Raw genomic sequence first — 121,896 nt, forward strand, 5'->3', positions numbered from 1 at the left:
GTCAAAAAGTAGCCTAAAATCTTCTATTTTATAGATGTCATAAAGCCAAGTATGCTACGTAGGAACGCCGACTACAATCATCAATCTTTTCTACAATATTTAATTATCAATACTGTTTACGTAATACGCTTTTCTACATATTGGAGTACCCATTGCTACAATGTTTTACTATGATATTGTGGTTAGGAGAACCTTAATTTTTTCCGTGATATATATTGAAAGTTATCTGAAACTTGCGAAAAATTTATACGCGCATTTTTAGAATCATTGCGATAATTAAATATAATGATAATTTGATGATATTGACAATGTATGCGAGTGCGTGCATTTTTTATACATACGCATGTTTACAAAATTTGTACACACACACACGAAATATGTGTACGTATATTAAATGCAGACATACAGACAGATAGAAAGCTTGAAAAAATTAATTTTCAGTTACATTTTTTATTGAATCATGATCAATTAATTTATTACTTACATTGATATTATCATTTTTATTTGACATTAATATCAAGATTTTTTTATTTAAATTTCACTACAATAAGTATACTTAAGAATATATACATTTTTCTATTAGATATTTATTTTTTTCGTGCATTAAAATTAATCATGCATTTAAATTTCCCGGGTATCTGGGAAGGCGTTCCGATTCGTCATGGCGGAGAGGGGCCGAACACATCATTTGATAGCATTCTTAAATTGAGGCTGGTATTTATAGCCAGTTTTTACGTCGTAATATTACTTTACACATGTTAGTTAGCATGGGTGAATAGAATTAAGTTGTAAGATCTGACTATGAATATTAGACAGGCCTAGATAAGACTTTAATTAAATAATTTGTTAAAATTATTATTCGGAAATATACATTTTTTTTCTCCAGTTACTATGCCTACATGCAATGATTTCAGATGAACTATTTCACATTTGGAACATTCTCATAGCAATTTATATTATCATTAGTAGTGAATTTGGTTTATTAGTTGAGTCATGGCAAATAATCTTTATTTCTAGTAGATAAAAAATGTATATTCGTAAGTGTAAAATAAATTGAAACATTGTACGACGAAGTTGGTAGCATTGGAAAAGGTTGACGGAAATATTGATCGACGCAATTACGTCGCAAAACTAACCACAAATGCAGACGACTCATTAATAACAGATTGAAAATGCGAGGATATTATTCATAAGAAGAGTATTTTATTTGCTCATGATAATCGTACGTGGGTTATGGAGTTCGTTTTTAGGATAACAGTAATTTTTTAGAAAGATGATTCATTTAAATAATGCATTATGTTATTATAAGATATTTTGTCAAACATGAGGTGGCACCTTAATTTATTTGTTGTTAGATATAATTCAAATACATAAGTTTAGTACAAAGTATCGTATATCAATAAAGGTTAATGATATTGGTAATATTTCAGTACTTAGAATAAAACATGAATTGTTTTTTACGTATGAAAAATTTGGTGGCCCTGAAAAGGGCCGTTTGGTTTAATAAATTGCTGGGTCGAGTAATAAAATTAGCCTCCAAAACCGTAAAGAGTACGGCCTTGACGTTTCAGAGCGTAGACGACATCCATGGCCGTGACAGTCTTACGTTTAGCGTGCTCGGTGTAGGTGACTGCGTCACGGATGACGTTTTCAAGGAAGACCTTTAGAACTCCACGAGTTTCTTCGTAGATCAGACCAGAGATACGTTTGACTCCACCACGACGAGCCAGACGACGGATAGCTGGTTTAGTGATACCTTGGATGTTATCACGAAGAACCTTACGATGCCGCTTGGCTCCTCCTTTTCCCAATCCTTTTCCTCCCTTACCACGACCAGTCATGATTGCAAGTTAGAAACTTTTAATGAAATAAACACTGACACACTTTGACTGAGAATGCTCCAGGACCGATTTTGAGCCTCATTATAAAGACATTCTTAGATTTACTCCCACCGCTCGAATTGGACGAATCAGAGTGGCGGTGCATTTTTCTCCCACTCTCAGAAATAAACCAATCGAAGTTATGCTAAATTACCCCTTCCACCCGAAAAACAAACGAATTACGCCCCAGCTGCTTTGTGAGTTGACAAAAAGGCGATTTTCGGCTTCGACAAGTCATTCTGCTCTAAGTTTCTGAACGTATTACTACGTTTATTCGGAGATTAACTAGCTTACTATGGCTCGTACTAAGCAAACTGCTCGTAAGTCAACTGGTGGAAAGGCTCCACGTAAACAACTGGCTACCAAGGCCGCCCGTAAGAGCGCGCCAGCCACTGGCGGAGTCAAGAAGCCACATCGTTACCGTCCCGGAACAGTCGCTCTTCGTGAGATTCGTCGTTACCAAAAAAGCACTGAACTTCTCATCCGTAAATTACCATTCCAACGTCTGGTTCGTGAAATCGCTCAGGACTTCAAGACTGACCTGAGATTCCAGAGCTCTGCTGTGATGGCTCTCCAGGAAGCCAGCGAAGCCTACCTCGTTGGACTGTTTGAAGACACCAACCTCTGTGCCATTCACGCCAAACGTGTTACCATCATGCCCAAGGACATCCAATTGGCTCGTCGTATTCGAGGAGAACGTGCTTGAGTTATTTCAACATCCAACATTAACAAACCAAACGGCCCTTTTCAGGGCCATTAAATTTTTCATACTAAGAAAATTTCTTAAGTTCATGTTCTTGAACTTCATTGGATCAATTACACAAATTATTTTCCTCGCTCACCTAAATCATTAATAATTACACTTTCCAGTCCTGTCTTCATACACAAATCCTCTATTTTATCCGTATTAATTTTCAGCTCCATCTTTTATAATATACAAGAAATTTATCCAGTCTCTCCTGGATAAGTTTGATGTTTTTTGCATCTCTATATAGGTCATACAATGAGAATAGCAACAACCCTAGGATTGAGCCCTGTAGTCCAAGCTGTTATATTTTATCTTTGCGAAGGGAAATCATCAGTAATTGCTTGGAAAATTCTATTAGATAGCTAGTGTTGAATCCCTGCTTAAAAAATCCGATGGATTCTTATAACTATATGTATAAGACCTTATACTTAACTATATCGCTTCTCATACAAATCATTCATTCTTATAAAATCTCTGGGAATTTATGAGAATCTATTGGATTCTATGAGATTTTCTAAACAGGGATTAGTTTGCTTTGATGTTAAAACAAGTTGAGCTTATATAGTTTATAAAATAGCCTCTCATAACAAACGGTACCGAAGGCTTCTTCGGTATCTATAAGTACCACCTGTGTAGATATGTTTGTTGAAGTTATTTGAAATGTATGTTATTTATACTAATTGGTGGGCGTGCTATATTTTTCCCTACAGCTGAATGTATCGCTATCAGGTAAATTAGTCTGTTTTTCAAAATTTTTTATATTATTTAAAATTATGATTCTTTTTAAAATTTTATTTATTTTATAAAATACAAGGTCTTTGAAGTGTAACTTCTTTAGTAACCTATCTGTTTGTAAACGAAAGTTGAAATTTAAGGAAAAATTAAGTTGCACTAGGATACAGGGGAGGGAGGGCCTTAAAGTTTTGAGTGCTTCGAATGATTTTAGGCGAAATGGGTCCCCCAAATTTAAGGGGCCCATTTTGCGCCCCCCCTCTTCTCCGATGTTGGCACATGTGCAGTCTTCAACTGTATTATGAAAATAGAAAGTCCTTTACCCTCCATAAGTTGTATTTAACAAATATATATATATATATATATATATATATATATATATATATATATATATATATATATTTTTTTTTTATGTTTACCTGGGAAAAATGAAATATTTATGGCCATTCATGATTGCTCCATACACGGCCATAGATGAAAATTAGCAATATATAGGCATATATATACAATACTGGCCAATAATTCTTGAGGGGTAGCGTAGAATCGGGAAAAAAAAATGTCTCAAAATAAAAATGTATATGACTACTTTCATACAAATGTAAAAATATAAAAATAAAAAGTTGTAAAAAAAAAATTCAATAATTAAAAATATATATACAAATAAGAAAATGTAAAATTATAAATCTGTATTGTAAAATAAGTAAATAAAAAAAAATCCCTATAAAAAATGTCTCTATATTTGAAAACCACTAATAAAAATATGGTCACTATTTAAAAATTACTAAATAATTTTAATGCATATATAAAATTATGAATAATTAAAAAAAACTAAATTAAAAAGTCACTAAAAAAAAAATTACTATAAAAATAAAAAATCCTACAAACCAACATTTGCATAACCAAACACGTATATAAAAAAATTATGTGAAAATAAACATCTCTAAAAATAATATGTCTATAAATAATCGACTGTTTTTGAATATCTCTAAAAAATATAATGTCTATAATAAAATATCTGAATAAACTATAACCTACAAATTGAAGAATTTCACCATGTGCTCATAATAGTGACTAAGTAAATATTATAAAATATAAGTATTAATAATTATGATAAAATAACAATAATAATAATAAAAATCATAGTTATTATTATGGAAAAATATTAAGGAAAACGCAGCTTAAATACATTTTATAATAATAATAAACGCTGCTTAAATAAATTTTATAATAATAATAAATGCAGCTTAAATACTTATCATTAAAAGGCATTAAATGTTTATCATTTTATATTATAGTTATTATATAATTTTTATATGCCGTTCAGCACAATGGGCAATTCTTCCTTCTGTGGACCCAGTAATCATCAAGATAGCAATTGTAACAGCCAATAAAATGTTTACATTTTAAAACTGGGGCACTTGCCTTGGCTGACTGACAATGCATGCATAGCAGCGTTTGTTATTATTATAAAATGTATTTAAGCTGCATTTATTTTTACTATTAAATATTTATCCATACAACTTTAAACAATTCAATCTTATAAGTTAGATTTATTATACATTAAATCAATAGTGTCATTAAATCAATTAAATCAAATTTTTTTTTTTTTTTTTTTTTGTAAATATAGAATACTTTATTATTATTATTATTATTTATTTTCCTTAACTGTACAACATTATGTTTTTTACAGATTATATCTTATGTATATATTATATATTTACAATATAGATTACTTTTTTAACATTAATTTTAAACATTTAAAAAAAAAAGAAAATAATAAAAACTTGAAGAATAAACAAAGTTCTTTTATAATCTTGCATTTTTTTATTTATTTACTATTTTAACTCTACATCATAATAACGAATGTAATTTCTATAATTATTATTTTTAATTTACTATTATTATTATATCAGCATCACTGTGATAATGAGAAATTACTGATTGGTTTTATTTTTTTATTTTTTCATAAATCAAACAGTACTCTGTACTTCAACTATACACTTAAATTAATTAATATGATTAAATAATCATAATTTAATCACTTCTTTACATAATTATATAATTAATATAATATTTAATTAAATTATTAATTTATTTAATTAAAATTATGTAAATTATTACAAGCTCAGTGCTTTGGAGTAATCAGATTTTGATTTTTCACATTTACTCCAGGTCTCTTATTATAAGTTTAAAATTATTTATTTATTTATTGTTTTCCTTAATATTTTTCCATAATAATAACTATAATTTTTATTATTATTATTGTTGTTTTATCATAATTATTAATACTTATATTTTATAATATTTACTTAGTCACTATTATGAGCACATGGTGAAATTCTTCAATTTGTAGGTTATAGTTTATTCAGATATTTTATTATAGACATTATATTTTTTAGAGATATTCAAAAACAGTCGATTATTTATAGACATATTATTTTTAGAGATGTTTATTTTCACATAATTTTTTTATATACGTGTTTGGTTATGCAAATGTTGGTTTGTAGGATTTTTTATTTTTATAGTAATTTTTTTTTTAGTGACTTTTTAATTTAGTTTTTTTTAATTATTCATAATTTTATATATGCACTAAAATTATTTAGTAATTTTTAAATATTGACCATATTTTTATTAGTGGTTTTCAAATATAGAGACATTTTTTATAGGGATTTTTTTTTATTTACTTATTTTACAATACAGATTTATAATTTTACATTTTCTTATTTGTATATATATTTTTAATTATTGAATTTTTTTTTTACAACTTTTTATTTTTATATTTTTACATTTGTATGAAAGTAGTCATATACATTTTTATTTTGAGACATTTTTTTTTCCCGATTCTACGCTACCTCTCAAGAATTATTGGCCAGTATTGTAGCTAGTAATGGTTAAAGAAATGAACCCAGGAATAAAAATTTGGATACTCGAAGTCTCCATTTGCTTTTTGTTTCTTCTATTACCAGTCCTTGTTAAGTAATATTCTCCTGAAAATCACTAAAAAATCGAGTGTTTTTTTTTCATATTCTTTAATTTTTATGATCAGTGTATAATTTAATTATTGTGTATAAAATTTATCACATCAATTTATGTATAAAACTATGCTAATTTTATTTTGTATTAGATAACTTATGATTAATTTTAAAACTGGAGTTAAATACGTTTTGAAAAATTTGGTGGCCCTGAAAAGGGCCGTTTGGTTTTATTTGAAGTTATGTTTAATTTAAGAGCTGCTTTTTTCGGTTTTCTTGGGCAATAAGACAGCTTGGATGTTGGGCAAGACTCCACCTTGAGCGATGGTAACTCCAGAAAGAAGTTTGTTCAATTCTTCATCGTTACGGATGGCTAATTGGAGATGACGTGGGATGATACGAGTCTTCTTGTTGTCACGAGCAGCGTTACCTGCCAACTCGAGTACTTCAGCAGCAAGGTATTCCATAACAGCTGCTAAGTACACTGGAGCACCAGCACCAACACGTTCAGCGTAGTTGCCTTTGCGCAACATACGATGAATACGACCGACTGGGAACTGAAGTCCAGCACGACTTGAACGGGTCTTTGACTTTCCCTTTACTTTACCACCTTTACCGCGACCAGACATTATTATAAGTGAGTGAACGGAACGCGTAATTTACTTAAGAGCGTCAGAGACGAAATATGTTTTTGGCAGCAAAAGTCACTGTATTTCACAACTTTACGTCGGTTACTGCGAGCCACTCACAGTGAAGGAATTGTCCCCTCCATTGATATTCTTTTTTAATTCGATCGCAGGTCCCGATGCGATTCACATTGTTATTATTTTTTATCGGTTACTGCGAGCCACTCATAATCTGAGAAATAACCCCCTTTATAAATGTGACGATTTCATTGGATCGCAGATTTGGGAAGGGTTACTATTGTTATTATTTCTGTTCAGTACCTGCGATCCAATAATATTACGTGTATCCCCTCTACTCGATAGAACGCGATATCATTGGTTCTATCATACCGATACGGTAGCTGTTAAAAAAGAAACGAAAAGTTGGCGAATTCGTATTTTAACTCCACTCTTGTACTAGTGTTGAATCAGTTATTGTCATGCCTCCTAAAACGAGCGGTAAAGCTGTGAAAAAGTCGGGCAAAGCCCAGAAGAACATTACTAAGTCCGACAAAAAAGGACGCAAGAAGAAGCGTAAGGAAAGTTACGCCATCTACATCTACAAAGTGTTGAAACAAGTTCATCCTGATACTGGTGTTTCCAGTAAAGCCATGAGCATCATGAACAGTTTCGTCAACGACATCTTTGAACGTATCGCAGCTGAGGCATCCAGACTTGCGCACTACAATAAACGTTCCACCATCACTTCCCGGGAAATTCAAACTGCAGTGCGTCTTCTATTACCCGGTGAATTGGCCAAGCACGCCGTCAGTGAAGGAACCAAAGCCGTTACCAAGTACACCAGCTCTAAATAAATTTCCTTATCTGTAAATAAACCAAACGGCCCTTTTCAGGGCCACCAAATTTTTCAAAGCGTATTAATGCTCGTCAAGTTTTTTAAATACTTAAAAGAATTATGTATTTCAAATGGTTGCAAGTTACTAATGAATGAGGCCGTAAAGTTGAAACTTGCGATATATAACTTGATTTTTCATATAATAGGTAATATACATATTAAGAATATCAACTTCTAGGGCCTTCTTAGTTATCGATGACGTAATCATAACTTGCTAGGAATTTTTATATAAATATTAACTCTTATAGGTCTCATTTTATACAAATTATGATTAAATCATCATTTATAAAATTTGAACTGTATTTGAATATTACTAAGTAATTGATTAATTTGAAAGTAAATGAAAAATATTTCACTAGACTGATAAGTAATTTTATATTCATTTTCATTGACGTTCAATAAATAGCTTTTTTTTTTTTAGACGACCGTTTACAGTAAATCCATTCGCATTGAAAGTTCTGCCGTGCTTAGGAAGAAGGCAGTAACTTCATCTTACTGCCTTTCTATCTTCTTCATGTTAATTTAACATTGGAAAGATAGAAAGGCAGTAAGTGAAAATTTCCTGAATAAATTTCAGTAAAATCTTCATATAAATTTTAAAATTCGAATTTTCAAGTTTTGTAGGCTAAAATTTATTCAATAAATTTCGTCTAACTCCTAATTGGTAACTGTAAGTAGTTTTTTAAAATTCTATATCTAAACGAAATCACGACTACGTTGTTCTTTTTCAATTAAGGTGTGAATTTTTTTTTAATTAATTAAAAAAATTTTAATACAGTTATGACAGTTGAGTCATGTTGACATTGCATATTTTAAAAAAATGGAGGGCATGGTCTGAAAATACCCTTAAAAATGATTTATTATTTGTCAGATTAGATGATTTCAAGTCTAAATAAATTATAATTATTAATTGAAAAAGAAATTAAATATTTATAAGGTAAATGTCCCAATACCGGAACGACGAAGCGTATATGATTGATTTTTATCGTTTTAAAAATATTCAAATAAATTATAAACCTAAATAATTTATTACATCATATAGAATAGACATTTACCAATTCGAAAATAATCAAATTAGTTCATTTTTCTTAAATTTAATATAAAAAAAAAAATTTTTTCTATGACACCCAAAAGACCCAATACCGGAACGCTGAAATAGCCGTGTCCCAATACCGGAACAGTAAATAAAATAAGTTATTTTTTGCATTTATTCATGGTGAAAATATTAATAATTATTAAATAATATTAATGTAAAACGAGTATGAATGTAGCAGGCGTCAGAGAACTTTAAAATTATAAATAAATTAGATAAATAATTAAAAATATAATATTTACAAAAAAAGCACTATTAATTTCAAAATTTTTTGAATTTGCATTTTTTAAAATTTTATATTATTAATTATTTACTCGATTTATTAATAATTTTGAATTTGTCTGATGTCTGCTATATCACACCCATAATGTAAAATGTATTTAAAATTTTAAAATGATTGAATATTTAATGAAAATAAATATTTTGAACTAAAGAATAGAAACAAAATAAATCATTTGAGGTTATACTAGAAAAATAATTGAAAAAAAAAAAACTAAAAACAAAAATTAATTTTTGTATAATATGAGTTAAATTAGAGTTTATCTATACTTAATATATTTCGTATAACAATTATACATACTGCATTAAATATTAGGGCTCCAGTAATAATTAATGTTGTACTTGATTTAGCCAGTCAATAAAACTCACTGTTAATGTCTATCGATAACATTAATATGATTGGCTGTTCCGGTACTGGGCACGGGTTCATTTTGGTGTACCAATAGACGAACAGTAAAATTAATATAATAATACTATTTTTTTCATATTTTTAATATGTTTTCTTGAATTTTATGTCATTCAAGATGCATATACAAAAAAAAAATTATTGAAAAGTAATTCTATGCATTTTCTATAAGCTTAAGACCATTGACTGATTTCTTAGCAAAACCATTAAGAGACATGAAAAAGTCATGAATCCGAGACTATTGCTCTAATTTACATTTTTTTTTTTTTATATTTTAATTATTTTCTAAAATCTATTTTATATCTTATTTTTTAACTGAAAGATTAAGGTTTTAAATAAAGAAAGTTTTATTTAGTTTCATCGCGTACGAGTTGAAATATAATATAATGATTATCAAATCGTTCCGGTATTGGGTCTTGTTCCGGTATAGGGACATTTACCTTACGAGTCCAATTTTCTCGATCTGTTGATTCAAGCGCTGTCCGATGATAAAAGCAATATACGCTTTGTAGTCACTTTGATCTTAGTAATTGCCCTTTTTGGATAACATAAATATAATGACTCTAATCAACTCAGCTTGTGTTTCATCGGTTATCGAACAAAATCTGTATGTGGGCAAGAAGTATGAGTTCTTTGATATTACTAGGAACGTTGTTTAATTAAGGAAGTGTGATATGAGCAAAATTGTGAAATAAAGGTTAACTGAGTTCAAAACTTACTTCTAAAAACGAAATTTGGACTTATTTTTTGACAGGGAAGTTGGCTTGGATGTTGCGGTTCGAAAGCTATTTCATTTCATTAAAATCTGACGTAAGAGTATAAGAATAATCATTTTTCTTGTTTCGAAGAATAGATCGCTATTTATAATTAAATTGAGTTTTTCTTTTTAAAAATTATTAAGCTGAGCTACATTTTTTCACGTGAAAATCATATTGATATTACAAAATTGAGTTTAAAATTCGCTATTCATGCCTTCATACGTCCAAAGACACACATATACACACAATAAATTTGTATGCAAACACATATGTTTTAATCTAAATATGAATTCTCTGCTCACACAAACATATACGAGCTCATTCACGCTTATTGGAATTCAAATAAATTTTTATTAGCAATTCATTTGTTAATTGGTATTGTTGAATGTCAATAGACTTTAAAACCATTTTTCGCAAATTTATTATGTTCGCATCTTGAATGTCTTCCTTACATTATACATCACAATCGTTTCTATTTATCCGATTTAATGTTTTTATGAACCATTATTATATTCTTGTCAAGATAAGTTATGCAGTTATCTTGCAGCCAAGATGAGTTACATTCAGTACCTCACAACAAGTCGTAACTTTGCTGAGGGTTGATACTAAAAAAAGAAAGTAAATTAATTTTTTAAAAGTACATAATTTTCTACACGGAAAGAAAATTTCACTAAAATCTACGATGTTAACATCGTAATCGTGGACTAGACTTTTATTGGCGTCAATTTTTAAATGTCTTATTTCAAAATTTAATATAGTCTTTGTTAAAATTACGATGTTAAATAGTAAAGAATAAAATCTACATCAGAATTTTAATAAAGACTATAGTAAATTTTGAAATACGACATTTAAAAATTTACGCCAATGAAAGTCTAGTCCACGATTACGATGTTAATTTCGTAAATTTTAGTGGAATTTTCTTTCCGTGTACACGGAGAGAAAATTATAGTAACAGTTACAATATATTATGGGAATGGTTCCCATACTGCATGGTAACTGGTTTTTTTGAAATGTTGATTATAGGAACGGCACCCATATATATTATGGTAACCATTCCTATAATTATGGATATAATTCCCATATGGTATCAGAATAGTTCCTATGCAATTATGGTAATAGTTACTATGTACGTATGGTAATGGTTACTATAATATTATGGGAATGGTTACCATAATATTATGGGAATGGTTACCATAATATTATGGGAATAGTTACCATAATATTATGGGAATGGTTACCATAATATTATGGGAATAGTTACCATAATATTAAGGGAATGGTTACCATAATATTATGGGTATGGTTACCATAATATTTAGAAATTATAATAATTTTTGTTTGTAATAAGCATTTTTTTTGTATATTTAATCTTTTTGTGAAACTATATTACAATAAAATGGTAACCATTCCCGTAATATTATGGTAATAATTCCCATAATATTATAGTAACCATTCCCATAATATTATGGTAACTGTTCCTATAATATTATGGTAACCATTCCCATAATATTATGGTAACTGTTCCTATAATATTATGGTAACCATTCCCATAATATTATGGTAACCATTCCCATAATATTATGGTAATAATTCCCATACATTATGGGAATGATTACCATAATATTATGGGAATGATTACCATAATATTATGGGAATGGTTACCATAATATTATAGGAACTGTTACAATGTGGTTATAGGATTGGTTCCTATTTGCTTATGGGAACTATTCCTATGAGTATGGTAATCATTACCATGATTCTTTCATATGCGATATGGGAACTGTTACCATAATGATAGGAATTGTTACCATATTTATGGAAACCTTCCCAAAAAGTATGGGTCTATATCCCATAATCCCTAGTAATCATTACCATAACGGTATGGGATGATATTTCATAAACGTACTAGGAACAGTTCCTTTAATTTTTTCTCCGTGTAGTAGGAATTCTCTTAGTATTTCCGTAAAATAAGTACTCAATTTTTTCAACTTCTTGCTATGATATATCTATACTATAGTCGATGATCCTTGAAAAATTTTGGAATTTTTACGCCGATTAGCGAAAATCGACTTTCCATCAGTTGTCGACGTTTCGAGGTCATATAGGCAGCTATTTTGGGTATTTTTCGAATGATATCCGAGTGGTTGTATGGGTGTCTGTGTGTGTGTGTGTAAATTTTCTATACCTTTTTAGTCAATCGATCGATTTAGATTGTTCTTGCCACAATCGAAAGAGCTTATCAGCCGTTGAATTTACTGTTGATTTGTGATTATTCGATAGAATGGACCGAAGAAGAGAGGGATTTAATTCGCTGTTGACTGCAGTATCACTATTGATATTTTAACAATATTTTGTAAATATTTCACTTATTTTTATTAAAAAAATAAAAAATTATAGCGGTCTATGTACATCTATTGTTATTTTTTTTTAAACCTTAACAGTTTATTTCTATCCGTTTCTTAATACAATTTATTAACTGAAGGATTGTTCTATAGTAGATTTCACGTTCTCATGTAAGTTGAATTAAATTGAAATGTAAAAAAAAAATCGGTCTGTCGGTTGACCCTGCGGGCCAGCCCCAAAACTTCCCGCCTATTTCGAGCTCCTTGAGTTCAGAAAAATGTTGTAGATACATTTTCTCTTCGAGCTCGAAAATACTTTTGTATGCCTTTGTTTTCGAAAGAAAACGTTTTTTACGATTTTTTTTCAAACGATATCTCTCGAACGAATAAACCGATTAAGACGTTCAAGGCGACAATCGACATGTTTTATTGAGTTCTATAACTGATAAGATTTTTGAATTGATTCATCAAGTTGTTTTTGAAATACTTTCAAAATACTAAAAAAAAAAATTTGGAATTAATCGGGTCAGTCATTTCAAAAATATTTGGAAAAAACCATTGTCCACCATTTCTTTCTCCCGCGATATCTCTCGAACAAATTAACCGATTGAGATGTTTGAGGTGGCAATCGACGCGTTTTATTGAGTACTAGAGCTGATTAGATTTTGAAGTAGATCGTATAAGTCGTTTTTGAGAAATCAATAAAAAACTAACAAAAAAATTTTTTTTTTTTCGTAATTCGCAAATATTTTCGAGTCTATTCGATCAAATAATCTGAAATTTTCAGGAAAGTTGATGGCCAACAAGCTCTTTCGATTGCCACCTCAATCATCCAAATCGATTCATTAGTTAAAAAGTTACAAAGAGTTTACATACACACACACACACACACACACACACACACACACACACACTCGGACATCATTCTGAAAATAGTCAGAATAGCTTCCTAGGACCTCAAAACGTCGACATCTGATAAAAACTCGATTTTTGAAAATCGGGGTGAAAACAATAACTTCCCGAAATTTTTGAAAATCGTCGATTTTCTTAGCGGGAAGTTAAAAAGCCATTTTCATGGAATTTTATCAGCCCATTTGTCATACAAAATATTATAAAATCGTTTTCTCACGAAATGGATTTTCATAAACGTTTTAATGCTAACTTTGTTACCAATTATTCATTATAGACGCCAGACAAGTAAAGTACTCAAGTTATTTATAAGGGTGCTGTGTATAAGTATACATGTATTTTGGTCAATAGGTAATATCGTATAAACAATGTATCAAATATTTAATGCTTTAAAAATGTCATTACTCGAAATATTCTATACCCGTACCTAAATAAAATGTATTTTTTCCTAGAGAAAGCAGCAGACATACACAGGTATAATTATGTCGCCGGATATTCCCTTACCTTATCTGCACAAATCCTTAGGATTAATATTAAAATAAGTCTAAATGGGAAAGTAATGAACGATGTAAAGTAGCCATTGACCTTTACCATAAAGATCTAATTACTGATGTTACGGTGCAAATGTCCCATTGGATCCAAAATCCCCTCCCTGAAATATTGCAGTGCATTTAAACGTCGGTCCTTAAAATTTCAACATCATTGAGTTTCAAACTCTAGCCAAGTTGTCTCTGGGTATAACTGAAATTTCAAACTCCAAATTTTCATAATTGAATCATCATGAGTGATGTGAAGTGCTTAGTGTCGTCAAGTCCACAATCTGCAACTGGATTCAAACGGTGCGCCGATATTTTTGATGTTGAGCATGATGCTCAATACAAAAAACCTAAAACTGAAGAATTCAGCGAAGTGACTCCATCCAACACTTCTTTGCCAACATGTGGACTGGACGGTAATTTAAACTTTCGTCCAGTGAACGTTCAACGAGTTAAAACGACCATTAGCGTCAACATAAAGACAAAAATGGTGCCCAAGAAGAAGATGGTTCGGATGCCTCAACCAGTCGTTGTCGAGAAGGAAGTAGAACTGATCACTGTTCCCAAGCAAGTGAAGCCAGATCTTCAGCGGAGACATTTGCGAGTGATGCAGCCAGTTTCCAAAAGCCACGAGATGTCTGGGCTTTGTTCCATCATGTGAAGAAACGACGTGCACAGATATCGTGTTAATTTGTAAATATCTTTTTTTACATATATAATTTTTTCACGTGTGTGCGTGTGTTCGGGTGTGTGTGTGTACGTGTGTGCAAATATGTGCGTACATGTGTTTAGATGTTCGTGAGTGTGTGTGCGAATGTGTGAGTATGTGTCCATGTGTTCGCCTATGAGCTGAACAGTAACGTAATACGCGAGTTTTTACTTCGATTTAATTTAGTTGTTTTTTTTTTTTTTTTTTTTAATAGTGAAGGAACCAAAGCCGTTACCAAGTACACCAGCTCTAAATAAATTTCCTTATCTGTAAATAAACCAAACGGCCCTTTTCAGGGCCACCAAATTTTTCAAAACGTATTAATGCTCGTCAAGTTTTTTAAATACTTAAAAGAATTATGTATTTCAAATGGTTGCAAGTTACTAATGAATGAGGCCGTAAAGTTGAAACTTGCGATATATAACTTGATTTTTCATATAATAGGTAATATACATATTAAGAATATCAACTTCTAGGGCCTTCTTAGTTATCGATGACGTAATCATAACTTGCTAGGAATTTTTATATAAATATTAACTCTTATAGGTCTCATTTTATACAAATTATGATTAAATCATCATTTATAAAATTTGAACTGTATTTAAATATTACTAAGTAATTGATTAATTTGAAAGTAAATGAAAAATATTTCACTAGACTGATAAATAATTTTATATTCATTTTCATTGACGTTCAATAAATAGCTTTTTTTTTTTTTAGACGACCGTTTACAGTAAATCCATTCGCATTGAAAGTTCTGCCGTGCTTAGGAAGAAGGCAGTAACTTCATCTTACTGCCTTTCTATCTTCTCCATGTTAATTTAACATTGGGAAGATAGAAAGGCAGTAAGTGAAAATTTCCTGAATAAATTTCAGTAAAATCTTCATATAAATTTTAAAATTCGAATTTTCAAGTTTTGTAGGCTAAAATTTATTCAATAAATTTCGTCTAACTCCTAATTGGTAACTGTAAGTAGTTTTTTAAAATTCTATATCTAAACGAAATCACGACTACGTTGTTCTTTTTCAATTAAGGTTTTAACTTTTTTTTAATTAATTAAAAAAAATTTTAATACAGTTATGACAGTTGAGTCATGTTGACATTGCATATTTTAAAAATATGGAGGGCATGGTCTGAAAATACCCTTGAAAATGATTTATTATTTGTCAGATTAGATGATTTCAAGTCTAAATAAATTATAATTATTAATTGAAAAAGAAATTAAATATTTATAAGGTAAATGTCCCAATACCGGAACGACGATGGGTATATGACTGATTTTTATCGTTTTAAAAATATTCAAATAAATTATAAACCAAAATAATTTATTACATCATATAGAATAGACATTTACCAATTCAAAAATAATCAAATTAGTTCATTTTTCTTAAATTTAATATAAAAAAAAAAATTTTTTCTATGACACCCAAAAGACCCAATACCGGAACGCTGAAATAGCCGTGTCCCAATACCGGAACAGTAAATAAAATAAGTTATTTTTTGCATTTATTCATGGTGAAAATATTAATAATTATTAAATAATATTAATGTAAAACGAGTATGAATGTAGCAGGCGTCAGAGAACTTTAAAATTATAAATAAATTAGATAAATAATTAAAAATATAATATTTACAAAAAAAGCACTATTAATTTCAAAATTTTTTGAATTTGCATTTTTTAAAATTTTATATTATTAATTATTTACTCGATTTATTAATAATTTTGAATTTGTCTGATGTCTGCTATATCACACCCATAATGTAACATGTATTTAAAATTTTAAAATGATTGAATATTTAATGAAAATAAATATTTTGAACTAAAGAATAGAAACAAAATAAATCATTTGAGGTTATACTAGAAAAATAATTGAAAAAAAAAAAACTAAAAACAAAAATTAATTTTTGTATAATATGAGTTAAATTAGAGTTTATCTATACTTAATATATTTCGTATAACAATTATACATACTGCATTAAATATTAGGGCTCCAGTAATAATTAATGTTGTACTTGATTTAGCCAGTCAATAAAACTCACTGTTAATGTCTATCGATAACATTAATATGATTGGCTGTTCCGGTACTGGGCACGGGTTCATTTTGGTGTACCAATAGACGAACAGTAAAATTAATATAATAATACTATTTTTTTCATATTTTTAATATGTTTTCTTGAATTTTATGTCATTCAAGATGCATATACAAAAAAAAAATTATTGAAAAGTAATTCTATGCATTTTCTATAAGCTTAAGACCATTGACTGATTTCTTAGCAAAACCATTAAGAGACATGAAAAAGTCATGAATCCGAGACTATCTCTCTAATTTACATTTTTTTTTTTTTATATTTTAATTATTTTCTAAAATCTATTTTATATCTTATTTTTTAACTGAAAGATTAAGGTTTTAAATAAAGAAAGTTTTATTTAGTTTCATCGCGTACGAGTTGAAATATAATATAATGATTATCAAATCGTTCCGGTATTGGGTCTTGTTCCGGTATAGGGACATTTACCTTACGAGTCCAATTTTCTCGATCTGTTGATTCAAGCGCTGTCCGATGATAAAAGCAATATACGCTTTGTAGTCACTTTGATCTTAGTAATTGCCCTTTTTGGATAACATAAATATAATGACTCTAATCAACTCAGCTTGTGTTTCATCGGTTATCGAACAAAATCTGTATGTGGGCAAGAAGTATGAGTTCTTTGATATTACTAGGAACGTTGTTTAATTAAGGAAGTGTGATATGAGCAAAATTGTGAAATAAAGGTTAACTGAGTTCAAAACTTACTTCTAAAAACGAAATTTGGACTTATTTTTTGACAGGGAAGTTGGCTTGGATGTTGCGGTTCGAAAGCTATTTCATTTCATTAAAATCTGACGTAAGAGTATAAGAATAATCATTTTTCTTGTTTCGAAGAATAGATCGCTATTTATAATTAAATTGAGTTTTTCTTTTTAAAAATTATTAAGCTGAGCTACATTTTTTCACGTGAAAATCATATTGATATTACAAAATTGAGTTTAAAATTCGCTATTCATGCCTTCATACGTCCAAAGACACACATATACACACAATAAATTTGTATGCAAACACATATGTTTTAATCTAAATATGAATTCTCTGCTCACACAAACATATACGAGCTCATTCACGCTTATTGGAATTCAAATAAATTTTTATTAGCAATTCATTTGTTAATTGGTATTGTTGAATGTCAATAGACTTTAAAACCATTTTTCGCAAATTTATTATGTTCGCATCTTGAATGTCTTCCTTACATTATACATCACAATCGTTTCTATTTATCCGATTTAATGTTTTTATGAACCATTATTATATTCTTGTCAAGATAAGTTATGCAGTTATCTTGCAGCCAAGATGAGTTACATTCAGTACCTCACAACAAGTCGTAACTTTGCTGAGGGTTGATACTAAAAAAAGAAAGTAAATTAATTTTTTAAAAGTACATAATTTTCTACACGGAAAGAAAATTTCACTAAAATCTACGATGTTAACATCGTAATCGTGGACTAGACTTTTATTGGCGTCAATTTTTAAATGTCTTATTTCAAAATTTAATATAGTCTTTGTTAAAATTACGATGTTAAATAGTAAAGAATAAAATCTACATCAGAATTTTAATAAAGACTATAGTAAATTTTGAAATACGACATTTAAAAATTTACGCCAATGAAAGTCTAGTCCACGATTACGATGTTAATTTCGTAAATTTTAGTGGAATTTTCTTTCCGTGTACACGGAGAGAAAATTATAGTAACAGTTACAATATATTATGGGAATGGTTCCCATACTGCATGGTAACTGGTTTTTTTGAAATGTTGATTATAGGAACGGCACCCATATATGTTATGGTAACCATTCCTATAATTATGGATATAATTCCCATATGGTATCAGAATAGTTCCTATGCAATTATGGTAATAGTTACTATGTACGTATGGTAATGGTTACTATAATATTATGGGAATGGTTACCATAATATTATGGGAATGGTTACCATAATATTATGGGAATAGTTACCATAATATTATGGGAATGGTTACCATAATATTATGGGAATAGTTACCATAATATTAAGGGAATGGTTACCATAATATTATGGGTATGGTTACCATAATATTTAGAAATTATAATAATTTTTGTTTGTAATAAGCATTTTTTTTGTATATTTAATCTTTTTGTGAAACTATATTACAATAAAATGGTAACCATTCCCGTAATATTATGGTAATAATTCCTATAATATTATAGTAACCATTCCCATAATATTATGGTAACTGTTCCTATAATATTATGGTAACCATTCCCATAATATTATGGTAACTGTTCCTATAATATTATGGTAACCATTCCCATAATATTATGGTAACCATTCCCATAATATTATGGTAATAATTCCCATACATTATGGGAATGATTACCATAATATTATGGGAATGATTACCATAATATTATGGGAATGGTTACCATAATATTATAGGAACTGTTACAATGTGGTTATAGGATTGGTTCCTATTTGCTTATGGGAACTATTCCTATGAGTATGGTAATCATTACCATGATTCTTTCATATGCGATATGGGAACTGTTACCATAATGATAGGAATTGTTACCATATTTATGGAAACCTTCCCAAAAAGTATGGGTCTATATCCCATAATCCCTAGTAATCATTACCATAACGGTATGGGATGATATTTCATAAACGTACTAGGAACAGTTCCTTTAATTTTTTCTCCGTGTAGTAGGAATTCTCTTAGTATTTCCGTAAAATAAGTACTCAATTTTTTCAACTTCTTGCTATGATATATCTATACTATAGTCGATGATCCTTGAAAAATTTTGGAATTTTTACGCCGATTAGCGAAAATCGACTTTCCATCAGTTGTCGACGTTTCGAGGTCATATAGGCAGCTATTTTGGGTATTTTTCGAATGATATCCGAGTGGTTGTATGGGTGTCTGTGTGTGTGTGTGTAAATTTTCTATACCTTTTTAGTCAATCGATCGATTTAGATTGTTCTTGCCACAATCGAAAGAGCTTATCAGCCGTTGAATTTACTGTTGATTTGTGATTATTCGATAGAATGGACCGAAGAAGAGAGGGATTTAATTCGCTGTTGACTGCAGTATCACTATTGATATTTTAACAATATTTTGTAAATATTTCACTTATTTTTATTAAAAAAATAAAAAATTATAGCGGTCTATGTACATCTATTGTTATTTTTTTTTAAACCTTAACAGTTTATTTCTATCCGTTTCTTAATACAATTTATTAACTGAAGGATTGTTCTATAGTAGATTTCACGTTCTCATGTAAGTTGAATTAAATTGAAATGTAAAAAAAAAATCGGTCTGTCGGTTGACCCTGCGGGCCAGCCCCAAAACTTCCCGCCTATTTCGAGCTCCTTGAGTTCAGAAAAATGTTGTAGATACATTTTCTCTTCGAGCTCGAAAATACTTTTGTATGCCTTTGTTTTCGAAAGAAAACGTTTTTTACGATTTTTTTTCAAACGATATCTCTCGAACGAATAAACCGATTAAGACGTTCAAGGCGACAATCGACATGTTTTATTGAGTTCTATAACTGATAAGATTTTTGAATTGATTCATCAAGTTGTTTTTGAAATACTTTCAAAATACTAAAAAAAAAAATTTGGAATTAATCGGGTCAGTCATTTCAAAAATATTTGGAAAAAACCATTGTCCACCATTTCTTTCTCCCGCGATATCTCTCGAACAAATTAACCGATTGAGATGTTTGAGGTGGCAATCGACGCGTTTTATTGAGTACTAGAGCTGATTAGATTTTGAAGTAGATCGTATAAGTCGTTTTTGAGAAATCAATAAAAAACTAACAAAAAAATTTTTTTTTTTTCGTAATTCGCAAATATTTTCGAGTCTATTCGATCAAATAATCTGAAATTTTCAGGAAAGTTGATGGCCAACAAGCTCTTTCGATTGCCACCTCAATCATCCAAATCGATTCATTAGTTAAAAAGTTACAAAGAGTTTACATACACACACACACACTCGGACATCATTCTGAAAATAGTCAGAATAGCTTCCTAGGACCTCAAAACGTCGACATCTGATAAAAACTCGATTTTTGAAAATCGGGGTGAAAACAATAACTTCCCGAAATTTTTGAAAATCGTCGATTTTCTTAGCGGGAAGTTAAAAAGCCATTTTCATGGAATTTTATCAGCCCATTTGTCATACAAAATATTATAAAATCGTTTTCTCACGAAATGGATTTTCATAAACGTTTTAATGCTAACTTTGTTACCAATTATTCATTATAGACGCCAGACAAGTAAAGTACTCAAGTTATTTATAAGGGTGCTGTGTATAAGTATACATGTATTTTGGTCAATAGGTAATATCGTATAAACAATGTATCAAATATTTAATGCTTTAAAAATGTCATTACTCGAAATATTCTATACCCGTACCTAAATAAAATGTATTTTTTCCTAGAGAAAGCAGCAGACATACACAGGTATAATTATGTCGCCGGATATTCCCTTACCTTATCTGCACAAATCCTTAGGATTAATATTAAAATAAGTCTAAATGGGAAAGTAATGAACGATGTAAAGTAGCCATTGACCTTTACCATAAAGATCTAATTACTGATGTTACGGTGCAAATGTCCCATTGGATCCAAAATCCCCTCCCTGAAATATTGCAGTGCATTTAAACGTCGGTCCTTAAAATTTCAACATCATTGAGTTTCAAACTCTAGCCAAGTTGTCTCTGGGTATAACTGAAATTTCAAACTCCAAATTTTCATAATTGAATCATCATGAGTGATGTGAAGTGCTTAGTGTCGTCAAGTCCACAATCTGCAACTGGATTCAAACGGTGCGCCGATATTTTTGATGTTGAGCATGATGCTCAATACAAAAAACCTAAAACTGAAGAATTCAGCGAAGTGACTCCATCCAACACTTCTTTGCCAACATGTGGACTGGACGGTAATTTAAACTTTCGTCCAGTGAACGTTCAACGAGTTAAAACGACCATTAGCGTCAACATAAAGACAAAAATGGTGCCCAAGAAGAAGATGGTTCGGATGCCTCAACCAGTCGTTGTCGAGAAGGAAGTAGAACTGATCACTGTTCCCAAGCAAGTGAAGCCAGATCTTCAGCGGAGACATTTGCGAGTGATGCAGCCAGTTTCCAAAAGCCACGAGATGTCTGGGCTTTGTTCCATCATGTGAAGAAACGACGTGCACAGATATCGTGTTAATTTGTAAATATCTTTTTTTACATATATAATTTTTTCACGTGTGTGCGTGTGTTCGGGTGTGTGTGTGTGTACGTGTGTGCAAATATGTGCGTACATGTGTTTAGATGTTCGTGAGTGTGTGTGCGAATGTGTGAGTATGTGTCCATGTGTTCGCCTATGAGCTGAACAGTAACGTAATACGCGAGTTTTTACTTCGATTTAATTTAGTTGTTTTTTTTTTTTTTTTTTTTAATAGTGAAGGAACCAAAGCCGTTACCAAGTACACCAGCTCTAAATAAATTTCCTTATCTGTAAATAAACCAAACGGCCCTTTTCAGGGCCACCAAATTTTTCAAAACGTATTAATGCTCGTCAAGTTTTTTAAATACTTAAAAGAATTATGTATTTCAAATGGTTGCAAGTTACTAATGAATGAGGCCGTAAAGTTGAAACTTGCGATATATAACTTGATTTTTCATATAATAGGTAATATACATATTAAGAATATCAACTTCTAGGGCCTTCTTAGTTATCGATGACGTAATCATAACTTGCTAGGAATTTTTATATAAATATTAACTCTTATAGGTCTCATTTTATACAAATTATGATTAAATCATCATTTATAAAATTTGAACTGTATTTAAATATTACTAAGTAATTGATTAATTTGAAAGTAAATGAAAAATATTTCACTAGACTGATAAATAATTTTATATTCATTTTCATTGACGTTCAATAAATAGCTTTTTTTTTTTTTAGACGACCGTTTACAGTAAATCCATTCGCATTGAAAGTTCTGCCGTGCTTAGGAAGAAGGCAGTAACTTCATCTTACTGCCTTTCTATCTTCTCCATGTTAATTTAACATTGGGAAGATAGAAAGGCAGTAAGTGAAAATTTCCTGAATAAATTTCAGTAAAATCTTCATATAAATTTTAAAATTCGAATTTTCAAGTTTTGTAGGCTAAAATTTATTCAATAAATTTCGTCTAACTCCTAATTGGTAACTGTAAGTAGTTTTTTAAAATTCTATATCTAAACGAAATCACGACTACGTTGTTCTTTTTCAATTAAGGTTTTAACTTTTTTTTAATTAATTAAAAAAAATTTTAATACAGTTATGACAGTTGAGTCATGTTGACATTGCATATTTTAAAAATATGGAGGGCATGGTCTGAAAATACCCTTGAAAATGATTTATTATTTGTCAGATTAGATGATTTCAAGTCTAAATAAATTATAATTATTAATTGAAAAAGAAATTAAATATTTATAAGGTAAATGTCCCAATACCGGAACGACGATGGGTATATGACTGATTTTTATCGTTTTAAAAATATTCAAATAAATTATAAACCAAAATAATTTATTACATCATATAGAATAGACATTTACCAATTCAAAAATAATCAAATTAGTTCATTTTTCTTAAATTTAATATAAAAAAAAAAATTTTTTCTATGACACCCAAAAGACCCAATACCGGAACGCTGAAATAGCCGTGTCCCAATACCGGAACAGTAAATAAAATAAGTTATTTTTTGCATTTATTCATGGTGAAAATATTAATAATTATTAAATAATATTAATGTAAAACGAGTATGAATGTAGCAGGCGTCAGAGAACTTTAAAATTATAAATAAATTAGATAAATAATTAAAAATATAATATTTACAAAAAAAGCACTATTAATTTCAAAATTTTTTGAATTTGCATTTTTTAAAATTTTATATTATTAATTATTTACTCGATTTATTAATAATTTTGAATTTGTCTGATGTCTGCTATATCACACCCATAATGTAAAATGTATTTAAAATTTTAAAATGATTGAATATTTAATGAAAATAAATATTTTGAACTAAAGAATAGAAACAAAATAAATCATTTGAGGTTATACTAGAAAAATAATTGAAAAAAAAAAAACTAAAAACAAAAATTAATTTTTGTATAATATGATTTAAATTAGAGTTTATCTATACTTAATATATTTCGTATAACAATTATACATACTGCATTAAATATTAGGGCTCCAGTAATAATTAATGTTGTACTTGATTTAGCCAGTCAATAAAACTCACTGTTAATGTCTATCGATAACATTAATATGATTGGCTGTTCCGGTACTGGGCACGGGTTCATTTTGGTGTACCAATAGACGAACAGTAAAATTAATATAATAATACTATTTTTTTCATATTTTTAATATGTTTTCTTGAATTTTATGTCATTCAAGATGCATATACAAAAAAAAAATTATTGAAAAGTAATTCTATGCATTTTCTATAAGCTTAAGACCATTGACTGATTTCTTAGCAAAACCATTAAGAGACATGAAAAAGTCATGAATCCGAGACTATCTCTCTAATTTACATTTTTTTTTTTTTATATTTTAATTATTTTCTAAAATCTATTTTATATCTTATTTTTTAACTGAAAGATTAAGGTTTTAAATAAAGAAAGTTTTATTTAGTTTCATCGCGTACGAGTTGAAATATAATATAATGATTATCAAATCGTTCCGGTATTGGGTCTTGTTCCGGTATAGGGACATTTACCTTACGAGTCCAATTTTCTCGATCTGTTGATTCAAGCGCTGTCCGATGATAAAAGCAATATACGCTTTGTAGTCACTTTGATCTTAGTAATTGCCCTTTTTGGATAACATAAATATAATGACTCTAATCAACTCAGCTTGTGTTTCATCGGTTATCGAACAAAATCTGTATGTGGGCAAGAAGTATGAGTTCTTTGATATTACTAGGAACGTTGTTTAATTAAGGAAGTGTGATATGAGCAAAATTGTGAAATAAAGGTTAACTGAGTTCAAAACTTACTTCTAAAAACGAAATTTGGACTTATTTTTTGACAGGGAAGTTGGCTTGGATGTTGCGGTTCGAAAGCTATTTCATTTCATTAAAATCTGACGTAAGAGTATAAGAATAATCATTTTTCTTGTTTCGAAGAATAGATCGCTATTTATAATTAAATTGAGTTTTTCTTTTTAAAAATTATTAAGCTGAGCTACATTTTTTCACGTGAAAATCATATTGATATTACAAAATTGAGTTTAAAATTCGCTATTCATGCCTTCATACGTCCAAAGACACACATATACACACAATAAATTTGTATGCAAACACATATGTTTTAATCTAAATATGAATTCTCTGCTCACACAAACATATACGAGCTCATTCACGCTTATTGGAATTCAAATAAATTTTTATTAGCAATTCATTTGTTAATTGGTATTGTTGAATGTCAATAGACTTTAAAACCATTTTTCGCAAATTTATTATGTTCGCATCTTGAATGTCTTCCTTACATTATACATCACAATCGTTTCTATTTATCCGATTTAATGTTTTTATGAACCATTATTATATTCTTGTCAAGATAAGTTATGCAGTTATCTTGCAGCCAAGATGAGTTACATTCAGTACCTCACAACAAGTCGTAACTTTGCTGAGGGTTGATACTAAAAAAAGAAAGTAAATTAATTTTTTAAAAGTACATAATTTTCTACACGGAAAGAAAATTTCACTAAAATCTACGATGTTAACATCGTAATCGTGGACTAGACTTTTATTGGCGTCAATTTTTAAATGTCTTATTTCAAAATTTAATATAGTCTTTGTTAAAATTACGATGTTAAATAGTAAAGAATAAAATCTACATCAGAATTTTAATAAAGACTATAGTAAATTTTGAAATACGACATTTAAAAATTTACGCCAATGAAAGTCTAGTCCACGATTACGATGTTAATTTCGTAAATTTTAGTGGAATTTTCTTTCCGTGTACACGGAGAGAAAATTATAGTAACAGTTACAATATATTATGGGAATGGTTCCCATACTGCATGGTAACTGGTTTTTTTGAAATGTTGATTATAGGAACGGCACCCATATATGTTATGGTAACCATTCCTATAATTATGGATATAATTCCCATATGGTATCAGAATAGTTCCTATGCAATTATGGTAATAGTTACTATGTACGTATGGTAATGGTTACTATAATATTATGGGAATGGTTACCATAATATTATGGGAATGGTTACCATAATATTATGGGAATAGTTACCATAATATTATGGGAATGGTTACCATAATATTATGGGAATAGTTACCATAATATTAAAGGAATGGTTACCATAATATTATGGGTATGGTTACCATAATATTTAGAAATTATAATAATTTTTGTTTGTAATAAGCATTTTTTTTGTATATTTAATCTTTTTGTGAAACTATATTACAATAAAATGGTAACCATTCCCGTAATATTATGGTAATAATTCCTATAATATTATAGTAACCATTCCCATAATATTATGGTAACTGTTCCTATAATATTATGGTAACCATTCCCATAATATTATGGTAACTGTTCCTATAATATTATGGTAACCATTCCCATAATATTATGGTAACCATTCCCATAATATTATGGTAATAATTCCCATACATTATGGGAATGATTACCATAATATTATGGGAATGATTACCATAATATTATGGGAATGGTTACCATAATATTATAGGAACTGTTACAATGTGGTTATAGGATTGGTTCCTATTTGCTTATGGGAACTATTCCTATGAGTATGGTAATCATTACCATGATTCTTTCATATGCGATATGGGAACTGTTACCATAATGATAGGAATTGTTACCATATTTATGGAAACCTTCCCAAAAAGTATGGGTCTATATCCCATAATCCCTAGTAATCATTACCATAACGGTATGGGATGATATTTCATAAACGTACTAGGAACAGTTCCTTTAATTTTTTCTCCGTGTAGTAGGAATTCTCTTAGTATTTCCGTAAAATAAGTACTCAATTTTTTCAACTTCTTGCTATGATATATCTATACTATAGTCGATGATCCTTGAAAAATTTTGGAATTTTTACGCCGATTAGCGAAAATCGACTTTCCATCAGTTGTCGACGTTTCGAGGTCATATAGGCAGCTATTTTGGGTATTTTTCGAATGATATCCGAGTGGTTGTATGGGTGTCTGTGTGTGTGTGTGTAAATTTTCTATACCTTTTTAGTCAATCGATCGATTTAGATTGTTCTTGCCACAATCGAAAGAGCTTATCAGCCGTTGAATTTACTGTTGATTTGTGATTATTCGATAGAATGGACCGAAGAAGAGAGGGATTTAATTCGCTGTTGACTGCAGTATCACTATTGATATTTTAACAATATTTTGTAAATATTTCACTTATTTTTATTAAAAAAATAAAAAATTATAGCGGTCTATGTACATCTATTGTTATTTTTTTTTAAACCTTAACAGTTTATTTCTATCCGTTTCTTAATACAATTTATTAACTGAAGGATTGTTCTATAGTAGATTTCACGTTCTCATGTAAGTTGAATTAAATTGAAATGTAAAAAAAAAATCGGTCTGTCGGTTGACCCTGCGGGCCAGCCCCAAAACTTCCCGCCTATTTCGAGCTCCTTGAGTTCAGAAAAATGTTGTAGATACATTTTCTCTTCGAGCTCGAAAATACTTTTGTATGCCTTTGTTTTCGAAAGAAAACGTTTTTTACGATTTTTTTTCAAACGATATCTCTCGAACGAATAAACCGATTAAGACGTTCAAGGCGACAATCGACATGTTTTATTGAGTTCTATAACTGATAAGATTTTTGAATTGATTCATCAAGTTGTTTTTGAAATACTTTCAAAATACTAAAAAAAAAAATTTGGAATTAATCGGGTCAGTCATTTCAAAAATATTTGGAAAAAACCATTGTCCACCATTTCTTTCTCCCGCGATATCTCTCGAACAAATTAACCGATTGAGATGTTTGAGGTGGCAATCGACGCGTTTTATTGAGTACTAGAGCTGATTAGATTTTGAAGTAGATCGTATAAGTCGTTTTTGAGAAATCAATAAAAAACTAACAAAAAAATTTTTTTTTTTTCGTAATTCGCAAATATTTTCGAGTCTATTCGATCAAATAATCTGAAATTTTCAGGAAAGTTGATGGCCAACAAGCTCTTTCGATTGCCACCTCAATCATCCAAATCGATTCATTAGTTAAAAAGTTACAAAGAGTTTACATACACACACACACACTCGGACATCATTCTGAAAATAGTCAGAATAGCTTCCTAGGACCTCAAAACGTCGACATCTGATAAAAACTCGATTTTTGAAAATCGGGGTGAAAACAATAACTTCCCGAAATTTTTGAAAATCGTTGATTTTCTTAGCGGGAAGTTAAAAAGCCATTTTCATGGAATTTTATCAGCCCATTTGTCATACAAAATATTATAAAATCGTTTTCTCACGAAATGGATTTTCATAAACGTTTTAATGCTAACTTTGTTACCAATTATTCATTATAGACGCCAGACAAGTAAAGTACTCAAGTTATTTATAAGGGTGCTGTGTATAAGTATACATGTATTTTGGTCAATAGGTAATATCGTATAAACAATGTATCAAATATTTAATGCTTTAAAAATGTCATTACTCGAAATATTCTATACCCGTACCTAAATAAAATGTATTTTTTCCTAGAGAAAGCAGCAGACATACACAGGTATAATTATGTCGCCGGATATTCCCTTACCTTATCTGCACAAATCCTTAGGATTAATATTAAAATAAGTCTAAATGGGAAAGTAATGAACGATGTAAAGTAGCCATTGACCTTTACCATAAAGATCTAATTACTGATGTTACGGTGCAAATGTCCCATTGGATCCAAAATCCCCTCCCTGAAATATTGCAGTGCATTTAAACGTCGGTCCTTAAAATTTCAACATCATTGAGTTTCAAACTCTAGCCAAGTTGTCTCTGGGTATAACTGAAATTTCAAACTCCAAATTTTCATAATTGAATCATCATGAGTGATGTGAAGTGCTTAGTGTCGTCAAGTCCACAATCTGCAACTGGATTCAAACGGTGCGCCGATATTTTTGATGTTGAGCATGATGCTCAATACAAAAAACCTAAAACTGAAGAATTCAGCGAAGTGACTCCATCCAACACTTCTTTGCCAACATGTGGACTGGACGGTAATTTAAACTTTCGTCCAGTGAACGTTCAACGAGTTAAAACGACCATTAGCGTCAACATAAAGACAAAAATGGTGCCCAAGAAGAAGATGGTTCGGATGCCTCAACCAGTCGTTGTCGAGAAGGAAGTAGAACTGATCACTGTTCCCAAGCAAGTGAAGCCAGATCTTCAGCGGAGACATTTGCGAGTGATGCAGCCAGTTTCCAAAAGCCACGAGATGTCTGGGCTTTGTTCCATCATGTGAAGAAACGACGTGCACAGATATCGTGTTAATTTGTAAATATCTTTTTTTACATATATAATTTTTTCACGTGTGTGCGTGTGTTCGGGTGTGTGTGTGTGTACGTGTGTGCAAATATGTGCGTACATGTGTTTAGATGTTCGTGAGTGTGTGTGCGAATGTGTGAGTATGTGTCCATGTGTTCGCCTATGAGCTGAACAGTAACGTAATACGCGAGTTTTTACTTCGATTTAATTTAGTTGTTTTTTTTTTAATAGTGAAGGAACCAAAGCCGTTACCAAGTACACCAGCTCTAAATAAATTTCCTTATCTGTAAATAAACCAAACGGCCCTTTTCAGGGCCACCAAATTTTTCAAAACGTATTAATGCTCGTCAAGTTTTTTAAATACTTAAAAGAATTATGTATTTCAAATGGTTGCAAGTTACTAATGAATGAGGCCGTAAAGTTGAAACTTGCGATATATAACTTGATTTTTCATATAATAGGTAATATACATATTAAGAATATCAACTTCTAGGGCCTTCTTAGTTATCGATGACGTAATCATAACTTGCTAGGAATTTTTATATAAATATTAACTCTTATAGGTCTCATTTTATACAAATTATGATTAAATCATCATTTATAAAATTTGAACTGTATTTAAATATTACTAAGTAATTGATTAATTTGAAAGTAAATGAAAAATATTTCACTAGACTGATAAGTAATTTTATATTCATTTTCATTGACGTTCAATAAATAGCTTTTTTTTTTTTAGACGACCGTTTACAGTAAATCCATTCGCATTGAAAGTTCTGCCGTGCTTAGGAAGAAGGCAGTAACTTCATCTTACTGCCTTTCTATCTTCTCCATGTTAATTTAACATTGGGAAGATAGAAAGGCAGTAAGTGAAAATTTCCTGAATAAATTTTAGTAAAATCTTCATATAAATTTTAAAATTCGAATTTTCAAGTTTTGTAGGCTAAAATTTATTCAATAAATTTCGTCTAACTCCTAATTGGTAACTGTAAGTAGTTTTTTAAAATTCTATATCTAAACGAAATCACGACTACGTTGTTCTTTTTCAATTAAGGTTTTAACTTTTTTTTAATTAATTAAAAAAAATTTTAATACAGTTATGACAGTTGAGTCATGTTGACATTGCATATTTTAAAAATATGGAGGGCATGGTCTGAAAATACCCTTGAAAATGATTTATTATTTGTCAGATTAGATGATTTCAAGTCTAAATAAATTATAATTATTAATTGAAAAAGAAATTAAATATTTATAAGGTAAATGTCCCAATACCGGAACGACGATGGGTATATGACTGATTTTTATCGTTTTAAAAATATTCAAATAAATTATAAACCAAAATAATTTATTACATCATATAGAATAGACATTTACCAATTCAAAAATAATCAAATTAGTTCATTTTTCTTAAATTTAATATAAAAAAAAAAATTTTTTCTATGACACCCAAAAGACCCAATACCGGAACGCTGAAATAGCCGTGTCCCAATACCGGAACAGTAAATAAAATAAGTTATTTTTTGCATTTATTCATGGTGAAAATATTAATAATTATTAAATAATATTAATGTAAAACGAGTATGAATGTAGCAGGCGTCAGAGAACTTTAAAATTATAAATAAATTAGATAAATAATTAAAAATATAATATTTACAAAAAAAGCACTATTAATTTCAAAATTTTTTGAATTTGCATTTTTTAAAATTTTATATTATTAATTATTTACTCGATTTATTAATAATTTTGAATTTGTCTGATGTCTGCTATATCACACCCATAATGTAAAATGTATTTAAAATTTTAAAATGATTGAATATTTAATGAAAATAAATATTTTGAACTAAAGAATAGAAACAAAATAAATCATTTGAGGTTATACTAGAAAAATAATTGAAAAAAAAAAAACTAAAAACAAAAATTAATTTTTGTATAATATGATTTAAATTAGAGTTTATCTATACTTAATATATTTCGTATAACAATTATACATACTGCATTAAATATTAGGGCTCCAGTAATAATTAATGTTGTACTTGATTTAGCCAGTCAATAAAACTCACTGTTAATGTCTATCGATAACATTAATATGATTGGCTGTTCCGGTACTGGGCACGGGTTCATTTTGGTGTACCAATAGACGAACAGTAAAATTAATATAATAATACTATTTTTTTCATATTTTTAATATGTTTTCTTGAATTTTATGTCATTCAAGATGCATATACAAAAAAAAAATTATTGAAAAGTAATTCTATGCATTTTCTATAAGCTTAAGACCATTGACTGATTTCTTAGCAAAACCATTAAGAGACATGAAAAAGTCATGAATCCGAGACTATTGCTCTAATTTACATTTTTTTTTTTTTATATTTTAATTATTTTCTAAAATCTATTTTATATCTTATTTTTTAACTGAAAGATTAAGGTTTTAAATAAAGAAAGTTTTATTTAGTTTCATCGCGTACGAGTTGAAATATAATATAATGATTATCAAATCGTTCCGGTATTGGGTCTTGTTCCGGTATAGGGACATTTACCTTACGAGTCCAATTTTCTCGATCTGTTGATTCAAGCGCTGTCCGATGATAAAAGCAATATACGCTTTGTAGTCACTTTGATCTTAGTAATTGCCCTTTTTGGATAACATAAATATAATGACTCTAATCAACTCAGCTTGTGTTTCATCGGTTATCGAACAAAATCTGTATGTGGGCAAGAAGTATGAGTTCTTTGATATTACTAGGAACGTTGTTTAATTAAGGAAGTGTGATATGAGCAAAATTGTGAAATAAAGGTTAACTGAGTTCAAAACTTACTTCTAAAAACGAAATTTGGACTTATTTTTTGACAGGGAAGTTGGCTTGGATGTTGCGGTTCGAAAGCTATTTCATTTCATTAAAATCTGACGTAAGAGTATAAGAATAATCATTTTTCTTGTTTCGAAGAATAGATCGCTATTTATAATTAAATTGAGTTTTTCTTTTTAAAAAAAATTAAGCTGAGCTACATTTTTTCACGTGAAAATCATATTGATATTACAAAATTGAGTTTAAAATTCGCTGTTCATGCCTTCATACGTCCAAAGACACACATATACACACAATAAATTTGTATGCAAACACATATGTTTTAATCTAAATATGAATTCTCTGCTCACACAAACATATACGAGCTCATTCACGCTTATTGGAATTCAAATAAATTTTTATTAGCAATTCATTTGTTAATTTGTATTGTTGAATGTCAATAGACTTTAAAACCATTTTTCGCAAATTTATTATGTTCGCATCTTGAATGTCTTCCTTACATTATACATCACAATCGTTTCTATTTATCCGATTTAATGTTTTTATGAACCATTATTATATTCTTGTCAAGATAAGTTATGCAGTTATCTTGCAGCCAAGATGAGTTACATTCAGTACCTCACAACAAGTCGTAACTTTGCTGAGGGTTGATACTAAAAAAAGAAAGTAAATTAATTTTTTAAAAGTACATAATTTTCTACACGGAAAGAAAATTTCACTAAAATCTACGATGTTAACATCGTAATCGTGGACTAGACTTTTATTGGCGTCAATTTTTAAATGTCTTATTTCAAAATTTAATATAGTCTTTGTTAAAATTACGATGTTAAATAGTAAAGAATAAAATCTACATCAGAATTTTAATAAAGACTATAGTAAATTTTGAAATACGACATTTAAAAATTTACGCCAATGAAAGTCTAGTCCACGATTACGATGTTAATTTCATAAATTTTAGTGGAATTTTCTTTCCGTGTACACGGAGAGAAAATTATAGTAACAGTTACAATATATTATGGGAATGGTTCCCATACTGCATGGTAACTGGTTTTTTTGAAATGTTGATTATAGGAACGGCACCCATATATATTATGGTAACCATTCCTATAATTATGGATATAATTCCCATATGGTATCGGAATAGTTCCTATGCAATTATGGTAATAGTTACTATGTACGTATGGTAATGGTTACTATAATATTATGGGAATGGTTACCATAATATTATGGGAATGGTTACCATAATATTATGGGAATAGTTACCATAATATTATGGGAATAGTTACCATAATATTATGGGAATGGTTACCATAATATTATGAGAATAGTTACCATAATATTATGGGAATGGTTACCATAATATTATGGGTATGGTTACCATAATATTTAGAAATTATAATAATTTTTGTTTGTAATAAGCATTTTTTTTGTATATTTAATCTTTTTGTGAAACTATATTACAATAAAATGGTAACCATTCCCGTAATATTATGGTAATAATTCCCATAATATTATGGTAACTGTTCCTATAATATTATGGTAACCATTCCCATAATATTATGGTAATAATTCCCATACATTATGAGAATGATTACCATAATATTATGGGAATGATTACCATAATATTATAGGAACTGTTACAATGTGGTTATAGGATTGGTTCTTATTTGCTTATGGGAACTGTTACCATAATGATAGGAATTGTTACCATATTTATGGAAACCTTCCCAAAAAGTATGGGTCTATATCCCATAATCCCTAGTAATCATTACCATAACGGTATGGGATGATATTTCATAAACGTACTAGGAACAGTTCCTTTAATTTTTTCTCCGTGTAGTAGGAATTCTCTTAGTATTTCCGTAAAATAAGTACTCAATTTTTTCAACTTCTTGCTATGATATATCTATACTATAGTCGATGATCCTTGAAAAATTTTGGAATTTTTACGCCGATTAGCGAAAATCGACTTTCCATCAGTTGTCGACGTTTCGAGGTCATATAGGCAGCTATTTTGGGTATTTTTCGAATGATATCCGAGTGGTTGTATGGGTGTCTGTGTGTGTGTGTGTAAATTTTCTATACCTTTTTAGTCAATCGATCGATTTAGATTGTTCTTGCCACAATCGAACCATTATCAGCCGTTGAATTTACTGTTGATTTGTGATTATTCGATAGAATGGACCGAAGAAGAGAGGGATTTAATTCGCTGTTGACTGCAGTATCACTATTGATATTTTAACAATATTTTGTAAATATTTCACTTATTTTTATTAAAAAAATAAAAAATTATAGCGGTCTATGTACATCTATTGTTATTTTTTTTTAAACCTTAACAGTTTATTTCTATCCGTTTCTTAATACAATTTATTAACTGAAGGATTGTTCTATAGTAGATTTCACGTTCTCATGTAAGTTGAATTAAATTGAAATGTAAAAAAAAAATCGGTCTGTCGGTTGACCCTGCGGGCCAGCCCCAAAACTTCCCGCCTATTTCGAGCTCCTTGAGTTCAGAAAAATGTTGTAGATACATTTTCTCTTCGAGCTCGAAAATACTTTTGTATGCCTTTGTTTTCGAAAGAAAACGTTTTTTACGATTTTTTTTCAAACGATATCTCTCGAACGAATAAACCGATTAAGACGTTCAAGGCGACAATCGACATGTTTTATTGAGTTCTATAACTGATAAGATTTTTGAATTGATTCATCAAGTTGTTTTTGAAATACTTTCAAAATACTAAAAAAAAAAATTCGGAATTAATCGGGTCAGTCATTTCAAAAATATTTGGAAAAAACCATTGTCCACCATTTATTTCTCCCGCGATATCTCTCGAACAAATTAACCGATTGAGATGTTTGAGGTGGCAATCGACGCGTTTTGTTGAGTACTAGAGCTGATTAGATTTTGAAGTAGATCGTATAAGTCGTTTTTGAGAAATCAATAAAAAACTAACAAAAAAATTTTTTTTTTTTCGTAATTCGCAAATATTTTCGAGTCTATTCGATCAAATAATCTGAAATTTTCAGGAAAGTTGATGGCCAACAAGCTCTTTCGATTGCCACCTCAATCATCCAAATCGATTCATTAGTTAAAAAGTTACAAAGAGTTTACATACACACACACACACACACACACACTCGGACATCATTCTGAAAATAGTCAGAATAGCTTCCTAGGACCTCAAAACGTCGACATCTGATAAAAACTCGATTTTTGAAAATCGGGGTGAAAACAATAAATTCCCGAAATTTTTGAAAATCGTCGATTTTCTTAGCGGGAAGTTAAAAAGCCATTTTCATGGAATTTTATCAGCCCATTTGTCATACAAAATATTATAAAATCGTTTTCTCACGAAATGGATTTTCATAAACGTTTTAATGCTAACTTTGTTACCAATTATTCATTATAGACGCCAGACAAGTAAAGTACTCAAGTTATTTATAAGGGTGCTGTGTATAAGTATACATGTATTTTGGTCAATAGGTAATATCGTATAAACAATGTATCAAATATTTAATGCTTTAAAAATGTCATTACTCGAAATATTCTATACCCGTACCTAAATAAAATGTATTTTTTCCTAGAGAAAGCAGCAGACATACACAGGTATAATTATGTCGCCGGATATTCCCTTACCTTATCTGCACAAATCCTTAGGATTAATATTAAAATAAGTCTAAATGGGAAAGTAATGAACGATGTAAAGTAGCCATTGACCTTTACCATAAAGATCTAATTACTGATGTTACGGTGCAAATGTCCCATTGGATCCAAAATCCCCTCCCTGAAATATTGCAGTGCATTTAAACGTCGGTCCTTAAAATTTCAACATCATTGAGTTTCAAACTCTAGCCAAGTTGTCTCTGGGTATAACTGAAATTTCAAACTCCAAATTTTCATAATTGAATCATCATGAGTGATGTGAAGTGTTTAGTGTCGTCAAGTCCACAATCTGCAACTGGATTCAAACGGTGCGCCGATATTTTTGATGTTGAGCATGATGCTCAATACAAAAAACCTAAAACTGAAGAATTCAGCGAAGTGACTCCATCCAACACTTCTTTGCCAACATGTGGACTGGACGGTAATTTAAACTTTCGTCCAGTGAACGTTCAACGAGTTAAAACGACCATTAGCGTCAACATAAAGACAAAAATGGTGCCCAAGAAGAAGATGGTTCGGATGCCTCAACCAGTCGTTGTCGAGAAGGAAGTAGAACTGATCACTGTTCCCAAGCAAGTGAAGCCAGATCTTCAGCGGAGACATTTGCGAGTGATGCAGCCAGTTTCCAAAAGCCACGAGATGTCTGGGCTTTGTTCCATCATGTGAAGAAACGACGTGCACAGATATCGTGTTAATTTGTAAATATCTTTTTTTACATATATAATTTTTTCACGTGTGTGCGTGTGTTCGGGTGTGTGTGTGTACGTGTGTGCAAATATGTGCGTACATGTGTTTAGATGTTCGTGAGTGTGTGTGCGAATGTGTGAGTATGTGTCCATGTGTTCGCCTATGAGCTGAACAGTAACGTAATACGCGAGTTTTTACTTCGATTTAATTTAGTTGTTTTTTTTTTTTTTTTTTTTAATAGTGAAGGAACCAAAGCCGTTACCAAGTACACCAGCTCTAAATAAATTTCCTTATCTGTAAATAAACCAAACGGCCCTTTTCAGGGCCACCAAATTTTTCAAAACGTATTAATGCTCGTCAAGTTTTTTAAATACTTAAAAGAATTATGTATTTCAAATGGTTGCAAGTTACTAATGAATGAGGCCGTAAAGTTGAAACTTGCGATATATAACTTGATTTTTCATATAATAGGTAATATACATATTAAGAATATCAACTTCTAGGGCCTTCTTAGTTATCGATGACGTAATCATAACTTGCTAGGAATTTTTATATAAATATTAACTCTTATAGGTCTCATTTTATACAAATTATGATTAAATCATCATTTATAAAATTTGAACTGTATTTAAATATTACTAAGTAATTGATTAATTTGAAAGTAAATGAAAAATATTTCACTAGACTGATAAGTAATTTTATATTCATTTTCATTGACGTTCAATAAATAGCTTTTTTTTTTTTTAGACGACCGTTTACAGTAAATCCATTCGCATTGAAAGTTCTGCCGTGCTTAGGAAGAAGGCAGTAACTTCATCTTACTGCCTTTCTATCTTCTCCATGTTAATTTAACATTGGGAAGATAGAAAGGCAGTAAGTGAAAATTTCCTGAATAAATTTCAGTAAAATCTTCATATAAATTTTAAAATTCGAATTTTCAAGTTTTGTAGGCTAAAATTTATTCAATAAATTTCGTCTAACTCCTAATTGGTAACTGTAAGTAGTGAAAATATTAATAATTATTAAATAATATTAATGTAAAACGAGTATGAATGTAGCAGGCGTCAGAGAACTTTAAAATTATAAATAAATTAGATAAATAATTAAAAATATAATATTTACAAAAAAAGCACTATTAATTTCAAAATTTTTTGAATTTGCATTTTTTAAAATTTTATATTATTAATTATTTACTCGATTTATTAATAATTTTGAATTTGTCTGATGTCTGCTATATCACACCCATAATGTATAATGTATTTAAAATTTTAAAATGATTGAATATTTAATGAAAATAAATATTTTGAACTAAAGAATAGAAACAAAATAAATCATTTGAGGTTATACTAGAAAAATAATTGAAAAAAAAAAACTAAAAACAAAAATTAATTTTTGTATAATATGATTTAAATTAGAGTTTATCTATACTTAATATATTTCGTATAACAATTATACATACTGCATTAAATATTAGGGCTCCAGTAATAATTAATGTTGTACTTGATTTAGCCAGTCAATAAAACTCACTGTTAATGTCTATCGATAACATTAATATGATTGGCTGTTCCGGTACTGGGCACGGGTTCATTTTGGTGTACCAATAGACGAACAGTAAAATTAATATAATAATACTATTTTTTTCATATTTTTAATATGTTTTCTTGAATTTTATGTCATTCAAGATGCATATACAAAAAAAAAATTATTGAAAAGTAATTCTATGCATTTTCTATAAGCTTAAGACCATTGACTGATTTCTTAGCAAAACCATTAAGAGACATGAAAAAGTCATGAATCCGAGACTATTGCTCTAATTTACATTTTTTTTTTTTTATATTTTAATTATTTTCTAAAATCTATTTTATATCTTATTTTTTAACTGAAAGATTAAGGTTTTAAATAAAGAAAGTTTTATTTAGTTTCATCGCGTACGAGTTGAAATATAATATAATGATTATCAAATCGTTCCGGTATTGGGTCTTGTTCCGGTATAGGGACATTTACCTTACGAGTCCAATTTTCTCGATCTGTTGATTCAAGCGCTGTCCGATGATAAAAGCAATATACGCTTTGTAGTCACTTTGATCTTAGTAATTGCCCTTTTTGGATAACATAAATATAATGACTCTAATCAACTCAGCTTGTGTTTCATCGGTTATCGAACAAAATCTGTATGTGGGCAAGAAGTATGAGTTCTTTGATATTACTAGGAACGTTGTTTAATTAAGGAAGTGTGATATGAGCAAAATTGTGAAATAAAGGTTAACTGAGTTCAAAACTTACTTCTAAAAACGAAATTTGGACTTATTTTTTGACAGGGAAGTTGGCTTGGATGTTGCGGTTCGAAAGCTATTTCATTTCATTAAAATCTGACGTAAGAGTATAAGAATAATCATTTTTCTTGTTTCGAAGAATAGATCGCTATTTATAATTAAATTGAGTTTTTCTTTTTAAAAATTATTAAGCTGAGCTACATTTTTTCACGTGAAAATCATATTGATATTACAAAATTGAGTTTAAAATTCGCTATTCATGCCTTCATACGTCCAAAGACACACATATACACACAATAAATTTGTATGCAAACACATATGTTTTAATCTAAATATGAATTCTCTGCTCACACAAACATATACGAGCTCATTCACGCTTATTGGAATTCAAATAAATTTTTATTAGCAATTCATTTGTTAATTGGTATTGTTGAATGTCAATAGACTTTAAAACCATTTTTCGCAAATTTATTATGTTCGCATCTTGAATGTCTTCCTTACATTATACATCACAATCGTTTCTATTTATCCGATTTAATGTTTTTATGAACCATTATTATATTCTTGTCAAGATAAGTTATGCAGTTATCTTGCAGCCAAGATGAGTTACATTCAGTACCTCACAACAAGTCGTAACTTTGCTGAGGGTTGATACTAAAAAAAGAAAGTAAATTAATTTTTTAAAAGTACATAATTTTCTACACGGAAAGAAAATTTCACTAAAATCTACGATGTTAACATCGTAATCGTGGACTAGACTTTTATTGGCGTCAATTTTTAAATGTCTTATTTCAAAATTTAATATAGTCTTTGTTAAAATTACGATGTTAAATAGTAAAGAATAAAATCTACATCAGAATTTTAATAAAGACTATAGTAAATTTTGAAATACGACATTTAAAAATTTACGCCAATGAAAGTCTAGTCCACGATTACGATGTTAATTTCGTAAATTTTAGTGGAATTTTCTTTCCGTGTACACGGAGAGAAAATTATAGTAACAGTTACAATATATTATGGGAATGGTTCCCATACTGCATGGTAACTGGTTTTTTTGAAATGTTGATTATAGGAACGGCACCCATATATATTATGGTAACCATTCCTATAATTATGGATATAATTCCCATATGGTATCGGAATAGTTCCTATGCAATTATGGTAATAGTTACTATGTACGTATGGTAATGGTTACTATAATATTATGGGAATGGTTACCATAATATTATGGGAATGGTTACCATAATATTATGGGAATAGTTACCATAATATTATGGGAATGGTTACCATAATATTATGAGAATAGTTACCATAATATTATGGGAATGGTTACCATAATATTATGGGTATGGTTACCATAATATTTAGAAATTATAATAATTTTTGTTTGTAATAAGCATTTTTTTTGTATATTTAATCTTTTTGTGAAACTATATTACAATAAAATGGTAACCATTCCCATAATATTATGGTAACTGTTCCTATAATATTATGGTAACCATTCCCATAATATTATGGTAACTGTTCCTATAATATTATGGTAACCATTCCCATAATATTATGGTAACCATTCCCATAATATTATGGTAATAATTCCCATACATTATGGGAATGGTTACCATAATATTATAGGAACTGTTACAATGTGGTTATAGGATTGGTTCTTATTTGCTTATGGGAACTATTCCTATGAGTATGGTAATCATTACCATGATTCTTTCATATGCGATATGGGAACTGTTACCATAATGATAGGAATTGTTACCATATTTATGGAAACCTTCCCAAAAAGTATGGGTCTATATCCCATAATCCCTAGTAATCATTACCATAACGGTATGGGATGATATTTCATAAACGTACTAGGAACAGTTCCTTTAATTTTTTCTCCGTGTAGTAGGAATTCTCTTAGTATTTCCGTAAAATAAGTACTCAATTTTTTCAACTTCTTGCTATGATATATCTATACTATAGTCGATGATCCTTGAAAAATTTTGGAATTTTTACGCCGATTAGCGAAAATCGACTTTCCATCAGTTGTCGACGTTTCGAGGTCATATAGGCAGCTATTTTGGGTATTTTTCGAATGATATCCGAGTGGTTGTATGGGTGTCTGTGTGTGTGTGTGTAAATTTTCTATACCTTTTTAGTCAATCGATCGATTTAGATTGTTCTTGCCACAATCGAAAGAGCTTATCAGCCGTTGAATTTACTGTTGATTTGTGATTATTCGATAGAATGGACCGAAGAAGAGAGGGATTTAATTCGCTGTTGACTGCAGTATCACTATTGATATTTTAACAATATTTTGTAAATATTTCACTTATTTTTATTAAAAAAATAAAAAATTATAGCGGTCTATGTACATCTATTGTTATTTTTTTTTAAACCTTAACAGTTTATTTCTATCCGTTTCTTAATACAATTTATTAACTGAAGGATTGTTCTATAGTAGATTTCACGTTCTCATGTAAGTTGAATTAAATTGAAATGTAAAAAAAAAATCGGTCTGTCGGTTGACCCTGCGGGCCAGCCCCAAAACTTCCCGTCTATTTCGAGCTCCTTGAGTTCAGAAAAATGTTGTAGATACATTTTCTCTTCGAGCTCGAAAATACTTTTGTATGCCTTTGTTTTCGAAAGAAAACGTTTTTTACGATTTTTTTTCAAACGATATCTCTCGAACGAATAAACCGATTAAGACGTTCAAGGCGACAATCGACATGTTTTATTGAGTTCTATAACTGATAAGATTTTTGAATTGATTCATCAAGTTGTTTTTGAAATACTTTCAAAATACTAAAAAAAAAAATTTGGAATTAATCGGGTCAGTCATTTCAAAAATATTTGGAAAAAACCATTGTCCACCATTTCTTTCTCCCGCGATATCTCTCGAACAAATTAACCGATTGAGATGTTTGAGGTGGCAATCGACGCGTTTTATTGAGTACTAGAGCTGATTAGATTTTGAAGTAGATCGTATAAGTCGTTTTTGAGAAATCAATAAAAAACTAACAAAAAAATTTTTTTTTTTTTCGTAATTCGCAAATATTTTCGAGTCTATTCGATCAAATAATCTGAAATTTTCAGGAAAGTTGATGGCCAACAAGCTCTTTCGATTGCCACCTCAATCATCCAAATCGATTCATTAGTTAAAAAGTTACAAAGAGTTTACATACACACACACACACACACACACACTCGGACATCATTCTGAAAATAGTCAGAATAGCTTCCTAGGACCTCAAAACGTCGACATCTGATAAAAACTCGATTTTTGAAAATCGGGGTGAAAACAATAACTTCCCGAAATTTTTGAAAATCGTCGATTTTCTTAGCGGGAAGTTAAAAAGCCATTTTCATGGAATTTTATCAGCCCATTTGTCATACAAAATATTATAAAATCGTTTTCTCACGACATGGATTTTCATAAACGTTTTAATGCTAACTTTGTTACCAATTATTCATTATAGACGCCAGACAAGTAAAGTACTCAAGTTATTTATAAGGGTGCTGTGTATAAGTATACATGTATTTTGGTCAATAGGTAATATCGTATAAACAATGTATCAAATATTTAATGCTTTAAAAATGTCATTACTCGAAATATTCTATACCCGTACCTAAATAAAATGTATTTTTTCCTAGAGAAAGCAGCAGACATACACAGGTATAATTATGTCGCCGGATATTCCCTTACCTTATCTGCACAAATCCTTAGGATTAATATTAAAATAAGTCTAAATGGGAAAGTAATGAACGATGTAAAGTAGCCATTGACCTTTACCATAAAGATCTAATTACTGATGTTACGGTGCAAATGTCCCATTGGATCCAAAATCCCCTCCCTGAAATATTGCAGTGCATTTAAACGTCGGTCCTTAAAATTTCAACATCATTGAGTTTCAAACTCTAGCCAAGTTGTCTCTGGGTATAACTGAAATTTCAAACTCCAAATTTTCATAATTGAATCATCATGAGTGATGTGAAGTGTTTAGTGTCGTCAAGTCCACAATCTGCAACTGGATTCAAACGGTGCGCCGATATTTTTGATGTTGAGCATGATGCTCAATACAAAAAACCTAAAACTGAAGAATTCAGCGAAGTGACTCCATCCAACACTTCTTTGCCAACATGTGGACTGGACGGTAATTTAAACTTTCATCCAGTGAACGTTCAACGAGTTAAAACGACCATTAGCGTCAACATAAAGACAAAAATGGTGCCCAAGAAGAAGATGGTTCGGATGCCTCAACCAGTCGTTGTCGAGAAGGAAGTAGAACTGATCACTGTTCCCAAGCAAGTGAAGCCAGATCTTCAGCGGAGACATTTGCGAGTGATGCAGCCAGTTTCCAAAAGCCACGAGATGTCTGGGCTTTGTTCCATCATGTGAAGAAACGACGTGCACAGATATCGTGTTAATTTGTAAATATCTTTTTTTACATATATAATTTTTTCACGTGTGTGCGTGTGTTCGGGTGTGTGTGTGTACGTGTGTGCAAATATGTGCGTACATGTGTTTAGATGTTCGTGAGTGGGTGTGCGAATGTGTGAGTATGTGTCCATGTGTTCGCCTATGAGCTGAACAGTAACGTAATACGCGAGTTTTTACTTCGATTTAATTTAGTTGTTTTTTTTTTTTTTTTTTTTAATAGTGAAGGAACCAAAGCCGTTACCAAGTACACCAGCTCTAAATAAATTTCCTTATCTGTAAATAAACCAAACGGCCCTTTTCAGGGCCACCAAATTTTTCAAAACGTATTAATGCTCGTCAAGTTTTTTAAATACTTAAAAGAATTATGTATTTCAAATGGTTGCAAGTTACTAATGAATGAGGCCGTAAAGTTGAAACTTGCGATATATAACTTGATTTTTCATATAATAGGTAATATACATATTAAGAATATCAACTTCTAGGGCCTTCTTAGTTATCGATGACGTAATCATAACTTGCTAGGAATTTTTATATAAATATTAACTCTTATAGGTCTCATTTTATACAAATTATGATTAAATCATCATTTATAAAATTTGAACTGTATTTAAATATTACTAAGTAATTGATTAATTTGAAAGTAAATGAAAAATATTTCACTAGACTGATAAGTAATTTTATATTCATTTTCATTGACGTTCAATAAATAGCTTTTTTTTTTTTTAGACGACCGTTTACAGTAAATCCATTCGCATTGAAAGTTCTGCCGTGCTTAGGAAGAAGGCAGTAACTTTATCTTACTGCCTTTCTATCTTCTCCATGTTAATTTAACATTGGGAAGATAGAAAGGCAGTAAGTGAAAATTTCCTGAATAAATTTCAGTAAAATCTTCATATAAATTTTAAAATTCGAATTTTCAAGTTTTGTAGGCTAAAATTTATTCAATAAATTTCGTCTAACTCCTAATTGGTAACTGTAAGTAGTTTTTTTAAATTCTATATCTAAACAAAATCACGACTACGTTGTTCTTTTTCAATTAAGGTTTTAACTTTTTTTTAATTAATTAAAAAAAATTTTAATACAGTTATGACAGTTGAGTCATGTTGACATTGCATATTTTAAAAATATGGAGGGCATGGTCTGAAAATACCCTTGAAAATGATTTATTATTTGTCAGATTAGATGATTTCAAGTCTAAATAAATTATAATTATTAATTGAAAAAGAAATTAAATATTTATAAGGTAAATGTCCCAATACCGGAACGACGATGGGTATATGACTGATTTTTATCGTTTTAAAAATATTCAAATAAATTATAAACCAAAATAATTTATTACATCATATAGAATAGATATTTACCAATTCAAAAATAATCAAATTAGTTCATTTTTCTTAAATTTAATATAAAAAAAAAAATTTTTTCTATGACACCCAAAAGACCCAATACCGGAACGCTGAAATAGCCGTGTCCCAATACCGGAACAGTAAATAAAATAAGTTATTTTTTGCATTTATTCATGGTGAAAATATTAATAATTATTAAATAATATTAATGTAAAACGAGTATGAATGTAGCAGGCGTCAGAGAACTTTAAAATTATAAATAAATTAGATAAATAATTAAAAATATAATATTTACAAAAAAAGCACTATTAATTTCAAAATTTTTTGAATTTGCATTTTTTAAAATTTTATATTATTAATTATTTACTCGATTTATTAATAATTTTGAATTTGTCTGATGTCTGCTATATCACACCCATAATGTAAAATGTATTTAAAATTTTAAAATGATTGAATATTTAATGAAAATAAATATTTTGAACTAAAGAATAGAAACAAAATAAATCATTTGAGGTTATACTAGAAAAATAATTGAAAAAAAAAAAACTAAAAACAAAAATTAATTTTTGTATAATATGATTTAAATTAGAGTTTATCTATACTTAATATATTTCGTATAACAATTATACATACTGCATTAAATATTAGGGCTCCAGTAATAATTAATGTTGTACTTGATTTAGCCAGTCAATAAAACTCACTGTTAATGTCTATCGATAACATTAATATGATTGGCTGTTCCGGTACTGGGCACGGGTTCATTTTGGTGTACCAATAGACGAACAGTAAAATTAATATAATAATACTATTTTTTTCATATTTTTAATATGTTTTCTTGAATTTTATGTCATTCAAGATGCATATACAAAAAAAAAATTATTGAAAAGTAATTCTATGCATTTTCTATAAGCTTAAGACCATTGACTGATTTCTTAGCAAAACCATTAAGAGACATGAAAAAGTCATGAATCCGAGACTATTGCTCTAATTTACATTTTTTTTTTTTTATATTTTAATTATTTTCTAAAATCTATTTTATATCTTATTTTTTAACTGAAAGATTAAGGTTTTAAATAAAGAAAGTTTTATTTAGTTTCATCGCGTACGAGTTGAAATATAATATAATGATTATCAAATCGTTCCGGTATTGGGTCTTGTTCCGGTATAGGGACATTTACCTTACGAGTCCAATTTTCTCGATCTGTTGATTCAAGCGCTGTCCGATGATAAAAGCAATATACGCTTTGTAGTCACTTTGATCTTAGTAATTGCCCTTTTTGGATAACATAAATATAATGACTCTAATCAACTCAGCTTGTGTTTCATCGGTTATCGAACAAAATCTGTATGTGGGCAAGAAGTATGAGTTCTTTGATATTACTAGGAACGTTGTTTAATTAAGGAAGTGTGATATGAGCAAAATTGTGAAATAAAGGTTAACTGAGTTCAAAACTTACTTCTAAAAACGAAATTTGGACTTATTTTTTGACAGGGAAGTTGGCTTGGATGTTGCGGTTCGAAAGCTATTTCATTTCATTAAAATCTGACGTAAGAGTATAAGAATAATCATTTTTCTTGTTTCGAAGAATAGATCGCTATTTATAATTAAATTGAGTTTTTCTTTTTAAAAATTATTAAGCTGAGCTACATTTTTTCACGTGAAAATCATATTGATATTACAAAATTGAGTTTAAAATTCGCTATTCATGCCTTCATACGTCCAAAGACACACATATACACACAATAAATTTGTATGCAAACACATATGTTTTAATCTAAATATGAATTCTCTGCTCACACAAACATATACGAGCTCATTCACGCTTATTGGAATTCAAATAAATTTTTATTAGCAATTCATTTGTTAATTGGTATTGTTGAATGTCAATAGACTTTAAAACCATTTTTCGCAAATTTATTATGTTCGCATCTTGAATGTCTTCCTTACATTATACATCACAATCGTTTCTATTTATCCGATTTAATGTTTTTATGAACCATTATTATATTCTTGTCAAGATAAGTTATGCAGTTATCTTGCAGCCAAGATGAGTTACATTCAGTACCTCACAACAAGTCGTAACTTTGCTGAGGGTTGATACTAAAAAAAGAAAGTAAATTAATTTTTTAAAAGTACATAATTTTCTACACGGAAAGAAAATTTCACTAAAATCTACGATGTTAACATCGTAATCGTGGACTAGACTTTTATTGGCGTCAAGTTTTAAATGTCTTATTTCAAAATTTAATATAGTCTTTGTTAAAATTACGATGTTAAATAGTAAAGAATAAAATCTACATCAGAATTTTAATAAAGACTATAGTAAATTTTGAAATACGACATTTAAAAATTTACGCCAATGAAAGTCTAGTCCACGATTACGATGTTAATTTCGTAAATTTTAGTGGAATTTTCTTTCCGTGTACACGGAGAGAAAATTATAGTAACAGTTACAATATATTATGGGAATGGTTCCCATACTGCATGGTAACTGGTTTTTTTGAAATGTTGATTATAGGAACGGCACCCATATATATTATGGTAACCATTCCTATAATTATGGATATAATTCCCATATGGTATCGGAATAGTTCCTATGCAATTATGGTAATAGTTACTATGTACGTATGGTAATGGTTACTATAATATTATGGGAATGGTTACCATAATATTATGGGAATGGTTACCATAATATTATGGGAATAGTTACCATAATATTATGGGAATGGTTACCATAATATTATGGGTATGGTTACCATAATATTTAGAAATTATAATAATTTTTGTTTGTAATAAGCATTTTTTTTGTATATTTAATCTTTTTGTGAAACTATATTACAATAAAATGGTAACCATTCCCATAATATTATGGTAACTGTTCCTATAATATTATGGTAACCATTCCCATAATATTATGGTAACTGTTCCTATAATATTATGGTAACCATTCCCATAATATTATGGTAACCATTCCCATAATATTATGGTAATAATTCCCATACATTATGGGAATGGTTACCATAATATTATAGGAACTGTTACAATGTGGTTATAGGATTGGTTCTTATTTGCTTATGGGAACTATTCCTATGAGTATGGTAATCATTACCATGATTCTTTCATATGCGATATGGGAACTGTTACCATAATGATAGGAATTGTTACCATATTTATGGAAACCTTCCCAAAAAGTATGGGTCTATATCCCATAATCCCTAGTAATCATTACCATAACGGTATGGGATGATATTTCATAAACGTACTAGGAACAGTTCCTTTAATTTTTTCTCCGTGTAGTAGGAATTCTCTTAGTATTTCCGTAAAATAAGTACTCAATTTTTTCAACTTCTTGCTATGATATATCTATACTATAGTCGATGATCCTTGAAAAATTTTGGAATTTTTACGCCGATTAGCGAAAATCGACTTTCCATCAGTTGTCGACGTTTCGAGGTCATATAGGCAGCTATTTTGGGTATTTTTCGAATGATATCCGAGTGGTTGTATGGGTGTCTGTGTGTGTGTGTGTAAATTTTCTATACCTTTTTAGTCAATCGATCGATTTAGATTGTTCTTGCCACAATCGAAAGAGCTTATCAGCCGTTGAATTTACTGTTGATTTGTGATTATTCGATAGAATGGACCGAAGAAGAGAGGGATTTAATTCGCTGTTGACTGCAGTATCACTATTGATATTTTAACAATATTTTGTAAATATTTCACTTATTTTTATTAAAAAAATAAAAAATTATAGCGGTCTATGTACATCTATTGTTATTTTTTTTTAAACCTTAACAGTTTATTTCTATCCGTTTCTTAATACAATTTATTAACTGAAGGATTGTTCTATAGTAGATTTCACGTTCTCATGTAAGTTGAATTAAATTGAAATGTAAAAAAAAAATCGGTCTGTCGGTTGACCCTGCGGGCCAGCCCCAAAACTTCCCGCCTATTTCGAGCTCCTTGAGTTCAGAAAAATGTTGTAGATACATTTTCTCTTCGAGCTCGAAAATACTTTTGTATGCCTTTGTTTTCGAAAGAAAACGTTTTTTACGATTTTTTTTCAAACGATATCTCTCGAACGAATAAACCGATTAAGACGTTCAAGGCGACAATCGACATGTTTTATTGAGTTCTATAACTGATAAGATTTTTGAATTGATTCATCAAGTTGTTTTTGAAATACTTTCAAAATACTAAAAAAAAAAATTTGGAATTAATCGGGTCAGTCATTTCAAAAATATTTGGAAAAAACCATTGTCCACCATTTCTTTCTCCCGCGATATCTCTCGAACAAATTAACCGATTGAGATGTTTGAGGTGGCAATCGACGCATTTTATTGAGTACTAGAGCTGATTAGATTTTGAAGTAGATCGTATAAGTCGTTTTTGAGAAATCAATAAAAAACTAACAAAAAAATTTTTTTTTTTTCGTAATTCGCAAATATTTTCGAGAATATTCGATCAAATAATCTGAAATTTTCAGGAAAGTTGATGGCCAACAAGCTCTTTCGATTGCCACCTCAATCATCCAAATCGATTCATTAGTTAAAAAGTTACAAAGAGTTTACATACACACACACACACACACACACACACTCGGACATCATTCTGAAAATAGTCAGAATAGCTTCCTAGGATCTCAAAACGTCGACATCTGATGAAAACTCGATTTTTGAAAATCGGGGTGAAAACAATAACTTCCCGAAATTTTTGAAAATCGTCGATTTTCTTAGCGGGAAGTTAAAAAGCCATTTTCATGGAATTTTATCAGCCCATTTGTCATACAAAATATTATAAAATCGTTTTCTCACGAAATGGATTTTCATAAACGTTTTAATGCTAACTTTGTTACCAATTATTCATTATAGACGCCAGACAAGTAAAGTACTCAAGTTATTTATAAGGGTGCTGTGTATAAGTATACATGTATTTTGGTCAATAGGTAATATCGTATAAACAATGTATCAAATATTTAATGCTTTAAAAATGTCATTACTCGAAATATTCTATACCCGTACCTAAATAAAATGTATTTTTTCCTAGAGAAAGCAGCAGACATACACAGGTATAATTATGTCGCCGGATATTCCCTTACCTTATCTGCACAAATCCTTAGGATTAATATTAAAATAAGTCTAAATGGGAAAGTAATGAACGATGTAAAGTAGCCATTGACCTTTACCATAAAGATCTAATTACTGATGTTACGGTGCAAATGTCCCATTGGATCCAAAATCCCCTCCCTGAAATATTGCAGTGCATTTAAACGTCGGTCCTTAAAATTTCAACATCATTGAGTTTCAAACTCTAGCCAAGTTGTCTCCGGGTATAACTGAAATTTCAAACTCCAAATTTTCATAATTGAATCATCATGAGTGATGTGAAGTGTTTAGTGTCGTCAAGTCCACAATCTGCAACTGGATTCAAACGGTGCGCCGATATTTTTGATGTTGAGCATGATGCTCAATACAAAAAACCTAAAACTGAAGAATTCAGCAAAGTGACTCCATCCAACACTTCTTTGCCAATATGTGGACTGGACGGTAATTTAAACTTTCGTCCAGTGAACGTTCAACGAGTTAAAACGACCATTAGCGTCAACATAAAGACAAAAATGGTGCCCAAGAAGAAGATGGTTCGGATGCCTCAACCAGTCGTTGTCGAGAAGGAAGTAGAACTGATCACTGTTCCCAAGCAAGTGAAGCCAGATCTTCAGCGGAGACATTTGCGAGTGATGCAGCCAGTTTCCAAAAGCCACGAGATGTCTGGGCTTTGTTCCATCATGTGAAGAAACGACGTGCACAGATATCGTGATAATTTGTAAATATCTTTTTTTACATATATAATTTTTTCACGTGTGTGCGTGTGTTCGGGTGTGTGTGTGTACGTGTGTGCAAATATGTGCGTACATGTGTTTAGATGTTCGTGAGTGGGTGTGCGAATGTGTGAGTATGTGTCCATGTGTTCGCCTATGAGCTGAACAGTAACGTAATACGCGAGTTTTTACTTCGATTTAATTTAGTTGTTTTTTTTTTTTTTTTTTTTAATAGTGAAGGAACCAAAGCCGTTACCAAGTACACCAGCTCTAAAGAAATTTCCTTATCTGTAAATAAACCAAACGGCCCTTTTCAGGGCCACCAAATTTTTCAAAACGTATTAATGCTCGTCAAGTTTTTTAAATACTTAAAAGAATTATGTATTTCAAATGGTTGCAAGTTACTAATGAATGAGGCCGTAAAGTTGAAACTTGCGATATATAACTTGATTTTTCATATAATAGGTAATATACATATTAAGAATATCAACTTCTAGGGCCTTCTTAGTTATCGATGACGTAATCATAACTTGCTAGGAATTTTTATATGAATATTAACTCTTATAGGTCTCATTTTATACAAATTATGATTAAATCATCATTTATAAAATTTGAACTGTATTTAAATATTACTAAGTAATTGATTAATTTGAAAGTAAATGAAAAATATTTCACTAGACTGATAAGTAATTTTATATTCATTTTCATTGACGTTCAATAAATAGCTTTTTTTTTTTTAGACGACCGTTTACAGTAAATCCATTCGCATTGAAAGTTCTGCCGTGCTTAGGAAGAAGGCAGTAACTTCATCTTACTGCCTTTCTATCTTCTCCATGTTAATTTAACATTGGGAAGATAGAAAGGCAGTAAGTGAAAATTTCCTGAATAAATTTCAGTAAAATCTTCATATAAATTTTAAAATTCGAATTTTCAAGTTTTGTAGGCTAAAATTTATTCAATAAATTTCGTCTAACTCCTAATTGGTAACTGTAAGTAGTTTTTTTAAATTCTATATCTAAACGAAATCACGACTACGTTGTTCTTTTTCAATTAAGGTTTTAACTTTTTTTTAATTAATTAAAAAAAATTTTAATACAGTTATGACAGTTGAGTCATGTTGACATTGCATATTTTAAAAATATGGAGGACATGGTCTGAAAATACCCTTGAAAATGATTTATTATTTGTCAGATTAGATGATTTCAAGTCTAAATAAATTATAATTATTAATTGAAAAAGAAATGAAATATTTATAAGGTAAATGTCCCAATACCGGAACGACGATGGGTATATGACTGATTTTTATCGTTTTAAAAATATTGAAATAAATTATAAATCAAAATAATTTATTACATCATATAGAATAGACATTTACCAATTCAAAAATAATCAAATTAGTTCATTTTTCTTAAATTTAATATAAAAAAAAAAATTTTTTCTATGACACCCAAAAGACCCAATACCGGAACGCTGAAATAGCCGTGTCCCAATACCGGAACAGTAAATAAAATAAGTTATTTTTTGCATTTATTCATGGTGAAAATATTAATAATTATTAAATAATATTAATGTAAAACGAGTATGAATGTAGCAGGCGTCAGAGAACTTTAAAATTATAAATAAATTAGATAAATAATTAAAAATATAATATTTACAAAAAAAGCACTATTAATTTCAAAATTTTTTGAATTTGCATTTTTTAAAATTTTATATTATTAATTATTTACTCGATTTATTAATAATTTTGAATTTGTCTGATGTCTGCTATATCACACCCATAATGTAAAATGTATTTAAAATTTTAAAATGATTGAATATTTAATGAAAATAAATATTTTGAACTAAAGAATAGAAACAAAATAAATCATTTGAGGTTATACTAGAAAAATAATTGAAAAAAAAAAAACTAAAAACAAAAATTAATTTTTGTATAATATGATTTAAATTAGAGTTTATCTATACTTAATATATTTCGTATAACAATTATACATACTGCATTAAATATTAGGGCTCCAGTAATAATTAATGTTGTACTTGATTTAGCCAGTCAATAAAACTCACTGTTAATGTCTATCGATAACATTAATATGATTGGCTGTTCCGGTACTGGGCACGGGTTCATTTTGGTGTACCAATAGACGAACAGTAAAATTAATATAATAATACTATTTTTTTCATATTTTTAATATGTTTTCTTGAATTTTATGTCATTCAAGATGCATATACAAAAAAAAAATTATTGAAAAGTAATTCTATGCATTTTCTATAAGCTTAAGACCATTGACTGATTTCTTAGCAAAACCATTAAGAGACATGAAAAAGTCATGAATCCGAGACTATTGCTCTAATTTACATTTTTTTTTTTTTATATTTTAATTATTTTCTAAAATCTATTTTATATCTTATTTTTTAACTGAAAGATTAAGGTTTTAAATAAAGAAAGTTTTATTTAGTTTCATCGCGTACGAGTTGAAATATAATATAATGATTATCAAATCGTTCCGGTATTGGGTCTTGTTCCGGTATAGGGACATTTACCTTACGAGTCCAATTTTCTCGATCTGTTGATTCAAGCGCTGTCCGATGATAAAAGCAATATACGCTTTGTAGTCACTTTGATCTTAGTAATTGCCCTTTTTGGATAACATAAATATAATGACTCTAATCAACTCAGCTTGTGTTTCATCGGTTATCGAACAAAATCTGTATGTGGGCAAGAAGTATGAGTTCTTTGATATTACTAGGAACATTGTTTAATTAAGGAAGTGATATGAGCAAAATTGTGAAATAAAGGTTAACTGAGTTCAAAACTTACTTCTAAAAACGAAATTTGGACTTATTTTTTGACAGGGAAGTTGGCTTGGATGTTGCGGTTCGAAAGCTATTTCATTTCATTAAAATCTGACGTAAGAGTATAAGAATAATCATTTTTCTTGTTTCGAAGAATAGATCGCTATTTATAATTAAATTGAGTTTTTCTTTTTAAAAATTATTAAGCTGAGCTACATTTTTTCACGTGAAAATCATATTGATATTACAAAATTGAGTTTAAAATTCGCTATTCATGCCTTCATACGTCCAAAGACACACATATACACACAATAAATTTGTATGCAAACACATATGTTTTAATCTAAATATGAATTCTCTGCTCACACAAACATATACGAGCTCATTCACGCTTATTGGAATTCAAATAAATTTTTATTAGCAATTCATTTGTTAATTGGTATTGTTGAATGTCAATAGACTTTAAAACCATTTTTCGCAAATTTATTATGTTCGCATCTTGAATGTCTTCCTTACATTATACATCACAATCGTTTCTATTTATCCGATTTAATGTTTTTATGAACCATTATTATATTCTTGTCAAGATAAGTTATGCAGTTATCTTGCAGCCAAGATGAGTTACATTCAGTACCTCACAACAAGTCGTAACTTTGCTGAGGGTTGATACTAAAAAAAGAAAGTAAATTAATTTTTTAAAAGTACATAATTTTCTACACGGAAAGAAAATTTCACTAAAATCTACGATGTTAACATCGTAATCGTGGACTAGACTTTTATTGGCGTCAATTTTTAAATGTCTTATTTCAAAATTTAATATAGTCTTTGTTAAAATTACGATGTTAAATAGTAAAGAATAAAATCTACATCAGAATTTTAATAAAGACTATAGTAAATTTTGAAATACGACATTTAAAAATTTACGCCAATGAAAGTCTAGTCCACGATTACGATGTTAATTTCGTAAATTTTAGTGGAATTTTCTTTCCGTGTACACGGAGAGAAAATTATAGTAACAGTTACAGTATATTATGGGAATGGTTCCCATACTGCATGGTAACTGGTTTTTTTGAAATGTTGATTATAGGAACGGCACCCATATATATTATGGTAACCATTCCTATAATTATGGATATAATTCCCATATGGTATCGGAATAGTTCCTATGCAATTATGGTAATAGTTACTATGTACGTATGGTAATGGTTACTATAATATTATGGGAATGGTTACCATAATATTATGGGAATGGTTACCATAATATTATGGGAATAGTTACCATAATATTATGGGAATGGTTACCATAATATTATGGGAATGGTTACCATAATATTATGGGTATGGTTACCATAATATTTAGAAATTATAATAATTTTTGTTTGTAATAAGCATTTTTTTTGTATATTTAATCTTTTTGTGAAACTATATTACAATAAAATGGTAACCATTCCCGTAATATTATGGTAATAATTCCCATAATATTATGGTAACTGTTCCTATAATATTATGGTAACCATTCCCATAATATTATGGTAACCATTCCCATAATATTATGGTAATAATTCCCATACATTATGAGAATGATTACCATAATATTATGGGAATGATTACCATAATATTATAGGAACTGTTACAATGTGGTTATAGGATTGGTTCTTATTTGCTTATGGGAATTATTCCTATGAGTATGGTAATCATTACCATGATTCTTTCATATGCGATATGGGAACTGTTACCATAATGATAGGAATTGTTACCATATTTATGGAAACCTTCCCAAAAAGTATGGGTCTATATCCCATAATCCCTAGTAATCATTACCATAACGGTATGGGATGATATTTCATAAACGTACTAGGAACAGTTCCTTTAATTTTTTCTCCGTGTAGTAGGAATTCTCTTAGTATTTCCGTAAAATAAGTACTCAATTTTTTCAACTTCTTGCTATGATATATCTATACTATAGTCGATGATCCTTGAAAAATTTTGGAATTTTTACGCCGATTAGCGAAAATCGACTTTCCATCAGTTGTCGACGTTTCGAGGTCATATAGGCAGCTATTTTGGGTATTTTTCGAATGATATCCGAGTGGTTGTATGGGTGTCTGTGTGTGTGTGTGTAAATTTTCTATACCTTTTTAGTCAATCGATCGATTTAGATTGTTCTTGCCACAATCGAAAGAGCTTATCAGCCGTTGAATTTACTGTTGATTTGTGATTATTCGATAGAATGGACCGAAGAAGAGAGGGATTTAATTCGCTGTTGACTGCAGTATCACTATTGATATTTTAACAATATTTTGTAAATATTTCACTTATTTTTATTAAAAAAATAAAAAATTATAGCGGTCTATGTACATCTATTGTTATTTTTTTTTAAACCTTAACAGTTTATTTCTATCCGTTTCTTAATACAATTTATTAACTGAAGGATTGTTCTATAGTAGATTTCACGTTCTCATGTAAGTTGAATTAAATTGAAATGTAAAAAAAAAATCGGTCTGTCGGTTGACCCTGCGGGCCAGCCCCAAAACTTCCCGCCTATTTCGAGCTCCTTGAGTTCAGAAAAATGTTGTAGATACATTTTCTCTTCGAGCTCGAAAATACTTTTGTATGCCTTTGTTTTCGAAAGAAAACGTTTTTTACGATTTTTTTTCAAACGATATCTCTCGAACAAATAAACCGATTAAAACGTTCAAGGCGACAATCGACATGTTTTATTGAGTTCTATAACTGATAAGATTTTTGAATTGATTCATCAAGTTGTTTTTGAAATACTTTCAAAATACTAAAAAAAAAAATTTGGAATTAATCGGGTCAGTCATTTCAAAAATATTTGGAAAAAACCATTGTCCACCATTTATTTCTCCCGCGATATCTCTCGAACAAATTAACCGATTGAGATGTTTGAGGTGGCAATCGACGCGTTTTATTGAGTACTAGAGCTGATTAGATTTTGAAGTAGATCGTATAAGTCGTTTTTGAGAAATCAATAAAAAACTAACAAAAAAATTTTTTTTTTTTCGTAATTCGCAAATATTTTCGAGTCTATTCGATCAAATAATCTGAAATTTTCAGGAAAGTTGATGGCCAACAAGCTCTTTCGATTGCCACCTCAATCATCCAAATCGATTCATTAGTTAAAAAGTTACAAAGAGTTTACATACACACACACACACACACACTCGGACATCATTCTGAAAATAGTCAGAATAGCTTCCTAGGACCTCAAAACGTCGACATCTGATGAAAACTCGATTTTTGAAAATCGGGGTGAAAACAATAACTTCCCGAAATTTTTGAAAATCGTCGATTTTCTTAGCGGGAAGTTAAAAAGCCATTTTCATGGAATTTTATCAGCCCATTTGTCATACAAAATATTATAAAATCGTTTTCTCACGAAATGGATTTTCATAAACGTTTTAATGCTAACTTTGTTACCAATTATTCATTATAGACGCCAGACAAGTAAAGTACTCAAGTTATTTATAAGGGTGCTGTGTATAAGTATACATGTATTTTGGTCAATAGGTAATATCGTATAAACAATGTATCAAATATTTAATGCTTTAAAAATGTCATTACTCGAAATATTCTATACCCGTACCTAAATAAAATGTATTTTTTCCTAGAGAAAGCAGCAGACATACACAGGTATAATTATGTCGCCGGATATTCCCTTACCTTATCTGCACAAATCCTTAGGATTAATATTAAAATAAGTCTAAATGGGAAAGTAATGAACGATGTAAAGTAGCCATTGACCTTTACCATAAAGATCTAATTACTGATGTTACGGTGCAAATGTCCCATTGGATCCAAAATCCCCTCCCTGAAATATTGCAGTGCATTTAAACGTCGGTCCTTAAAATTTCAACATCATTGAGTTTCAAACTCTAGCCAAGTTGTCTCTGGGTATAACTGAAATTTCAAACTCCAAATTTTCATAATTGAATCATCATGAGTGATGTGAAGTGTTTAGTGTCGTCAAGTCCACAATCTGCAACTGGATTCAAACGGTGCGCCGATATTTTTGATGTTGAGCATGATGCTCAATACAAAAAACCTAAAACTGAAGAATTCAGCGAAGTGACTCCATCCAACACTTCTTTGCCAACATGTGGACTGGACGGTAATTTAAACTTTCGTCCAGTGAACGTTCAACGAGTTAAAACGACCATTAGCGTCAACATAAAGACAAAAATGGTGCCCAAGAAGAAGATGGTTCGGATGCCTCAACCAGTCGTTGTCGAGAAGGAAGTAGAACTGATCACTGTTCCCAAGCAAGTGAAGCCAGATCTTCAGCGGAGACATTTGCGAGTGATGCAGCCAGTTTCCAAAAGCCACGAGATGTCTGGGCTTTGTTCCATCATGTGAAGAAACGACGTGCACAGATATCGTGTTAATTTGTAAATATCTTTTTTTACATATATAATTTTTTCACGTGTGTGCGTGTGTTCGGGTGTGTGTGTGTACGTGTGTGCAAATATGTGCGTACATGTGTTTAGATGTTCGTGAGTGAGTGTGCGAATGTGTGAGTATGTGTCCATGTGTTCGCCTATGAGCTGAACAGTAACGTAATACGCGAGTTTTTACTTCGATTTAATTTAGTTGTTTTTTTTTTTTTTTTTTTTTTTAATAGTGAAGGAACCAAAGCCGTTACCAAGTACACCAGCTCTAAATAAATTTCCTTATCTGTAAATAAACCAAACGGCCCTTTTCAGGGCCACCAAATTTTTCAAAACGTATTAATGCTCGTCAAGTTTTTTAAATACTTAAAAGAATTATGTATTTCAAATGGTTGCAAGTTACTAATGAATGAGGCCGTAAAGTTGAAACTTGCGATATATAACTTGATTTTTCATATAATAGGTAATATACATATTAAGAATATCAACTTCTAGGGCCTTCTTAGTTATCGATGACGTAATCATAACTTGCTAGGAATTTTTATATAAATATTAACTCTTATAGGTCTCATTTTATACAAATTATGATTAAATCATCATTTATAAAATTTGAACTGTATTTAAATATTACTAAGTAATTGATTAATTTGAAAGTAAATGAAAAATATTTCACTAGACTGATAAGTAATTTTATATTCATTTTCATTGACGTTCAATAAATAGCTTTTTTTTTTTTTAGACGACCGTTTACAGTAAATACATTCGCATTGAAAGTTCTGCCGTGCTTAGGAAGAAGGCAGTAACTTTATCTTACTGCCTTTCTATCTTCTCCATGTTAATTTAACATTGGGAAGATAGAAAGGCAGTAAGTGAAAATTTCCTGAATAAATTTCAGTAAAATCTTCATATAAATTTTAAAATTCGAATTTTCAAGTTTTGTAGGCTAAAATTTATTCAATAAATTTCGTCTAACTCCTAATTGGTAACTGTAAGTAGTTTTTTTAAATTCTATATCTAAACAAAATCACGACTACGTTGTTCTTTTTCAATTAAGGTTTTAACTTTTTTTTAATTAATTAAAAAAAATTTTAATACAGTTATGACAGTTGAGTCATGTTGACATTGCATATTTTAAAAATATGGAGGGCATGGTCTGAAAATACCCTTGAAAATGATTTATTATTTGTCAGATTAGATGATTTCAAGTCTAAATAAATTATAATTATTAATTGAAAAAGAAATTAAATATTTATAAGGTAAATGTCCCAATACCGGAACGACGATGGGTATATGACTGATTTTTATCGTTTTAAAAATATTCAAATAAATTATAAACCAAAATAATTTATTACATCATATAGAATAGATATTTACCAATTCAAAAATAATCAAATTAGTTCATTTTTCTTAAATTTAATATAAAAAAAAAAATTTTTTCTATGACACCCAAAAGACCCAATACCGGAACGCTGAAATAGCCGTGTCCCAATACCGGAACAGTAAATAAAATAAGTTATTTTTTGCATTTATTCATGGTGAAAATATTAATAATTATTAAATAATATTAATGTAAAACGAGTATGAATGTAGCAGGCGTCAGAGAACTTTAAAATTATAAATAAATTAGATAAATAATTAAAAATATAATATTTACAAAAAAAGCACTATTAATTTCAAAATTTTTTGAATTTGCATTTTTTAAAATTTTATATTATTAATTATTTACTCGATTTATTAATAATTTTGAATTTGTCTGATGTCTGCTATATCACACCCATAATGTAAAATGTATTTAAAATTTTAAAATGATTGAATATTTAATGAAAATAAATATTTTGAACTAAAGAATAGAAACAAAATAAATCATTTGAGGTTATACTAGAAAAATAATTGAAAAAAAAAAAACTAAAAACAAAAATTAATTTTTGTATAATATGAGTTAAATTAGAGTTTATCTATACTTAATATATTTCGTATAACAATTATACATACTGCATTAAATATTAGGGCTCCAGTAATAATTAATGTTGTACTTGATTTAGCCAGTCAATAAAACTCACTGTTAATGTCTATCGATAACATTAATATGATTGGCTGTTCCGGTACTGGGCACGGGTTCATTTTGGTGTACCAATAGACGAACAGTAAAATTAATATAATAATACTATTTTTTTCATATTTTTAATATGTTTTCTTGAATTTTATGTCATTCAAGATGCATATACAAAAAAAAAATTATTGAAAAGTAATTCTATGCATTTTCTATAAGCTTAAGACCATTGACTGATTTCTTAGCAAAACCATTAAGAGACATGAAAAAGTCATGAATCCGAGACTATTGCTCTAATTTACATTTTTTTTTTTTTATATTTTAATTATTTTCTAAAATCTATTTTATATCTTATTTTTTAACTGAAAGATTAAGGTTTTAAATAAAGAAAGTTTTATTTAGTTTCATCGCGTACGAGTTGAAATATAATATAATGATTATCAAATCGTTCCGGTATTGGGTCTTGTTCCGGTATAGGGACATTTACCTTACGAGTCCAATTTTCTCGATCTGTTGATTCAAGCGCTGTCCGATGATAAAAGCAATATACGCTTTGTAGTCACTTTGATCTTAGTAATTGCCCTTTTTGGATAACATAAATATAATGACTCTAATCAACTCAGCTTGTGTTTCATCGGTTATCGAACAAAATCTGTATGTGGGCAAGAAGTATGAGTTCTTTGATATTACTAGGAACATTGTTTAATTAAGGAAGTGATATGAGCAAAATTGTGAAATAAAGGTTAACTGAGTTCAAAACTTACTTCTAAAAACGAAATTTGGACTTATTTTTTGACAGGGAAGTTGGCTTGGATGTTGCGGTTCGAAAGCTATTTCATTTCATTAAAATCTGACGTAAGAGTATAAGAATAATCATTTTTCTTGTTTCGAAGAATAGATCGCTATTTATAATTAAATTGAGTTTTTCTTTTTAAAAATTATTAAGCTGAGCTACATTTTTTCACGTGAAAATCATATTGATATTACAAAATTGAGTTTAAAATTCGCTATTCATGCCTTCATACGTCCAAAGACACACATATACACACAATAAATTTGTATGCAAACACATATGTTTTAATCTAAATATGAATTCTCTGCTCACACAAACATATACGAGCTCATTCACGCTTATTGGAATTCAAATAAATTTTTATTAGCAATTCATTTGTTAATTGGTATTGTTGAATGTCAATAGACTTTAAAACCATTTTTCGCAAATTTATTATGTTCGCATCTTGAATGTCTTCCTTACATTATACATCACAATCGTTTCTATTTATCCGATTTAATGTTTTTATGAACCATTATTATATTCTTGTCAAGATAAGTTATGCAGTTATCTTGCAGCCAAGATGAGTTACATTCAGTACCTCACAACAAGTCGTAACTTTGCTGAGGGTTGATACTAAAAAAAGAAAGTAAATTAATTTTTTAAAAGTACATAATTTTCTACACGGAAAGAAAATTTCACTAAAATCTACGATGTTAACATCGTAATCGTGGACTAGACTTTTATTGGCGTCAATTTTTAAATGTCTTATTTCAAAATTTAATATAGTCTTTGTTAAAATTACGATGTTAAATAGTAAAGAATAAAATCTACATCAGAATTTTAATAAAGACTATAGTAAATTTTGAAATACGACATTTAAAAATTTACGCCAATGAAAGTCTAGTCCACGATTACGATGTTAATTTCGTAAATTTTAGTGGAATTTTCTTTCCGTGTACACGGAGAGAAAATTATAGTAACAGTTACAATATATTATGGGAATGGTTCCCATACTGCATGGTAACTGGTTTTTTTGAAATGTTGATTATAGGAACGGCACCCATATATATTATGGTAACCATTCCTATAATTATGGATATAATTCCCATATGGTATCGGAATAGTTCCTATGCAATTATGGTAATAGTTACTATGTACGTATGGTAATGGTTACTATAATATTATGGGAATGGTTACCATAATATTATGGGAATGGTTACCATAATATTATGGGAATAGTTACCATAATATTATGGGAATGGTTACCATAATATTATGGGAATAGTTACCATAATATTATGGGAATGGTTACCATAATATTATGGGTATGGTTACCATAATATTTAGAAATTATAATAATTTTTGTTTGTAATAAGCATTTTTTTTGTATATTTAATCTTTTTGTGAAACTATATTACAATAAAATGGTAACCATTCCCGTAATATTATGGTAACTGTTCCTATAATATTATGGTAACCATTCCCATAATATTATGGTAACTGTTCCTATAATATTATGGTAACCATTCCCATAATATTATGGTAACCATTCCCATAATATTATGGTAATAATTCCCATACATTATGGGAATGATTACCATAATATTATGGGAATGATTACCATAATATTATGGGAATGGTTACCATAATATTATAGGAACTGTTACAATGTGGTTATAGGATTGGTTCCTATTTGCTTATGGGAACTATTCCTATGAGTATGGTAATCATTACCATGATTCTTTCATATGCGATATGGGAACTGTTACCATAATGATAGGAATTGTTACCATATTTATGGAAACCTTCCCAAAAAGTATGGGTCTATATCCCATAATCCCTAGTAATCATTACCATAACGGTATGGGATGATATTTCATAAACGTACTAGGAACAGTTCCTTTAATTTTTTCTCCGTGTAGTAGGAATTCTCTTAGTATTTCCGTAAAATAAGTACTCAATTTTTTCAACTTCTTGCTATGATATATCTATACTATAGTCGATGATCCTTGAAAAATTTTGGAATTTTTACGCCGATTAGCGAAAATCGACTTTCCATCAGTTGTCGACGTTTCGAGGTCATATAGGCAGCTATTTTGGGTATTTTTCGAATGATATCCGAGTGGTTGTATGGGTGTCTGTGTGTGTGTGTGTAAATTTTCTATACCTTTTTAGTCAATCGATCGATTTAGATTGTTCTTGCCACAATCGAAAGAGCTTATCAGCCGTTGAATTTACTGTTGATTTGTGATTATTCGATAGAATGGACCGAAGAAGAGAGGGATTTAATTCGCTGTTGACTGCAGTATCACTATTGATATTTTAACAATATTTTGTAAATATTTCACTTATTTTTATTAAAAAAATAAAAAATTATAGCGGTCTATGTACATCTATTGTTATTTTTTTTTAAACCTTAACAGTTTATTTCTATCCGTTTCTTAATACAATTTATTAACTGAAGGATTGTTCTATAGTAGATTTCACGTTCTCATGTAAGTTGAATTAAATTGAAATGTAAAAAAAAAATCGGTCTGTCGGTTGACCCTGCGGGCCAGCCCCAAAACTTCCCGCCTATTTCGAGCTCCTTGAGTTCAGAAAAATGTTGTAGATACATTTTCTCTTCGAGCTCGAAAATACTTTTGTATGCCTTTGTTTTCGAAAGAAAACGTTTTTTACGATTTTTTTTCAAACGATATCTCTCGAACGAATAAACCGATTAAGACGTTCAAGGCGACAATCGACATGTTTTATTGAGTTCTATAACTGATAAGATTTTTGAATTGATTCATCAAGTTGTTTTTGAAATACTTTCAAAATACAAAAAAAAAAAATTTGGAATTGATCGGGTCAGTCATTTCAAAAATATTTGGAAAAAACCATTGTCCACCATTTCTTTCTCCCGCGATATCTCTCGAACAAATTAACCGATTGAGATGTTTGAGGTGGCAATCGACGCGTTTTATTGAGTACTAGAGCTGATTAGATTTTGAAGTAGATCGTATAAGTCGTTTTTGAGAAATCAATAAAAAACTAACAAAAAAATTTTTTTTTTTTCGTAATTCGCAAATAATTTCGAGTCTATTCGATCAAATAATCTGAAATTTTCAGGAAAGTTGATGGCCAACAAGCTCTTTCGATTGCCACCTCAATCATCCAAATCGATTTATTAGTTAAAAAGTTACAAAGAGTTTACATACACACACACACACACACTCGGATATCATTCTGAAAATAGTCAGAATAGCTTCCTAGGACCTCAAAACGTCGACATCTGATGAAAACTCGATTTTTGAAAATCGGGGTGAAAACAATAACTTCCCGAAATTTTTGAAAATCGTCGATTTTCTTAGCGGGAAGTTAAAAAGCCATTTTCATGGAATTTTATCAGCCCATTTGTCATACAAAATATTATAAAATCGTTTTCTCACGAAATGGATTTTCATAAACGTTTTAATGCTAACTTTGTTACCAATTATTCATTATAGACGCCAGACAAGTAAAGTACTCAAGTTATTTATAAGGGTGCTGTGTATAAGTATACATGTATTTTGGTCAATAGGTAATATCGTATAAACAATGTATCAAATATTTAATGCTTTAAAAATGTCATTACTCGAAATATTCTATACCCGTACCTAAATAAAATGTATTTTTTCCTAGAGAAAGCAGCAGACATACACAGGTATAATTATGTCGCCGGATATTCCCTTACCTTATCTGCACAAATCCTTAGGATTAATATTAAAATAAGTCTAAATGGGAAAGTAATGAACGATGTAAAGTAGCCATTGACCTTTACCATAAAGATCTAATTACTGATGTTACGGTGCAAATGTCCCATTGGATCCAAAATCCCCTCCCTGAAATATTGCAGTGCATTTAAACGTCGGTCCTTAAAATTTCAACATCATTGAGTTTCAAACTCTAGCCAAGTTGTCTCTGGGTATAACTGAAATTTCAAACTCCAAATTTTCATAATTGAATCATCATGAGTGATGTGAAGTGTTTAGTGTCGTCAAGTCCACAATCTGCAACTGGATTCAAACGGTGCGCCGATATTTTTGATGTTGAGCATGATGCTCAATACAAAAAACCTAAAACTGAAGAATTCAGCGAAGTGACTCCATCCAACACTTCTTTGCCAACATGTGGACTGGACGGTAATTTAAACTTTCGTCCAGTGAACGTTCAACGAGTTAAAACGACCATTAGCGTCAACATAAAGACAAAAATGGTGCCCAAGAAGAAGATGGTTCGGATGCCTCAACCAGTCGTTGTCGAGAAGGAAGTAGAACTGATCACTGTTCCCAAGCAAGTGAAGCCAGATCTTCAGCGGAGACATTTGCGAGTGATGCAGCCAGTTTCCAAAAGCCACGAGATGTCTGGGCTTTGTTCCATCATGTGAAGAAACGACGTGCACAGATATCGTGTTAATTTGTAAATATCTTTTTTTACATATATAATTTTTTCACGTGTGTGCGTGTGTTCGGGTGTGTGTGTGTACGTGTGTGCAAATATGTGCGTACATGTGTTTAGATGTTCGTGAGTGAGTGTGCGAATGTGTGAGTATGTGTCCATGTGTTCGCCTATGAGCTGAACAGTAACGTAATACGCGAGTTTTTACTTCGATTTAATTTAGTTGTTTTTTTTTTTTTTTTTTTTTTTAATAGTGAAGGAACCAAAGCCGTTACCAAGTACACCAGCTCTAAATAAATTTCCTTATCTGTAAATAAACCAAACGGCCCTTTTCAGGGCCACCAAATTTTTCAAAACGTATTAATGCTCGTCAAGTTTTTTAAATACTTAAAAGAATTATGTATTTCAAATGGTTGCAAGTTACTAATGAATGAGGCCGTAAAGTTGAAACTTGCGATATATAACTTGATTTTTCATATAATAGGTAATATACATATTAAGAATATCAACTTCTAGGGCCTTCTTAGTTATCGATGACGTAATCATAACTTGCTAGGAATTTTTATATAAATATTAACTCTTATAGGTCTCATTTTATACAAATTATGATTAAATCATCATTTATAAAATTTGAACTGTATTTAAATATTACTAAGTAATTGATTAATTTGAAAGTAAATGAAAAATATTTCACTAGACTGATAAGTAATTTTATATTCATTTTCATTGACGTTCAATAAATAGCTTTTTTTTTTTTAGACGACCGTTTACAGTAAATCCATTCGCATTGAAAGTTCTGCCGTGCTTAGGAAGAAGGTAGTAACTTCATCTTACTGCCTTTCTATCTTCTCCATGTTAATTTAACATTGGGAAGATAGAAAGGCAGTAAGTGAAAATTTCCTGAATAAATTTCAGTAAAATCTTCATATAAATTTTAAAATTCGAATTTTCAAGTTTTGTAGGCTAAAATTTATTCAATAAATTTCGTCTAACTCCTAATTGGTAACTGTAAGTAGTTTTTTAAAATTCTATATCTAAACGAAATCACGACTACGTTGTTCTTTTTCAATTAAGGTTTTAACTTTTTTTTAATTAATTAAAAAAAATTTTAATACAGTTATGACAGTTGAGTCATGTTGACATTGCATATTTTAAAAATATGGAGGGCATGGTCTGAAAATACCCTTGAAAATGATTTATTATTTGTCAGATTAGATGATTTCAAGTCTAAATAAATTATAATTATTAATTGAAAAAGAAATTAAATATTTATAAGGTAAATGTCCCAATACCGGAACGACGATGGGTATATGACTGATTTTTATCGTTTTAAAAATATTCAAATAAATTATAAACCAAAATAATTTATTACATCATATAGAATAGACATTTACCAATTCAAAAATAATCAAATTAGTTCATTTTTCTTAAATTTAATATAAAAAAAAAAATTTTTTCTATGACACCCAAAAGACCCAATACCGGAACGCTGAAATAGCCGTGTCCCAATACCGGAACAGTAAATAAAATAAGTTATTTTTTGCATTTATTCATGGTGAAAATATTAATAATTATTAAATAATATTAATGTAAAACGAGTATGAATGTAGCAGGCGTCAGAGAACTTTAAAATTATAAATAAATTAGATAAATAATTAAAAATATAATATTTACAAAAAAAGCACTATTAATTTCAAAATTTTTTGAATTTGCATTTTTTAAAATTTTATATTATTAATTATTTACTCGATTTATTAATAATTTTGAATTTGTCTGATGTCTGCTATATCACACCCATAATGTAAAATGTATTTAAAATTTTAAAATGATTGAATATTTAATGAAAATAAATATTTTGAACTAAAGAATAGAAACAAAATAAATCATTTGAGGTTATACTAGAAAAATAATTGAAAAAAAAAAAACTAAAAACAAAAATTAATTTTTGTATAATATGATTTAAATTAGAGTTTATCTATACTTAATATATTTCGTATAACAATTATACATACTGCATTAAATATTAGGGCTCCAGTAATAATTAATGTTGTACTTGATTTAGCCAGTCAATAAAACTCACTGTTAATGTCTATCGATAACATTAATATGATTGGCTGTTCCGGTACTGGGCACGGGTTCATTTTGGTGGACCAATAGACGAACAGTAAAATTAATATAATAATACTATTTTTTTCATATTTTTAATATGTTTTCTTGAATTTTATGTCATTCAAGATGCATATACAAAAAAAAAATTATTGAAAAGTAATTCTATGCATTTTCTATAAGCTTAAGACCATTGACTGATTTCTTAGCAAAACCATTAAGAGACATGAAAAAGTCATGAATCCGAGACTATTGCTCTAATTTACATTTTTTTTTTTTTATATTTTAATTATTTTCTAAAATCTATTTTATATCTTATTTTTTAACTGAAAGATTAAGGTTTTAAATAAAGAAAGTTTTATTTAGTTTCATCGCGTACGAGTTGAAATATAATATAATGATTATCAAATCGTTCCGGTATTGGGTCTTGTTCCGGTATAGGGACATTTACCTTACGAGTCCAATTTTCTCGATCTGTTGATTCAAGCGCTGTCCGATGATAAAAGCAATATACGCTTTGTAGTCACTTTGATCTTAGTAATTGCCCTTTTTGGATAACATAAATATAATGACTCTAATCAACTCAGCTTGTGTTTCATCGGTTATCGAACAAAATCTGTATGTGGGCAAGAAGTATGAGTTCTTTGATATTACTAGGAACGTTGTTTAATTAAGGAAGTGTGATATGAGCAAAATTGTGAAATAAAGGTTAACTGAGTTCAAAACTTACTTCTAAAAACGAAATTAGGACTTATTTTTTGACAGGGAAGTTGGCTTGGATGTTGCGGTTCGAATGCTATTTCATTTCATTAAAATCTGACGTAAGAGTATAAGAATAATCATTTTTCTTGTTTCGAAGAATAGATCGCTATTTATAATTAAATTGAGTTTTTCATTTTAAAAATTATTAAGCTGAGCTACATTTTTTCACGTGAAAATCATATTGATATTACAAAATTGAGTTTAAAATTCGCTATTCATGCCTTCATACGTCCAAAGACACACATATACACACAATAAATTTGTATGCAAACACATATGTTTTAATCTAAATATGAATTCTCTGCTCACACAAACATATACGAGCTCATTCACGCTTATTGGAATTCAAATAAATTTTTATTAGCAATTCATTTGTTAATTGGTATTGTTGAATGTCAATAGACTTTAAAACCATTTTTCGCAAATTTATTATGTTCGCATCTTGAATGTCTTCCTTACATTATACATCACAATCGTTTCTATTTATCCGATTTAATGTTTTTATGAACCATTATTATATTCTTGTCAAGATAAGTTATGCAGTTATCTTGCAGCCAAGATGAGTTACATTCAGTACCTCACAACAAGTCGTAACTTTGCTGAGGGTTGATACTAAAAAAAGAAAGTAAATTAATTTTTTAAAAGTACATAATTTTCTACACGGAAAGAAAATTTCACTAAAATCTACGATGTTAACATCGTAATCGTGGACTAGACTTTTATTGGCGTCAATTTTTAAATGTCTTATTTCAAAATTTAATATAGTCTTTGTTAAAATTACGATGTTAAATAGTAAAGAATAAAATCTACATCAGAATTTTAATAAAGACTATAGTAAATTTTGAAATACGACATTTAAAAATTTACGCCAATGAAAGTCTAGTCCACGATTACGATGTTAATTTCGTAAATTTTAGTGGAATTTTCTTTCCGTGTACACGGAGAGAAAATTATAGTAACAGTTACAATATATTATGGGAATGGTTCCCATACTGCATGGTAACTGGTTTTTTTGAAATGTTGATTATAGGAACGGCACCCATATATATTATGGTAACCATTCCTATAATTATGGATATAATTCCCATATGGTATCGGAATAGTTCCTATGCAATTATGGTAATAGTTACTATGTACGTATGGTAATGGTTACTATAATATTATGGGAATGGTTACCATAATATTATGGGAATGGTTACCATAATATTATGGGAATAGTTACCATAATATTATGGGAATGGTTACCATAATATTATGGGAATGGTTACCATAATACTATGGGTATGGTTACCATAATATTATGGGTATGGTTACCATAATATTTAGAAATTATAATAATTTTTGTTTGAAATAAGCATTTTTTTTGTATATTTAATCTTTTTGTGAAACTATATTACAATATAATGGTAACCATTCCCGTAATATTATGGTAATAATTCCCATAATATTATGGTAACCATTCCCATAATATTATGGTAACTGTTCCTATAATATTATGGTAACCATTCCCATACATTATGGGAATGATTACCATAATATTATGGGAATGATTACCATAATATTATGGGAATGGTTACCATAATATTATAGGAACTGTTACAATGTGGTTATAGGATTGGTTCCTATTTGCTTATGGGAACTATTCCTATGAGTATGGTAATCATTACCATGATTCTTTCATATGCGATATGGGAACTGTTACCATAATGATAGGAATTGTTACCATATTTATGGAAACCTTCCCAAAAAGTATGGGTCTATATCCCATAATCCCTAGTAATCATTACCATAACGGTATGGGATGATATTTCATAAACGTACTAGGAACAGTTCCTTTAATTTTTTCTCCGTGTAGTAGGAATTCTCTTAGTATTTCCGTAAAATAAGTACTCAATTTTTTCAACTTCTTGCTATGATATATCTATACTATAGTCGATGATCCTTGAAAAATTTTGGAATTTTTACGCCGATTAGCGAAAATCGACTTTCCATCAGTTGTCGACGTTTCGAGGTCATATAGGCAGCTATTTTGGGTATTTTTCGAATGATATCCGAGTGGTTGTATGGGTGTCTGTGTGTGTGTGTGTAAATTTTCTATACCTTTTTAGTCAATCGATCGATTTAGATTGTTCTTGCCACAATCGAAAGAGCTTATCAGCCGTTGAATTTACTGTTGATTTGTGATTATTCGATAGAATGGACCGAAGAAGAGAGGGATTTAATTCGCTGTTGACTGCAGTATCACTATTGATATTTTAACAATATTTTGTAAATATTTCACTTATTTTTATTAAAAAAATAAAAAATTATAGCGGTCTATGTACATCTATTGTTATTTTTTTTTAAACCTTAACAGTTTATTTCTATCCGTTTCTTAATACAATTTATTAACTGAAGGATTGTTCTATAGTAGATTTCACGTTCTCATGTAAGTTGAATTAAATTGAAATGTAAAAAAAAAATCGGTCTGTCGGTTGACCCTGCGGGCCAGCCCCAAAACTTCCCGCCTATTTCGAGCTCCTTGAGTTCAGAAAAATGTTGTAGATACATTTTCTCTTCGAGCTCGAAAATACTTTTGTATGCCTTTGTTTTCGAAAGAAAACGTTTTTTACGATTTTTTTTCAAACGATATCTCTCGAACAAATAAACCGATTAAAACGTTCAAGGCGACAATCGACATGTTTTATTGAGTTCTATAACTGATAAGATTTTTGAATTGATTCATCAAGTTGTTTTTGAAATACTTTCAAAATACTAAAAAAAAAAATTTGGAATTAATCGGGTCAGTCATTTCAAAAATATTTGGAAAAAACCATTGTCCACCATTTATTTCTCCCGCGATATCTCTCGAACAAATTAACCGATTGAGATGTTTGAGGTGGCAATCGACGCGTTTTATTGAGTACTAGAGCTGATTAGATTTTGAAGTAGATCGTATAAGTCGTTTTTGAGAAATCAATAAAAAACTAACAAAAAAATTTTTTTTTTTTCGTAATTCGCAAATATTTTCGAGTCTATTCGATCAAATAATCTGAAATTTTCAGGAAAGTTGATGGCCAACAAGCTCTTTCGATTGCCACCTCAATCATCCAAATCGATTCATTAGTTAAAAAGTTACAAAGAGTTTACATACACACACACACACACACACTCGGACATCATTCTGAAAATAGTCAGAATAGCTTCCTAGGACCTCAAAACGTCGACATCTGATGAAAACTCGATTTTTGAAAATCGGGGTGAAAACAATAACTTCCCGAAATTTTTGAAAATCGTCGATTTTCTTAGCGGGAAGTTAAAAAGCCATTTTCATGGAATTTTATCAGCCCATTTGTCATACAAAATATTATAAAATCGTTTTCTCACGAAATGGATTTTCATAAACGTTTTAATGCTAACTTTGTTACCAATTATTCATTATAGACGCCAGACAAGTAAAGTACTCAAGTTATTTATAAGGGTGCTGTGTATAAGTATACATGTATTTTGGTCAATAGGTAATATCGTATAAACAATGTATCAAATATTTAATGCTTTAAAAATGTCATTACTCGAAATATTCTATACCCGTACCTAAATAAAATGTATTTTTTCCTAGAGAAAGCAGCAGACATACACAGGTATAATTATGTCGCCGGATATTCCCTTACCTTATCTGCACAAATCCTTAGGATTAATATTAAAATAAGTCTAAATGGGAAAGTAATGAACGATGTAAAGTAGCCATTGACCTTTACCATAAAGATCTAATTACTGATGTTACGGTGCAAATGTCCCATTGGATCCAAAATCCCCTCCCTGAAATATTGCAGTGCATTTAAACGTCGGTCCTTAAAATTTCAACATCATTGAGTTTCAAACTCTAGCCAAGTTGTCTCTGGGTATAACTGAAATTTCAAACTCCAAATTTTCATAATTGAATCATCATGAGTGATGTGAAGTGTTTAGTGTCGTCAAGTCCACAATCTGCAACTGGATTCAAACGGTGCGCCGATATTTTTGATGTTGAGCATGATGCTCAATACAAAAAACCTAAAACTGAAGAATTCAGCGAAGTGACTCCATCCAACACTTCTTTGCCAACATGTGGACTGGACGGTAATTTAAACTTTCGTCCAGTGAACGTTCAACGAGTTAAAACGACCATTAGCGTCAACATAAAGACAAAAATGGTGCCCAAGAAGAAGATGGTTCGGATGCCTCAACCAGTCGTTGTCGAGAAGGAAGTAGAACTGATCACTGTTCCCAAGCAAGTGAAGCCAGATCTTCAGCGGAGACATTTGCGAGTGATGCAGCCAGTTTCCAAAAGCCACGAGATGTCTGGGCTTTGTTCCATCATGTGAAGAAACGACGTGCACAGATATCGTGTTAATTTGTAAATATCTTTTTTTACATATATAATTTTTTCACGTGTGTGCGTGTGTTCGGGTGTGTGTATGTACGTGTGTGCAAATATGTGCGTACATGTGTTTAGATGTTCGTGAGTGAGTGTGCGAATGTGTGAGTATGTGTCCATGTGTTCGCCTATGAGCTGAACAGTAACGTAATACGCGAGTTTTTACTTCGATTTAATTTAGTTGTTTTTTTTTTTTTTTTTTTTTTTAATAGTGAAGGAACCAAAGCCGTTACCAAGTACACCAGCTCTAAATAAATTTCCTTATCTGTAAATAAACCAAACGGCCCTTTTCAGGGCCACCAAATTTTTCAAAACGTATTAATGCTCGTCAAGTTTTTTAAATACTTAAAAGAATTATGTATTTCAAATGGTTGCAAGTTACTAATGAATGAGGCCGTAAAGTTGAAACTTGCGATATATAACTTGATTTTTCATATAATAGGTAATATACATATTAAGAATATCAACTTCTAGGGCCTTCTTAGTTATCGATGACGTAATCATAACTTGCTAGGAATTTTTATATAAATATTAACTCTTATAGGTCTCATTTTATACAAATTATGATTAAATCATCATTTATAAAATTTGAACTGTATTTAAATATTACTAAGTAATTGATTAATTTGAAAGTAAATGAAAAATATTTCACTAGACTGATAAGTAATTTTATATTCATTTTCATTGACGTTCAATAAATAGCTTTTTTTTTTTTTGACGACCGTTTACAGTAAATCCATTCGCATTGAAAGTTCTGCCGTGCTTAGGAAGAAGGCAGTAACTTCATCTTACTGCCTTTCTATCTTCTCCATGTTAATTTAACATTGGGAAGATAGAAAGGCAGTAAGTGAAAATTTCCTGAATAAATTTCAGTAAAATCTTCATATAAATTTTAAAATTCGAATTTTCAAGTTTTGTAGGCTAAAATTTATTCAATAAATTTCGTCTAACTCCTAATTGGTAACTGTAAGTAGTTTTTTAAAATTCTATATCTAAACGAAATCACGACTACGTTGTTCTTTTTCAATTAAGGTTTTAACTTTTTTTTAATTAATTAAAAAAAATTTTAATACAGTTATGACAGTTGAGTCATGTTGACATTGCATATTTTAAAAATATGGAGGGCATGGTCTGAAAATACCCTTGAAAATGATTTATTATTTGTCAGATTAGATGATTTCAAGTCTAAATAAATTATAATTATTAATTGAAAAAGAAATTAAATATTTATAAGGTAAATGTCCCAATACCGGAACGACGATGGGTATATGACTGATTTTTATCGTTTTAAAAATATTCAAATAAATTATAAACCAAAATAATTTATTACATCATATAGAATAGACATTTACCAATTCAAAAATAATCAAATTAGTTCATTTTTCTTAAATTTAATATAAAAAAAAAAAATTTTTTCTATGACACCCAAAAGACCCAATACCGGAACGCTGAAATAGCCGTGTCCCAATACCGGAACAGTAAATAAAATAAGTTATTTTTTGCATTTATTCATGGTGAAAATATTAATAATTATTAAATAATATTAATGTAAAACGAGTATGAATGTAGCAGGCGTCAGAGAACTTTAAAATTATAAATAAATTAGATAAATAATTAAAAATATAATATTTACAAAAAAAGCACTATTAATTTCAAAATTTTTTGAATTTGCATTTTTTAAAATTTTATATTATTAATTATTTACTCGATTTATTAATAATTTTGAATTTGTCTGATGTCTGCTATATCACACCCATAATGTAAAATGTATTTAAAATTTTAAAATGATTGAATATTTAATGAAAATAAATATTTTGAACTAAAGAATAGAAACAAAATAAATCATTTGAGGTTATACTAGAAAAATAATTGAAAAAAAAAAACTAAAAACAAAAATTAATTTTTGTATAATATGATTTAAATTAGAGTTTATCTATACTTAATATATTTCGTATAACAATTATACATACTGCATTAAATATCAGGGCTCCAGTAATAATTAATGTTGTACTTGATTTAGCCAGTCAATAAAACTCACTGTTAATGTCTATCGATAACATTAATATGATTGGCTGTTCCGGTACTGGGCACGGGTTCATTTTGGTGTACCAATAGACGAACAGTAAAATTAATATAATAATACTATTTTTTTCATATTTTTAATATGTTTTCTTGAATTTTATGTCATTCAAGATGCATATACAAAAAAAAAATTATTGAAAAGTAATTCTATGCATTTTCTATAAGCTTAAGACCATTGACTGATTTCTTAGCAAAACCATTAAGAGACATGAAAAAGTCATGAATCCGAGACTATTGCTCTAATTAACATTTTTTTTTTTTATATTTTAATTATTTTCTAAAATCTATTTTATATCTTATTTTTTAACTGAAAGATTAAGGTTTTAAATAAAGAAAGTTTTATTTAGTTCCATCGCGTACGAGTTGAAATATAATATAATGATTATCAAATCGTTTCGGTATTGGGTCTTGTTCCAGTATAGGGACATTTACCTTATATGAACAAACACAATTTTTTGAACCCCAAACAATTAATTATGTTATTTAATATAAATATTCATGTAAACAAACGAGTTATCACAAATATTGAAAATTATGATTGTCAACTTTTTTTTCTTCTCCTCTCTCTTAACTCACTAAGCCGGTGTCTATAATCTATATATAAAAAATTATATTCCAGTGAAATTGTTTAGTAAAGTCCTTGGCAAAAATGTAGTATTATAAATTATAAATAATATGTATAGTAGAATTTGTAACAAAAAATTTAGTTGAAAAATTTGAATATAATACTGAATTTTTCCAAAAATATCAACAATCTGTTTCCATTTCTTGTGTAATATTGTTAGATACGTCGCTACTGGTCAACGGGGCCGTGTTTTCCGTAAGAATATCACGAGATGTCATTTGTTTGATCTTTTGCCAAAATAAAAACAAACTAGTGTCTTCTAATTTCCCATTCCATTGAGCTGATTTTTCTTGAGCTTTGAACTGTTCTAGAAGCTCATCCTCAATGTGACTTTCAATAAATCTTAAATGTTCAGTTGTTTCATCATAAATTATCGCAGGTACAATTTCAGCAGTACTTTCAGGCTCAGATTCAAAAAATTTTGTATAGGTTATAGCGTCAGCTGAGAAAGGATGTAGACCCGTCGACTTGAATTCGTTTTGTAAAATTTCGTTGATATCCAACGTCGCCAAAGACTTTTCTAGAAGTGGTGCAAAGTTTTGACGTTTGAGAGCTTCACCATTATGCTCCATCCTCCAATCTCGAACTTCTGTGCTCCAAGCAGCTTTCAGAGGACGAAAGATCGCGACGTCCATTGGTTGAAGGATGTGAGTAGCATTGGGATACAAGGCAATTAATTCAATGTTCTTCTCTCTGCAGAATTTCGTCAACGGATACGACAGATAAGAAGTATGTCCATCTAAATACAAAATCACTGGAAGCTCCACTTTATTCTTTAATATCCAAGGATGAAAAACGTTGACTATGTATTCATAGAATGTTTCTGCAGTCATCGACCCACTGTCAGAGCATCCGATTGCCCAATCCTTTGGCATACTCGACGCAATATTTCGTGGAACTCGTTTGTAAGGAAATAATATCATTGGTGGAGGCATTTGTCCAGCTGCATTACCACAAATAAGAGTTTTTACGCACTCTTTCTCATCATCAACAGTTTTATCGTCTTTTGACGCGAGAACTGAATTGCTCTTTGGATTGAGCTTGAAGGCTGACTCATTAAGGTTGAACTTTCGTGTAGCATCAATGTTCAAAAGATCCAATGGCTCAAGATGATCCTGGACTTCTTTAAACCAGGTTCTGATTTTTTCTTCTGACACCGCAGCTCGACTGTTTGTGAAATTTTTAGCTATTTTGTCCTCTATTTCTGGATGACGACGACGAAAGGCATTGTACCAGTGACGACCAGGCATATTATTTGGAAAAATCGTTTTTTTCTTCATCGTATTCAACAACATCCGTACACTATTTAATAGCTGTACTTTAGTAATAGGAAACCCATGGTTTTTCATATAAAAGATCCAATCGACAAGGTGTTTTTCGTTGTCTTGCCCTAATACACATTCCGGTCCAGGTTTATCTATTTGTGACGATAATTGTCCACGGCTTTTGTACATCAAAGTTGTTCTTGGGATATTAAACTTTAAGGCGGTTGTTTTTATAGGCTTACCAGCTTTCACTTCTGCCAACGCTTGCTTCAATTGCTCATTATCATAGTTTACTCTTTTTTTTTTTGAACTCCTATAAACAAATATGTATTTGTATCATCAATGAAAATTATGATTGCATGAAACTAAAAAATCATCATCGATATAAATTTTTAAACATTGCATGAACATTAGGGTGGGCCGAAAATCCGCTTTTTTTGAATTTTCATTATTAATGCCAAAAATATTTTTCTTTGTACAAAAAAAAAATTTTTCGGGAAACAAAAAAAATTTTAAGTCAGTATCTTAGGCTCACCAAATCCCGTTAAAGTTAGAAGTTGTTTAAAATTTTTTTTTCCAACTTATTTTGATCGGAAATTTAATTCTCTACACAAAAGGTCCTGTAATAAAATTACGTAAGTGATAGTTACTGAGATGATTGCAATTTTATTCTAAAAAATATAATTTTTCAAGATACTATCACTTTTTCAGGTTAAAATATGAATTTTATCATATAAATTTAATGGGAAATTAAATTCCTTACAAAATTGGCCTTCTGGTAAAAACTTGAAATTTATAGTTATTCAGAAACTGGCAGTTTTATCTTTAGATAGTCACATTTCTCGTTATTTGGTAGCTTTCACCAAGAATCGCTATTATCTTTGTAACTATCAACTTTAAATAAATTTTTATGAAGTCTGTTTTGTAGAAAATTGAATTTCCTATGAAATTTTTATGATAAAATTTATTTTTTTACCTTGAAAAGGTGATAATATCTTGAAAAATTATATTTTTTTGAACAAAATTGGAATTATCTCAGTAACTATCAACTTTGCATAATTTTATTATAGAACCTTTTTTTGTAGAGAATTAAATTTCCGATCAAAATAAATTGGAAAAAAAATTTTGAACAACTTCTAACTTTAGCGGGATTTGACGAGCCTAAGATATCGACCTAAAATTTTCTTGATTTGTCGAAAAATTTTTTTTTTTGTACAGAGAATAATATTTTTGGTATTAATAATGAAAATTCAAAACAAGCGGATTTTCGACCCACCCTAATGGACGTGATGAGTGTGAATGTAGCAGACATCAGACAACTTGAAACTTTAGCTATCGATATCTCTGCGAGAAATGTGAGTACAAAAAATTTAAAAAGTGGCACTGGCGTGTATTTCAAAAATCTTTTCACGTTTTTTTTTACTTTTTTTACCCACTGTTTTTCTATCGCTATAATTTTGAAACTAAATTTTTAACAAGTTCTCTCATAAATATATATTAATATAAATTAATAAAATTTACTTATTTATATCATTGTTAGATGGTCTACTCGTGCATTTTTTTTTTAATCAATAAAATTATCAGAACACATATTTAACCATATCAATTACCAAAATGAAAAAAATGAAAAAAAAAATTACACATATTTAGAGTAACAAAATCTACATGTGCATCTTCTTATTTTTTTAATTTTCAAATTGTATCAGTATGTATCAGGCATGTATATACTCTCAAATACGAGTATTTAAAGCTATAAGATGAACAGTGGAGGCAACAGGCCCATCGATTGCACCGTTTACGGTAAATGTACGTGCACCTTTGTCGGCTTGAGCATATAGGTTCGAGTCCAGGAGACAAAAAAATGATTTTCACGTGTCTTACTACCCCATTCGACGCAGTGAAGTATAGTCTTTTCAAAAATATTGATACTATCGTATTTAAGAGTACATACACGTGCCTTTCATTTTTTTATTTATATAAATTATTTTCATGGGCGTATGCCAATATAAAAGTTTTTCTGATGGAAAAATAATTAATATTTACAAATGTAATTTGAAAAATGAAAAAATAAAAAAATGCACATGTGGTATTGAGGAGTACAAACATGTGCCTGACGTTTTGTTATTGATATAAATTATTTTTATAAGTATATGCCCTTATAAAAGTTTTTCCGATAGTTAAATTAGTAATATTTATGGGTGTAATTCCAAAAATGAAAAAATACAAAGATGCACATACAGTATTTAAGTATACAAACATGTGCCTGCCGTGTTTTTATTTATATAAATTTTTTTTATTAGTATATGCCAATATAAAAATTTGTCTGATGAGAAAATAATTAATATCTACTGATACAATTTGAAAAATAAAAAAATTAGAAGATGCACATGTAGATTTTGTTACTCTAAATATGTGTAATTTTTTTTTTTCATTTTTTTCATTTTGGTAATTGATATGGTTAAATATGTGTTCTGATAATTTTATTGATTAAAAAAAAAAAATGCACGAGTAGAGCATCTAACAATGATATAAATAAGTAAATTTTATCAATTTATATTAATATATATTTATGAGAGAACTTGTTAAAAATTTAGTTTCAAAATTATAGCGATAGAAAAACAGTGGGTGAAAAAAGTAAAAAAAAAAAACGTGAAAAGATTTTTGAAATACACGCCAGTGCCACTTTTTAAATTTTTTGTACTCACATTTCTCGCAGAGATATCGATAGCTAAAGTTTCAAGTTGTCTGATGTCTGCGACATTCACACTCATATGGACATGTCAATAAACAAATATCATGCTACTGAAATTAGCTGACATCTTACAATTTTTAGATTTTTTTAAAAACGATAAATTATTAAAAAAAAAAAATATTTAAAAAAATTGCACTTATAGTTTTTTAAATTTTCTAAATGTGCACATTTTCATTTTATTTTTTTTTTAAATTAAAAGACTAAAAAAAATTGGAAAATTTTTGTCTGCTAACTTCAGGATCATACAAATAACCTCTTTTGTAACAGGTTAGAATTTGAGGGTCAATAAACTGCGACATACTTGTAAAATTTAGCCTAGTTATTGACACTCACATTTTAAAAATAAAATGTTATTTAATATGATACATTAATATTTTAAACTACATTGCAGTCAATTATTAACTTATCCATATACTTTTTATTAAATTTTTATACTTACATGATGATAAGATTACAGATTCAATTCGGGAACGCTCTTCCGTAAATTGTTTACACTATAACTAAAAAATGGCCCCCACGGCCACTACCGGCTTAAAAATTAAAAAAAAATATTAAGATATTTTATTCTTTATTTTCGTTTTTTCTATTAATTAGGTACAGAATAAGTTTTTTAAAATTAAAAAAGAATTTATTTATCTATACGAGTAAAATTTTTTTATTAAATTAAAATAAAGTTAAAAGTGCCAGAAACTGGGACAATGTCAATAACTGGGTCCTTAACCAAATATTGACATTTTACCACTTATACTTCATGATTTTATTCAAAAATTGAAATATTATGAAACATTTTGCCAAGGCCGAAAAAACAGTTTTTATGTCTATAAATAATTTGAATTTTTCAAAATTTTCAAAATTCATAATATTGAAATTAGTCGAAGTCTTAAAACTTTTGGATTTTTTATCAAAAAGATAAATTATAAAAAAATAATTATTTTAAAAATTGTACTTATAGTTTTTTGAATTTCCTACATGTGTACATTTTTTTTTTTTTTTTTTTTTTTTTTGTAATTGACTTGTTGAAAAAAATAATCCAAAAATTTTTAATTGTCTACTAATTTTAGAATCATTCAAAATTTAACAATAATAATTATTTCTAATATCGGTTAAATTAGGGTTTAATTTGAAAATAATTTTAAGAAAGTATTTTTAATTTTATCATATTTTAAAGTCACTGGTTTAATTGCTCCGTGATTCGATTATTGACCTGCGTCGTTGTTATAAATATCATTGTCCTCGATGCATTCATTTATTTGCACAGTGAATTAAAAATTGTACAAGATTGTAAGCACAATAAATTATAATATTTAAAAATTAATTGTACAATTCTCTTGTAATTACATTCACTACAGACATCCTAATATTGATAAAATGGCAAAGACAGTGTGAAAATTAGAACTAAATTTTTTTTAAAGTTTTAAAAATAAGAAAATCTTGAAAAATGTTTTTATTTTTAAAAACAATCCTTTAGTATTTTTTAATGATATCTTTAATGTTAAAAAAAAATGTTTTAAAATAAAACTTTTATTTTTTAGAAAAAATAATTAGAGTTAATTAAATTTAAAAATTAGAATTAACAAAATTTCTTTAATATTTCATTTTAAAGGTAAAGAAATTTTTGTCTAAGAAAAATATTTTTTTAAATCTTAACAGTTTTAAACTGAAATAAAACATTTAGTTCAACAAAATAAAAAATATTGGAAGTAAAATTTTTCATGCAGGAAAACATGAATAAGATAACTCGACCAATAAACGGATGTCCCCCAATAACTAGACGAAAAGTATTTTAATAATTTTCACTGAAAATATCTACGGCTGCTCAATTTCAAAACAGTAGTATTTTTAGATACAATGAAGTATTCAATTCATATTCCAAAAATTTTATCTTTGTCAGTTAATATGTTTTAAAGTTGGGCAGCCGGTCTTATAATAAGAATCGAATTTATAATTAATTCTCATAAAAGAAATTGTTTAAAAATTTCTCGAAATAATCAAATAGTACGTGTACTTAGACGTTCTGTCTATTTAATAAGAAAATTAATTTTCTTTTTTTATTATTTTTATCGTTTTTTTCTCTTTTTAAGTATATATTCTATAACATCATTCTTCAAAAAAATCACAAAGAACAGCTTAATCATCCATTTATTGGTCAACTTTCCCTTACTCTATCATGCCAAACAAAAAAAGTAACAGCACAATTTGTTGCAGACTGTTCCTTTCGAATTAAATTTCTACTTAAAATTAACCAAGTTAAATTACGATGATGCAACGTTTTATTCCTTGAAATAAATTTTAAATTTCTAGCATAAGATAATAAAATATAGAATGCGCTCTACAATAGACTTTGTTCAAATGAAATATTAAATCAAAACAAATAATAATTAATAGTTTTCAATTGTACACATTTATTATTTAGTAATTTAACTATTTCACTTGTCATCATTACAATGTTTTCATTAACAATATCATTTAACATTTAAAGATAATACTTTACTAATAGCAAATAATTAACTATGTAATAGTATTTCATTCTAATGAATCGGCTAGATGACAATTATATTCGTTTAACATGAATTTTTTAGTTATTTATAATATTCTACATTTTTTTAAACACATTCAAATTTATGAATTTATTTAGTATGTATATTATGTAGTAGTCTAAACATTTATTATTACTGATATTATTTTTTCAATGATTAATTTAAATAATATTCATTAACTATTTTTAAAACAATAATAATAATAATAACGTATAAAAATGACTGATGCAAACATTCTTCTATATAAAAAAAAATTTATATAATTAAATAATTAATATGGAAATATTTGCAATAGTTACACATTTAATTACTATTTTATTTAATTTACAATTTTATTTCAGACGACACATCCATCAAAACACTTCCACTTTTTTTTAAATTAATTGCTTTCTAACATCAAATTTACATCGTGAACAATGAGGCCTTTTTTATTTTACTTTATACTGGTTGTAATTAACAATAAAAGAAATTATATAAAAATAATAACATTAATCAAGTATTTATATTGCTCCGATATGTTTTATCGTATTGTAAGTTCATTCAACCGTAGTAGTTTTAGTACAGAAAAAATCATTTGGGTGACATTTATTTATAATTTTTCTTTTTTTTTTTAATACTTTCGTAGCTGAAAATTTATAAGATAGTAACAATTTTATAGTTATTAAAATTAAGTATTACCAAACATTGTATCGTTTTGCCTTAATTTATATGAATATACACAGAAAAAAATCATTTCTTGACACAAAAAATTTTTATTCGCCCTAAGAAATTTTTTTCATTATAAATTAAAAAAAAAAAATTTGTCGGGACGAAAGAAAATTTTATTGAGCTAAGAAAAAAATTTTTTTTAATGTACAACAAATATATTAATGACAACCAAATTGTAATATACATTAAATATAATATTATATTTAATTGTTTATAATAAAAATTATACAAATAAACTATTAATTAAAATATTCTATAAAATTGAGTACAGCTAGCTAATTATGATTAAGCCTTCAATGACTTTAATTTATTAAGCCTTCTAATGAAGTAAGTAAATAATATTATTTAATGATTTGAATTTTAATATCAGTCTCTATATATTAGAGCTGTACAATTTCGTTGATAAACGGCTAATCAGATTAGCTGGTTTAATCAGCTTATAATTAGCCTGAATAACAAACTATTAGCTTATCTAATTTAGCTAACGACTAAGTTAATTTAACTATTTACCAATGAACTATGTACAATAAATAAATAAGTTGTAGAAGTTATGTTTACCACATTTTTTAAACTGAAAAAACCATTAAAAGATAATTTGTTTTACCGCCACACAAAATAACAAGTAGTTTCTTTTATCAGTATACAGAAAAAAGGTTTTTTTGGAGCAAGAAACCAGAGTTTCAGCTCAGAAATTGAAATGAAACACTTGATATCTTGATGATGTGAAAAATATAAAAAATTTCAGTTAAACTTTTTAGTCCTCTCTTACGTAAAATAACATAAATTTGATGCAAAATTAAAGCTGCTATTTTACATCAAGTTTATAAATAATTTTATAATACTATAGTTAGCTGACATTTTATAATTTTTGAATTTTTTTTTAAATGATAAATTAAAAAAAAAAATATTTCAAAAAATTGCACCTACAGTTTTTTAAAATTTTTTACATGTGCATATTTTTATTTTTTTTTTGTAATTTTACATGCGGGAGAAAGCGAAAAATTTAAATGAAATTTTTTATGTGTACTAGAGGTCATCAAAATGTTAAATGTTTCATATTCATTTTTGAGTTAAAATGTTGATGATCTAGAGTTCTCTTGAGAATGTTTTCTTGACCCAAGAAAAATATTGGCTTCAATTTATAATGCAAAAAATTTCTTGAGACAATTTAAAATTTTCTTAAGGCAATTAAAATTTTTTTTTTCTAAGAAATCCTGTGTAATAATATTTTCTGACGTTGAAAAAATTTACTTGGACAGTGTACTTGATACAAGAAAAGACAGAAATCTTCTTGCAAATGGGGAGATTGCACTGAGAATTCGTGCCATTTTAAATGCCACCAAAGCAGAGAATCTTGCACCATAATAAGTTTTATTAATTACTCTAAATTTAATAATTATGTCAAAGAGAAAAAATTTCAAGAGATGGTCCTTGACTTTCAATGGCTTTTTTAGCTTAAAAAATGAAGTAAACATAATTTATACCACGAGTTTATTTGTCGTAAATAGTCAGTAACTAATTAAATTTACCATTGTCGGTTTAGCCATTGGCCAAATTAGTCAAGCCGTTAGCTAATTAACTCGCTTAATCCTTTCATCGATTTAACCGACTAAGTATAGCCCTACTATGTACCTCGACTGACAATGAGATTTTTTACTATGAAAAGATCCAAGTATATGTTTACTATTACTTGTGAAAAATGATTCCATTTAAATAAACACAGAAAAAATGATCACAAATACTTTTAAAAATATTCGAATAACAAATTAAATTATATTTTAATATATAAAACATAACTTGAGGAAAACTTGAAAAACATTGTAGTCTTTTGTTCTTAATAAATATTAACGTTAATGATAAACCTAGAGAAATAACGGAATGCAGAGGAAGAAAATGCTGTTGTTATCAATGTAGTTTTTCTTTGAATTTTTTTTAATTGCAATAAATTTTAGTAAACTATTCAACTAAAAGAATTTAAAATAAAAGTATTTAAAATTTACAAAAAAGTTTTGGCACGATCACTCGTATTTCTTAAAAAAATTTGAAAATGTAGTGAATTACAAAAAAAAACTTATGTTAAATTAAATAGAAGATTTTTAAATTATTTGTTATTCCATTTAATTTTACTCAAGAGTGAATTTGAAATTTTAGTATTAATTTAAAAAATTTTAATCATATTTTTTTGGCATAATTACTATTGGAAGATATTATTATATATAAAATTAATAAAAAGTAAACAATTTTTTTAAAAAATGTAACTTAAAAAGTACAAAAAAAATCTTATCGAGATTACATCAAAGTAAATTAATTAAATCTGATAAGTTTAATACAAACAAAGATCAGTGGTTCTCAGAGTATGCATGGAAATAAAAATAATTAAAATAAAAATAAAAAAAAGTTCTCAAACGTCAATTTAAATCTTTTAACTCTGAATTAATTTTAGTTTAAAAATTTTCTTCGAATGAATTGTGCCATGAAAGGAAATTAAATTTAATGGACGACTAGAGCAATAATTTATCGCGAATAAAAAATTTTATCGTTCGTCTGCATTATCAATTTACTGTTTTTTATATTACCAGAAATACAATAAGAGCTAAATAAATATTTACTGTTGAACTTTTTTGTTCTCATTCATTCCTTTGCCTCCATTTATACATTACGTCTATCTGATGCTTAAAATTACCGCAACATTTTTTTTATTTTTCAAATCATCAAACATTGCTATCAGATTTAGTTGAAAATCCCATTGGCTCAGCATTTTCTACTAAATTAGACTTCATACTAGATGATGGTATTTGAGGATTTATTGCTGCTGTTCTCATTTCATCAATGGGAGCCCTAAAAATATTAAAATAAAAATATAAATAAATTTATGAATTTGTAAAACTAAAACTAAAAAAAAAAAAACATGCTTACTAAAATTTCAATTAAATAAAATTAGTATAAATAAATAAAAAGAAAAAAACCTGAATATTAATAGTATTATTAATCTAATTATTGTGGCCGTGAAACCAAATTTAATATAAATAGATACTAATTTTTATAATTTAATAAAATAAAGACAGTTATAATTAATATCGTATGTCACTACTATACTTTAAATAGAAACTATAATATCAATAAATATAAATATAAATATAACTATGGTGACGCGCTTAAATATCTACGACAAAATATTTGCGTGAAAATATCTACGGACTAAAATATCTGTGGATAAAATATCTATATTTACTAGATCAATTAAAAAAAAAAATTCTCATATTTTAATATAATTTTGAAATTAAAATTTTCTGATGTCAATAAAAAATCGGCATTTCGAAACATATATGTATTTTTTTATTGATAATTTATCCCTAATTTAGGGTTCTGTGACAACTGATCCTCGACAAGTGATTCCACATACAATTTCATTAAGTTTTTTTTTTTTATATTTACTGAAAAATTACAATCTATCCTAGGATATTTATTAATTGAGATGTCGTACACTGATAGAAGGATTTGTTTAGGAGTAATAAATTGATTTATTAAATTTTTCTCAACTGACTTTTTTGGATTTAACAAATATTTAGTAATTATTAACAATATTTATTATAATGAAATAAGTAACTTCTTTATTATTAAGAAATATTTTTAATGCTAACAAAGCCTTATTAACATAAAAGAAATATTTGTTAGCACCAAACAAGGCTTGTTAATATTTAATAAATATTTCTTAGACGAATTTGTCGGTAGAGGGCTACACACGAGCCTGTAGTGGTGTACAAGTATTAAAAAAGCTATATGTGTGTGTCGTTGCGACGTCATATTGTTTACTCCGTTCTAGCTTGCATTGTTGGTTAAACGTAACCTACAACTGAAGCTCTCATATACTTAAATAATATTTATATCAGAAGTATTTTGTAAATTGTCATCCATATTATAACTATGAAAATATGGAAGCCTTGTTAATTTTATTCAGTTCAATTTTAATCAAATATAAAACCATTAAAAACACATGTACTATCAAACGGATTTTATGTTATTTCTCAGCGTAGTTTAACATAAGAAATTTTAATTTGTTTATTCTAGTTATAGTGTTAATTACTATGAAATTGTATTTTGAAATTAAAAGAACAGAAAATTTTATACGATGGTTGTTTTAGTTATTTTTGTTTATAAATACAAATATTAATGAATGTGTGTAGCTGCATGCAAAAACATATATAGATATATATTCTTGAACTGTGTGATTTTATGAATTAAATTTTAATAAATAAGTTAATAGATAATTTCTTAAATATAAAAAAAAAATTTGTTCAAATAATAAAAAATATATTAAATATAAAATATTCATTTATTAATCATTAAAAAGTGATTCATTAAATGTTAAAAAGTGATTTATTAAATACTAATAAATCATTTTTTAAATGGAAAGAAATCGTTTATTAAATATTAACAAATCGTTTATTAGATGCTAAGAAATATTTATTAAATACAAAAAAATGATGTTTAAGAAATGATTTGTTAAATATTAATAAATATTTCTTAAATAAAGCTCCGTTAAGAAATAATTTGTTAAATATTAACAAATCTTTTTTAATACTAAGAAATCCTTCTATCAGTGTAGGTTTTTGTTAAAAAAAAAAAAAAAAAAAAAAAAAAAAACACTATCCAGTGATGTTTTTTCTTTTAGTTTTGAGAGGGATTTTACTTATGTGGATTTCATAAAATAATTTATATTATTAGAAGAATAAGAAAAATTTTATTCCCGTCATATCTATATGCCCAAGTAGCACAGAGTCAACTTTAAGATGTCTTAAAGATGTCTTTTAAAAGGACAAGACAAATTTTTTTTGTCTCAAAATCATCTTTTTTGATATAAATACGATATGCAAATGTTGGTTCCGGAGACAGAAAAAATTTGTGTTGTTTTTCCTGTCTCATGCCAATTAAAAAGTCGTTTAGATGACTTTTGTACCACTATTTGTAATTTACTTCTTGTCGTCACTTGTTTTAAGTCTTTTAAGTAGATGTTTTTTCGGTGACATAAATTTTTGATCGTTTTGTCAACATATTGATGCTTTATTGACAAGTCAAAAAGTAGCCTAAAAACTGATATTTTATAGATGTCATAAAGGCAAGTGTGCTACCTGGGTGATAGAATTGGTTAATGTTATTAAATTTGGAATCGTTAAAAAGGTCTTGACTTGAATTTGTGCCTTTTCATACTTTAAACTCTTTTTTAATGCCAAACATTGAGATAAATCAATTTATCTATGTTATTCAAATTACTTTTAAATTACGGTAAAAAGACGATCGTATTCATTTTCTTTAAATAAATTAATCTTTTAATTATTCTATCACTAAATATGACTGAATATCACTGAATATAGCTATATTATTTATATCGCGTTACTAATTCCAAAACGACATATTTTTATACTCCTTTTTGGTTTTAGGGAGCTTCTCAAAGCCAAAAGAGCGCATACAGAAAAAAAAAGGATTTATTGACGTAAAAAATCTTTACTCGCCCAAAAAAAATTTTAATTTACTCCAAGAAATTTTTAGCATTGTCAATTGAAAACAAAAATTTATTTGAAACTAGAAAAAATTATTTGACGCGAAAAATTATTTCTTGCCCAAAAAATGTTTTTTCGCCCCAAGCGATTTTTACATTCAATTCAATGCATAAAATTTCTTGGTGCAAGTAAAATTTTTTTGCGGCAAGAAATCTTTTTTTTTTTTGTTATAAATATAAAAAGTTAAATTATGTAAATTAGTTGTTGATAAAAACCAATTGTTGATGGGATCAGACGTCGGTGGGATTAATTAGTAGGGATCATTTGTCATGGTATAAAATTGTTAAGATCAGTTGACGGCACACCCTATTTTACAATCATACTATTATTATATAAGATGATTATTTTACACACATAATATTATTTTGTTTAATTACTTCGTCTGCAAACATTTCGTGTTGTTTATATTGCGTCCGTAGATACCTTTTTTTATCTTTTGTTGTAGATATTTTATCCGTAAATATTTTATTGTGGAACCATAACTATTGTTATTATGAAAACGTATCTTATTTGCTAATTACAATGCAAATCTTATCTAATCAAATAAAAAAAATATTATTTGCTTCCGTCTTGTCTTAAATTTACAATTTATTTGAATTACGACTAGTACACACAGTGCAAGCAATGTGATATCCACCAGGAAATAAATAAAGGAATTGATAACATTTAAAATACATGCATAAAAAAAAGAACTAATTATATAATTAGGTTTATTATTGCCTGATTAGCAGAATAGAAGAATTAAATGGTAGTTTATGTTGGTCTCCAGACATCTGGATCCTCCATCAAAGTAGTATGATGATCCGTTGATGGTACATTAGCTTGAGGAGAAGCCATACCTGATGGTGATGCCATTCCTGCTGGGTCTGGCCTTGACCCTCTGTTATTTATTGTGTCAGTATATTAATTATCCATACACTTACTTTTATTTTTCTCTTTAACTTGAGTTTTAGATATGAGTTGTTACGAAACACAATAAAACAAACTTGACAATTTTATTTCAAATAAATATTTTTTTTTTGTCAACCAAAAATTTAGTGGGCATTTAAAAATAAAAATATTTAAACTTGTGATTTTAATATAATTGATAATTAATAACTTAAAAACAAATATTAAGTAAATAAGCAGTGAAAATAAAACACAAAAAACACGTTCACCCTCAAACATGTAAATTTGTATTAGTGTTAACACATAAAACCATATTTTATCCCAATTAGTAGTATTTTTTAAATTTATTATACTTTTACTTACTTTTTCCCGAGTGACATAAGACCATATATTATTCCCGTTGTGAATATTAAACCACAGCCAAATATACTGCTCAGTGATGGACATAAGAAAATTGACGGCAACGCTATTCTATAAAATAAAAAATAAATAAATAATATTTAAGGCCATTCTCAGAGTGTCCTCCTTCTTTTTAAAAATTTTCAATGAAAAACAATTAAGACCTTCATTGAAAAAAGGACGACGTAGTAGTAATTTCGCCAAGATATATTTTTTTTTTAAATTACTTAGAATTGATGTCAATTGGAAGTTTAACGAAATTTGGAAAATAAATTTCAGTAAAATCTTCATGTCAATTTTATACAGTCGACTACCCGTTATAAACCTCGTCTAGGGGAGGTATGGAAAATTTTTTTGGGCATTTCAGTCTTCTCACTACCGTGTGATTAATTTTGTTCTCGACTATTCGTTATAAACCTGTTTTATTTTATATGATTTTAAACGTCATATTTATGTTTTGTTACATACGCGACATTCCGATTTTTCTGGTGCTTACAGCGCTAAAATAAATACTTATATTTTTATACAAATAATAATTATCATGCAAAAAATTATAGTGATAACGGTATTGATGAAAATAATAATAAAAATAATAATTTTATTGATAAACATAATGCTCAATAAAACTTTTCAATAGTAACACAAGCTTTAAATGCAATTCATGATTATAATTATGAACAATAAATTATATTTTACTCAATAATGATTAAATTATTCTCTGCGAAACGTAGATAGTAAATTTTCATCATTAAGTTGTCTATTTTTTCCTATTGTTAGTTTATAATTAAGACAATTTTAACGGAGACTTATATCGGGTTCTCTAGTACGAAACTCCTTAGAGTGGTTAAGTGGGGAAGCTGTTTGGATTCAGTAACTCCCGATTGAGGGGAAGAGTATTTAGGAATACAAACATGTGCCTGATGTTTTTTTATTTATATAAATTTTTTTTATAAGTATATGCCAATATGAAAATTTGTCTGACGAGAAAATAATTAATATTTACGGATACAATTAGAAAATTTTACAAATAAAAAGATGCACATGTAGATTTTGTTACTATAAATACATGTAATTTTTTTTCTTTTGATTTTCTTCATTTTGGTAATTCATATGGTTAAATATGTGTTCTGATGATTTTATTAATTAAAAAAAGAAATACACAAGTAGAGCATCTAACAATGATATAAGTAAATTTTATCAATTTATATTAATATATATTTATGAGAGATCTTGTTGAAGGTTTAGTTTCAAAACTATAGCTTTAGAAAAGCAGTGGATGAAAAAAGTCAAAAATATGTGAAAAGATATTTGAAATACTCGCTAGTACCACTTTTTAAATTTCTTGTATTCACATTTTTCCCAGAGATATCGATAGTAAGTTTTAAGTTGTCTAATATCTGTTGTATTTACACTCATATTTTTTTTTAATTCTATATCTCGGCGAAATTACTAGACTACGTTGTCTTTTTTTCAATTGAGGTTTTAATTTTTTTTTAATTAATTAATAAAATTTTAATATGGTTATGACAAGTCACTGAAAATTTTTATAAAGTAGAGGCTCTATTTTAGAACCCCTTAAATATGAGTGTGAATGCAGCAGACATCAGACAAATTTAAAATTATAAATAAATAGAGAAACTAATTTAAAAAAACATATTTACAAAAAATGCACTTATTAATTTTTTAAATGCGCATTTTTTAAAAACTTTATTTTATTAAATATTTACTCTATTAATAATTTTAAATTTGTCTGATGTCTGCTACATTCACACTCATCCTTAAATTTAAAAATTGAAGTGTACATTTTTTCACGATACTAAAGTTACCCGACGTCTAATAATTTTTGTATTTTTAGAAGCGATAAATTATAAAAAAAAAAATTTCAAAAATTGCACCTATAGCTTTTTTAATTTTCTACATGTGCATATTTTTAGTTTTTTTTTTTGTAATTAATTTGTTAAAAAAATTCAAAATTTGTTAATTGTCTACAAACTTCAGGATAATTTTTAAAAATTAAAATATAAATTTACTTACATACAATAACCAGCAGCACGATTCCAATAAGGTCTTTTTTCGACCCAATCACTCAAGTTTTGTACAAAATCAATAAACATACAGCAACAAGGTGCTTCAATAGTCACGACTAAAAATCCAGCAATCATTTGTAGAATACCACTAATAAAACACATCACAGAACCAAACACTATACCAATACAATTCCATGCTCCTAAAAATATTGCAACTAAAACAGATCAATATAATTATTTAAATATTTATTTGAATTAACAATAATGATCATAAAAAATATATATTTCGGGAAATAAAAACTTACTAAGACTTCCAACTGTACCTAGACCTCGACCGGCATACTTCATCCACCAGGGAACATCGTCCTTGGACACAGGATCTTGACCAGGTCTCTCCATTATGGAGGCTATTTTTTCTCCGAACGACTAACAAAATTATGTCTTATTAATGTTTGCTTAATGGGTGTAAGTTAAAATAATATATTAAGAAGATTTAAATAAATGAAATAAAGCTAAAAATATAAATTAATATATTTTATAAATACCATTATTGTAATAATCCGAAAATAATCGGATGCTTGTCAGCTGACACTTATACTTCAATTTTCTGACACTTCGAAACTAAAATCAGAGGTAAGAGGATTGAATTCTATCCTCTCTTTCTTACTCGAAAAAATTTGTCGTACGAAGAGAAAATCGACCCACGAGCTTTTCGTTTTTATCACTAGAGGACGTTGTCGTCTCGTAATGTGACCGTACTGAGATAAGAAACAGAAATTGTACATGAGGAAATGAAATCGAGAATATTTCAGTTTTCAAAAAATAATTTAATTTTATTAATTTTTCATTAGATTTTTTTTTAATTGTAAAAGGAGAAATGATTTTTTAATTAATTTATAAATTTATTTATACAGAAAACTTTTAATAAAGTTATAAAGATATCTTTTTTCACGAGTGACTTATAGAGAAATTGAAACATAATTTGACTAGAATTTTTGAAAATTTACTGTAATTTAAAAATTATTAAAAGGAGAAATTCGAAAAAAATTTTTTTATTGGTGCATTTTTTAAAAATCGAAAAGCTATTTTTAAATTTTTTTAGAGGACCTCACGGTGTGTGCGTAAATAGAGAATAATTTTTTAATTGAAAATTATCCTAGTCTGTAAAGATCCAATAGTGTCTATAATTACAAAATATATTTGTTAATAATGAAATTATTTATTTAATTGTTATAAAATGCAAAAATTATTAGCAAATTAAAAAAAAGATTGGATTTGATTCGATGATGTAGCAAATTGATGAATTTAAATTAATCGATTTACACAGATAACAAAAAGTTCTCGACTAAAAGTAAATATTCTTGATTCAAGAAAATTTTTTTGAAAACCTCAATTTTCTGGGGTAAAGTAGAAATCTCCTCTGACGACACAAATTCTCTTGGCTCAATAACATTTTTACTTGGTTTCCGAGAACGTTTGTCTTCCAAAATAATTTCTTGAATCAAGATAGCTTTTTTTTCTGTGTATGAACATGATTAATAGAGTAATTTCTAAATTATTAAAAAATTAACATAGGATTAATTTACAGAGTGATCGGTTCAGTAAATAAACACGACTAGCAAATGAACATTATTTAATTTTTACGTCGATCATTTAACTTTTTATTACAATTGCATAAAAAAATACTTAAGTGTTGTTGAATTGACAACTTTTATAACTTCAATTAAAATTTTGTTGCATTTTTCTGTATTAAAAAATTTAAAAATATGGTCGTCCATTAACTGGTTAGCGGTCATTTACTGGCTCAGTCACTTTATCCCAGAATTTTCTCACTTGTAGATTGAAAAATCGAATCTAATGAAAATCTTAGATAAAAATTTTTTATTATTTTAAAAAATATAATTAATAAAATATTCGTAATATCATTTTGTTCGTTTAATGAAAATTTAAAAAATAGACAAAACGGTTTCAATAATCACAGTAATCAAAAGTGGTTTTTTATGACAATCATGTCATAAAAAGTTTAAATTAATTATTACGAAAAGAATCTAGAGTGATACAAAAAAAAAAAAATTGTCGACTGTATTCATTTCAATTAGAAGTTATTGTTAATTAATTAAATTTTAAACTAGTTTTAAAATAGATGAGGAATTACAGAAAGAAAAATTTGAAGTAAACACACGGAAAAAAAAAATGAGAAAAATTACAGTTTCATATCGTACATAATACCTCAGTCGAAAGATAGTTAATAGTAGAGTATAAGCACTGATTTTTGACACTGCACCTAAAGCGAATAACTGACATAATATTGACTATTATTTCATTCATTTCTATACAATTTAAAATAACGATGAGAAGATTAATTATGTTTTAGGCATGGTAAGGGCCTACTTTGTGAAGGTGTCCAAAACTGCAGGTATAACTAGATATTTTTATGAACTTTAAGCATTTTTTGAATAATTAAAATAAAAATACTTGTTTTTTCATCACATACTTCATATATCTTTGGTTTTATTAATTAATAATTTATCGCATGTTATAATATTCTATTCTATAATTTAAAACTTTATTAAAGTTATTAATTTCCTTAAAATATCCACAATTGGTGTTTCTACTCTAAACTATTTAAAAATTTTTACATAAATATAGAAATCCCTGAGTAAACAAAACGATTTACTCAATAATGAATGTATATCTATATATAGTATTCAAATTCAATCGGTTTGAATCATTTCTAATCGCCCTAATTAAAAAAATTTATTGAAAAGAATTGAAACTAATTTAATACTTTTGAATTAATTTTAATTCTCGAAGCATTTAACGATTAGAATGAATTGAGAAAAATTCGATGTCGCGTTAATTCATTTTAATTTTTTTTAATTATAGACAAGACCAGACATTTAGTTTTATTTACGGATTGAAGAATGAATTCAGAAAAATTTAGAGTTTTTAATATCCCTGCTTAAAAATATTGATTGAAAAGAATTGAAAATGATGAAATTCGAATTCTTTTTAATAATTTCAATTCTCTTTTGTTTGTATATATAGATATACAGTTTGCATGGAGTGACCGCTTCTCAATTCTTTTCAATCAGTATTTTTAACCAGGGATACTTTAATTTTTTTGAATTTTCTACGAGATCAGAAACTCAAGAATTATTCAGTTATTGAGAAGAATAGAAGTGAATTAGTTAGAAATTTAAATTATTGAAATGAATTCATCTTTTTCAATTCTATTCAATGAGTTTTTTGAATCAGGGCATTTTTAAAATCACGGATAGCAACGTATTCAAAAGTATTAACAACTATTTAAAATTTTTTTTTTCGAATCGTTTCAAATCGTTTCTTTTAATAAGGGAGTGTATACTATCGTCGACATTAATCTTTGAATGATAGACATATTGAAAAAGAATTAATTGTAAATATTTAATCATTTTTATAACAAAATGTCTGTCAAGAAACAATTTCTATTGAAATTAATGTGTACCAAATCACATGTAATTGCATAAGTTATACAAATTTTCATGTATTTAATTCTAATTATCTTTCTTATTTAAAAAATTCATGCCGGCAATAGTACATTATTCAAAAAACAAAATAAAATAATAACTATTCCACTATTTAACATTCAGCTGATATAGTTTTGTTATCTTACAAATCTATACTAATAAAAGGAGAGTCGATCTTTAACTTCCCGCTAAGAAAATTATCAATTTTCAAAAATTCGGGAAGTTATTGGTTTCACCCCGTTTCAGGAAGCTCGAAAACAGCGGGAAGTTTTAGGGCTGGCCCACAGGGTCAACCGATAGACAGATTTTTTTGTTCGGTTATACTGCGAAAACTACTGAACCGATCGAAATAATACTTATATCATAAGATGCAGCGTATTTCGGAGAAGGTTTTAGTATATGATGTGTTCGTGCTTACTTATCCGGAACTTATATTTTTTTGACTTATTAGAAATAATGAATTTTTATTGTAAATAAAATTATTCTATTCGATTGTCATTTGTTTAAAATAAATTTTTTAACTCTGTTGGTTATGTTTATTTATCGATTTGACATTTGGTAAATCGAGTGTTGTCAAGAATTATTTACAATAATGCATTTGCGAGTTATCATTACTATATGTCATCGGTACATCAGGGCTAATCAATTATATGAGTATGTAATTTTTATTAGTTTGAAAACTAATGGTACAATAAAAGTTAAAAAAATTATTATTCTAAATAGTTTCAAAGAATTTATGGTGAATACGTATGAGTTAAAATTTAATAATGGCGTTGAGTATTTTGTATTTACGCTTTCTGAAGGAGTATACTTATTAGGAGTTCAACTGTTATGAATTTTCGGTTGAGTCGGATACATTCACTAAAATTTCACGATAATCACGTAACTAATATTATTTAATTTCCTAAACCCCATATATTCGTAAATATATTCTAATAATTGTTTTTAATAATTTTTAGAGATTATGAGTCTTCCAGCTTATTTATTTATGCACCAGAAGATGGTATGACCCGTAATTTAGTGTATAAAGAAGCATTGTCATAACTTTTTAGTTTAGTAATGTAGTTATGTAAATTAATTATAATTTGGTTCGACTTTAAAATTGTAATTAAATTTTAAAAAAACGTATATTTAAAAAGAAAATGAATAACAAATATAAAATTTTTCAAGAATAGTTTATTAATAACTAAACATAAATTTCAGCCCAGCGAAGCGGGTGAGGGACAGCTAGTATCTTATAAATAAAAAGTTCATTTTTTCAAAAATTTTAAAAATAATTTCCGTTTTTTTACGACCATATCCACCAAAAAGTCCCTAGATAATTTCCAGTTCTACCACTTCAGTAATTAAAGAAAATAAATTTTATAACTATATATCTATATGCAGTTGATATATTCTATTATCAAAATCAGTTCGTCAAATGAGTTAAATAATAAATGATTAAAGATTAAACGCGCTTGCGTTACTCGTCGGTAGCATTTATCTGTCAAAAGTTGTTGCGAGTCGTCAATGCTCCTCGATATATATCACATACGAGAGAAAACGCGAGTGTTTCAACCATTTTATGTTCTATAAATTATAATATTTATAAATAATAACTTAGTTATATATTCATCAACTTGTCTGCCTAAAAAAAAAAAAAAACGAAATTACTTGACAAGTACATAAACAAAAATATATAAATTTATATTAAGCGTATATTTTTTATCGAATATATACTTTTATATAAACATTTTTATCATCACATTGGAAAAATATAGTTTACATTAACCTCAAAAAACAATAATTTTGACTGAATTTAATAAAAATCAACAAAATATCACGTCAAATGCCTTAAAAATTTATTATTATTATCAATAATATGCTTGAAAGTTATGTGATATTTTTTTAAAAAATTAACTTAGATAATTTAAAAAAAAAAAATAAAAAACTTTTCTAATTATAAAAACAAAAAATGTTAAAATTATTTTGGTTTGTTATTCTTGCCCTTACATTTGGAGTTAATGCTCGTAAGTAAATTTTTATTTTAAATTATTCATGTTTTTCAAATTAATTATTTTGTAAACTTTTTTTTGTAAGTAAATTCAATGTTTTAATAGAATTATACGAGGGTGAGTGTAGCAGACATCACACAAATTTAAAATTATAATTAAATAGGGTAAATAATTGAAAAAGTAATATTTATAAAAAATGCGCTTATTAATTTCAAAATTTTTGATTTAATAGCGCGTTTTTTCAAATTTTATTTTCTTAATTATTTACTCGATTTATTAACAATTTTAAATTTGTCTAATGTCTACTACATTCAATGATATTGAAGTTAGCCGATGTTTAATAATGTTTGGAGTTGATTTAAAATGATAAATTATAAAAAAAAGTATTTTTAAAAATTGCACTTGTAGTTTTTTTTATTTTCTATATGTGCATATTTTTCATTTTTTTTTTTTGTTTGTAATTGATTTGTTAAAAAAAAAAATTCAAAAATTGTTAACTGTTCTGCTAACTTTAGAATCATCTACATTCATGCTCATTAAAAATATTTATAAGTGAATGTAGCAGACTATTGGCAATTTTTTGAATTTTCGAATAAATAAAAAAAAAAATGTGCGTAAAATAAAAATTTAAAAATACGTACTTAGATAATTGAAAACCAGTACGCGAATTTTTTTAAATTTCATTTTTTTTATTTATTTAAAATTTATAAATTGTCACATATCTGCTACATTCGTATTCATAATTATTTCATACATTTTAAAAAATATAAAGAAAAAATTAATTTAAGTATGTTAGAGTATCAAAATTTTTGTAAACATAAATGATAAATATTTTTTTTTAGTATGATTTAAAAAATTAATTTTATAATTGAGCTATCGATGAAAAAAATTCGATATATATTTAATTTAAAAAAAATTTTATAGTCGGAGGCTAATAAAAGTAAAATTAGTAAAAGGAAAAAAAGTAATGAGACGAAAATAAGAGCGATTGTAAATAAAAGAAAATAAGTAATAGACAAGTAAAAGCAATTGAAATCGTGAGCAGCATTAACGCGTCAATCGTAACAACGTGATTCGTCATTGGCTGTCGTTGTAAATATAAAATTGCTTTGTCCGTTTATTCACTCTACTGAGTCTCGACCCCTATTTATATTATATACCGACATTACTATCATCTAACATCCCCTCAAACTCAGCCATACAATCTAACAATATCCAAGGCCTTTTAATATACAAGCTAACACAGGCTCAATCGTCCAATCATCCACTTCCGTTTCTCATTGCTTACACCGATAACTATAATTTCATTTAATTATCATCATTTTTTTTTTATTCATGTATTTTTACTATTTTATTTTAATCATCTAACAGCTTTTCTACAGTTTATATTAAAAAAATTAGATTTTATCGGAGTTTATGTTATTTTATAAAAAACAAAACTTCTGTATATTTTAATTAGAAAATTTCATCTTCAATTATAATTAGATAAATCCAATGGTTACAATTAAAAAAAACATTTTCTGAAAAGCAAAACTAATAAAAAGAATTTGTTGATAAAAAAAAAAAAAAAAATGAGAAATACTTGGTAAATATTTATTTAACCTTTTGAACTTGTAGTATACCAATAGGTTTAGCGTTGAGTCCACATGCTTATTATTAAACTGCTGAAGTGAATACATACATATATATATATCTACACACATAGATATATATTGTGATATTCTGAGTTTGGTTGCGTATTATTATGACTATTACTTTGACTTATCAGTTCAAAGTAACTTTGAATAACTGATGATTCATACAAGTTATGATACAAGACTATTAATTTATTTCAAATAATCTGTATTATCTAAATTAAACGCAATTATAAAAATTGAATTATTTATAAGAATATTTTTAAAAATCTGTTTAAATTTTTTAACAAATATTTTTTTTTAGGTAAATTAGTATTAAAAAAAAATTTTTGATATTCTAATGGAAGAACTTTTGAAATAAAAATATGATACTAAAGTTAGCCGACGTCTTATAATTTTTGGATTTTTTTAAAAACAACAAATTTAAAAATTAAAACATTTCAGAAAATTGCACCTATAGTTTTTAAAATTTTCTACATGTGCATTTTTTTTTTTACTTAATTCAATAGTTAAAAAAAATTCAAACATTTTTAATTGTCTGCTAAGTTAAGGATCATGAAATTACACGTCGTCTAAAAATTTTTGGATTTTTTTAAAATCGATAAATTTAAAAAAAGAAACATTTCAAAAAATTGCACCTATAGTTTTCTTAATTTTCTACATGTGTATATTTTTAGTTTTTTAATTAAATTATGAAAAAACATCCAAAAATTGTTAACTGTCTGCTAACTTCAGCATCATAAAAAAATTTAGAATTTTATTATAATAATAATTTTGAAATAGATAATTTAATATTTTAGATTCATTTATTTATTAAAATTTTTTTTTCTAGATAATATTACAAAATTAGGAAAAAAATGTGATGCTAATAAGTTACCCGTTGATTGTGGAAAAAATCAAGAATGTGTTGGTAACATAAATCAAACATTCCACTGTTACTGTGCACATGATTTTGTGGAATCCGATGGTGAATGTTTGAAAATGTCAACAACTGCTGCTGCGTCTATTGATCCAACAGATCAACAATCTAATAAATCATCAGGTATGATAATCATCATTCTATCTTTAGTATTTATAATTAAAAAAAATCGAATTTTTTTATCAAGCAACTTCACTCATGAAAATATTCTATTATTTTTAAATTTATTTAATATTATATCAAACAGTAAGAAATGAGCCCTCTAAAAATCAAGTCGTGTGTTTTTTTTCTAGTTCTCCATTTTTTTTTTTTTTCGTCGCAATAAATATTCGGATTTAATATGAATTAGTAAATAAAAATTCAAAATATGACGCTGAATGAGGCTCTGAAACAACTTAACAAGTCCACGAAAACTATTAAATTTGAATGTTTTTATGTTTGATCTTTTGTATTTCTTACGAAAACTCCATTTCCCAGAGTTAAATAAACTCCTAAAATTACATAAAAATTTTTGTAACTTTTGAAGACATTAAAAAAAATTAAGTAAACAATTGAAAAAATGAAGTGTCAATTATTAAATCTATGAGGAAATTTTATAAGGCAAATATTGCTCCATTGCAGTTTTGAAAAAATTTGTTTTAAAAAACATTGACAAATAATAAAATAAAGTTTCATTTTATGAAAACGATTGATTATTTATTGAACTGACTTGAGGGAGGTTCGACCAAATCTAATGTAAAAAGGATTTTCCAACTTTAAGATTTTAAACTTAGTATACATGTAAAGAAGTACTTTATCTATGTATTCTCAAAATTTGAATATGACCCACCGCCTAGTTTTTAGAAAAAAAGATTTAAAAATGACGTTTTTAAAGTTCTTATACACAGGCTTTTATGGCTGACAAGCTCCCGACATGACTTATTCGATTTTTTTCATTATTAATGTTCAAAGTTTGAGAAATAAAAAACTAAATGCCATAAACTTGAATATTTTTAGAATATGATAATATTTTAACAATATAGTGTTACCGTTATAATTATTTAAATAATTGAAGTTAAACTTTATTATTTAATCTCGTCTATCGACAGAGATACATACTATTGAGGGTTTGACAACGTCGCGGAAGCAGTTGAGAGAAAAAACAAACATAGATATACATTAGAAAGAGAGACGAGATTATAAATAAATTTTTCCCGCTTTAATTTGAATATCGATGTGTAAGAAGTTTGAACGCGCTGTTGCCCATCTTTTTATTAGATCATATGAGTCAAAAATAACCAAGTCATTTCATTACTTTCTTTAATTAAATAAGTCAAATATTAATTTATGAATTCGTTATGTTATTATAAATTAAAATAATGAATTTTTATAACTATTGGGAGAATTTAGCAAACAAAACATTCAAACACTATTTTGACTCACTAGTTTCGGCCGAACCTCCTTAAACTATTTTATTTTGAATTAAATAAATATTATCAAGGATTTAATATTACTACATAAGGTCAGAGGATTTATTTATTATTAGACTAGTACCTGGAAAAGTTAGGGAATTTCAGTTTCAAAAATTTGCGGTCACCATATAAATTCAAAGTTCAAAATTATATCGAATTTGGAAGTTCACTGACATAAACATTTGTGAAACGCATTTTTCTTACACGAAATACTATTATACACTAAAGTAATGACATTAAAATTAGTCGACGTCTGATAAATTTTGGATTTTTTTTAAAACAATAAATTAAAAAAAAATGTATTTCAGAAAATTGCACTTATAGGTTTTTAATTTTTTTGCAGGTGCATATTTTTAGTTTTTTCTTTTTAATAAAATTGTTAAAAAAAATCCGAAAATTGTTAATTGTCTGCTAACCAGGATCATTAAAAGTAACGTTGATTTGTATAAAAATGATATTAATAGTTATATTAAAAATGTATTTTATTATTTTAGGTAGTTCGGTTGCCATTGGATTATTAATACCGACATTTTTATTAATTTTTGGTGGAGTAGGATTTTGCTGTGCAAGACGATATCGATTATTACCATGCCGACAAAATATATATGGTAATGTTTTGGTAACAAGAGATGAAGACGATGATGATGATCCACCGATCGCGTAAAATAAAACAAGACTGATATAATTAATATATTTCGAATTCTTTGTATGTATCTTTTAAATTTTTTAAATTTAATTAATTCTTATATTTTTTGTAAGTCGAACAAAGTAAAGTGAGTATACTAAGTAAGATAATGGATTAAAAGTTGGGCATTTTTTTTAACTAAATAAAGTTGATTAGTCACTTATAAGCCATTTTTATACAATTAACGTAAATAATGTATAAATAAAGTGTGTATATGTAATAATTTTTTATATGATTATAAAATTTAAAAAAAGGAAAAACAAGGCCAAATGTGTAAATAAATGATTAATAATGTTCATATTTATATACTTCATTACATTAATGATAATATAATAACTATAACGATAATGAACTGAATAATACAAACTAAAATTTATAAATAAGGAAATATTAACTGTGAAAAAATTTTTCATGCGCATTTAATATGTGCAATTATTTTCGCTCAAATATAAACATATTCAATATATCACTGAGATTAGAAATTTTTTTAATGAAATTTATTCTTGCCATTTGTAAAACATTAAAAAAAAATGAATAAATGTTTTTTTGATATTTATTAACAAAATTTTCGTTTTGTTTCTTACAACTGATTTTTGACACTACCTTGTGTGTCTGAGATACAAAAAAAAACCTTGTTTTCGTGATTTTTTTTTCAGACTATCTTCGTATAATATTCTACTAAATTTTCATAAAAAAATATTGAAAAATGAGCCAGTGGTAGTGGGGAGAACCGAGTTACTTAAAAAAAAAGTCTCCATGTTGTAGGCAGAATAACTCATGACTGCTTTATCTGGAATCAAAAAACCAAAAAGATTTCTTTAGTACATAAGTTTACCTTGGATTTGAATAAAAGAATGAACAAAATATTCATTTTTTAATTTTTGGTAAAGGTGCAATAAAAAAAACTCTGATTTTTGCCAAAAATTGCTCTTTTTGTTTAATTAAAAAATAAGTAATTGAAAAAAAAATCCTTCGTTCAAATCTAAGATAAATTTATGTACTAAAAAAATCTTATTGATTTTTTGATTTCAGATGAAGCAGTCATGAGTTATTCTGCCTACGGCATGGAGACTTTTTTTTGAGGTGACTCGTCTCTCCCCACTACCACTGGCTTATTTTTCAATATTTTTTTATGAAAATTTAGTAGAGTATTCTTGGAATGATGTTTAATATTGTCACAAATTTTAAGAATTTTATTCAAGAGGGTACTCTGAAAAAAAAAATCACATAAATATGCTCTTTTTTTTTTTGTATCTCAGGCCCCTTTTCCCCCTTAACCTTTCTTACGTCGCGCTATGAGCGCAGCATCACAACTTTTATTAAAAGATTATTGAAAAAGAAAATAAATTTCTGAGTTTTTTGAATATTTTTTTGATATTTTAAATATTAAAAAAAAAAAATTTATTTTTCTTGTTGGAAAACTTGAAAATCGCCGCGATTTGCTGCTGACCCGAATAAACACAGGCGTTAAAATTGTTCGGATTTTCTGCGCAGAGCTGCCAGTTGTCACCAGTGACTCATTTCCAGTTTATTTAATTCATTTCTTTCTTTAAAATTTTTATTTAATACAAAATTAGTATTTTAGTAAAAAAAGTTATAAAAAAAATTTCAACTGTCTAGTTAGAGAAGCTTGTGTGGTTTTAATCACACCAGCTCGTTTGTGCGATGCGACCAATGAAGGGTAGTGAGACCGCGCGACGGACGGAGGATTAAATAATTTTAAATTATGATGCCACGATGACAAAGTAAAATTTATGATAAGATAAAAAACTCAAAGAAATCTATTGTAAATAAAAATATAATTTAATTAAGATGAATAATCCACAAATTAATGACTCAAAACTTTCCAAAGTCACCTTTGACAGCTTTATTTTGATATAACTCAATCTAATAATGATACAACGTTTTTTAAACAATGTAAATTTATAGATAAAACAAAACTCCATGATGGGTATGTAAAAAAAAAAAAAAATAGAAATGGAACAATCGGGTATTCTGCAAGTTAGCTTTAGAAATGTCCTTTTCGGTCCTTTTTATTTTGTATTTGAGTTAGAAAATACAAGGTAACTAGAATCTAGAATAGTAACTATTCTAGTAAACTTGGGAAAATAGGGATTGAGAAGGTTGACCATTATGTCATCTGCCGAGAAAAATTACAATCAAGGTGATGGTAAACAGTATTAGTTTAGCATTATCAGTGTCTTTAATTATTTATTTTTTTTTTTTTTCTAAATACAATAAATTTTCGAGATGTCTTCGTCAAAAGTAACGTGTTGTATTCGCGGCTGTTCGAATATGCCGTATAAAAATAATACACAGGTGAAATTTTATCGTTTCCCCGAAAGTTCACTGAACACCGCGTGGATAACCTTCAAACGTCAAAAATGGGTAAACGCTGTTAAAAATCATGTGTAAGTAGCGCTTAATTAAAAAATTGTATTAATTATCATTTTTTGAATAATCAATGTAATGGCAGATATCAGAAAAGTTTAAAATTTTTTTTCTCCAAATGATAATAATAATAATAAAATTTTATTACAATGTACAGTTACAATTATAATTCTTTACATTTTTTCCATATATTATCTGCATTTTAAAAGAGGTGTTTCCCTTTCTGTACTACATTATTTACTTTTTTTTTTTTTTTTTTTTTTTTTTATACTGCACTCGTTTCCCAGCTGCCTACGGACACTCCTGCGTCTCTTTTACCACTGCTGTTCTTCACCTCCAATTCTTAACCCTCAGTTATGCCACCATCCTCACTGTTGACTAACTGCTCAAATTTTTTAATGTACGAGCAGATCTCATAAATTGGCTCGCCCCTAAGCGTCTATGTCAACATATATTCGAAGTCCACCTCCACTTTGTTACCTCTCCATTCTTCAATTAACTTTTTCACCTCTCCTTTAACTTTCATCATAGTTTCTCTGTATTTAAATATGTGTTCAAGATTCTCCTCTTCATTTCCACATACTCTGCACATCCAGTCTTGGTAACCTTTTTTTCCTGCCCTTCCTATGTTGCCACACCTTAGTCTGCACTACGTTTCCTTTATCCAAGACTGTATTTTTCTGTCCCTCCAGTATGGTTCCTTCCCCAGACATGTTTTCAGGAATTTGTATCTGCTATTATATGTCGAGTTCATTATTTTTACATCCTCGCTTTTTTCTATAGGTGCCTTGTAGTATTCCAAGCCTTCATCCAATCTCTTTTCAATCTCTTCTATTGCTGCCTTCTTCCATATTTTTTCTATCATGTCCTCACACCTCATTTCTGTCAGACCTTTCAGTAGCTCCTTACTCCATGGCGATGGTTCTTTATTCAAAATTCCTCTGCACTCTTCTCTTAGGCATAACTTCACCCATCTGTCCTCCTTCTTCTTCAAGATGTCTCTCAGGTACCTGCACGCTCTTAGCCTGATAGTGAAACCCAGACTGTTCACTCCTGCTTCCTTTCTCCAAATGTACTCGGGCGTATTTTTTGTCAGCCCCATCGCTGCTTTGCAATACCTATTATACACTGCTGCTATTTCTCTGCTGCCTTTCCACCCCCATCTTTCCACCTCATAAAGAGCCCCTGACTTCACCATTGTGTTGTACAGGTATATTCTGTCCTTTAGCTTGTCCCTCCCGGCCCTTCTTATCGGTCCCCATGTTGCATTCAGCGCCTGCTCTTTCCCAACTAGAGACCTTTTGTGTTTGATCCAGTTACTCGCACTCGTCATCCAGCATCCTAGATACTTAAATTCTTTAACTTCCTCGATCTCCGCTCCATCAAAAATCCACTTTCTTGCTGCTCTTTTTTCATTTCTGCTTCTTCTTCCTATCCTCATGATTTTTGTTTTCTTCATGTTTATTTTCATACCGTTTTTTCTCGCATACTCCAGCAACACTTATCATTTTCTTCATGGATGCCTCGTCCTCTGCCACCACCGCCACGTCATCTGCGTACTTCCCTACATACATATTTATTTTTCCCATCGTTGCTCCACCCAGTTTTCTCCTCATGTATTCGTCATCCAAATCGTCTATATAAATGTTGAACAGCAGGGGGCTGAGTGGACACCCCTGCCTCACTCCTTTTCCTGAACCAAACTGCCTTGTTGTCTTTCCTCTCACTCTTACTCTGTTGTACGTTTTTTTGTAGATAGCTTTTATCATTCTCAGCATTCTACCCCTGACCCCTGCCTTTCTTAACTTTTTGCATAAATTTTTTCTGGGAACGCTATCGAACGCCGTCTCAAAGTCCACAAAACACAGCACATCCCCCTTCCTTCTTTTGATCCCGTTGTTAATTAATGCGTTCAGTACAAAGACCTGGTCCCTCGTTCCTCTGCCTCTTCTGAACCCTACCTGGCTTTCCTGTATGACTCCGTTTTCCTCACTCCACTTTTCCAGCCTCGCCGTCATTATGTTTGCCATGATTTTATACCCGACATCCAGTAATGATATCCCTCTGTGGTTTTCCGGTTTATCTGGATCTCCTGCCTTAAATATTGGCGCTATGTACGCCTCTTTCTACCCCTCTGGTATCTCTCCTGCCCTCCAACATTCATTTAATGCCTCCAGCATCACCTCTTTCCCTTCCTCCGGTAGTGCTTTGTAAAACTCTGCCCCTATCCCGTCTTGACCCGGAGCTTTCCTGTTTTTCATTCTTTTTAGTGCCGCATGTAACTCTGCCCCTGTAATGACCTTCTCCATAGGGTCTTCTTCCTCCCCCAGGATCGCTTCATCTTTGTCATCCTCCCCCGTCTTGTTTAAAGCTAACCCCTGCTCCAGATTCAGGGCTTCGCTGTTACTTGTTAGCCCATCTTCCTCCTCCTCCCCACCCAGCGTCTTCTGAAAATGCCCTATCCACTGCTCTTCCCCTATTTCTTTACTTACTTGCACCCCTGCCTTACCTCTGAATGCATTCACTACGTCCCACCATTCCGCCATACTGCGGCTTTTGTTTATTTTGAATCTTTTTTCCTTCACCCATTCTTCTGCTCTTTCCCTGCACCGACTCTTATATTCTTTTCTGCTTTCTATCAACTCCTTTTTACTTGTCACGCTCTTCTCTTTTAAATGCTTCTTGAGTTTTTTGAAAACTTTCTTTCTCAGTTCTCTGCACTCACCATTGATCCACGGTTTCCCTTTTTTTCTTTCTTTGCCACTTCTGTACTCCATTTCACACACTCTTGCTGCAATTTTCGTGGTCTCGACCAGTTCATCCCATCTTCTCTTATCCCCTCCTCTCACCCTCTCATTCCACTCTTTCCTCCATACCACCTGATATTCCTCCGTTTTCTCTGCCTTCCACCTAAGCTTGTAGCTCTCACCTTCCACTCCACCCGCTTCCATCTTTACAGGCTCTTTTTCTGGTTCATCCGCCCTTGCCTCGCCCCCTTCTTCCTCCTTTAGTGTTAAGACAATCGGGAGGTGGTCCGAGTCAGTCCTGGCGACAACTTCCAGCATGGATATCTCATACACTTTTTTCTCTCCCATTCTCATGACCAGGTCAATCACCGTACTGCTATCCTCTGCGCCTCCTCCCACAAAAGTTATTGCCCCTTTACGATCCCCCTCCACTCTTCCATTCAATATGCTCAGCCCCAGCTCTTCACATACTCTTAGCAACCTTCTTCCTTCCCAGTTTATCACTTTATCCTGAGACTCCCTCTTTTGTAGCCCGACTTGTCCCACTTCATCATCTTCTAATCCAGGTTCTTCTCCAGTTCTTGCGTTCATATCCCCGACTATCACAGTATCTTCTCCTTTATATATGCCATCTTCCAGGATCTTTCTTAGTGGTCCCTCCAACTTTTTCATGCCTACGTTGTTGTATACTGTTATCAATGTCAGGCCTCTGCCTTCTTTTTTTAGTTCTGCTTTCATCCCGAACTCCCATTCTTTTACTTCCCACTCCTTAGCCCATTCTTTTTTTATGCCCATCACCTGCCCACCACGCCCTGCCTTTCTTTACTTTCTTATCTTTGGTGGCGCTTTTAAAATGCCATGTGTATTTGTCACTCAACCACCTTCTCGCCCTTTCTTCTTTGTCTTTTGTGACCCACGTTTCCTGCAGAACCACCACTTCCCTTCTTTTAATCCATTCTCTCATTTCCTCTACCTTCTTTAGACCTGCAACATTCCAAATTATGATCTGCCACTCTTTTTCGCTTTTATTTCTAGCTTTGTCTTCATCTTTATTACTGTTTATTTTTTTTTTTGCTTGTCCTTTTGCTATTACCCTTGTTTTTCCTCATTTGCTCCGGTTCTCCGAACTCCCTACTCCCCTCTTACCTCGTCTCTCTGTCTTTGTCTTTTGAGAAGTTCCGCCATTTTCATTAGCCGCCCTAGTAACTCGTCCCAGTACCACCATACTCCTTCCACCAGCATCTTCATGTAATTTCTACTGGCCCTCTTGCCCTCTTTCCTCAGTCTTTGAACCTCTTCTTCTAGCCATTGGAGTACCCTTGCCTGTTGTTCCGTGTGGTCATCATCCACCCAGATGCCTGTTTCCTTTAACAAAGACTTTTTTTTCATTAGCTTTAGTTTTGACTCTACTTTGTCCAAGGTCAAGATATAGTTTTCTTTGCCCTCCTTAATCTCCCTCGTGCTTCTTACAATGATGACTTTTTCCCCCAGCTTTTTGCAAATGATTCTATATTTTTGAAATTTATAATTCCGAAATACCTCAGAATTGTACCGAAAAAAACCACGCCGATTAACAATACGTTTGCACGCTTTGCTTGCCCAGATGGCGCTCTCTCCAAATGATAAATTATTATCGAGAAAACTTTAATTAAAACAAAAAATGCTTTTTTTTTTTTTACGAATTTTTATTAGACGTATGGATTGAGCAAATTTATTGAAACCTTTTGAACATTATTAAGTATAAATTCAACAACTTTAAGTAATTTTTTCATGCGAAAATATCAATAAATGAGCCGGTGACGGAGCTTTTCCAAGAACGTCTTTTGAAATAGACGATTTGAGGTGAGCACTTATTTTAGCTGGAAATTATTCGAAATAAAAAATCATTGAAATTTAGTCAAAGTATCATTAATTCCTCTTCCCAAAGATCTCTGATTTTTTCAATTTTTTGTGGTCATTTAAGGTAAAAACTGTTATTTTTTACGAAAAATTGCGCCATTAATTAGGTAGAAAATCCTCTTCATGTAAACAAAAATTTGCAAACTTAACGTTGCCCAGGCGGCACAAAAAAAAAATTGTTGACTTTTTGTTAAATTTAAGGCAACAATTTGTTATAGTGTAACTAATTGTTAACACAAAGTTAACAACTTTTTTTTGTGCCGCCTGGGATTGGAGGAGGTATTTTATATCTAGAAATTGTGTACCAAGTTTGAAATTAATCGGTAATGTAGTTTCTAAATAGCAGGGCTCACAGACTATGAAAAAGTAGTTTTGTGGAAAATGCGTTTATAGTATGGAGGGTAGAGGTACCTCTACCCTCCATAGTTTATAGTTTTAGAAGAAAAAAGTGAAAAAAAAAAAAAATGTTGCTTTTTTTTAACTTAGTTGAGGAGGGGGTGAAAAATATCCCTGAGGCAAGAAGGCCCTTCTTAAAAATTCGATAAAAAAAAATTTATTTTTTTTAACCTTGGGGAGGGTAACGCAAGGGTTGCTCTGATTGACTTGAAATTTTAGGACAATATTCTTGAAATGTTTAACTATAAGAAAACCGAAAAAAAATCCAATTTTTTAAAAATGCTAACCTTTACCCCCCCCCCTCCCTCCTCTTAAATAAAATAAAAAAAACTTTAAGAACTTGCTGACTTCAATCTTATATAGTAAGTTTAAATAATGAACTATTATGAAGAGACAAAAAGTAAACATTGGTATAAAATGAATTTTCAATTTTTTTTTTTATTACATTTCAGAAAGCATCAGAAGGATTGGGAACCAAATAAAAATACAAGGATTTGTAGTGCTCATTTTATCAACAATCAAAAATCAGAACATCCACTGCATCCATCTTACATACCGACAATTTTTCCTGGAAAAAAAAATACAAAAAACAATATTCAGTTAGTTCAACGGTTTGAACGGTTACAGCAACGGAAATCAAGGACTAATATAATTAATAATACAATCCCAAATAATAAGAATAATAATAATGGTTTAGACACTAGTAATAAAACTGTAATAGCAGCTGACGAGGATCAAAATTCTTCCGAAATTGAACCACAGAATATAGAAACTTGTCATGTTTCTAATATTGTTCTCCAAGCAGCAAGTCGTAGTGTAATCTGTCAAACTGAGAAACTAATTAGTGAAAGTATTTTAGATAAGCATACGTATTTTTTTTGTAATATTCATACTTCCGATGGTGTTAGTACTGCAGAAGTGCAAGTAAATTTACCAATTAAAAAGACATCGGAAAAAATGTGTCAAGTAAATTTTCCGACTTTACGAAAGCCTATCAAAGATATGGGATGTGATCTAATCAGTCAAGGTTCAAGATGATCAATCTTTAAGCAGTTTAGCCGGCGTCAAATTTTCCATTTTTTTTAAATATTCTTCTAGATTCTAAATCATCAAAAGTTGATGAGAGATGTAAATTATTAATTTTACCTTGATAAAATTAAAAACTGGCGTTACATTCACCGCACTAGGGGTATTATTTAATATCCATCGAACTCCAGCGCAAAAAATATTTGTAAGTAATTTACAGCAACTCAATATTTTATTTAAAAAATGGTATTTGTGTGGGATCAGTTCCACCACATTTTCCAAAGTTCCAAGTTTTTGCACATCAAATATCTATAATTAATTTTTTTCTGTGTTCTGCTATACTGCGGATTAAATTTCCTGTATGTGTTTATGTTTCTAATACTAGATATCTATCCGGACCTTGTAACTAAAGTGTGCAAAATTGATAAAAATAACATAAAATCATTCAAATTTTCAAAAATAAATATTATCTAATACATAAAGTAATTTTATATAATACCGTAAGAAGGACGGTGGTGATAGAAAGGTCTAACTAAGATTTAAAAAATTTTTAAAACTCTGTGTAATTTCAATATTCTTAAGGTGTACAAAAGCTTACCTAACATTTTGTTACAAGTAGTTTGAACGGTATCCGCCTTCTTTTGCTACACGGAAAGAATTTTTGTATGAATATTGCCCACAACACCGTTATTACGCCTGTGTGTACTAGTAAGAGATGTAGTCTAAGGCAAGAGTACGTTAACATAGCCTTACTGATGAGTCCGTTAACGTGCTGCGGACGAAACTACACACAATACGGCAAACAGGCATATATCTTAAGTTTTGGTGTTTGACTTAAAAGTCAGGACATAGAATAATAAGAAAATTATGTCATTTATTGTAGCGCAGCACGGAACTGAAAAATTTCAAAGAAAAATCCAAAATAAGGGCATTTGTATACCTTTGGTATACACTTATAGCTGATTTACACTTATTAAACATCTAAGTAAGCAAATTAAATTTGAATCTGCCGATAAATGCTTGTGGTTGAAATTGGACTAGAAGCCATTGGTCTAATTTTGGATTTTTGCTTATTAAAATACGTATGGATCCCTCTTGAAAACATTTACCAAAAAAATTTATATTTTAGCCATCAAAAGCTACTATACAAGCAACTTTACCGGAAGCTTTTAAAATACATTATCTTGAAACACGATTAATAATTGACTGCACTGAAGTAAACAGAATTGTCACCAGAAGTGAAACAAAGAGTTTTAATATACTCTGAATATAAACATCATCAAACAGTTAAATTTTCGGTTAGGTGTACTCCAAATGAAGTTCTAAGCTTTTTATCTGTGCTATGATGGTCGCTCTAGTGATAGATTCATTACGAACGATCGTGGATTAGTCGATTTTATAGAACCTGGTGGTGTTCTAGCAGACAAAGATTTCCCCCAGATAAAAACGGCAGTGGAAAAAAAAAATGCAATTTTTATTATGTCTCCATTTAGCCATGGCACACAATGTACACTAGAGGAAATAGAAGGAACATATAACATTAATTCGGTGAGAGTTCACATTGAAAGAGTGAATCAAAGAATCAAAGATTTTAAGATTTTTTCAAAAGCTACAGTATTTTTACTTCCTCACATCGATCAAATTGTATTTGTAGTATGCTGCTTGATAAACATTGAAAACCGATAATGAAAGAACAATCCATAAGCTGTGAAAATCGATAAGAAAAAAAATTATAATAAATTTAACAGGCATCTGCAAATTTTTGAAACAAATAAATTGTTCTAATAATAGTTTATAGAAAATTTTTAAAGTGGAAATTTACGGAAACTATCAATGCAATATTTCAAAAGATGTTTCTTTAGTATTAATATAAATTTTTTTGACAAAACTAAACAATTGTCAGATGTCTACTAACTTTTTTATCAAAGAAGTAAAATATTAAAATAATTATACATAATCAATGATGATACAAATACAGTTGAATCCATAAAAGAATGGGCTTTTCTCCTTACTATTAAGGTTTTCCCACTCCGTACTGACGCATGCACTGTAATATGAAAAATATCCTTATGCGAGTAGCGTGAAGTATAGACAGATTTTCTGTGATGTATATCGTATAGCTAATGGTGATTATAGAAATATAAAATAGCGCTACCTGAAGTTAATATTATTAAGAAATTCAAAACTAGGAAGGGAATTAATTAAATTTTATAAAAAGAACAATACCTAAACTTATAAAATTAAACATAAGCAAATGATGATCGAATAAAAAAAATAAAATAAATCAGTTAATAATATGTACTACAAATTATTTATTTTATAAATTTTTATATTTGAACAAAATGTGCAAAAATAAAACATTTTTTTTTAATTTCCGAATCGTACTTAGTGGATAGTGTACCACGAGCGGGAATTGTAATAATATTATCCTGCAATAATAATTTTGTCAAGGAAAAAGCATTGTCGCATTGAAGTAAGTCCACACTATGTGAATTAAACATGAAAAATTTAGGTTTCGGAGTTTTAAAAGTTTTGATTGATACCGTTTTGGAGTTTCCAATAAAAAGAAAACCACAAGTTTCTGCGATATCGATGCCATCGATTTTAAATCTAACATCTTTGCCCTTAATTTTGATGTTTCTTAGCAGCTCACTGAAATCTAAATAATTGTGAGATGTCTGTCTCAGATCAGAAAGGCATTGAAGATAATATTTATCGTCTTCAATTAAAATATTATCCAAGACTTCAGATGTTACATCTTTAATTATAGAAGACAAACTTAAGATGGCATACGTCGAAATAGCCGAGCATTGTGAGTTTTCCCTGGGGTGTTTAAAAACAGTTTTTGTTCCTTGATGGAAACTAGCCGATTGGTAAACACGTACTCCAAGTATCTCAGTCATTAAGCCTTTCTTCTTATCATGTTTAATAATCTCGCTATCTGCCATTACTTTAGTTGCCTTCATATCCTATAAAAAGAAAGAATACAAAACATGTTTTCTGTAAATAATCTAAAATTTATTAATAATAACTTACAGGGGGATTATTAACCGCGAATTCATCCGAATAACTCAATTGACCTGTTAAGATATCAGTCAATGTTCTGAGCCTTATGAAAACCATATCTTTCGGCGAAAAATTTAACCTTGAATTTCTTGACAAGCATTCTCCGTATGTACATATGAATACTCCACAATCATTTAAATTATTTTGGAGGGGAATATCCTGTTATAAATTATAAATAAGTTAATAAGCAAGTCACATCAATTTCAATAGATTTTTAACATAAAGAAAGTACCGTGGTGTGTATTTTTTTCCACATCATTTTGTGGAAAGGTCGTTTTTCTTTGTTTTCATATTCACGCTCCAAATAATTCAAAATATTTATAACATTTTGTTACACATGTACATATAGTACAATACCTACATTTAAGCACTCATGATTTTTTTTCCCTAAACTATCAAAATATTTAATAGTTGTTTCCAGTACATTTACAGAACACAAACACCAATGATTCCCCAAATGGATTGGTATCAGTAATAAGCTCTTAGAAAATATGTTATCCTACAAATAAAAAATTTATAATTATATTTAAAATTTTAATGGAAAAAAGTTCAGCAGCTGATTAGCGATCAAGAGCCAAACATATAAATTATACATAGTGATATCTTATACAGCAGTATTTTAATAAAATCTTATTGGTTTTTGTTAATGTATCTCTTAAGATAAAACAAAATAATAATCATAATTTTCCCACAGTAAATTTTTAATACATTTAAAATAACTTAATGTTTGCTTACTGATAAGAATAAGGTCTTTATTTTTTTTATAATGTATTATTATTTTAATTGAATTCTATTTATTTCTAAAACCATAATCTTCACTTTTTTTTAAGACCATCGCTGAAGTGATCTGTGACTATATTTCTACTAACTGCCATTCCAATCTTGGAAAACCAAATTTTTGGTGTTAGTTTTAAAATTTATGAATTTGATTTGTAATTATCGCGCCAAATAAATAAATAGATCAACGCGCCTTCTTCAATACAGTAGTAGTAGTTTGTTTATTGGCTTGAACTGTGTAGTTCATTTAGCCGTTAGTAGATTTTGCTTGTTTCGCGGGAGTTTTTTAAATGTTTAGTCCAGATCTGTTGATGAAGTTGTACAAAATATATGCGTGTTGAGCTGTTGGCTTGTTCAAAATGTTGCTGATGTCCATCGGAGGATTAAATTTTAGTTTTTTCGGGATTTTTAGAAACGTTGGTCGATGTTTGTCGTAGAGTGGACAGTGCCAGAAGATGTGGTTAAGATCTTGTGCTGGGTATCCACAGTTACAGGCTGGTAAATCACTAAGATTTTTCCTAAATGTGCTATGGTTCAAGCTGTAGTGATTTAGGCTCATGCGGCAGAATGTTGTTATCACTGGTCTGGGTAGGTTTAACTTGCGAAACCATGGCTTGGCGAAGCCCTTGTAGTAATATCTGAAGTATTGTTGGCCCTTATTTCTGCTGTTGTACTTGAGTAGCTTGTCTGTAGAAGCCTGGATTTGGGAAGAGGATATTGATATTAAGTCTGTATATGGTAGTTTGATATTATAGAATCTATTTGCAGTAGTACCGATTTTTGCCAAGTTGTCAGCAATTTCATTACCTTGAATGCCTACATGGCTGGAAATCCATATTAGCATGATACTTGAGTTGCATTCTGAGGCCGTCATTAGTTTTTGTGTAGCGAGTTGTGTCAAGTAGTTTTTAGGGTTGTCCATGTTTAGATTTTTTATTGCTTGCAGGTCACTCAAGGAGTCAGTAAAGATTACTGCTTTAGTTAATTTATTGTTTATAATGTGCTCAATGGCCTTAATAATAGCCGAACATTCAGCAGTAAAGATGGAAGCCTGGCTTGGTATAGACATCGAGTACTCGAGGCTGAGCTGTGGGCTGTAAATACCGATTCCTACATTTTGATCTTCAATGGTCTTAGAGCCGTCGGTGTAAAAATGAGTAGAATCTTTGAAGTTGAGTTCTAGAAACTTTTTGAATAGTGCATTAGTATTGGGTGGTGTCAAATTCTGGAAGTCTCTTCCTGAGACTAGATCGATCTCTGAGGAGAAGAGTCTTATTTTAAAGGAGAATTGGTAGGGGATAGGCAGACGATGTGAATAGATTAATAATTCGTAGTTTTTAAATTTTCTATAGTTTTTGAGTAAAAGAAATGAGCTGTCGATGTTTGGAGATCTTTTCCTTCTACTGATGGAATTTACAAGGTGGTCTAGGGTTTTTGTTACTGCAGATGAGATCAATGAGAGAGACTTCAGAGCATAGCGGTTTGATAGTTCGTCTAGTCTTAGTTTTAATGGTGTAACACCTGTCTCTGCTGTAAGAGAGTTAATGGAAGTAGATATTCTAGCGCCAATTGATAGTCTCAGTGCTTTGTTCTGTATTTTGTTAAGTTTTCCTAGTCTACTATGACAGGAGGTGTTAAGTATGTGACATCCGTATTCTATTTGGCTTCGAATAAGGGATTTATAGATGTTAAGCAGAGTCATGGGATCTGCTCCCCACCAGGTACCCCTAAGGGATTTTATGATATTAGTTAATTTTTTGGCTCTACAGGTTAGATATTCGTAGTGTATCCTGAAGCTTAGCTTAGGGTCTAATTTAATCCCTAGGAGAGTAACAGAGCTTGTTGGTCTTATTTTATGGTTGCCAATTGTGATGTAAAGAGCGTGATCAGTGTTAATTTTCTTATGGGTGATATGACAGAGAGACTAATCTTGCCAAGTCTGGTCGCACCTAGTATTATAGTCGAATATTAGGGCGCCACTGGAAGATGGACTCGGCCTTCCAGAACCGGATGTTGTAGGATTTTATTTTAATTAATTGAGACTAATTATTTATTCAGGATCGTTTGTAATATTTTGTGAGTGAGAAGAGGAACTATAGAATAGGCTGAAATAATGTTAATCCAAATTATTTTATTTTAAGCACCTTGCTTTATTTCATTGACCTTGTGACAATAACTATTACTTATGGCAAACTAATATTCTTATGGCAAACTACTGAGTCCCCTGGACATTACTTATGACAAACTAATATTTTCCTTATGACAAACTAAATTTCCTTATGACAAACTAATATTTTCTCGTCCCCTGGACGGTAACTTATGACAAACTAAATTTTCTCGTCCCCTGGACGGTTCCTTATGACAAACTAAATCTCGTCCCCTGGACGGTTTCTTATGACAAACTAAATCTCGTCCCCTGGACGGTTTCTTATGACAAACTAATATTTTCTCGTCCCCTGGACGGTAACTTATGACAAACTAATATTTTCTCGTCCCCTGGACGGTAACTTATGACAAACTAAATCTCGTCCCCTGGACGGTTTCCACACCCACACACCCACGTTAAAATATACCTCGTCCCCTGGACGGTAAACCTTAATATTATTTTAAAAACATCCCCTGGATGTATAATTGTTTAAAATAACTTAACATGTCCACCGGACCTAAATCACAGACACAGTTTTCCTTTACTAAATTTACTGACTCGACTTTGAACTCTACTTTATTTTATTTAATTCGTACTCAATGACACCACTTTCTTTTACTCAATTATTAAACTTGATATTTTAATATAAAATTGCACTAATAAAATTTCCAGTATAAACATTTCACAACTACTTAATTCTCACTGATTCATTTAATTCATTTATTAATTTTCACTGTCTTATTTAATTCAATTATATTTATTAATTAATTAATTTTGGTTTTAATTTAATTATTAATTAATTAATTTTCACTGACAAATTTTCCTTTAATAATTGCTTCCAATATATATATTTAATTTACTCGAAATTTTCTGATAATTATTCTTACTCAACTTAATTTACTGACAAAATAATCCATTCTTATGTTTTACTCGACACAATTTTATCGTAATTTTTCTAGCGTCTTATTTTTGATTTTATAATTTTAATTAGAATTATTTTAACATTATTTTATAATTATTTTATGACTAATTTTACGACTAGAATTACGTTAAAATTGACTAGAACATTCGGCCGGCGAATTGGTGTCGCAAGGCCTGAAATTACGATTTTATAACGCGGGAAATTTTTGTCTAGAGCGGCCGACAGGCCTGAATACATTTATTAAAATTATTGAATTTAATTATTGAATAATTTACGCGGAAAAATTTATTTTATTCCAGCCGAGAGGCCTCGAATGAAATAAATTTCGAGTTACAGCAGAACGACGAGTACACGGCAAAGATTTTACGTAAATTTCGGGACTCCGAGACGCGTGATTACACTAGCCGACGGGCCTTGAAATATCAATCTAATATCGCGAAACCAGCAGAAAGATATTAAGTAAATTAATTATCATTAATTCGGCCCTCAACTATTTAAGTTAGAGGCCTGAATTAATTATAATTTTTACCTCGAGGAAACTCAAACAGTCCTGATGAGAAGGTATCAAGTGGTCTCGTCGCCTCCTTTATGTTTCTCTCCGCTGGTCTGCACTCTCTCTCTCGTCACCCAGAAATTTCAATTGGTAATCTGTCAAGGAACAATACGCATTAATATTTTGCTAAGTTATCGATTATTATAATTATTGGCCTAAAGGCCTAATAATTATTTGAACAGTTAAATATAAATTAATTATCGCCTCGTTCCACGTGAAGCGTGAACGGACGTATATATTTACCTTGATGATGCTAAGTTTGCGTCCGTTGGTTCTCGTCGTCTGGACAACTCTTGACTTCCTTTTGTTCCGCAGTCCATTATATCTTTTCACTCCCGTCCACTTCTCCGGAAACCTATTCCCACTTTCTTAAACTAAAGGAAATGACGAACGGACGGGCCTTAGTGATCTATGCGACACCCGGTGACTAGTCGCAACACTACTCGTAACTTACGAGGTCATCGGCCGGTTATGGCGGGAACGAAATTCAAATTCAGATTTATTTATTTAATTATGTTCATTAAAATTACCCTGTCACAGTGAAAATTATAATTTTCGTTTTTTCTTTCAATAGTTTAAGGTTTCTCTTGCTTTGAAAATTATGGACGCTGTCTATTGTGGCTTGTAGTGAGTCAAAGGCTGTTAAAATGTTATCGTCCTCGTATTCAATGGTGATGTCATCCGCAAATTTTCTGCTCCTGCAAGATGGTAGAATATGAGAGAGGAGTTTGGATATATAAAAGTTGAAAAGGAAGGTACTTGAGATAAGGCTTTGCCCGGTTCCTAAATCGACTCTTCTTAGAGCCGTTAGACTGCCGTTGGATACGAAGTGGAGTTGTCTTATGACAGAGAGACTAATCTTGCCAAGTCTGGTCGCACCTAGTATTATAGTCGAATATTAGGGCGCCACTGGAAGATGGACTCGGGCTTCCAGAACCGGATGTTGTATGATTTTATTTTAATTAAATTAAATTAATTTATTATTCAGGGTCGTTTGTAATATTTTGTGAGTGAGAAGAGGAATCGTAGAGTAGGCTGAATTAATGTTAATTCAAATTTTTATTATTTTAAGCACCTTGCTTTATTTCATTAACCTTGTGACAATAATTATTTCTTATGGCAAACTAATATACTTATGACAAACTAATTTTCTTATGACAAACTAATTTCCCTATGACAAACTAATTTTTCCTCGTCCCCTGGATGGTTTCTTATGGCAAACTAATTTCGTCCCCTGGACGTTTTCCACACCCACACACCCACGTTAAAATATACCTCGTCCCCTGGGCGGTAAACCTTATTAATTAATAACTCGTCCCCTGGACGGTAAACCTTAATATTAATTTAAAATCATCCCCTGGATGTAAAATTATTTAAAATAAACTTAACATGTCCACCGGACCTAAATCACAGACACAGTTTTCCTTTACTTAAAATATACTGACTCTACTTTACTTTATTTAATTCCATGACATCACTTTCTGATACTCAATTAATAACTCGATTTCCCAATACAAAAATTTTACTAATAAAATTTCCAGTATAATATTTTCACAATTAATTAATTCTTATTTCTTTTCAACGATTTATTTAATTCATTTATATTCATTAATTAATTAAATTTGGTGTTAATTTAATTTTTAATTAATTAATTTTTCACTGACAAATTTTCCATTAACATTTGCTTCCAAATTTTATATACTTAATTTACTCAAAATTTCTGATAATTATTCTTACTCAACTTAATTTACTGACAAAATAATCCGTTCGCAACTTCGTACTCGACACAATTTTATCGTAAATTTTCTAGCGTCTTCAAATTCTGGTTTCCGATTTTATAATTTTAATTGGAATTATTTTAACATTATTTTACAATTATTATTTTACGACTAGAATTACGGCTAAAATTGACTAGAATATTCGGCCGGTGAATTGGCGTCACGAGGCCTGAATTTACGATTGTTACCACGCGGACAACTTTTGTCTAGAGCGGCCGACAGGCCTGAATACTTTTATTAAATTATTGAATTTAATTGAATTTATTTATGGAATAATTTACGCGGAAAAATTTATTTTATTCCAGCCGAGAGGCCTCGAATAGAATAAATTTAGAGTTACGACAGAACGACGAGTACACGGCAAAGATTTTACGGAAAATACGAGAAGCGTGGTTAAACTAGCCGACGGGCCTTCAGACACCAATCTGATTTCACGAAACTAGCAGAAAGATGTTAAGTACTTTATTTATAATTAATTCGGCCCTCTAATAATTAAATCAGAGGCCTTAATTAATTATAAAATTTACCTTGAGAAAACTTCGACAACGTCTCTGGTGTCTCGTTCACTCCTCAATTTTCCGCCGGTATGTTTCCTGGTACTCTTTCTCGCTTACTCGTGAGGTTATTTTATTGAAATCTGTCAAGGAACAGTACGCATTAATATTTAGTTAAGTTATTGATTATTATAATTATCGGTCTAAAGGCCTAATAATTAATTGAACAGTTAAATATAAATTAATCAATCGCCTCGTTCCACGTGAAGCGTGAACGGACATATATATTTACCTTGATGATATTCAATTTGCGTCCGGTGTTCTCGCTGTCTGGACAACTCTTCTCGTTTTTCGTTCCGCAGTCCATTATATCGTTTCACTCCCGTTCACTACTCCGGAAACCTATTCCCACTTTCTTAGACTAAGGAAATGACGGACGGACGGGCCTTAGTGATCCATGCGACACCCGGTGACTAGTCACAATACTACTCGTAACTTACGAGGTCGTTGGCCGGTCATTGGCGGGAACGAAATTCAAATTCAACTTAATTTAATTATTCATGTTTATTAATTTACCCTGTCACAGTCTTGTTGTGAGTAGAAAGTTGAAGAAGGTGACGTACTCCTCCATTAGATTTGTCTTTCTTAAGTCCTGAATTAAGATTTCTGGGACTAGATGATCAAAGGCCCCTTCAATGTCTAGCAGTGCTGTAACTAAAAATTTGTTGTTGATTCTTGAGGCGTGTATTTCTGATGCCATGATTGCTAAGTTGTCCCAACAACTTCTAGATTTTCTGAAACCATACTGTTCATTTGGGAGAATGACATGGGTCTCTGCCCACCAGTTTATCCTATTCATTACCATTTTTTCGAAGATTTTGAGCACACATGAGGCAAGCGATATTGGCCTGTACTCACCTACTGCTGGTTTTGGTAAAAGATAGACTAATATTTTGCTCCAGCTTAAAGGGTAGTTTCCGGTTTTGAAGAATTGGTTATAACAGTATAGAAGGTGCTTTATATATGTAGTTGGTAATTTTTTTAAAATAGAGGAGGTGATTTGGTCTAATCCTGGGCTAGAAATGGATTTTGAGTTTTTAATGACATCCTCAATTTCTTTGAGTGAGAAGGGATCTTTCATGTAATTGAGGTCCAGGTTTTGATAGAAGGAGTTTGTAGCCTGCGTATTAAAGCTTGGTGTATGGTCCTGGGAAGCTGAGGTTAATGGGCCTTTTTCATTTGGATCATGAGGATTGAGTGGTCGGTTGGTGTCGATGGTGCTTAGAATATTGGGAGCTAGAAAGTCGCGTGAGCTATTAAAGCAGTAGGATTCTATAAATTGGTTTTTCAGTACGGAGTCTTTGTCGTCTTGCGGAGCTAGAGCTGGGCTGGAATTTAATTTTTTATTTTTAAAAGCCTTTATTTGGTTCCAGATGACGTTTGAAGCAGTGTTTCTGTTTATTGATTCACAGAAGGTATTCCGGCCTTCTTTTTTAGCTTTTCTCAGTGTTCTCCTTTTTAGAGCTTCTTGTCATTTCATTAGTAAGTAATTATCGTAAGTACCTTCTGCTCTAAATTTAGAGTAGGCTTTTTTCCTTTGAAGGACTGCTTCTATACAATCTGGGTTCCACCATGGAGCCGGGAGCTTCACTGGCTGGTTTTTTCTCTTCTCACTGTTGGAGTTAGGGTTACTTGTTCTTTAATACAGATAAACCATCATTATTTAAAACTGTAAGAATCGGGGACTATTTCCTACTGCGCAGAGCTATTTATTTATGGAGCGCGATAGTTACTACACATGCGCAGTGCATTTATATTTGTAGCGGGGAGAAAAGCTCATTCTTTTGTAGATTCAACCTTATAGCCTTTTTTGACCGCCATGTAATATAATGGAACTCATTCTTGAGTTTAAATAATATCGACAAAAAAATTAAAAAAACACCGTTTTCAATATTTTTTTTTGATATTTCATGTATTAATGCTCTGATATGAATCAGAACTCATTTAATTTCTTACTTCGATCACCTACATCGATTTTCACCTAAATATACTTTTTTTTTTAACATAATTCTAAGTAAATAATTGAAAAACGTTTATTCATTAATTATTTTTGATTCTAAGATTTAAAATTTTAACAAAAAACGTAACAATTTTGAGTATGACAAGCTCATAAAAATAAGGGAAGCAAAGTCACACGGGTCAACCGGTTTCCAGAATTTTCTATATCATTCTTTGTTAAAACTTTGTAAATACCAATGAACAGTTTAATTATAATAACTATCAAAGTATTCAACGTTGATAAATGTATGAAAATAATTATTGTTATTAATAATAAACTATAAACTTCAATCCTAAACAAAGAAGGAACAAAAGTGAGTTTCATTTAATAGTAAATACCATCAATATTGTATTTAAATAATCTAAGTCCGTTAAGTACAAAGAAAACAACTTTGGTAGATAAT

At 29.3% G+C, this 121,896-nt stretch overlaps 9 protein-coding genes across 13 annotated transcripts; 4 read left to right on the forward strand and 5 right to left on the reverse strand.

Annotated features, from left to right (window-relative positions):
- Window positions 1–1,157: 1,157 nt before the first annotated feature.
- Window positions 1,158–1,884, reverse strand: LOC128668984 (histone H4). The gene has a single exon (XM_053742854.1). It carries the CDS (start codon window positions 1,839–1,841, stop codon window positions 1,530–1,532), a length of 312 nt encoding a protein of 103 aa, XP_053598829.1. The 5' UTR covers window positions 1,842–1,884; the 3' UTR covers window positions 1,158–1,529.
- A 264-nt stretch (window positions 1,885–2,148) lies between these two features.
- Window positions 2,149–3,322, forward strand: LOC103574692 (histone H3). The gene has a single exon (XM_008554198.3). It carries the CDS (start codon window positions 2,176–2,178, stop codon window positions 2,584–2,586), a length of 411 nt encoding a protein of 136 aa, XP_008552420.1. The 5' UTR covers window positions 2,149–2,175; the 3' UTR covers window positions 2,587–3,322.
- A 2,717-nt stretch (window positions 3,323–6,039) lies between these two features.
- LOC128668983 (histone H2A) lies at window positions 6,040–6,996 on the reverse strand. The gene has a single exon (XM_053742853.1). The coding sequence runs from the start codon at window positions 6,959–6,961 to the stop codon at window positions 6,584–6,586; it is 378 nt and encodes a 125-aa protein (XP_053598828.1). The 5' UTR covers window positions 6,962–6,996; the 3' UTR covers window positions 6,040–6,583.
- A 422-nt stretch (window positions 6,997–7,418) lies between these two features.
- LOC128668998 (histone H2B-like) lies at window positions 7,419–8,201 on the forward strand. Its single transcript, XM_053742947.1, has one exon. It carries the CDS (start codon window positions 7,438–7,440, stop codon window positions 7,810–7,812), a length of 375 nt encoding a protein of 124 aa, XP_053598922.1. The 5' UTR covers window positions 7,419–7,437; the 3' UTR covers window positions 7,813–8,201.
- A 66,283-nt stretch (window positions 8,202–74,484) lies between these two features.
- Window positions 74,485–79,440, reverse strand: LOC103579109 (uncharacterized). Its single transcript, XM_008560415.2, has 2 exons — window positions 79,370–79,440; window positions 74,485–76,491 (listed from the first exon to the last, which is right to left on the reverse strand). Coding segments are annotated over exons 1-2 (1,458 nt in total). The 5' UTR covers window positions 79,372–79,440; the 3' UTR covers window positions 74,485–75,035.
- A 2,009-nt stretch (window positions 79,441–81,449) lies between these two features.
- LOC103575065 (calcium channel flower) lies at window positions 81,450–91,723 on the reverse strand. 2 transcript variants are annotated; one of them, XM_014444052.2, is made up of 6 exons: window positions 91,593–91,723; window positions 91,353–91,473; window positions 91,055–91,262; window positions 88,985–89,092; window positions 88,454–88,613; window positions 84,924–85,013 (listed from the first exon to the last, which is right to left on the reverse strand). In XM_014444052.2, exons 1-5 carry the CDS (start codon window positions 91,593–91,595, stop codon window positions 88,487–88,489), a joined length of 567 nt encoding a protein of 188 aa, XP_014299538.1. In that variant the 5' UTR covers window positions 91,596–91,723; the 3' UTR covers window positions 84,924–85,013; window positions 88,454–88,486. The 2 variants fall into 2 exon arrangements, with proteins under 2 accessions (XP_014299537.1, XP_014299538.1); XM_014444051.2 differs by lacking the exon at window positions 88,454–88,613 and having other exon boundaries at window positions 81,450–85,013; window positions 91,593–91,722.
- A 4,239-nt stretch (window positions 91,724–95,962) lies between these two features.
- Window positions 95,963–101,678, forward strand: LOC103575064 (uncharacterized). Its single transcript, XM_008554684.2, has 3 exons — window positions 95,963–96,565; window positions 99,017–99,226; window positions 101,049–101,678. Exons 1-3 carry the CDS (start codon window positions 96,511–96,513, stop codon window positions 101,216–101,218), a joined length of 435 nt encoding a protein of 144 aa, XP_008552906.1. The 5' UTR covers window positions 95,963–96,510; the 3' UTR covers window positions 101,219–101,678.
- A 1,747-nt stretch (window positions 101,679–103,425) lies between these two features.
- LOC103575067 (uncharacterized) lies at window positions 103,426–111,975 on the forward strand. Of its 4 annotated transcripts, none has more exons than XR_008404557.1 (3): window positions 103,426–103,650; window positions 109,125–109,903; window positions 110,582–111,975. XR_008404557.1 is itself a non-coding variant. In XM_014444054.2 (2 exons), exons 1-2 carry the CDS (start codon window positions 103,490–103,492, stop codon window positions 109,708–109,710), a joined length of 747 nt encoding a protein of 248 aa, XP_014299540.1. In that variant the 5' UTR covers window positions 103,426–103,489; the 3' UTR covers window positions 109,711–111,975. The 4 variants fall into 4 exon arrangements, 1 of the variants encoding a protein (XP_014299540.1); XR_001345347.2 differs by having other exon boundaries at window positions 110,828–111,975; XR_001345348.1 differs by lacking the exon at window positions 110,582–111,975 and adding an exon at window positions 110,084–110,097.
- A 719-nt stretch (window positions 111,976–112,694) lies between these two features.
- LOC103575066 (sentrin-specific protease 1-like) lies at window positions 112,695–117,482 on the reverse strand. Its single transcript, XM_053743250.1, has 4 exons — window positions 117,406–117,482; window positions 117,139–117,193; window positions 113,117–113,263; window positions 112,695–112,923 (listed from the first exon to the last, which is right to left on the reverse strand). The coding sequence occupies exons 1-4, from the start codon at window positions 117,480–117,482 to the stop codon at window positions 112,720–112,722; spliced, it is 483 nt and encodes a 160-aa protein (XP_053599225.1). The 3' UTR covers window positions 112,695–112,719.
- Window positions 117,483–121,896: the final 4,414 nt, after the last annotated feature.

The sequence above is a fragment of the Microplitis demolitor genome, chromosome 2, assembly GCF_026212275.2.
Source record: "Microplitis demolitor isolate Queensland-Clemson2020A chromosome 2, iyMicDemo2.1a, whole genome shotgun sequence".
NCBI lineage: Eukaryota > Metazoa > Arthropoda > Insecta > Hymenoptera > Braconidae > Microplitis > Microplitis demolitor.

Bases quoted from the DNA above. Each gene is read 5' to 3' on its own strand.
- LOC128668984 (XM_053742854.1), bottom strand. From the start codon at position 1,841: ATGACTGGTCGTGGTAAGGGAGGAAAAGGATTGGGAAAAGGAGGAGCC.
- LOC103574692 (XM_008554198.3), top strand. From the start codon at position 2,176: ATGGCTCGTACTAAGCAAACTGCTCGTAAGTCAACTGGTGGAAAGGCT.
- LOC128668983 (XM_053742853.1), bottom strand. From the start codon at position 6,961: ATGTCTGGTCGCGGTAAAGGTGGTAAAGTAAAGGGAAAGTCAAAGACC.
- LOC128668998 (XM_053742947.1), top strand. From the start codon at position 7,438: ATGCCTCCTAAAACGAGCGGTAAAGCTGTGAAAAAGTCGGGCAAAGCC.
- LOC103575065 (XM_014444051.2), bottom strand. The intron at 91,263-91,352 runs GTAAGTTTTTAT...GATCTGTTTTAG, and splicing joins AGGTACAGTTGGAAGTCTTA to TTGCAATATTTTTAGGAGCA. The intron at 85,014-88,984 runs GTAAGTAAAAGT...TAATATTTTTAG, and splicing joins CTTATGTCACTCGGGAAAAA to GGCTCCCATTGATGAAATGA.
- LOC103575064 (XM_008554684.2), top strand. From the start codon at position 96,511: ATGTTAAAATTATTTTGGTTTGTTATTCTTGCCCTTACATTTGGAGTT. The intron at 96,566-99,016 runs GTAAGTAAATTT...TTTTTTTTCTAG, and splicing joins TACATTTGGAGTTAATGCTC to ATAATATTACAAAATTAGGA. The intron at 99,227-101,048 runs GTATGATAATCA...TTATTATTTTAG, and splicing joins ACAATCTAATAAATCATCAG to GTAGTTCGGTTGCCATTGGA.
- LOC103575067 (XM_014444054.2), top strand. From the start codon at position 103,490: ATGTCTTCGTCAAAAGTAACGTGTTGTATTCGCGGCTGTTCGAATATG. The intron at 103,651-109,124 runs GTAAGTAGCGCT...ATTACATTTCAG, and splicing joins AACGCTGTTAAAAATCATGT to AAAGCATCAGAAGGATTGGG.
- LOC103575066 (XM_053743250.1), bottom strand. From the start codon at position 117,482: ATGGACTGCGGAACAAAAGGAAGTCAAGAGTTGTCCAGACGACGAGAA. The intron at 117,194-117,405 runs GTAAATATATAC...AGAAACATAAAG, and splicing joins GCAAACTTAGCATCATCAAG to GAGGCGACGAGACCACTTGA. The intron at 113,264-117,138 runs GTAAAAATTATA...TTTTATTTGTAG, and splicing joins ACTGTTTGAGTTTCCTCGAG to GATAACATATTTTCTAAGAG.